The sequence below is a fragment of the Chenopodium quinoa genome, unplaced genomic scaffold (genome assembly GCF_001683475.1).
Source record: "Chenopodium quinoa cultivar QQ74 unplaced genomic scaffold, ASM168347v1, whole genome shotgun sequence".
NCBI lineage: Eukaryota > Viridiplantae > Streptophyta > Magnoliopsida > Caryophyllales > Amaranthaceae > Chenopodium > Chenopodium quinoa.
The window spans coordinates 12,235-156,413 of record NW_018743514.1 but is presented as its reverse complement, the minus strand read 5'-3'; the positions used below and the strand labels follow the sequence as shown (position 1 = coordinate 156,413).

General features: G+C 39.0%; 9 protein-coding genes, 1 long non-coding RNA gene and 1 other non-coding gene across 12 annotated transcripts; 6 read left to right on the top strand and 5 right to left on the bottom strand.

The window, feature by feature from the left end:
- Positions 1–7,311: 7,311 nt before the first annotated feature.
- LOC110739888 lies at positions 7,312–8,319 on the bottom strand. The gene has a single exon (XM_021920369.1). The coding sequence runs from the start codon at positions 8,317–8,319 to the stop codon at positions 7,312–7,314; it is 1,008 nt and encodes a 335-aa protein (XP_021776061.1).
- A 36,717-nt stretch (positions 8,320–45,036) lies between these two features.
- Positions 45,037–47,092, top strand: LOC110739887 (universal stress protein A-like protein). Its single transcript, XM_021920368.1, has 4 exons — positions 45,037–45,109; positions 46,269–46,372; positions 46,447–46,589; positions 47,005–47,092. The coding sequence occupies exons 1-4, from the start codon at positions 45,037–45,039 to the stop codon at positions 47,090–47,092; spliced, it is 408 nt and encodes a 135-aa protein (XP_021776060.1).
- Positions 47,093–48,341: 1,249 nt separating this feature from the next.
- LOC110739834 (universal stress protein A-like protein) lies at positions 48,342–56,386 on the top strand. Its single transcript, XM_021920316.1, has 4 exons — positions 48,342–48,822; positions 54,656–54,759; positions 54,871–54,989; positions 55,514–56,386. The coding sequence occupies exons 1-4, from the start codon at positions 48,639–48,641 to the stop codon at positions 55,629–55,631; spliced, it is 525 nt and encodes a 174-aa protein (XP_021776008.1). The 5' UTR covers positions 48,342–48,638; the 3' UTR covers positions 55,632–56,386.
- TRNAN-GUU lies at positions 54,223–54,296 on the bottom strand. The gene has a single exon. It is a non-coding gene; the product is annotated as a tRNA-Asn (tRNA).
- Positions 56,387–57,524: 1,138 nt separating the features above from the next.
- Positions 57,525–58,543, top strand: LOC110739886. The gene is made up of 4 exons (XM_021920367.1): positions 57,525–57,628; positions 57,822–58,217; positions 58,324–58,438; positions 58,538–58,543. Exons 1-4 carry the CDS (start codon positions 57,525–57,527, stop codon positions 58,541–58,543), a joined length of 621 nt encoding a protein of 206 aa, XP_021776059.1.
- Positions 58,544–63,775: 5,232 nt separating this feature from the next.
- On the top strand, positions 63,776–70,711 carry LOC110739842. The gene is made up of 7 exons (XM_021920323.1): positions 63,776–63,987; positions 67,521–67,652; positions 68,975–69,112; positions 69,500–69,649; positions 69,806–69,922; positions 70,023–70,157; positions 70,399–70,711. The coding sequence occupies exons 1-7, from the start codon at positions 63,811–63,813 to the stop codon at positions 70,525–70,527; spliced, it is 978 nt and encodes a 325-aa protein (XP_021776015.1). The 5' UTR covers positions 63,776–63,810; the 3' UTR covers positions 70,528–70,711.
- Positions 70,712–71,372: 661 nt separating this feature from the next.
- LOC110739841 (rhomboid-like protein 15) lies at positions 71,373–81,070 on the bottom strand. 2 transcript variants are annotated; one of them, XM_021920322.1, is made up of 13 exons: positions 80,799–81,069; positions 79,416–79,581; positions 77,895–78,198; positions 77,781–77,813; positions 77,574–77,665; positions 77,367–77,440; positions 75,058–75,152; positions 74,897–74,966; positions 73,120–73,295; positions 72,201–72,252; positions 72,077–72,133; positions 71,855–71,929; positions 71,373–71,732 (listed from the first exon to the last, which is right to left on the bottom strand). In XM_021920322.1, exons 1-13 carry the CDS (start codon positions 80,820–80,822, stop codon positions 71,727–71,729), a joined length of 1,224 nt encoding a protein of 407 aa, XP_021776014.1. In that variant the 5' UTR covers positions 80,823–81,069; the 3' UTR covers positions 71,373–71,726. The 2 variants fall into 2 exon arrangements, 1 of the variants encoding a protein (XP_021776014.1); XR_002514929.1 differs by lacking the exon at positions 71,373–71,732 and having other exon boundaries at positions 71,890–71,929; positions 73,127–73,295; positions 80,799–81,070.
- A 24,765-nt stretch (positions 81,071–105,835) lies between these two features.
- On the bottom strand, positions 105,836–106,396 carry LOC110739885. Its single transcript, XM_021920366.1, has one exon. It carries the CDS (start codon positions 106,394–106,396, stop codon positions 105,836–105,838), a length of 561 nt encoding a protein of 186 aa, XP_021776058.1.
- Positions 106,397–108,267: 1,871 nt separating this feature from the next.
- LOC110739838 (E3 ubiquitin-protein ligase COP1-like) lies at positions 108,268–110,610 on the top strand. The gene is made up of 3 exons (XM_021920319.1): positions 108,268–108,625; positions 109,626–109,730; positions 110,156–110,610. Exons 1-3 carry the CDS (start codon positions 108,614–108,616, stop codon positions 110,324–110,326), a joined length of 288 nt encoding a protein of 95 aa, XP_021776011.1. The 5' UTR covers positions 108,268–108,613; the 3' UTR covers positions 110,327–110,610.
- Positions 110,611–110,677: 67 nt separating this feature from the next.
- Positions 110,678–113,559, top strand: LOC110739840. Its single transcript, XR_002514928.1, has 6 exons — positions 110,678–111,274; positions 112,080–112,166; positions 112,236–112,294; positions 112,524–112,881; positions 112,970–113,082; positions 113,294–113,559. It is a non-coding gene; the product is annotated as an uncharacterized LOC110739840 (long non-coding RNA).
- On the bottom strand, positions 111,286–112,068 carry LOC110739839 (3-oxoacyl-[acyl-carrier-protein] synthase, mitochondrial-like). Its single transcript, XM_021920320.1, has 2 exons — positions 111,621–112,068; positions 111,286–111,519 (listed from the first exon to the last, which is right to left on the bottom strand). Exons 1-2 carry the CDS (start codon positions 111,720–111,722, stop codon positions 111,370–111,372), a joined length of 252 nt encoding a protein of 83 aa, XP_021776012.1. The 5' UTR covers positions 111,723–112,068; the 3' UTR covers positions 111,286–111,369.
- Positions 113,560–144,179: the final 30,620 nt, after the last annotated feature.

Here is a 144,179-nt window from a genome sequence, read left to right as displayed (position 1 = left end):
CCCTTTTCCTCCCCTAAAAGTGCTAGGTCACGATCTCGGGAGCTAGCAATCAACACAAGGCTTAAGACACGCATAGTTGAGGATCCTAAAATGCCGCACAATAAATTGATGAAGGCTTGAACAAAATGAACCTCACAAGGGATGAGAAAGGTAAGCAAATGCCAACTAGAGGGCTTCAAATCCACTACAGGGAGCAACTCCATCTTGCCACATCCTATGAACTAAGGGTTCAAACTCCCTCACAAGTTCTTACCCTTGCTACCTTAGCTAAGGTTTGTCTAATTCAATCAAAGGCAATCTCAAAACGTGCATCTCATCATAAAGTTAAGAAAGGACAAGCATTCTAAGGCGCGTCATCAAGGAGATAGAGTCTAAATGTACAAGCAAATTCCAAAACACAACCATATCATCTTGCCATAATCATGTTTGTCACACAAAAGAAAATGAAAACAGAACAACAGAAGGAAGAAATCAAAGAGGTTCACACATGAGGCATATAAATCCCAATCGACATACAAATGATCGTTCGGTATCAACACCAACGATCCCAGGTTCCTTGGAATCGTATGCAAACAACCTCGAACCATTCAACTTCTTCCTAAACTAATTCCTAAACTAAATACACTACAAGAAAGAAAATTGAAAGTAGAGGAAAGATCTCACCCATATGTCTCTTGAAGAAAAATAAAGCAACCTTATATTTTACCATGTCTCCATATGTTGCTTCCAATTTTCTTCTAAGCTACAAAAGAGAGAAAAACAAAAAAAGCACTATAGAGAGAAAAATGTTAGAAAGAAAGAGAGAGAAAATCTATAAACTCAAATATTTGGGAATAACCAACTACCCAACACATCATCATCATCATCATCATCATCATCATAAAAAAAATAGACATCATCAGCAACCAAGAACACAATGCTACCAAGAGCTTACCAACAACACCTAAACCCAAATCCCCTAAACGTTCCCATGAGTCCTAGGTGCCTTCCCCCACACTTACCTAAAAACACTTCCTTTTGACTCAAACACCCCCCCACACTAGATTAAAGCATCGTCCCGATGTTGCACATGCACATAGAATAAAAGGGAGGGACCACACAGGGAGGGAACAAACAGACCAAGGGGGACTATTGGCCACTAGAGCCGACACCACCATCATCCGCATTCCAACTATCATATGAGAAACCCAAGGGGGGCATAGGGATCCTAGCCTCCGGTGTAACCGGGAGGCCACCCATAATGGCCCTTGAAAAAGTCTAGTTGGGGTGCGGACAACTGGTTATATGGCTCGGGTTGGACTAGAGGTGAAGGGTGAGAGGGATCAACGTAGGGGTAGTTAGGGTCACCCTGATAATCACTCCCACCCGAAACCCGGTAGTCATAATGACTGGACTTGTTGGGGAAATCAAGTCTTGGCACATTAGAGTCCAAGGGACCCTGCCAATAGGGGTACGTAGGTTGGTTGTCACCCCCTTCCCCAAGATGGCACGGGCCCTTGTTGGGCCAGCACATAAGGGTAGTTAACTGGGGGAGTGATATCCCCTCTACGTACACTAGCATCGTATAAAGCATTAGTTTGGAAAGACTAGTGTTGTTGTGAGGCGAACATACCTTGCATGCTAAGTTGCATGCTTTCCATTTGGGCCCGCATCGCTGCCATTTCTTATTAGTAGTCAAATTGTTGTTGATTTTGTTGTTGTTGTTGTTGTTGTTGATGTCTTCCTTGTCTTTGTTGAAATTGTTGTTGTTGTTGTTGTTGTTGTTGTTGTTGTTGTTGTTGTTGTTGACTTAGAGGGACGACCCTCACCTCGTTCTCATCCTCCTCATGACTAAGACCTTCGCCTTCATCCATCTCCATCCTTGCACTTGGGAGGACACCTGAATTCGTCTTTACCCACCAAGGGTATTTAACCCCCTCCCTCGTGAAAGAAGTGAACTCCGGCTTGGGGAAGAAACAATGATGCTCGTGGGAGACTAACAAACTCCAAGTCCTCCCTCTATCCTCCGTATCTACGATGAATTTCATCGTTTTCAATTGCTCAAGATCGAGCCAGATATCACTTCCGTCTCTTCTCCCAACGGGAATGCAAGAACCCAACTTGTCCATATGACCCAATTTCTCGGCCAACCGAGTGATCATCCCACCAAAATGTATCTCCCCTTTCCTTGTACCCGAAAGGACCCCTTTGATGCACTTGGTGAATAGGAACCCGAAATTCACTCTATGCCCCAACTCTGGCTGTGTAACTAGCCACAAAATTCGGATTTCCTCTGTTGTGATCTTTCCCAAGTCTTGTTTATTAAAAACCATGTACCCGAGAATTCGATGTAGAAGTCTGATGGCTGGGTGCATGATTTGGCTGGCCAAGGAATACTTGGATTGAAGGCGTCCATTCTTGAGATGACCTTCCACCATGAAAGGGGATTATAATCATGAGGGACCTCATGCTCGAGGAAGAACATATCGGCGTTTGGGTTAAGGTCCAATAGTTGGTTAAATTGGCAAAGGGTGAAGGTTTCTTTTTTGTTGAAAAGTTGGAAGTAGATGGCGAGGTCCTTATCCCCCGCGGCATGACATTCAAAAGAGGCAAGAAACTCAAGAGTGGGCTCCTTATAGGTTCGGTAGGCACTTGTCACAAATGAGCCTAACCGAAGATTGTTGAATAGGAACCAACAATCGTCGTCAATGCCAAGTTTTGTCTTAGAGGGTTGGTGGTAGTGTTTTGAGGGTCTCAGTTTCTGGTTTTGGAGATTGTCATAGATGGGTCTGTGGTTTTTATTGTGGAATTTGAGGGGTGGTAAAGGTGGTGGAGTGGGTTGTTCATTTTGTTGGGGGTTTATGGATGTTGAACTTTGAGGTTCCTTCCCACTCTTTCTTTTCTTTGTACCAAAAACCATTTTCACCAACACCAAATTGCAATCAAACACCTCAACAAATCACCACAATAACTTACAACAACAATTCCTCTACTTCAAGTATCCAACACAATGAGCACACTCCTAGAATCACCAAGCACAACCCTAACCAAGCAATATAATTCAACAATCAACTAACAAAGACAACAAAAACTCAACAATTAACCATGCTCAATAAGATGAACTAACACAAAGTAGGCATGCAAACATAAAAAATTCCCACATGAAGTTCACAAGATAACAAGTTTTCTTAACAAAGGAAATACATCAAATTCAAAGGAAAACTAGAATGGAAAAGAAATATACCAACAATGAGCACCCAAAAACTACTCCAACTAGCCCTTTGAAGAAGAAATCCAAGCCCCTTTCAAGGTCCCTACAATGGTGGATAAGCTAAGTCCGTTCGAAGAAGAACACTGAAATTTGAGGGTCTTGAATGGTGAAATTTCAGATTTTGGTGAGAAAACTTGAAGAAAAGTGAGGAAATTTGATGGATTTTGATGATTTATGATGAGAATTTAAGGTAAAAGGAGTTAGGGTTTGAAGAGGAGTGGAGGTTTAGAGAGGGAGAAGGGGCGAAAATCAGTTTGGGGAAAATTGGTGTTTCGATTATGCTGAGAAAGTGAGCTTTAAATTCGCAGACCCTCGACGCCGCGCCCGCGGGTCAAAGGGCCGCGCCTGCGAGTAAGGAGGCCGCGCCCTCTCCCTGGCATCTCCAAGGCATCTCCAGTTTCTGAAATTTCTGAAGAGCAACTAACCGCGCCTGCGAGTTGTAGTGCCGCGCCCGCGGCTGTGGATGTCGCGCTCGCGGCTGGAGATGTCGCGCCCTCTCCAGGGCATCTCCAAGGCATCTCCAATTTGTTGCTAATTTCTGAAGGATGCTTGTCCGCGACCGCGGGTTAAAGGGCCGCGCCCGCGGGTCTTGATGGAGAGCCCTCTCCAGGGCATCTCCAGAAACACAAATAACTCCTGAAGACTTGAGATTAAAAATCCAATTTCAATCTTCTCCTTCAATTCATCACTCCTCCTTAACACCTCCAATCTCGAATTTGTAGACCAAATGCCCAAATATTCGAGTACCTACAAGAAGAACAAAACACACACAATAAGATTCTAATGAGAAATCACCCAAGATTGACTAAATAAAATAAATACAATACAAAAAGAGTTTGAGAACTCGGGTTGCCTCCCGAGAAGCGCTTCTTTATGAGGTCATTAGCTTGACCATAATAACCATCACCAAAATGGTGGCTTAGGATCCGATGGATCGAGCCTCATGCACTCAATTAGGCCAACTTGATCATTGCAAAGGTAGTGCTTCAAACGATGGTCGTTAACCGTGAATTTGTTTCCTTCCGCCTCCAACTCAAAGGACCCTTAAGGAGTAGTCCTCAAAATCGTGAAAGGCCCTGCCCACTTGGACTTTAACTTTTCGGGAAACAAACAAAGCCTAGAGTTGAATAACAACACCTTGTCTCCAACCTTGAAGCTCTTGTTCCTTATATGTTGGTCGTGCCATTTCTTAGTCCTTTCCTTGTAAAGCCTCGAGTTCTCGTAGGCGTCATATCAGAGCTCCTCAAGTTCATTGAGCTTAGCAATCTCTTCTCACCGGCCAACGATATATCCATGTTAAGCTCTTTGATTGCCCACCAAGCTTTATATTCCAACTCAACCGGCAAATGAAAAACCTTGCCATAGACCAACCGGTAGGGAGTGGTACGGTACCAATTGGGGTCTTGTGTGCCGTCCGCAAGGCCCAAAGTGTGTCGTCAAGCTTGAGAGACCAATCTTTTCTAGACTTGTTCACCATCCTTTCGAGAAAGTTCTTGATCTCTGTATTTGACACCTCTACTTGCCCTTGAGTTTGAGGGTGGTAAGTTAGACCAACCTTGTGATGAACCCCATATCTCTTGAGAAGAGCTTTGAGTTGTTTTTTGGCAAAATGAGAGCCTCCATCACTAATTAGTACCCTGGGAACCCAAAACCGCGGAAATATGATTTTCTTAAGAAGCTTGAGCACAATCTTGTGGTCGTTGGTGGGGGAGGGTATAGCTTCAATCCACTTAGTCACATAGTCCACTGCCACCAAGATATATAGATTCCCACAAGAAGAAACAAAAGGCCCCATGAAGTCGACACCCCAAACATCGATTGGCTCCACCTCCAAAATGTTTTGTTAAGGCATCTCATCCCTTTTGGTTATGCCACCACTTCTTTGGCATTTGTCACACCTTGAAACGAACTTATGGGCATCCTTATCCATCGTTGGCCACCATAAGAGAGATTGAGAAATCTTTGCCACCGTCTTTTCGACACCTCCATGTCCTCCACACGGCAATGAGTGGCAATGCTCAAGAACTCCTTTGATCTCATGGTCCGGAACACATTTCCAAAAGAGGCCATCTCCACATTGCTTGAACAAGTAAGGGTCATTCCAAAAGTACCTCCTCACTTCCTTGAAAAACCTCTTCTTTTGTTGAGAAGAAAACTCTGGAGGAACGACTCCACAAGCAAGATAGTTGGCTATGTCCGCGTACCACGGGCTAGTTGTTGAAGCCATAGCCATGAGAGTTTCAAACCCCACCTCTTCATTGATCGGAACATCCTCCTTATTCTCAAAAGGAAGCCTAGACAAATGATCTGCCACAAATTTCTCCGCTCCCTTTTTATCCCTCATCTACATGTCAAAGTCTTGGAGCGAAAGAACCCAGTGAATTAGACGTGGCTTAGCTTCCTTCTTGGTCATAATATAGCGAACCGCTATATGATCCGTGTACACAATCACTTTAGAGAATATGAGATAGAACCTAAATTTGTCCATGGCAAACACAACCGCAAGCATTTCCTTCTCCATCGTTGTGTAATTTTTTTGAGCTTCATCAAGCGTTCTACTTGCATATTAGATGACATGAGATCTTCCTTCCTTCTTTGCCCAAGCACCGCACCTACTGCAAAATCACTTGCATCGCACATTAGCTCAAAAGGAAAGCTCCAATCCGGAGCTTGCACAATAAGAGAGGAAATGAGAGCTTCCTTGAGTTTTTGAAATGCCTCAAGACAAGCCTCATCAAAATTGAACACAACATCTTTCTTGAGTAATTCGGTCAAAGGTTTGGCGATTGATAAAAAAAATTTGATGAACCTCCGGTAAAAACCGGCGTGCCCAAGAAAAGCTCCCACTCCCGTAACGGAAGTAGGAGGGGGCAATTTGGCAATCACCGAAACCTTGGCCGAATTAACTTCAATGCCCCTTATTGATACTTTATGGCCTAGAACAACACCTTCCTCAACCATAAAATGGCATTTCTCCCAATTTAAAACTAAACTCGTCTCTTGACACCTTTTCAAAACTTTTTCAAGATTGTAAAGACATGTGTCAAAACACAAGCCATCAACACTAAAATCATCCATAAAAACTTCAATTTCATTTTCAAGCATTTCAGAAAAAATGGAAGTCATGCATCGTTGGAAAGTTGATGGAGCATTTCATAACCTGAATGGCATTCTTCGGTATGCGAATGTTCCATATGGACACGTGAAAGTAGTTTTCTCTTGATCATTTAGATGGATAGGGATTTGGAAAAAGCCGGAATATCCATCTAAGAAGCAAAAGATCGAAAGCATGATAGGAGAGTCTCTCCAACATCTGGTCCATGAAGGGGAGAGGAAAATGGTATTTCTTAGTATTTTTGTTTAATCTCCTATAATCAATGCACATCCTCCACCCGGTCACCGTCCGAGTGGAGATTTCCTCTCCTCCTTCTCCCTTGACAATGGTCATTCCACCTTTCTTTGGAACCATGTGAACCGGGCTAACCCACTTGCTATCAGAGATAGCATAGATTATGCCCGCTTCACGCAATTTCAAAATTTCTTTCTTGATAACCACTTGGAGTTTGGAGTTCAACCTCCTTTGAGGCTCAATTGAGGTGGATTGATCATCCTCAAGGTGAATATGATGCATGCACAAAGAAGGGCTAATACCCTTAATATCATCAATGTTATACCCTATCACATCCCTATATTTTCTCAACACATCAAGCAATTTTTCCAAATTAAGACCATCAAGGGTAGCATTAATAATAATAGGGTAATCCCCTTCATTTCCAAGAAAAGAATATTTCAAAGATGGGGGAAGGGGTTTGAGTTCTACCTTGGGAAGAGGCTTGGAATTCTCCTCCAATTTTTCCTCCGCTAGTTCGAGCTCATCATCCCTAGGATCATCCTCTTCCTCCTTCTTGGCTTCTTCAATGGCCATGACAAACTCTTTTGCTTCTTGAGAGTGGTACTCTTCCTCGCATGTAAGAGCTTCAACCATTGGATCTTAAGGATTCATCATAACCCTTCCCAAATGATCTAATTCTTCATTCACAACATCAACCCTATAGCACTTCTCAACCATGGGGGGTCTTGAGTAGCTTAGAGAACTCAAAAACAATTTTTTCATCGGCTACCTCACATGTAATGGTGTTCTTGCAATTTATCACCTCCCCCAAGGTCTCAAGAGCTTCACGACCCAAAATCAAGGGAGTATCGACATCCTCCTCCATATCCATCACTACGAAATCACAAGGCACATATATATGCCCAACTTGGATAGGAACATCTTCAAGCTCACCACAAGGCAACTTCACCGAATGGTCGGCCAATTGGATAGTCTTCCTTGCAGGGATCATCTCAATGTTAAGCTTTTGAGCAATGGATAGAGGGATCAAACTAACACTTGCTCCAAGGTTGGCTAAGGCGCCCCTAGCTTCCATGTTCCCAATCTTTACTGGCAAGGTAAAGCTTCCCGGATCCTTTTGCTTCTTGGGCATCTTATGTTGAACAAGTGCACTCACTTGATGGGGGAGAGTGATAAGCTCATCATTAAGCTTCCTCTTGTTAGTGAGAATATCTTTCAAGAACTTGGAGTATGAAGGCATTTGTGTGACAACTTTAATGAAAGGGAGGTTTATGTGCAATTTCTTCATCACACTAAGGAACTTTGCAAATTTGTCATTCAACTTCCTCTCCGCAAGTTGACCGGGAAAAGGAATCGGTCCATCAAGATTCCTAGTCTCACTAGGAGTTGAAGATGTCACCACATCTTTAGACTTTTTTTTCTCCATACTTATCTCTTTCTCAACAACTTTCTCTTCTTCAACTTCCTTGTCTTGACTCACACTCTCTTCTCCTTCCTTTTTTTCCTCACTATCCTCCTCCTTGGGACCCTCATAGGACGTACCCGATCTCAATGTGATTGTCTTGCAAGAGTCGGGTTTCACAATGTTGGAAGGGTTAGTTTGTGATTGTCCGGGTAGAGTAGAAGGTGAGTTGAAAGAAACTCTCTCGGCCAATTGTTCTAGTTGTGAATCAACCATCTTTTTATGAGCCTTGACCTCTTGCATTTGTTGATTCATTGCTTGAAGTTGTTGAAGAATTTGGGTTTGAGTAGAATCGGGTTGAGATGCTTGCTCTTGACTCCTTTCAGTCGCTTGATTTTAATTGTGGTATTGGTTTTGGTTATTGTGTTGGTTGTTTCTTGGGTAGTTTCCTCTTGGGTTTTGGGTTTGGAATGGAGGTGGGTTTTGGTATTGGGGGTTGGAGTTGTATGGTTGTTGAGCTTGTTGGCTCCATTGGTGAGGTTGGTTTGCAAATCCGGGTGGTGGTTGTCTCCAAGCTACTCCACCACCACCTCCCCTATATCCATCTCGCCTTGTGTTGTATGCCGCTACATGCTCCGGGATCAAACCTCCACAATAAGATGTATCGTAGTTTGTGCCACCACAATTTTGACAAGAGAAATAGTAGACTTGGGAGGAGCTTGCCCCACTATTGACATTCGTGTTTAACTTTGCAAGCCCTTTTGTCAAAAGCTCAATTTGATGTTGCAATTGATCAACCTTCTCCAATTCATACTTTCCAGCCTTCTTTGGTGCACTCCTCCTTCTACCACCCCAAGAGTAGTTCTTCACTACCTCTTCAATTGTTGCTTCAACTTGATTTTGAGGGACTTTAATCAATTGTCCACCCGCCCCCGCATCCAAGTTAGCTCTAGACATAGGTTCTAAACCATCGTAGAAGAACCTCATGAGAAAGCTTTGATTGTATTCATGATGAGGACATGCTTGTACCAACTCTTTGAATCTTTCCCAAGCTTCACTAAGACTCGCATCCGCTTCTTGTTCAAATGATGCAATCTTCCTTCACACGTCGGCGGTCTTTTCTTCGGAAATGAACCTCTTCAAGAATGCCTTGACTACCTCCCTCCATGTCGTGAGAAAGTTTGGCTTGACTTGTTTGAGCCACTTCTTTGCCCTACCTGAAAGAGACTGTCAGAATAAGTGCATACGGATGTATTCTTGAGAAACTTGGTTGGTTTGAATCACTAGGCGAAAAATCGAAATCCCCACCGGTTCAACCCCCCCATTTCGCACCAGTTTTGAACCGGTCTAGATTTGGGGGTCCTAAATCCCCATAGCTTTCGCACCGGTTCAAAACCGGTGGTAAAAACTACTTTTCGCACCGGTTTTTGGGGTGAACTGGTGCCATAGAGTGCAGATTTCGCACTGGTTTTTATTTAGAACCGGTGGCAAAAGTCGAGCGCGCCATGATTAAAAAACAGTTTTGGCACCGGTTCTATGTAAAAATCGGTGCAAAAACCCCTATTTTTTTTATTAATATTTTTAATAAATAATTATTTTAATAAATAATAATAATTGAAAACCTGCACATCCTGCATTAATTCTTCCATCAATATAATAATAACAGTAATAATAATTGATTAGGGGATTTTTATCCACCAATCACCGTCTGACAAGTGGACCAACCAGGTTCCGCCACGTGTTCTTCACGAAGGCCAACAGGAACCTGCCACGTGTCAATCACAGATACGTCCTCCACGGACCACTTAAGACACGCCACGTGTCCACCCATGCCAAATGGGACAACCGGCCATCAAGGCCCAATTCAGTCTAGAGGCCCGATCAGCCCTAGGTTTACCTTAAACCTAGAGAGTTGCACGCTTCCCAAGGCTATAAATACCCGATTAATCCTCATTAATCAGGGAGAAAAAAAAAGAATTAAGAGATCAAGCAGAGAAGAACAGAGTTATTAACAACCGGCTAATCTCGCTAACAACGCAGATTACCAACACTAAGCACTCTCACCTAGAGAGATCTCATTACTTTAATTTCTGTATTGATTACTCCTTAATCAGGTACTAACTTGACCGTTGGAGGCGGAGCTCTCAGGAGTCTCCGTTATTTTGCAGGTACAGGCGTCCGGTTCCAGTCTCGGAATTGTAACTCTCCCGCAGGACATCAGAAAACCCCGAAACATTTGGCGCCGTCTGTGGGGAGAGTACTTCAGAGATGGCATCCAAGTCTGTACCGACTCCAGAAGAGAGGCGTCCCCTAGACGACCCTCAAGTTCAGTCGGACCATGATACCGAAAGTGAATTTGAAGTTAAAACTCATACAGCTCCAGACGGGACCCTAAGGGCCCGACGTACCCGTCATACCGAAATGAGGGAACGGGAGTATCTTCAAACAGGGAGCGAGCCAGCAGGTGCACCGCTCGCTCGGCAACAGCCGACTGATGGGTCTGCTCCCATCACAAGGAACGAACTCATGACCTTCATGAGGGGCTTCAAGGGAGAGATCCAAGAGTTGATCAACAAAAACCCGCCTGCTTCAGTCAAAGAGCAGTCGGCCAAGAAACCTTCCACTTCACTAAAGAGGAAGCCAGTTCAAGGGCGAGAGGCGACTCCCCATCCTAAATCCAAGAAGCGGGAGCCGTCTGCTCTTGATTTCACAAAACTCTGTTATCCTACGGGAAATAGGAAACCGGTTCGTCATATTCAGGCGGACGGGTCAAAGCAAACGTTCACAGATGCTCGGCACTTGCTAGAGCAGAAGAAGAGTGACCGATTATCAGAGTCGGCTTCTACTTCAAATTTTCAGGACAGTTTGCGAAATGCCTCGATGAGGCCAACTCAGTCGTACCATGAGATTCAGTCGGGCGGCACCTCCCGTCAGTCCGGCTTTCATAGTGCCCAGGCGGTACCAAACTTACCATTTGTGCCGCAACAACAGTATTTTATGCAGCCACCTCCATTTGGTGGACCTGCAGCAAAAAACGTCCAACCTATGGACTGGCAGCTACGGCTGCTTAGACTTGGTGAACAGCCGTCGGCCTTCTCCAAGGAAATTACTGAAGCCGCTCAGCCGGCCAAAGTAAAAAATATTCTAGTAGGCGCCTATGACGGCACTACTAACCCAGAAGACCATCTGATGGCATTCACCAACCTGATGTACCTTCAAGGGTTGGATGATCCCACCTGGTGCAAGTGTTTCCCAGCGACTCTCAAAGGAATCGCACAGCAATGGTTCGGCAACCTGCCGACTGGTTGTGTAAACAGCTTCAGGACGCTTGCTTACTTATTTGCCTCCAACTTCGCCATGAACATCCCTGCGAAGAAAACGACCCTTGATTTGGGAACAATTCAGCAGGGTGAAAAGGAGGGGCTTCGTTCCTACATCAGGCGGTTCAACCTGATGAGAATACAGATTCAAGGGTTACCGGATGAGGTAGCTTATACTGACTTTTTTAGAGGTCTCAAAGACGGGTCTACCTTCAAATTTGATTTAGTTCGAAAAAGGGTGGCGACTCTTCAAGAGGCCTTGATTGAAGCAGAAGCCTATATACAGGCGACTGATCTGTGTACGATGAAACAGTCGGACGGGAAGAGGTTCGACAATAGAGAGGGACGACAGAAACAGTCGTCCAACAAAGATGAAAAAAGAAAAGAGGTCTGGGCGGCTGATTCCTCTAAACAGCCGGCCCAGAAAAAGAAAAAAGAATTCAAACCATACTCCCCAAAGTATGTGTTTAACAAGGATAACCAGTTTATCCTAAAAGAAATAAAGGGACGGCTCTCAATTGAGAAGCCGCTCCCCATGAAGGGTTCTGCGAGCAACCGGAACCAAGACAAAATCTGTGCTTATCATGATGACATTGGTCATCACACCAATGACTGCATCAGTCTCATGCGGTACCTAGACCGCTTGGCTGATCAAGGTGATCTTGACACTTATGTCAAGAATTCTACGGGGAATACTTCCTCAAAAAAGCAGTCGGCCAAAAAGAATCAACAGGCCGACAGTTCCGATACAGATGATGCAGTCGTCTACACCATTGCAGGCGGCTTCTCAGGGGGCGGCCCCACTATTAGGGGCAACAAAGATAATATAAGGCGGTTAGATGTAAATTCCGTTCACCAAGAACGACCGTCCAAATATACCTTTCCTGAGATTGTCATCACTGAAGAGGATCTAGGAGGAATAAGAGGGCCGCATGACGACCCTCTCGTCATTGAATGTAAAGTGGCCAACCAGAGAGTTGGCCGAATCCTCATAGATACCGGGAGCTCTTCAGATCTCATCAGCAGCAAATGTCTGTCAAAACTGAAATATCAGACGGACTGCATACATCCGGCCTCCCACCCTTTAATAGGTTTTGGAGGAGGAGTCGTTCACCCCCTGGGACGAGTGGATCTACCCATTCGCCTGGGCGAAAAAGGGGAAGGACGACACATGGTAGTCCGGTTCCTAGTGGTAGAGGAACTCTCGGCCTACAACATGATTCTGGGTCGACCAACCCTGAATAATTCCAAGGCTGTTATAATCCCGTCACTTATGCTGCTTAAGTTTGAAAGGGATAATGGAACAGTCGGCTCCCTAAGGGGAGATCAGAGGATGGCCCGAGAGTGCTATCTCTCGGATGTCAAGCCCACTGTTATGGCCACTGGGTCAAGTGGAGAAAAAACAGACCTTGACAATGTCAAGGAGAGTGCGCCTGTTCAAGAAACAGACGACAGAAAAAGAAAGGCGTCCCAGACTGAGTCCGCAAAAAAAGCAAGAAAATAGCAATCATTGGCAGAGGACCGGCCGGATGAGTTCCGCCCTCAGCCGGCTGGTGAGCATGTGGACCTGATATTAGACGACTCCCATCCTGACCGAACAGTCAAAGTAGGGACGACTGCTCTGAGAAAACTTGGTGACGACTTTCACAACCTGTTGAAAGAATACAAGGACATCTTTGCATTTGAAGTCCATGAAATGCCAGGCATTAGTCCTGATCTGGCAGTACACAAACTCGCTGTGGATCCGAAAAAGAAGCCGGTACGACAAAAGAAACGGAACCATGGTGAAGAAAGAGGTCAGGCGGCAGCCGCCGAAGTCAAAAAATTACTTGATGCAGGGTTCATTCGGCAATGTTACTTCCCAGATTGGGTTGCAAATGTGGTACTTGTTAAAAAGCCGAATGGCACCTGGCGAATGTGTGTAGACTACACAGACTTGAACAAGGCGTGCCCCAAAGACAGTTACCCTCTGCCTAAAATTGATAACCTGGTCGACTCAACAGCCGGCCATGCCTTGATGAGTTTTATGGACGCCTATTCTGGTTTTCATCAAATTCCTTTATGGAAGAAAGATCAGGAGAAGACGGCCTTCGTCACTGATCAGGGATTAAAATGTTACACGGTCATGCCGTTTGGTCTTAAGAATGCCCCGGCTACCTTCCAACGAATGATAAACACAGTGTTCTTTGATCAGATTGGGAGAAACGTCGAGGCATACATTGATGATATGATTGTCAAGACTAAACTTCAGAAAGATCATCTGACGGACCTCCGAGAAACTTTCGCCACACTCAGGCGGCACCATGTCATGCTCAATCCCAAGAAATGTGTATTTGGAGTTGAGTCTGGGAAATTTCTCGGATTCCTTATCAACCAGAGAGGAATAGAGGCGAACCCTGAGAAGGTACAGGCGGTCATTGACATGCAGTCGCCTCGTACCGTCCGAGAGGTTCAGAAGTTAACAGGTTGTCTGGCGGCCTTGGGAAGATTCCTAAGTCGATCAGGCGACAAATGCCTATACTTTTTCCAGGCAATTAAGAAAAAGGCAAGGTTTGAATGGGGGCCGGATGCTGAGGCCGCCTTCCAGAAATTAAAGGTTCACTTGCATTCCTTGCCGAGGCTGGTCAGCCCTTTGCCCAAAGAAAATCTCTACATGTACCTGGCCGTCTCTGATCATGCGTTAAGCGCGGTGCTCCTTGCTGAAAGGGACGGCTGTCAACTTCCGGTCTACTTTGTCAGTCACGTACTGAAAAATGCCGAGTTGAGGTATCCCCTAGTGGAGAAATTTGGTCTTGCACTCTTCATGGCTGTTAAAAAATTGAAGCCCTACTTTCTGGCACATGCAGTCGTCGTGTATACCGACCAACCGATCAAGCGGCCCCTTACCACCATGGAGTCCTCCGGACGAATGATCAAATGGGCCATAGAAATGCAGAGTCTCGAAGTTACTTTCGAGCCTAGAAAAGCAGTGAAGGGGCAAGCCTTTGCTGACTTTATAGTAGAGATGACTCGTCCTCCTGACTCTCAAGTTCCAGAACAAGTCTGGAAGGTATATGTGGACGGAAGCTCTACTTCAAATGGTTGTGGAGCAGGCGTCGTATGTCAATCTCCAGAGGGCGACAGGTTCGAGTATGCTCTACGCTTCAGTTTCCAGGCTTCAAACAATGAGGCAGAATATGAAGCTTTACTAGCCGGGATCCGCATGTGTAAGGCGGCAGGGGCAAGGAAAATAGACGCCTGTTCTGATTCACAACTGATAGTGAGTCAGTACAATGGCGAATACGAAGCAACACATCCGGCCATGATCAAGTATTTACAGGCGGTCCGACAAGCAGTCGGCTCCCTTGAGGATTTCCATCTGATCCAAGTGCCGAGATCAGAAAACAACCAGGCAGATGCACTTTCGAAATTAGCATCATCCGCCTCCTCCGATACTCCTCGAACTGTGTTTTGGGAAGTAATGGAGAAGAGAAGCATCGAGGAAAATCCTATTGGAATTCTAGACAGAAGCTCAACCTGGATGGATTCAATCAGGGCATATCTGACAAACGGTACACTACCGGATGATCCTCAACAGGCGGCAGCTCTAAAAAAACGAGCCTCCTGTTTTGAAATGATACAGGGAGAACTTCACAAGAGGGGGCACCTTCAACCTTTCTTAAAGTGTGTTACTCCTGAAAAGGGACGAGAGATACTAGATGATCTTCACTCTGGTTTCTGTGCTTCCCATATAGGTGGTAGGATGCTTGCTCAAAGGGCAAGGCGGCAGGGCTACTTTTGGCCTACTTTGGAAGCAGATGCAATGGAGATGGTGAAAAAATGTGACAAGTGCCAAAGGTTTGGCAAATTAATTCACCGTCCGGCTACTGACCTCACTACCATTCACAGCCCACTACCGTTTGCTAAGTGGGGCATGGACATTCTGGGTCCATATACGCCTGCTACAGGCGGCAGAAGGTATATACTTGTTGCCGTTGACTACTTCACTAAATGGGTAGAGGCGGAGGCTGTAAAGGGAATCAAGACGAAAGATGTAATTTCATTCATTTGGAAAAACGTCATCACTCGGTTCGGGGTTCCCATGGCTATGGTTTTTGATAATGGTCCCCAATTTGAGACGCCTGTTCTCAAAAGCTGGTTGGGAGACCAAGGAATTGCACATTACTTTGCATCTGTCGGCCGTCCACAAGCAAACGGCCAGGTAGAAGCCTTTAATAAAATCATCTCAGACGGTCTCAAGAAAAAGATTGAACGAGCAGGCGGCCTATGGGCAGATGAACTACCACATGTTCTTTGGGCCATTAGGACGACTGAAAAAGGGGCGACTGGAGAAACTCCCTTCCTCCTAACTTATGGTGCAGAAGCTGTTCTTCCAATAGAACACTACGAGCCGACTCTTCGAGTAATGCTATATGACGAAGAGGCAAACTGGGAAGCTATGCGCCTGGCATTAGACTCACTTCCTGAAAAGAGGGGCAATGCTGTTTTGCGCCATGAGATCTATCGCCTAAGAATGACTAGATCATACAACAAGAAAGTACACAGGCGTCCACTCAAAGTAGGGGACTTTGTACTTAGAAAAATGGAAGCAGTTGGTAGGGCTAATGAGTCTGGAAAACTAACTCCCAACTGGGAAGGACCCTGCCGAATCTATGCGGAAGTCAGGGACGGTACCTACCGTCTGGAAACACCAGACAGACAACCGTTGCCTCGAACCTGGAACGTAGATAACCTTAAAAAATATTTTTTCTGAATGATGTAAAATAAAGAGCTACTTAATAAAGTTTGCACTTACTATTCAATTTTGTATTACGAGGGGCATGCCGTCTGTACCTTTACAGTCGGCTACTCTCCATTGAGTTTAACTCTTTATCTTTAGAGGGGCATGCCGTCTGTTCCTTTACAGTCGGCTACTCTCCATCGAGTATTTTACTCACAATACTTAGCTAAAAAGATTAGGGCCTGGCCGATCCTGTAACTAACAGGCGGCTACCCTTCTTTTACTTAGCACCTACGTTCACCAAGAACTTACCAAGGCCACCGGCCGAATGATCAGACCAGGCGCCAAGCCACCTGATCAAAACTACAAAACTAATTCGACCTGTCCCAACATCATAGCAGGCGTCCGACGGCATCCCTCCGGATGAAATTCGTCGCAGAGAGCAGCTCCCTTTTGGGTGGAACATTGTTCTATAAACTAATTACACGGCACCTATACGACTGTCCCCAAGGGCAACCACGTAGCCGTTTTTGAGACAAAGATAACTCTATCACTAACCAAACCAATGGTAGCAGTTGACATCTGAGTCAGATAACCGCCTGTATTACTTGGGATAAATGCAGGGGGTACCTATTGAGTTAATAGCCAACAAACATTGGCGAATCAAGGGGTCTAGCCGGCCTACGCCGCCTGGTACCTCTACTTCTCAAACAAAATTGACGGCGACTGAGTAACTCCAAAGTTAACTCATAGTCACTCCTTCAAATTTGGTATGGAATCCAAAAAGTTTGAGTCGTCCGCCTGTTTTAAACAAACAAGGGCACTCGAACCCCTATTCCTACTGGATAACCTATTGAGTTAATAGCCAACAGACATTGGTGAATCAAGGGGTCAAGCCGGCCTACGCCGCCTGATACCTCTACTACTCAATCAAGATTGTGACAAAGACTAAGTAACTCCTATGTTAACTTAATAGTCACTCAAACTTAGTATGGAGCCTAAAAGGTATGAGTCGTCCACTTGTTTTTAATAAACAAAGGCTCTCAACCAATACTCTTGCTAGGTTAACAAATAACAAATTAAAAGCCAACATTGGCAATAAAGGGAAACAACCGGTACCCGCCGCTTGTTTTCCTACTTAATTCCTTGGCTACTAGGTAATTCTATTTACTTGGTCAAATTGAATAAAGAGTTCAAATACCGATTGATTAATGGCCGACTGATCATCTATCCTGGAAACAGACAACCAGTCGTCCAGGGGCATAGGCGGCATACTTACTATTTGTACCTGTCTTAACGTTCGGCCATACACAACAGTCGGTCTAGTGAGCAAATTTCAAATACTTAGACAAATTTGAACCAAAACAAAAAATTTGATTAAAATGAGCCGGCCACAAAAGACCAGCAGAATATTCAAAACCCCGGCCCCCTGGCCGGGTAATTACAAAGCAAACGGCACGCAGGCCGTGAAAAGAAAAAATACTTAAAGCTTAAGAAGGGGGCAGTTCAGTATCAGCAGCAGCCGCCTGGTCAGCACTCTTCTTGCTGGACTCGGCCTTAGCTGCACCATCTTTTGATGCCTTACCCCCAAGTGGCACCAGCGCCACAACCGGCTCTTCCTCCTCCAACGCACCGTCCAACGCCTCTTCTTCAGCAGCCGCCAGGATCTGTTGATTATATATTTCCGAACACTGGCGGTACGTTCTTTCCCATGAGGCAAAGTCGGCACTGGGGAACAGTCGTTCCCAGGTCATGCGTTGGATTTGGGCGGAGTCTTCCACCATCTCCCGGACGAGCTCTTGTTTCTCTTGCTCGGCCTTATCCGAGAGCTCTTGGGTAAGACTCTTCTCCTGGTTCACCAGGCGTTCTTTTACGTTAGCCAAAGATTTCTCCATGGCTTCGTAAGAGTGCATTTTTTGGCGAAGGGGTTTCAGCTCGGCTTTAAGGTTGGTGACGGTCCCCTCCAGCTCGTCAACCTTCTTTTGGGCCGTCTCTAGCTGAGCCCGAACAGCGGCGGTCGCCTGCGCCTGATAATAAAGAAGATCAAGGGTCAGTACTTCATTTTGGGCAATTTGAAACATTGCCTTATCACAGCTGGAGGCGGCCATAGCCTTTGCGGCCTTTACCTCTTTGTTTTTCCGATCAATCGGCTTGCGAAGGCTGTTGACTCGGAGCAGGGCCTAAGTACAAAGAAAAACAGGCGTCAGTTTCCAATTAAAAGAGTTAACAGGCGTCCTGGAACTCAAAAGCTCAAAAAGGTGCTAAGTATACCTCAGCTAGGACCCCTGAAATTCCATCAAGGTCAAGGGTGCCGGCACCCTTGACCGCCTCCCTGTCAGATGGAGGAACTACTTTAACCATAGACTTGGCTACCTCAACCAAGTCTAGTCCCTGGGGGCCGGCTGCATTAAGCGAAAGGAAAAAACAAGTTAGATCTAATCAAGAAGGAAGCAAGGGTGAGTTTTTACAAGCAAAGTGTCCATACATCTAGGCGGCCCCGCCTGGGTTTTTGAAGAAGTGGTCGGCTGCTTCTCAGCCGCCACTGTTTTCCTGGAAGACCCAGGAGAGCTTGCAACAGTCGTCCTCCGGGCCTTGGGGTCCGGCTGTTGCGAGGAAGAAGCCCTTGGAGTGCCAGACTGAAAACAAAAAGAGTTAGTATATGCATAATACAACTAAAAGGAGAAGAGTTTTCAAAGCTTACCAAGGGTGCCTCCTTGCTGGGGGAGTCGGCGTACGACTGCTTCATTAGCGAGACCCGCAGCATGGCCGCCGCAGTCTTAGATGCTGTTATTTTACTCATGGCGTCGGCTGAAACAAATAAACAGCAAAGTTAGTAAAAATCCCAAGTAAACAAGGCGTGAAAAAACAGAGTATTCGTCAGGCCGGCTACCTCTAGAGCACCGACTGCCGAGGCCACAGGCGGCCAAAAAGTACTCGTCATAGAGCCACTTGAAGCTCGGGACGCAGTTTAGGGGTACTTGCTCTCGTACCCCTGAAGTAGAGTTCACCCTAGTCTCTACTTTGAAGAGTCCTTTGTCTAGGATCTCTTTTTTAGCCTTTGGGGGAACAGGCGGCATGCTGCGGCCGCCTGCGAGAAGTGGCGGATCCCTATTCCACTTGTTAAAACGTTTGTTCAGCTCCGTGTCTGAACTCTCGATAATAAGGAAGGTGTTCCGCCAATCCTTCCATTTGTTTGCCTTACCTCTCGTCATGAGGTAACCCCTATGGCTTGTTAATTGATACCAGCCGGTACCTCCCGACTTAGGGGTCCGGCTGAGATAGTTCATGTGGGCGAAAGCCTCAAAACTTGGCTCCACCCCGTTCAGTTCGCACCCGGCCACATAGCCGAGTACGTTTACCCAAGAGTTGGGGGCTAACTGCCATAACCCCAGATCATACCCATCTAAAATCCGCTGAACAGCCGGATGTAATGGGAAGCGCAGTCCAGCTTTGATGGCCGCCACATAGCAGCCAAAGCAGCCGTCACCATAGCTGGTACCAGCCGGCCAGACGACAGTATCTTCTGGATCCGGCACAAACAGTAAATACTCCGGGCCCATTTTGTGGTTAGCAATAAAGCTCGCCACGTTGTCTCGCATGGTTGCAATCCGGCCCCGGGGTACCCTGCAGTAGTAGGGGGCGTTTTCCTCTCTGTAAGAGGCGGACGGCTCTGCCCAATTATCCCCCTTCTCCACTGCATGAGAACTTCTCGCCTCTTGTAGGCGGCTATGTTTACCTTCTGAGCCAGAAGAACTATGGTCAGAAGAGCTGGATTCGGACTCGTCCCCTGACGAGTCCGAAGAGGACGACTCCTCCCCTCTCCTAGAGGGGCCCGCCTCCTCTCCCTTAGAAGGAGCAGAAGGAAAATTAGACATGTCCACGGTAAGATGGGAAGGGAACACCTTGGTCCCTCTCTCAGAACTGTCGGCTTGACAGTCGCCTCGTTCTACATCTGGCGCCTGGTCAGATGTTTCACTAAGGAGCACCCTTTGGGAGGAGCCGTCTGAGTTTGATATCATAGCAGTCTTTTTTGTTCTGGCCATCACGTTCTGCATAGACACAGATTCAGTCGGACTTTGTATAAAGGGCAAAGATGGGTCCAGAAAAGGGCAGGCGGCACTCCTAGTCCTAGATTCAGCCGTCCCCGGTGACCGGCTGATCACTAACTTAGGGCGTGTCGTGTGCTTCCATGGTGCCATTTCAAAAAAAATAAAAAGAAAATTAAGAGTAAGAGAACTGAGTTACCTGAACGGGTGACGGTTGATGAAGTCCTGGAAGTTCGGGTCAGTCGGCTTGTCAGAACAGGCGGTAGGCAGAAAAAGTCCGAAAATGTCAGAGCAAGTTCAGGGGTCCGAATGTTCTCGCAAAAGTTCTCAAATGTGAAAATGACCGAAGTCAGCACTTCCTTTTATAGGCAAAATGAGAAGGCGAAGGGTCGCTTCCAAATTCAAAATTTGGGCGGGAAAATCTCTCGGCCGTCTGCAAGGTGACACCTGTAACGGGTCGTCGCCTGTCACCGTGCGACACCTGTCACAGGCGACACGTGACCAGTCGCGTGCCACCTGTGAGGGGCAAATGATTAGGGGATTTTTATCCACCAATCACCGTCTGACAAGTGGACCAACCAGGTTCCGCCACGTGTTCTTCACGAAGGCCAACAGGAACCTGCCACGTGTCAATCACAGATACGTCCTCCACGGACCACTTAAGACACGCCACGTGTCCACCCATGCCAAATGGGACAACCGGCCATCAAGGCCCAATTCAGTCTAGAGGCCCGATCAGCCCTAGGTTTACCTTAAACCTAGAGAGTTGCACGCTTCCCAAGGCTATAAATACCCGATTAATCCTCATTAATCAGGGAGAAAAAAAAAGAATTAAGAGATCAAGCAGAGAAGAACAGAGTTATTAACAACCGGCTAATCTCGCTAACAACGCAGATTACCAACACTAAGCACTCTCACCTAGAGAGATCTCATTACTTTAATTTCTGTATTGATTACTCCTTAATCAGGTACTAACTTGACCGTTGGAGGCGGAGCTCTCAGGAGTCTCCGTTATTTTGCAGGTACAGGCGTCCGGTTCCAGTCTCGGAATTGTAACTCTCCCGCAGGACATCAGAAAACCCCGAAACAATAATAATAATAATAATAATAATAATAATAATAATAATAATAATAATTATTATTATTATTATTATTATTATTATTATTATTATTATTATTATTATTATTAGTATTATTATATTAAAAATACTAATAACAATAATAATATAATAATTTCTACATTGAAATAATAACAACATAACATAGATATTAATTAATAATCCCAAATGCGATACAATGAAGTGTCATATAGATTTTACAACTCCTTATTAATAAAAAAGTGTCATATTTACAAACAATACTAATTATTAATGTATTAGTTAACAAGTTCAAATTAAATTATATGTGATGAAAGACGCTAACATGTCTCGAACTTCATTCAGCTCCTTGCTCGTCAATGGACCTTCTTTCTGTACCTTGCAAAACTTGGTTAAACAAAAATGATGTTAGAATTGATTACTTAGGTTATGTTTGTAAAAATACATTTACAATTTAAGTTAGGCAAAAATTTAATACATAGGCCTATATGACTAATACTTTACCTATTTTCTAATTTTTTTGTCAAATCAACTCATTCTATCTTGTAACATGTCAATATTACTTATTTATAGGCGGCTTAGGCTTGAAATCACATTAAAAGAACAATTGAAAAGTTGTAGGACACAATTTGATCCAAAATGGGCTAAATAAGACCAATATGACTACCACTTTGCCTATATTCTACACTTCTTATCAAATCAACTCAATCTTTCTTTTAACATGTAATTATTAAATATTAATACGCGACTAGAGCTTGAAATCACATTAAAAGAGCAATTCTAGGGTTTTAGGACGCATTTTCATCCAAAATGGCCCAAATAAGGCCTATATCACTACTTGGATGCCTATTTTCTACATTTCTTATCAAATCAGCTCATTCTTGCTCTTAACATGTCATTATTCCCTAGTTATAGTCGGCTAAGGCTTGAAATCACATTAAAAGAGCAATTCAAGGGTTTTAGGACGCAATTTCATTCAAAATGGCCCGAATAAGGCCTATATGACTACTTGGATGCCTATTTTCTACATTTCTTATCAAATCAGCTCATTCTTCCTCTTAACATGTCATTATTACCTATTTATAGTCGGCTAAGGCTTGAAATCGCATTAAACGAGCAAGTCAAGGGTTTTAAGACGCATTTTCATCCAAAATGGCCCGAATAAGGCCTATATGACTACTTAGATGCCTATTTTCTACATTTCTTATCAAATTAGCTCATTATTCCTCTTAACATGTCATACCTACCTATTTATAGTCGGCTAAGGCTTGAAATCTCATTAAAGGAGCAAGTCAAGGATTTTAGGACACAATTTCATTCAAAATGGCCCGAATCAGGCCTATATGACTACTTGAATGCCTATTTTCTATATTTCTTAACTAATGAGCTCATTATTCCTCTTAACATGTCATTATTACCTAGTTAGAGGCGGATAAGTCTTGAAATCGCATTAAAGGAGCAAGTCAAGGGTTTTAGGATGCATTTTCATTCAAAATGGCCCAAATAAGGCCTATATGACTACTTGGATGCCTATTTTCTACATTTCTTATCTAATTAGCTCATTCTTCATCTTAACATGTCATTATTACCTATTTAGAGGCAGATAAGGCTTGAAATCGCATTAAAGGAGCAAGTCAAGGGTTTTAGGACGCAATTTCATTCAAAATGGCCCGAATAAGGCCTATATGACTACTTGGATGCCTATTTTCTACATTTCTTATCAAATTAGCTCATTCTTCCTCTTAACATGTCATTATTACCTAGTTAGAGGCAGCTAAGGCTTGAAATCGCATTAAAGGAGCAAGTCAAGGGTTTTAGGACGCAATTTCATTCAAAATGGCCCGAATATGGCCTATATGACTACTTGGCTGCCTATTTTCTACATTTCTTATCAAATCAGCTCATTCTTCCTCTTAACATGTCATTATTACCTAGTTATATTCGGCTAAGGCTTGAAATCGCATTGAAGGAGCAAGTCAAGGGTTTTAAGACGCACTTTCATCTAAAATGGCCCGAATAAGGCCTATATGACTACTTGGATGCCTATTTTCTACATTTCTTATCAAAACACACGACAAAAGAAAATTAACTAAGTCAATTCATACCTCATCAAGCTGTTGTGCGTCTGTACAACGACTCAGTATGTCGAACATGAATCGCATCACATATAGTCCGCAATCAACTCCATTATCTTGTTGTGCACACTAGCATTGGAACACAGTACATGAATCAAACATGCAGAACAAATTAGCAACATCTTACGCAATGTTTATTATGAAAATCACAAAATCATGTAGCATTATCATCGGTGATTTCCATGTGGGACCTTGAGGAGCTCGACAATTTATCTTCTTCATAACACTATAGAAAAGTAAGTTCAAACTTGATTAGTATGACTAATATAATAAATGATTTAGGTAATGATAATCAACACTAGATAGCTTTATTTACTTTCGCAGTATAGACTTCACAAGGAGCTTTTTCAGATGAGGCAATCGAGCTGAATCAGAAAGGAAGATGGTGTTACTGGAAACACAAATCACCAGCAGGGTCCAATGTGCACTACATAAATTCACAATACACAAACAAATCAATAATTAGCCGTGTACAACATATAATTAGGGGAAACAAATGAATTTGATATGGTCAAACTTACTCCTCAAAACATGGGGCGAATATGAACTTGTCACCCGCACGCATTGATTCCTTGATACCTCGTTCAACATAGTACAACACGTCAGGGTAGTTGCCTAAGATTCTAGTAATGGATATTTGCTCGGGGCATATTCATTTCGATAAAATATACAATCATTATGACATGCATGTATCTTCTTATACTCCAAACCAAATGGACACATGAGCTTATTTGCATAATAGTATGACTTAGGAATTTCATTCCCGTCAGGCAACATCTCACTTAACACGGTCAACAAAGACGTAAAACTGTTGTCCGTCCACCCATGCTTCGACTTAATGTTAAACAGTGTTAGCATAGCTAATAGTTTGGAGTATTTTTTGCACCCAAGATACAAAGGCTTTTTAGAAGCCTCCGATAACGACTCAAACACGTCACCTTCAACACCACGCATCATTTTATTCACCCCTTCATCCTCCACCTCATCCACCTGATCATCATCAAATCCATCCTCATCACCATTATCAATAATATATTCATCATTCTTGTATTCCTCGTCTATACGAATCTCACTACTTCTATCATTCAAATCATTCCCATCAACATCCCCACAATACTCTCCTTCTTCACCGTGCCAAATCCACACATGGTATTTAAGTCTAAACCCACGACAACTTACATGATCTCTAATGGTATCAACACTATTGACCACCTTCACATTATTACAATCAACACAAGGACAATAGAGGCAATCGACACCCATTCTACGCTGATAAGATGAAGCCTTATCGCAAAACTCTTGAACTCCATCAAAGAATTGCAATGTATCACGTCTACCATACATCCAACCACGATCCTTCTCCATTGAGTATATTGTCTCTAAACATAGCAACATATTATGAATAATGTGTAATTGCTACATATATTATATATCTAAATCAAATTCAAACACACATAATCATGCATATAACATTCTTATAGTAAAAAAATGCATATATGCTTCCAAAGGGTCCTTATCACTCCAACCTAACCCATCCTTGAACGTCTAATCTCACTAGTGAATGTATGTCGACTTTCCAATTTTAAGGAAAATCCGGCAGCATTTCCCCCCAATTCTCCAAGCACACGATGTAGATAATTACATACCCGCATATGTACCCAAAGAACAGTGTAAGGAAATGCTAAGCCAAGATGTTCCTTAAAATCGAAAAAAGAAGACATACATTCACCACCTAAGTGAGAGTAAACGTTCAAGAACAGTCCCAACTGGGGACTATTCAAGACTTTCTCCTAATGAGAAAGCCTTGAACAGGTATCTAGGAATATGATGATGGAAGCATTTATATATTGTTGTATTTATTTGTCATTAAACAATACACAAGTTGTAATAGCATGAAAAACCTTTCATCATGAATTAAGAAAAAGAAACATAGACTAAGTTTATAATTCATACCACTATAGCAAGTACAATGGATGTATTCCTTCTAACTTCCCACTTGAGCTAAATTTAAATTCTTAAAGCTAAACTTGTGCTTCTATTCACATATGAATCTATAAAAAATTAAAAAGAAAAAACAAAATTTAGTAAGTAATTAATACCTACATACATTGCTAAAGAATAACGCATCATTAATCAAACTAACAATTGCTAATTAATCATTTTTTTAAATTTTTGAGTAAATAATGTAATTCCACTAATTTATTAGTGTAATTCTATTGTTATGTGTAAGTTTTTTAAGGAGCGACCTGCACCATGAAGAGTTAAATTATTTCATACAACTTTGAATGAACAAAATGGAAACACAGCTTGACCTTTGCGTGTCTGCTTATACATCCCAACTTGTACTCTACTCTATGTTTCCCATCCAATATAAGTAAAAATTAGATATAAGCGCTAACAAAGTTCAAATATTGATTTTCTGTAAGAGTTAATAGGTGTGAAAGAAGGAATAATAAGTTTTAATTAGTTCAAATAAGGGTTAATAACTTCAGATAAGTTCATAAGTGTGGGTAAGTTTAAAAACGCCTAACAACTGTTTAAAGCTCTCTGGCCTTTCAGCTCACCTGTTTTGCTACAAAATCCATGCTTTCATTCTCTAATAAGTTACTACCAGCTTTCCTCACTACATATGCCATTGGAAACTGACCAACATTCTTATCTGGGAACCTGTTGTGTACAAAAGAGCATTACTATATCACGTATTTTAGAATGATAAATATACAGAGAAAGAAATGAAATCACAAAGAATGATGTGTGTATGTTTAGAGTTAAATCTTACGGAATAACAATAGCATCTGCAATTTCCGGATGAGTAAGCAGCAATGCTTCTAATTCAGCAAGTGGAACCTAAATATCAAATACATTAATGAGAATTTTATCAGGGGCAGGAACTAAAGATATCATATTCATGTCTAAATTTCAGCATCATATTAATTTCTGCTAACATCCTATCAGCCCCCTGTGGTGTTCAATTAAAACCATATTGAGTAAGACTAAAGATCAACAATTAGAATAATCCTCCCTATATAAAATGAAGAGTTCGAGTAACATTGGTGGGATCTCACCCCATTAAAATGCCTTTTTTTGTAAAAGTAATAATATTTGGGGTTAAATTGTTGTGTTATTTTGTTCCCTTATCCCATATAAGCTTATTTTTAGTGTCATATTAGTGAATTATTTCTTATGCGGCATTATTGTAGGGGTGGCATTATTGTAGGGGTGAAAGTTCTAAGAAACACTTATTGCAGGTGGTTAAGTGAATTGGAAGCTGTTGTTGAAGCTGAATACTGATAAGTAGTATGGAGAAGAGTAAAGTTGATGGTAATGTCTCTTTTAGTGGTCACATTAGTCATGGACTCGCTTCCTCGATTGGTGAGAACAAAACAAATGTACATAATCCTAAAGATGCCGAGGTTTCTACTGTTAGTTTTTCAAGTGTACTGAAAATATTGTAGAAATAGTTTCTCATATAATACTAATTAAAAGTGTAGTCAAACTAAGTATACGAGGAAGATTAAATCATCAGTGTGAACACAACTTTTGTTATAACACTAGGGATAAAGCGTGTTATATTTTTGTCTACAAAACAGGTGAGTTTCCTATTAGCTAAAGCACTGCAAAATTCGGTAAACTATGAATCTTATTCATTTGAGGAATGCTTCCTTGAAAAGAAACAGCCTCCCCAATTCGAATGTGTGATATCATGTAGTCAAAACTTCCATGAAGGTTTACGAACTTGCAATATCGCCTTCATCATGCCAATTTTATAACAGTACCAATTTTTATTTTTTATGATTATATTCCCTGAAAGAGGAAGTATAACTAGCAGTAACAGAGGGTTTGACCTCAACCCAACCCAACTGCTACAACAGAATCCACCCAAAATCTCAAAGCAAACCATAAAGAACAGAAAATCCTAAAACAATGAACTATTGTTGAATGCACAACTCGAAATTAAAGTCACAAAACCAAACCACAAATAACAGAAAACGCTAAATCAACGACTGACCCTAGATTGCGAAGGTATTCAATAGAATAGGAAGACCACGAAATAAATCTTACCTCAAAGCTGCTACAATGGAGTTGGAAATGCTCAGAATGCACTTCAATGGAGGTCAGAAAGCTTGACAGAATGCGCTTCAATGGAGGAGAGCTATGGAGAGAAAGAGAGGAGTTGCGCGGCAATGGAGGTGAGAAAGCCCAGAATGCGCTTCAATGGAGGACAGCAATGGTGAGGGTAGGTGAGAACGAGAGAAGGAAGAATAATTGAAGGTGGAAAAGCAGGGGAATGAAAAAGGAAGAAGAAGAGAATTTCACGAATTAAAACGAAAGGCAGGTTTTTTGGTTTAATTTGCGCACCGGTTCGAACCGGTTGTAAATAGGCTTTTCCCACCGGTTTTGGTTGAACCAGTGCCAAATCCATTTTCCCTCCCTTTTTTTTTAAACAAAAAAATATTTTAGCGCCGGTTCAAACCGGTTCGAAAACCAAGATTTGGCACCGGTTTATAAGGAACCGGTGCGAAAAGTAATTATCAAAATCCCGCCCATTTCTTTTCCCACCGGTATCTAAGAACCGGTGCGAAAAGGGGGGTGCCTTTTTCATTTTTTCTACTAGTGAATCATGGTACAAACCTCAAGAAATCTATCAAGATGCTCGATAAGATCTTCACTTGGAGAACCTGAAAATTGCTCCGCTTGAACCATTCTAGTGTATTGAGGATGGATGGTAAAGTTTGTTTCTGTGACGGGTAGCAAAATCCCTCCCGTGAGCTCATAATCCTCGGGATTTCCAAACTCACGAAACAAAACATCATTCTCTTGCCTCGCCATTTCTTCGCTTTGAGAGCTTGAAGACCAAGAATCACTCTCACTATAAAAAAATAGCATCAAGACCTCGCCCCTCTTCTTGATAAAGTCTTCGGACTTGTCTCAAAGTGCGGTCGATTTCGTGGTCAATGTAGTGTGTGGGAGGTCCTTGAGATCTCCTTTGCATCCACCAAAGCTAAGAAAACAATTATCAATGACTAGCAAGAGGGTAAAGGAACAAAATAAAAAGGCAACAAATCCAATAATAACGCAATAAAAGTGCAAAACAAGTCGTTTCCTCGGCAACGGCGCCAAAAATTTGATCGGTGGATAATAGGTCGTTACTACTACCCTAGATCAAATCTACAATTTTTACTCCTAACCTAAATCTATCAAATTTAGATAAGATAGTGGCAAGTTAGGGTCGAATCCCAAAGAAACGGGGGTCATACACTATTACTGTAAAATTCTAGAATCTATTGCTAGTGACAAAGGGGATATTATGGGTTGTTTTGAGAAGTTTTTTTTTATTAAACTATCTATCAAAAGAGACCAAATCAAGCCAAAAATAAGATGATTAAACTAGACACTCTAAAGTGTAAATGAAAGGCAAAACTATAGAGATAACAAGGACAAAAAGCGCTAGGGAGAGGGGATTCCAATCATGAACAACAAGATACTAATGAAAATCAATAAGGATTTATACCAAGGAATACAAACTCTACTCGAAGCAATTCATTCTCATGCAACTACTCAAAGCAAGTTGATGAAATCAATCAATCCTAAACTAGATCATTCTCATGCATCTAATCTAGGACTAAAACATCAGGGTTAAAGGTGCACTCAATAACTCCAAGCATATTTAAGCACAAATCATCAACTCAAGGTAAAACCCAATCAACAATCAATAGAAACTCAAGCAAACATGATTTTCACCCCCTTCCCTAGCTAGAAATCTAAGCTAGAGAAAGGAAAATAGCCATGACAACTAAACTAAAAATGTATTCAATCCTAACATAACTTCGCATGATTCTAAATCAAAGAGAAAGCAACAAAACAAATAAAGCAAGGAAAGTTATGGAAGAAAACATAAATAAGAACAATAAAACTAAAGATTGGAGAATAAGGAGAAGAGATTACTATTATAAATGTTGAAGGATTACCCAACCATGAAAGTAGTTGCAACAATCTAGAAGAAAGCTTGAATATTTTGTTACAAAGATTTAAACTTGAGCACTAGCTATTTTCTCTCTCTAGAAGATGTTCATTTTCTCTCTCTACAAGTTGTATTTGATGTCAATGGAATAGTAGATGATTGAAGATTCAAACTCAAGACTATTTATAGTCTCCTCTTAAAATGAGGAAAACGGGCAAGGGAGAGGGCTCTCCAAGTTGGCAGCCGCGCCCTCTCCAACATGGGTAAGAAGTTTGCCAGACCCAAATCGCCGCAGCCGCGGCCCTAATTGTCACGCCCGAGGGTCTTCGCTGCCGCGCCCGCGGCTGGCCATCTCCCAGCCATCTCCAGAAACTGCACATTGGCTCAGGATCCCCCCTGTCTGCGCCCGCGGCTCTATGTAGCAGTGCGCCCTCTCCTTTGCAGCATCTCCTTTTCCTTTGACAAGCTTCCTTAGCAACTCCACTCCGTCTAGCAATCCAAAATTCGCCCACGAGTGCTAGGAGCTATCAAAACACACAAATAGAAGGTAAAAAGTAGAAGAAAAGAAAAAAGGAAAGGGAAAACACGAGAGGGAACTAAAGTAACTAAAATAGGAGTAAAAACGGTAAGAAGAGGTGCAAACAAGTGACAAATCGGGGAAATTCTCTAGTGAAAATGGGTGAAATGGTGGCATAAATGCCACTCATCAATGAATCATCTAATGAGCATTATTCAATCACACTATCGTCATAATCAAAGTCAACTCACCCAACCACAACCACTGATTGGCCACTCAATAGAAATAGTTGGTAAATCATGAAAAACAAAGACTTACTAATCAACCCTTAATCCAAATCCCCAACATGCTCAAGATTAGATTAACCCATCACCATTCCCTTAATTAGCTAAGGGGTTACTCACTAATCATAGTGGAAACCAAGTTAATCATCAACTAACAAGAAAAGATATAATTAACAAGAAAATGAAAGAAATAAAGCAAGTAAATAAAGAGTTAAGAGAAAAAATTACTAATGGAAACTTCATTAATCTTCAAAAAGGTTGATGACAAATCATCCAAGATCACAAGATATTGTTTCTCTCTCTGAGTTTTAGCTAAGAAAACCCTAGATTATGCTAAGCTAATACCCTAATTAGTTGCTAAGGAAAGAGACTTAAAACTATTTATACAAAGGCTTAAATGAGAGTAAGCGATATAGCATACGCGCCTTCGCAATGCAAACTTACTGCGCGCCACCAATAATTTGGGTATGAAAAGCGAAACCCAGATATACGCACCCGCGCACGATAAATGTGTGCCCGCGGTCAAGGCGCGACCAAGGCGCACAGACTCCTTGCCTTGATTCTGAAATTGGCTCTTCAACTCTATACGCGCCCGCGCACAATGACTGCGCGCCCGCGCAGCTTGGGTGCACGCCCTTTCCTTGGTCGCGCATCAGCATGCAGAGTTCCTGCCTTGATGCTTCAATTTGTTCTCTGTACGAGCCCGCACACAGTGACTGTGCGCGTCCTCTTTGTGGTCTCACAAGACTTCATGAATCGAGCTTCCAAGCTTCTCTCCTTACTTCATAACCAAAGCTTTCCTACAAAACATGAACAAAAAGAAATAAGGGTAGAAAAGGGCAAAAAGAAGGAGAAAACTAAGAAAGAAAAGAAAATAAACAAAGGAATCTAAAGACATAAAAGAGGGCATAAACAAGCTACAAGTATGGGGGAAAACCACTTAAATGGGCTCTAAATCGTGGCATAAATGCCACTCATCAGTATTAAACTTACATATTGTTGTTACATTATCTTTAGTGCATTTTTTTAAGTTAAATGAATGTTTTAGTTATAGTAAAAATCTTTATTTACCTTGGTTAGCAAATACACATGCAAAACGATCCGCGCGCGGCAAATCAAACTAGTTAAATAAAAGGTTTTGATCTTGAAAGGAAGAGTTATTATATTTTGAAAAGTTATTAATATGAGATTTAATTCTCAAGTATTTATAAAGGTTGATTTATTAAGAGGAATTATTGATTTATTATTTAAAGCTTTATAAGCATGATTATGTTAATCTTACTATACAGATTTGGTTGATTCGACAATGGACTTTGTATGACCTAGTCTTTCCTCAAAGATAGTCTTTCTACATAAAGATACTACCTTGGGGGGTGTGCACACTTAGGAGAGGAATTGGGTTTTTAAAGAGAATTAATTTTCATTAATTGAATTATTACTCAAATTATTTGAGTATTGGATTATTTGAGAATTTCTAAGAATGGATTTAGAATTATGAGAATTGAGTTATTGAAATAATATTGGAATTTCCATGAATGGTTTTGAAAGCATGTTTGTTAATAAATTGAGTTTACTTTTCTTGCACTTAAATGTACTTGGCATATTTTGCTAATCTGTATTTCCTATTTATTTTTGTTCGCCCTGTTTACCTTAATGGTAAGCAATGATTGAACTTTTTAGGTGAGTAAATGATTTGAGCATGTGGGAGTCCCGAGATTTGCTTCACCTTGATTAGGGAATGTTTGTTTTCCTTTTCTTATAAGTATTCATAACAATGGTTACTATTTTTAAGTATTAATAAAAGAAGAGTTGAGTTTTCTGCTGCAAGTTTGTTATTGAGCTAAGTATTTTTAGTAGCCTTGCGTAATCACGTGGCGGTAATAATACGCCTAAGTCTATCTCTACGGTATAATTATATGTATTATACTAGTAAATCTGTAGAGGGAGATTTGGGGTGTTACACAGGGTGAGGAGAGGGATGAGATGGGATGTCGGGGTGGGGGTTGTTGGCTCTGGGAAAGGGGATTGCGGTAGGGGATGGGCGCCAAGGAAGGGGGGTGGCTAGCTGGTGGGTGGATCGGGGTGGGTTGTGTTTTTTTTTAAAAAAAAATAATTATAATGATTAATATTATTTTATTTCTTTTAAAAATTAAAAACATTAAATAAATAAAAAAAAATTAAATTAAATTGTCAAAAAATAAAACAATGACTCGTGTCCCATTTAACTTGTTAACCAGGTTACTAATCAGTCATAACTTGTTTTAAGCAGATACCTCTCAAACGTTGTATTATTTAGATTTAATAAAATAAATTTGACTTGGTTTGGCGAACCGCTCAAAAGTTGTACTTGTTCCGTTTTTTAATCATTGCACCACTTGTCTTTTAAGGAAATTTCACAAATATTGCATCATATTTATTTTAAGAAACAAAATATATATGTGTTCACACTACAAATACCCAATATACCCTTACTTTTAACATTTCTTACTTTTAACACTTGTTTCTTTACTTTATATTTACATCACATTGATAATTTTATACGTTTACCCTTCTCTCTCTTCATTTTTCCCACTACCAAAAATTATGTGCCCAACGTCTATGATGCAATATTAAAAGAACGAAGGAAGTATTATTTTTGACAATTTTTCCTAAGTAATTTCTAAAATTTGTCCCCATTTTCCTAACGTGGCTCCACTAGAAGAAGAGCTATTTTGAAGAGTATTCCCTCTGTATTATATTACTTGCTCTACTTTTCTTTTGCGGCCATATTTGATTACTTACTCTATTTTTCTTTGTGGAAACGTTTAACAATATTTTACTATTTTCATCCCCACTAGTGATCCCCTCATATTATATTTTAGGAAAAATTGACAAGAATAATCCTAATTTTTCCTCATTCACCCAAAATAATCCCTAGATTATTAATTAATAATCCGAACTTTGATATGAATTTTCTTCTAATGGTCCCAATCGATTAATCAACTTGTTATAACAAGTTATCTGACACGTGTCAACAAGTGATTAGTTAAAAAAAAGTTAATTAAAAAAATCAGAATTTTTTTTAAAGAAATTTTTTTTAAGAAATTAGATTAACTTAAAAACCACCCTACCAGCGCCCGAACCACCTTACCCGCCCAGCCCACTAGCCCAGGCCGCCACCACCCTCGCCGATCCCCCTTCCCGGGCCTGCAACACCACCACCTTTCCCCTCCCCCCTTCCCGACACCCCCTCCCCTACCTCGAATCCATTTCACCAACCAACGAACTCATTCGCAACCCTTACCCTTGCCGACTACAACGGCCCTAACTACGAAGGGTGTGAACCCTCACCCCGGCCTACCTAAGCCTCTACCCCTTTTCCGATTTTGTGGTTGCAGAAGGGGGTTGCGACTTTCGAGTGGGGATTAATTGGTTGCAAAAAGCGGTTGTGGGGAAAGGGAGGGGTTGGGGTTGCAATAGAGGGTTGTAGTGGGGAGAGGGGACGCCGGCAGGAAGAGTCTAGGGTCAGGCTGGATTGGGGCGGGGGGGTGAAGGGCAGGGAGGGTGGCTGGTGGTGGTTTTTCTTAAAATTATTTTTAAAATAGTTAGTTTTTAATTATTTTTAAAATAGTTAGTTTTAAAATAATTAGTTAACTGTTAATTAATACTAATATTGTGCCTCAAAAAAAAATAGTACAATAACTTATTTTGACCAATCATTTTGTGACATGTGTAAATTATTATTTTTTTTGTAAAAATATTACCTTTTTAATAGGTAACCGGTCACTTGGGACTATTGAAAGTAAATTCATATCAAAGTTTGGATTATTAAAAAATAATTTAAAGTTGAGATTATTTTGGGCGAATGAGGCAAAGTTGGGATTATTCTTATCAGTTTTTCCTATATTTTAATATTTTTTTTCATATTTTCTCACTTTTTTGTTTTAGATTTTTTTATTCTCAAACAACACACTTTTATCATAAAATAATATTTTCTAGTATTCCTCCTAAAATTTCGTGTCTGGAGTAATGGAGCAAGTAATAAAATATGAAGGGATTAGCTACATATATGGTGTGCGCAGAAAAGTCAATGAAAGAGAAAAGTGGCGTGAATAATATAGTGATTGTGATAGTAAATATGTAATCCTTACAACTAAAAATTGTGTAGTAAAGAGTAAATTCTAAAAACAAACAAACAAAAAAAATGGGGCAAATAGTAAAGGATGGAGAGAGCAGAAGTGTAGAACTAAAAGTCTAGAACAAATGATAAATTGATAAGTACACATTGGAGTATATAAAAACAATAGAGAGAGCGCATGAAAACCACGTGTCTAAGCTAATAGAGACCTTAGCTAGTTAGCTAGAAACTCAAAGATGTATACTCCAAAATCCCTCATCAAACAACTTACACAAACCACACCAAACCAAACCACGCTCAAAAAAATGGAGCGTCCAACACCACCACTACCAGGGGAGGAGATGGTAGGGAGCGGGGCGGAGTCAGGGAGGCTGGTGCAGCAGCACGAACACGAGCCGTTGATGCTACCACACAAGATGATCAATGTCATGGTCGCGTTGGACGATAGTGATTGAAAGTCTAACCAGCTAATACAAGAGGGGGGGTGAATTGTATTTGAGGTGAAATCTAAAAACTTTTGCGGAATTTAACTAAATGAAATAATGACGAGAGAAGATATAGGCTTCTCTAAATTTCCACTATGTAATCAAACTCTTTACAAGTGAAGATTCAAACCCGTTAACAAGTTCCACAAATTAGGAACTTGTTCCCAACTCTCACAGAAGCCTTCAGCAACGAAGCTTCCTTGACCTCACCTTACACAAACTCACAATCCCAAACCCCAAAGTACTTGAATACAATCTGTAATTACAAATACCTATTGCACTCAAGAATATAAGAAGGAAAATAACTCTCTTTATGTTAGTAGGTTGCTACTGGAATTTTTATGCTCAAGAGTTGTGTTTTGCTGAGATAGTTTGCATGAGTATTTATAGAGAAGGCTTAGTCATTAACCTCCACTATAATCACGTCCACATGCCAACACCCCACTAACAACTTGTGGAGTTAACTTGACAGATGGTGATCATGAAGGAGGTTTCCTAGCCTTATCTCACTAATCCACTATCTCAACAACTTGATAAACATTAGCTTTGATAAAACCGTATAATCAGAGATTTTCACAACAAAGAAAACTGCTTGTTAACTTTATCAAAAGTTTGTTTAAAAAGATTTTATTTTAAAAAGGATTTTATTTGAAAAGATAAATTAATTATTTATATTAAAACAACTAGATAATTATCTTAGATAATTATCTTTATTCGAAATTAGATAACTAGATAAAACTTTTATAAATTATCTTTTTCCTTAAGAAACTAACTTTTATTCCAGTAGTCTTTTTAATAATATAAGTCATTGAGTTCCTTTCCGACTTTATATTATTGAGTGCTCACAATTAAAACTAGAACGTGAGATTTGCACGAGGCTTTTTAGAGAATGCTACTCCGCATCCAAGTTCCTACTCCGGAACGAACTTTGCTTGAACCCTTTATTCACCAAAGACTCAAAACATTCATTAGTCGAGTTTTTCAATTTGTCCATCAAAACCAAAAGGCTCAACAAATTCCCCCTTTTTGATGATGACAAACATTGACAAACTTAGGTGAATAAAATCATCCAGGCATGCAACAAAAATTTAAAGCAAGACATGAAAACAAAAAAAAACAAACAGAGTAATTAAAGAACTTAGAAAAATACTAAAAAGTATTTATTTTAAAAAGACTGAGCAAAAGAAAAATTAACAAAGACTTTAAAAACTTAGATTACTAGGACTTTATTGAGTTAACTGAACTTAGCAAAAGTTTGTACCTTCGATGTGTGAGTTCCTTGGTAAACACCTTAGCCGCCATGAAGTTTGTCTTTTCCCCCTTTTGGCATTATCAAAAGATTGAAAAAAAACATTTTGCTATACTCCCACTAGACTACGTAGGGAATAGTGAGCTCAAATAATGCAAGGCAAAAATAAGTTAGGTACTAAATTATCAGCAAACACACACAATCATATGAAAAATACGAGCCAAGTTCCCATAGACGAAAATCAAAAGCAGGAAAGAGTAGCAAGAGTTAAGAATTACAAACTGAAATCCAAATGAAACAAGCAAAAGCAAACGAAATTAAAAGTGACAAGTTCGAAATTGCAATTATGGGGAATAGGTAGGTTCATCAGCTGGGTTTATTGGGTCATTAGAAGCTTCCTCCACTTCTTCAAAAGCCACCCTGTTAATCGTCTCCAATATCTCCTGAGTGCTGTGCAGTATGTTCTTCTCAGCAGCATCAACCTTGTTCTCCATCCCAGTAAAACTAGTTGCCTGAGTGTCTGCCACAGCCTGCACTTGGCGTTGAAGAGAAGTCAGCTGCTTTGCCATTTCCTCCAGCATTGTGCTCACTATCTTTGTCAGCTGCTCCAGTACTGCTTTCACCTGTTGAATATCAAAAATAGAAGCATTTGTTCCAGAGAAGGCAGCAAAGCCTGTAGGCTGTGATGTAGGAAAAGATGGGGAGGGAGAGGGAGAAGTCTGTTTTGGAGGTGAAACAGGAGTGGAAGAGGGTTTAGCTTGTTTTGGGGGGGAGTCATGAACAGAAGATGGCTCAGAAGAAAAAGGAACTTGTGTAGGGGTAAAATCAGGGTCAGAGTGATCTGAAGAACTAATGTCTTCAATAATCACAGGCTTTAGAGTAGAAACAGTAGGTTTGACAATTTTCCTCTTACTCCTCCTGAGTTCCCCTTTAAAAGGGAGGTCAAGACTCTCACTTTCTGAACTAGATTCCCCCTCACTCTGAGTCTCCTCTTCTTTCTCAGGTTCTGCCTCCTGTGTTTCCCCCTCAGAAATTTCTTCCTCCTCTTTGTCTTCCTCTCCTTTTTCTTTACTTTCTTCTTTTTCAGATTCACTTTCCTCCTCTTCTGACTCACTTGTATCTCCCTCTACAACCTGTGTTTTCCCTTTTCCACTATTTTTCTCCTCTCCTCCTCTAGTCAAGAAGGTAATTATCCCACTCTCAAGTTTAAGGCTCAGGCAAAGCAAAGATTGCTCCGAAAGAATGTTCTCAGGTTTAATATAAGTGGGTGACTCACTTTCAACATCAATCCCAAAAGACTTAAACAACACAGTAAGGAGAGATCCATATGGAATAGTAGTTTTAGCAGCATAGAAAACCAAATGTTCAATCATCAGTTTTGGAAAGTTTATTTTTATTTTCCGAGCAAGACAAAAGATGATGGTTGCATCTAGTAAGGATACTGTGCTTCGTTTTTGCAAACGGGGAACAATGCCTCTCCATGTGAAATTGAACAGTAATTTGTGAAGAGGAGTGAGTATGTTATGATGTGAAGTCTTGCTTTTCGGGTTTCCACCTATAAATTTGATTATTCTATTCTCATCATAATGCCCAATTTGCACAATTTGTTTGTGTTTTAGGTACGAACTATAGCCAGAGGTGGGGACTTGAAACAAGTTCCCTAAATATGCAACATCAAAATGAATGTAAGTATCTTTGACTGTAGCCGTGCATACACCATTGTTGTGTTTGAAAGTATTCTTAAATTCAAACAGAAGCTTAGGGTAAATTGGATAGTGAGAACAATTTTGGAACAAATGCACCCATTCTTGATAATCAATTAAGGAGGTGAATTCGGAGAACTTACTTGCCGTACACCAGTCATAATTGATGTGATAGCCGTGAGTGTAGTTCCAAGATGGAAACTTTTGAGAGCTTCGCCTCTTCCTGTCGCCTCCTTTCACGGTTGTAGCCTTTCTCTTTGGTGGAGCTTTTGGGTGAACGACGGCAATTGGGACTGGTTCAGGGGAGCCGTCAGCAGAGGAAGGTTTGGGAGGAGGTATTCGGGTCTTTGGTGGTTTCGGTGTTGAGTTTAGGTTGGTTTTCATGGTTATGAAGGTGAGTTGAGAGGAAGGAGAAGATGAATAGTGTGAATAGGAAGGAGAGAGAGTGAGGCCGGTTTTTATGAGGGTGTATGGAGAAGTTAATTTGATGTGATTGGTGAGGGTGGAGTGTTAAAGAAAAAGAGTTTAATTGGGAAGGGTGAGAAAAAGTGACGGTTTATGGTGAGGTAGTAGAGCAGTTTTAGAGGTAGTAGGATTTTAATAGGGTGGATTAATTGCAATTTTCAAACTTATCACAATAAAAGATAAACTTTTAAAAGATAAGAAATATACGGAAAGTAAGGAGTAGTGAATATACTAGCTCCTTATCTTACGAAAAAAAATCTTTTTGTATTTTTGAATTATATGAGGAATGGAAAAAGAATTGAACATAAAAAAATAAGGAAGGAAAAAGATAAGAATAAAAATAAAAAAAATAAGGAAGGAAAAAAAAGATAATAACAAGAAGGAAAACAGATAAAAAAAATTTAAAAAGATAGATAAGTGCAAATTGATCGTAAATTATGATGATAATTTACGTGATCATAATACAGAGAATAAAGAATGATGAAAAGGGAACTTGAAACAACATGGCTTAATATTTTTAACATATTAAAAGTATGTATAAGTGACTTTTCAATACTTCACAAATCTTTCCCCTGGGTAATTTCAGCTGTGTTATGCACACAAGATTGAGCATAGCATTGTTAGTTACATCCGATTTTACCTTAGGGGTTCCAAACAAAAATCACTTTAGCCGTAGCATCCCCAATTCCACACGCATCTTTTCAAACTTGTCTCTGCTTAAAGGCTTAGTTAATATATCAGCAATTTGACATTCAGTAGAAATAAAATCTAGCTTAATTAAGCCCTTTTCAACATTATCTTTCAAAAAGTAATGCCTTACATGTATATGCTTAACTTTAGAGTGTTGTACTGGATCTTTAGAGATGCAAATGGCACTTGTGTTGTCACAATGAATAGGAACGCACTCTAAAATAATGCCATAGTCACGCAACTGTTGTTTTATCCATAGCAATTGAGAGCAACATGTAGCAGCAGCCACATATTCTGCTTCGGCAGTGGATAGAGCAACAGTGTTTTGTTTCTTGCAACTCCAAGAAACCATGCAAGAACCTAAGAATTGGACCATACCTGACGTGCTTTTACGATTTACTAAATCTCCTGCATAGTCAGCATCAGCATATCCTCTTAGGTCAAACGAGTCACTTTTTTGGATAGAACAGACACAAGTCTTCCGTCCCTTTTAAGTATCGTAGAATCCTTTTGACGGCTGTTAGATGCGATTCCTTTGGATCCGATTGAAATCTTGCACAAAGACCTATATTAAACGAAATGTCAGGTCTGCTAGCAGTTAAATATAACAAGGAACCAATCATACCTCTGTAATTTGTTTGGTCCACACGAGTTCCCTTGGGGTCTTGGTCCAACCTTATGGTTGTTCCCATGGGAGTGTGGTTTATCTTTGTGCTTTCCATACTGTATTTTTTCAATAACTCCTTCACATATTTCTGCTGATGGATCATTATTCCTTCATTAGTTTGCTTAATTTGGAGCCCAAGGAAGAAGTTGAGTTCCCCCATCATGCTCATCTCAAACTCACTGCTCATTAAATCGGCAAAGTACTTGCACAAGGATTCATTAGTTGCACTAAAAATAATATCATCAACATAAATTTGTACAATTAATAAATGAGTTCCTTTTGATTTTAAGCACAAAGTTTTATCAACTTTTCCTCTTTTGAAATCAGTTTGTAAAAGGAATTTAGAAAGTCTTTCATACCATGCTCTTGGAGCTTGTTTTAATCCATACAGTGCTTTATCAAGCTTAAAAACATGGTTAGGAAAGTTTGGATCCTCAAATCCAGGTGGTTGTTCAACATAGACGTCTTCCTTTAAAAAACCATTTAAAAAAGCACATTTGACGTCCTTTTGATAAAGTTTAAAACCCATAAATGCAGCAAATGCAATTAAAATACGAATTGCTTCTAATCTAGCTACAGGAGCGAAAGTCTCCTCAAAATCGATACCTTCCTGCTGATTGTAGCCTTTAACAACCAATCTTTCCTTGTTCCTTACAATTGTGCCATGTTCATCTAGCTTATTCCTGTATACCCATTTGAGACCAATAACCTTTTGATTCTTTGGTTTAGGTTCAAGGTGCCACACTTTGTTTCTTTCGAATTCATTTAATTCCTCTTGCATGGCAACAATCCAATCAGCATGTTCCAAGGCTTCTTTGTGATTTTGAGGTTCCAGTGTTGATAGGAAGGCGTTGGATGCACAAAAGTTTCTCAGTTGGGATCTCGTCTGAGTTCCCTTGCTTAGGTCACTTATAATTTTATCCAGGGGGTGTGACCTTTGATGTTTCCATGGCTTTGGTTGGAATGATTGAGCTGGTATAAAAGTGTTATTTTGAGTTTCTCTTTCTTCCATTTCTTCATGGTGTTCTGCTTCTGCATTTGCTTCGCCTTCTGTGTTTTCTGTTTCTTCTGTATTTTGAACAGAGGCTTCAGTATTATTTGGAACTTCAGTAGGTTCCTTATCAGTATTTTCAGTAATTCGAACAGGCTGCTTTCTGGGAATTAATTCTTCATCTTGGTCTGTTGAACGAGTGAGACCAATTTCAAAATCCCCATCTTCATATTCCTGTATACAATCATAATTATTAGTTTCATCAAAAATCACATGTATACTTTCTTCTACACACATAGTCCTCTTATTGTAAACTCTATAAGCTTTACTATTAGATGCATATCCTAAAAAGACTGCTTCATCGCTCCTTTCATCAAATTTTCCAAGATTTCTTTTATCATTATTGTGAACAAAGCATTTGCATCCAAAGGCTCTTAAATGAGCAATATTAGGTTTTCTCCCTTTTAACAGTTCATAAGGTGTCTTATCCAACATTGGTCTGAGCATGGCTCGGTTGATGATATAGCATGCTGTGTTGACGGCTTCTGCCCAAAAATTCCTTGGAAGCTCACTTGCTATTAGCATTGTTCTTGCCATGTCTTCCAATGTTCGGTTCTTCCTCTCAACCACACCATTTTGTTGTGGTGTTCTTGGCGCTGAGAAATTGTGACTTATTCCCTGTTCCCTGCAAAATTCATCAAACTTGGAATTTTCGAATTCCGTACCATGGTCAGTTCTCATATGAATAAGTTGATTACCTATTGATTTTTGTGTCTTTTTCAAGAAAGTCATAAACATATCAAAAGTTTCATCTTTACTATGTAAGAATATGACCCATGTAAATCTAGAATAATCATCCACAAGAACTAAGACATATCTTTTTCCACTTCTACTTTGAATTCTAACGAGGCCACACAAATCCATATGAATGAGTTCCAATGGTTTTGTGGTGCTTACCATTTTCTTTGATTTAAACGATGATCGAACATGCTTTCCTTTGATGCAGGCTTCACAAATTTTGTCATTTAGGAACTTGATAGAAGGTAGTCCGATTACCAAGTCCTTTGACCTTAATTTGTCAAGCAATGAAAGACTAGCATGTCCAAAACGTTTATGCCATAGAAGTGGATCATCCTCAATAACACTTAAACAAGATAGATTGTACTTTGAAACTTTGTTAAGGTCCACGGTATACGTGTTCCCTTTACGAGTTCCTTCCAAAACGATTTTTCCACTGTCATTGTTGATGATTTTGCATTTTTCAGAAGAAAAGCTTACAGAGTTTCCTTTATCACAAAACTGAGAAATACTGAGTAGATTATGCTTCAAACCCTCGACTAAAAATACATTGTTAATTGCATGGGAACTTGACCTTCCTACTTTGCCAACAGCAACAATGTTGCCTTTCTTATTGTCTCCAAAGGTCACTGTTCCCCCTGTATAGGCCGTCAGTGAGAAAAATCTGGATTCATCTCCTGTCATGTGCTTAGAAAAACCGCTATCGAGGTACCACTGGTTGTTCCCCCTCACTGCGACCTGCAAAAGAAATTAAGGGTTAGTAGCAGGAACCCTTTCATTCATGGGTTCCTGTGCTGACACATTTGAATCAGTTTTCTTCTGCCAAACATAGTTCACATTCTTATTGTACTGATTTGCTTTCTTAGTACATTCTTCACTGCGATGTTCCTTTTTACCACAAAAGAACAAACGGTCTCACTAGGTAAATTCACATACTTCTTTTTCTTTCCAGTGGACTTCTTCTTATGAACATAGCCTAGACCTTCTGTTCTTTTTGTCTGAGCTTCCTGTACCCACTTAGGAACACCCGTGCTTGCTGTACTTCTACTTTTTCTTGCAATTTCTAGGTCCTTTTCTAATTTTTCTTTTTTATCATTTGTATCCTTTAACTCTTTCTTAACATGCTCTAGTTCAGTATTGAACATTATTAAAGGAACTTCAGTAGACCTGCAAGAATCAATGTTAGTACACAACATTTTATATTGAGTCAATTCAACATTCAGCATGATATTCTCACTCTTGACTCTTTCAAGGGATTCTTTTAGCATGATATTTTTATCTAATAATTCAAAGAATCTGCCTTGAACATCATTTCTTAAGTTATTCAGATACTTAACATGATCTCTACAAATTCCAGTTGCCTTTTCGGCTTGCCTTAGTTTTGCACATAATTCTTTATATTCATCTAAGGTTTCTAACAATAAAGAGATTAACTTATCCTTTGAGAAAGATTTCAAATAACTAGGTTGAATGACTACCTCATCATCATGCTTTGCCATTAGACAGAGATTGGCTACTTCATCGTCTGTGTGTTCCTGTTCCTCTTCTTCGGAACTTGATTCTCCCCACGTGGAAATCATTGTTTTCCTGAAATTTGTTTTAGAAAAGTTAGGCTTGGAGTTTCTGTTTTGATCAGCTTCTTTTCCCTTGCCTTTCTCAGATTCCCATAATGGACACTCTTTGATGAAGTGGTTTGTGCTTCCACATTTGTGACAAGAAGACTTGGCTTTGGATTCCTGATTTCTTTTACTGTATCCTTTCTTCTTGTCTAAAAACTTGTTGTTACGGTAGAATTTTTTCAGCCTTCTCACCAACATTGCAGCTTCTTCTTCATCAATGTCAGACTTCTCTTCGGATTCTTCATTAGCTTTTAGTGCTAGCCCTTGACTTTTGACAGTCTCCTGAGTCCGGTTGTTTAACTGGATCTCGTGGGTAATGAGGGAACCCGCAAGCTGTTCCAGATTGAACTTGGTGAAGTCTTTTGATTCCTGCACAGCTGCAACCTTTGTTCTCCATCTGTCATTGTCTGGAAGACTTCTTAAGACCTTTCTGACCTACTCATCTATAGGAATAATCTTACCAAGACACGTTAGTTCGTTAGTAATACTTTTAAATCGAGTAAACATGTCTTTAATGGATTCTTTGTTTCCCATTTCAAAGCGCTCATACTGAGACAAAAGAATGTCTATTTTGGAACGTTTAACATCTGACGTTCCTTCATGTGTAACTTCCAGAAGATCCCAAATTTCCTTTGCGGATTTGCACCCTTTGATACGAGTATGTTCATCGGGTCCAAGTCCCCAAATTAAAAACTTTTTAGCAGTAGCATTCATTTCTAGTTTTTCGAAATCAGTTTTTTCATATTCATCCATAGGTTTAGGGATTACCTCATTGTTAGCATTCGTTTTCGTAATTTCGTAATCTCCTACTTGTATAATCTGCCATACCTGATAGTTCTCTGCTTGGATAAAGATTTCCATCTTATCCTTCCAATAAGGATAATATTTGTCGTTGAAGTATGGAGGCCTTTGAATGGATGTACTCCCGAATTCCTTTTCCTCTGTGTAAGCCATTTTCCCAGGAACTTACTCAACAGGGTTGCCTGCGTGCTCTGAGTTCCCGCTCTGATACCAACTGAAAGTCTAACCGACTAATACAAGAGGGGGGGTGAATTGTATTTGAGGTGAAATCTAAAAACTTTTGCGGAATTTAACTAAATGAAATAATGACGAGAGAAGATATAGGCTTTTCTAAATTTCCACTATGTAATCAAACTCTTTACAAGTGAAGATTCAAACCCGTTAACAAGTTCCACAAATTAGGAACTTGTTCCCAACTCTCACAGAAGCCTTCAGCAGCGAAGCTTCCTTGACCTCACCTTACACAAACTCACAATCCCAAACCCCAAAGTGCTTGAATACAATCTGTAATTACAAATACCTATTGCACTCAAGAATATAAGAAGGAAAATAACTCTCTTTATGTTAGTAGGTTGCTACTGGAATTTTTATGCTCAAGAGTTGTGTTTTGCTGAGATAGTTTGCATGAGTATTTATAGAGAAGGCTTAGTCATTAACCTCCACTATAATCACGTCCACATGCCAACACCCCACTAACAACTTGTGGAGTTAACTTGACAGATGATGATCATGAAGGAGGTTTCCTAGCCTTATCTCACTAATCCACTATCTCAACAACTTGATAAACATTAGCTTTGATAAAACCGTATAATCAGAGATTTTCACAACAAAGAAAACTGCTTGTTAACTTTATCAAAAGTTTGTTTAAAAAGATTTTATTTTAAAAAGGATTTTATTTGAATAGATAAATTAATTATTTATATTAAAACAACTAGATAATTATCTTAGATAATTATCTTTATTCGAAATTAGATGACTAGATAAAACTTTTATAAATTATCTTTTTCCTTAAGAAACTAACTTTTATTCCAGTAGTCTTTTTAATAATATAAGTCATTGAGTTCCTTTCCGACTTTATATTATTGAGTGCTCACAATTAAAACTAGAACGTGAGATTTGCACGAGGCTTTTTAGAGAATGCTACTCCGCATCCAAGTTCCTACTCCGGAACGAACTTTGCTTGAACCCTTTATTCACCAAAGACTCAAAACATTCATTAGTCGAGTTTGTCAATTTGTCCATCAAAACCAAAAGGCTCAACAGTGATGGTAGCTTCTACGCCCTTAATTGGGCTCTTGCTAATCTTCTTAAACCCAACACAACAACTACTACCACTACTGCTACGCCGATTGAAGATGAAGGTTGCATGGTTTATTTGGTTCATGTTCAACACCCTTTCAACAACTATGTCTACCCTGCCGGTGCCGGTTTACACACTGGTATGGACGTATGGTATTACTGTCATCTTCTTTTTATTTGATGCTACTATTGGATCATTGTTTGGTTCTTACTAACTAATCTCTTTGGGTTTGTCATTCCTTCATTTTTGCCTTTTTGTTGTACCCCTTTTGTTTAGATGAATCGCAATACTTTGACTTTTATGTCTAATACTACACAACTTTGACTATTAACTTATTTCAATTCATAATCTAGTAATTGGACTATATTTTACCTAATTACTTTGTATTTTATATATTAGTAAAAAATATTTGGTCAAAGACAGTATGTGTGTATAATATAACAAGAAATTTAACTAATGCTACCTCGTTATCCAAAAATCTATGTTAAAAAGTAGTTCATGAAAGTGATGATTATGAGTACATCTTATCAACGCAAATTTAGCATAGCGATATATATCGTCATTTGATTTAAATTTGTTCTTATATCACTTAATTGACAAGTATATTGGTGTCTCTAATTAAAATTTGAGAGTTGTTGCATGTGTTGATCGAAAAGATCGAGCTATTGACTCAGACTACGCTTGGGGACACAAAGAAAAGTCAACAAACATAGAAATCAAGAATCAGAATGATAAAAGTATGTAAGCCCAACAACGTAATTAGAGATCATTAATCAGTTGCATTTAGATTATTAGGTTGATGGTGTGTAAGTTGATTGCTTGAATTTATAGATTTAAGAAAAAATTCAAGGTTAAGCATTTCCTAACTTTAATTAGGAATATATAATACTCTTTTTGTCCCATATTAAGCTTGACTTTGCATGAGCTACGAGACATGAATTTGACTATTAATATCTTTGGCCTCGCGTAAGAATAATTCTTTCTAATATTCTTAACTAGCTAGCCTTCATTTAAAGCTATGAGAATTTGAAGATTGCTCGACCAAAAATTGTTAGTATTAAAAATGTCTCCTTATGCTAACTACAAGCCTACAAGGTCATAGTAGTCTTAAAACTCTTACTTTGGAGAATTCAATTTTACTTGGTCACTTTAGACGTGTAGTGTAAATTATGAGAAACCGTAACTAATTATACATTATTTTGCAAGTAAGCAAAGGTCTATGAATATAATGAAATCATTATCACATAATTAATACATATGCTAACTTTGTTCTTTTGGCCTGGATTCATGTAAATTAGCTGCTTTTGCTGCATCATCTGTGGTAGAATCTGTAAAGAAAGCACAAGCAGAGGTTTCAGCGAAAATCCTTCAACGTGCAATCTCAATTTGCAAGCAAAATATGGTAAAATTCCCAGCACTTTACTTTTTACCATCCACAATATAATGATGTAATAATCCTCTTTGTTGTGTACGTAGGTTCGAGCTGAAACTTTAATTTTTCAAGGAGATTCCAAAGACGAGATCTGCAAAGCAGCAGAACAAACACATGTTGATATGCTAATCATTGGCAGTCGTGGTCTAGGTGGAATTAAAAGGAAATCAATGAATTTTCTCATGGTGTATCATATTAAGTTCCTATAACTAATTTTACATTAAATTATTCACAATAATTTATGTTCGTCTAAGTAATGCATACATAAACCTACCTCGAACGATGATTGATTTAATTTGTACCAAAAAGGCCAAGTGTACATGTTTCTGTGCAAAAATGAAATAAAGTAGAATGGGTTGAACAAAAGAATGAAGCTGATAAGAGTCATATTACGTATGATTAAAATTGTTACACGATTACATGACGAAGGTTAATGGGTATGATTAAAATTGTTACACGATTACATGACGAAGGACAATGGTTAAATTTGTTACACGATTAAAATGGGTTGAATTAAAAGTCGACTTTTTAGCTCTCAAAACTAATAGAATACAATTGACAATAAGTTTTCTTATAATTCTTTTTGTTTTGATGATGCACAGAGCATTTCTTGGAAGTGTTAGTGACTATTGTGCACACCACGCTTGTTGCCCAGTCTTGATTGTGAAACCACCGAAGCATATCAAGTAATGATGAGACGAAGAATAAAATGTTTAGTAAACTAGTAGTACCGACTCCCAATTAAGTATATATCAGATGACACTGATATGGCGAAATTAATAGCTTGTAATTGTTATGTTACGTTAGTTTGTTTCTCCTAAATGTCGAGACTCCAGGCTATATGGGTATAACAAAATTAGGTAATACGTACATACGATGAAAAAAACAGCGCATGTAATAATATTTTACAGAACATTAAGTATGGAGCAAGGCGTGCATTATGGTGTTATGAAGGTTTGTTGTAAATATGGTGTTATGAAGGTTTGTTGTAAACTACGAAAGTAGGTTCTTTCATACTCCGTCGTTTGTTGTAAACTATGAAATAGTTTTTTCATATTTCATACTACGTATGTCTTTATATGATTTGGTTCCTAAATTAGTGGTATTAGTTTTAGGAGATAATTTGGTAGTTGCATTGTCATGCATTATTATCTATATACAGAAATCAATTGCCAAAGTTGGCACCCCAATTTGTGAATTACATACTAAGCTATGACTATGAGTGATGTCTCATTAGTATCATCCGAAAGTACAGTTGTACTTGTATATAGTGGTCTGATTTAGTGCATTCATTTTAACATAATTTAATTTGATTATTTGAGCTTATCTTTTCTGATATGATGTGAATATGTGATTCATGATTTCATCATTTGCAATTTGCAAGGTGTGGGATAAATCACGAGTTTCTTCCTTTATGACATGTGTTGGGTCACTTTATGTCATGTGTAATCTCGTGTAGGTTTTTTCCATGAACTGCCCATTGATTTCCTAGAATTTACTTTAATTGTTTAATTGTATTATACCCCCTTGTTTTCATTATTTCTTCTTAATTAAGATTCAATTCCTACTATAAATTTTTTATGTTAAGTACCATATGATTAAACAGCCAAGCATCGGCTTAGGCTCTAATTTGGTCTAAATTTATATTATCGTTCTAAATTAATTGACACATTTTTTCTTTTGGTTCATTTTTAAGAATATATAATCATGTGGAATATTATTGTTAAATATGACATTTCTAGTTGTTTATTTTTTAAATATCAATTTTTTTTTATGCTTTTTCCATTCTTTTAAATTTTCAGTTAATTCATGAAATGCCACTGAGCAATTGCAAAATTCACCAAATGCCATCCGACTTTTCAAAATTCACCAAATACCACCGAGTTTTAACAAAATTCACCAAATTATATTACTATATTTAATCTTATGTACTGTATTGAGTAAAAACGTAGGGAGTATGAAACAAAAACAGTAAGTGTAGGTACGTAGCAGTTTAGCACATAGCAGGAGTCTCGAATGTGGTACACGTGTTAGGAGTAGGGCCATTTGCATGAGCTGCCCATTGTATTTCCCTGAATACTATGTTCTCTTAACTCGTCTTCCCTTGTATACAGCCCTATATCAATCCAACCAAAACAATTTGTCTTAATCCACTTTCCAAATAATTACTCTCAAAAAATTAAAAAATAATTCTAAATAATAAAAACATACAGAAGAAAAAAAAAGGAAAGAAAAAATGAAGGTGATGATAGCACTTGATGAAAGTAAAGGGAGTTTTTACGCTCTAAACTGGGTTTTGTCCAATGTTTTAAAGCCTGTTATTTCAACTGAAACAAATGATAATGAAGAAAGGGAGAATTTGGTGTACTTGGTTCATGTCAACCTTCCTTTCCAAACTTATGTCTATCCTGCCGGACCTGGTTCGTCTATTCTATCTTCTTTCTGTTTTTTTTTTTAAAAATCTCATAATAATGATATAAGATGCGAAATTAGAGGCTATTTTAAGATTGTTTCAAGTATGGAGTACTACTATATTTTCATGATATCAACTTCCTTACAAATGATATAAATTTTTATATTATTTTTGGTTGTTGGTTTAATAATTTGTTCATATAGTACTCCTCCGTCCCATAATACTTGGGACGTTGGGGTGGGACACGTAATTTAAGAAAATTACAAGTGGTTCAATTTAAAATATTTGTTTATTATATAAAAGATTCTATTTTGTAATTTTATATTGTAAGAAAAGAAAAAGTGGGGGAGGTGGAGCTAGTGAGGAGAGAGAGAATATGTAGGATTTAACTAGGTTTTCATTTGGAGTTTGTGATCCCAAAGAGAGTATAGGAAAAAAAATTATTAGTGGTTTCAATCCATATTTAGTAACGTATCAAGTATTTTGGGAATGACAAAAATGGTAACTAAACCTGGACACGGGCCGGGTTGGCCCGCGTGCCGCCCAGCACGGCCCGCCGTTCGGCGTAGCCCGACACGGCCCGAAGTCAAGCACGGCACGGCACGAAGTTCAACTTCCGTGCCACGGGCCGTGCCACGGACAGGGTTGAGAATTCCCAGGCACGGCCCGGCACGAGCACGGGCATGGCCCGCCGCGCTGGCCCGCAGGCACGGCCCGCGGGCCAACGGTAATATTACCGTTTCATGTAGCTAGAAGCCAAAAAAACGGCTATAAAACGGCTAGTTTTTTGCCAATTTGCTCCCCAAAAATTCTATAAATACTCACCTCCATTTCATTCCCAAATCACAAAATCACAATCTCTTCTTCTTATCTCTTATATTCTCTAAATCTCTAATAATCCTTATTTTCTTAAATTCTCTAATTATTCTCTTAAATTCTCTAATTATTTTCCTAATATCGGAAAAAATTAAAAAGTTCGTAATCGTAATTAGTGGAGCGTTGAAGCACGGTTGTAAGATCTAAACTAATCTTAAATTTATTTATTGTTTTATTGTTATTATTAGAATAATCTTGTTTAATTATTATTGTTGTTAATTGTTATTGTTGTTGTTATAATTGTTGTTATTAATTATTTTATTATTGTTACAATTGTTGTTATTATTTATTTTTGTTGTTATTGTTATTGTTATAGTTGTTGTTATTAATTAATATTATTGATATTTTTATTGTTAAAATTGTTGTTATTAATTATTATTATTATAGTTAACCATTTTTTATTAAAAAATTAATTGTTAATTATGGCATCGAACAACCCATCATCTAGGTCTAGGGGGAAAGGCCGACTTATCCGTAGTAGTAGTTCTAGGGAACCACCAAATACAACGAGCCCCCAAATTACGAGTCAAACCAATGACCCCATTTACTTCCCCCCGGGCTATGAGCCATATAATACGTCGGGATTTCCAGCACCACCACTAAACCAATTTCCACTACCACGATACCAATTTCCACCTAATTATATCGGTAATCAACAAAACTATTGTTCTAGCCAAGGTAGCCAAGAAAGTACCCGAATTCCCTCCGGTTCTACCCCTTCTACTGCCACTCCCACTAGTCCCACTACTAACCATCACACACATCATGAATGGTTAACCGAAACTGAGATGCTACTTTTGAAAAACCGAAGGAGTGAGGTATGGCGTTATTTTGTCCTAAGTAAAGATGGTGAACAATGGGCAAAATGTAAAACATGTAATAGTGTATTCACGGCAGTTACCAAAAACGGGACGGGACACTTATCTAGACACATGAAAGCTTGTGCAAAACCAGCTAGTGATCCAACCCAGCCCAAAATTTCCCAATTCCATCCATACGGCTTTACATACAACTATGAGAGGGATAGGGATGAACTAGGAAAAATGATAGTACACGCCGAACAACCTTTTCTTTTCTCGGAAAGTGACGCATTCAACACCTACATTAACAAAGCACTACAACCCCAACATAAAAGAATCTCTAGGAAAACCGTTCGTTCCGCCGCAATGAAAAATTTCCTAGAGTACAAAGTCCGGTTACAAGCCGAATTGAGTAACCTTAACTGTAGAGTATCTTTAACAGCCGATTCTTGGGATAGTGGTTATAAATATCACTATTTATGTGTGACTTGCCATTGGGTAGATGATCAATGGATGTTACAAAAAAGAATAATACATTTCAAAATGCTGGAATACCCACACATCGGCATTAACATTGCTCACCATTTAATGCAAGCAATAGACGAATACAACCTTCGAGATAAAATGATGTCTATGACTTTTGATAATGCAACCTCTATGACATACACAGCTAATCTTATCAAACAAAACTTAACCGATGTACTATTAGACGGTGAAGCTCTTCATACTAGATGTGTTTGCCATGTACTTAACTTATGTGTACAGGATGGAGTTCGGGCAATTGTCCCATACTACAGCAAAATCAGAGATGCTATTATGTCTATTAATAGCTCTAACATGAGATACCAAGAATGGAAGAGTTTTCTAAAACAACAAAAGATAAGGGTAATAAAAATTAGAACCGATTGCCCAACTAGGTGGAATTCCACCTATGACATGTTAACAAAGGCAATTGAGTATAAGGGCCCGTTAACATTATTTTACAACCAAAAATTTCCACAAAATGCTTTGTATGATGATGATTGGAAAAACTTTGAACGATATATGCAATTTTTACAGTTATTATATAACATGACGTATTGTTTTTCTACTGTTTACAATCCTTGTGCTCAAAACTTTCTTTCTAATGCATGCTTACTCGCCCAACTTTTCGCTGATCATCGCGATCAAAGTGATTATGATCAGTATCTTCCAGCAAAGGAAAAAAGTGGCGTAAATATTATAGTGAGATTCCTTTGATTTATATTTTTGCTTCCATATTAGATCCTAGGCAAAAGTATGAAAACACATTTATGTTAGTTGACATTTACTTTCAATGCATGTTTCTTGACGATGATGTAGAAAACTATAAGACTAATGTGAAGGATCAGTTTTTTGCTTTATATAGAGTCTATGAAGCCAAATATGGCACCGTTCCTCGCTCAGGGCCTTCCCAACCATCCAAAAACGTAAGTAAGAAGGCCAAACATTTATTTTCACAAGCTACTAACTTGATTTCAAGGTTTTCAGGTGATTAATCAATCAGGAGAACGCAAAGCGACGTCTCGGAGTTGCAGATGTACCTGAGTTACGACTTCACCAAAGGCATGGACGACGATGAGATAAACAGCCTCGACCTCCTTGCATGGTGGAAACAACAAAGCTCGAAGCATCCAACTTTGGCGGCAATGGCACGAGACATTCTTGCTATCCAAGTTTCCTCCGTTGCCTCCGAACGAGCTTTTAGCGCATCCGGAAGGGTTTTAGACGATAGAAGAACAAGTCTAAAACCCGAAACACTAGAAATGTGCGTGTGTTTCAAATATTGGTTGGATGCGGAAAATCGCTCACAAGACCGTTCTTACGACCACAACGACAACGAAGAAGGAACCTCCGCTTCCGGTTCGGGTTCGACTAGTTCCCAATCTATGCAACTAGCCGATGACCTTGAAGGCGAAGGTGAAGACGAAGACGAAGACGAATACGAGCAAGAAGAAGGAGAAGAAGAATAGACAATTATTGTATATTGTACGATTTTAAAAATATCAATTTTATCATTTTTCAATTTTTGTTTAATACCATCATTGTATGATTTTTATCATTGTTATCATTGTACAATTTTCTCAACTCAAGTAATAATAATATAAAGTACGCATTATTCACATCAAAAGTCCAATTTGCCTTTTTTCCCCGTTTTGTTACAATTTGTAAATTCATATTAAAAAAAATAAAATTATACTAATTACTAATAAATCATAAACATTAAATTTTAAAGTAATAGTATAAAGTAAATATATAAATATAAATATTGAATATACAAATTATAAAACATAAATATTCAACTTATAATTATAATTCATAACTTAATAACTTATAAGTTATAAACTTATAAGTTACCTTATAAAACTTATAATTATAATTTTATAACTTATATACATTATAAACTTATTAATTTATAATGTTGTCATAAAAAAAATAAAAAAAAAATAAAAAAAATTGAAAACTGCACCAGCCCGCAGGCCGGCACGTGGCCGGCACGGCACGAGCCCGCCAGGCACGAGGGCCGTGCCGTGCCGTGGGCTGGCCTGTGAAAATGGCCGGCACGGCACGGCACGAAATCCTGGGCCCGCCGGCACGACCGGCACGGCACGAACCAGCCCGTGGCCCGCCAAGCACGGCCCGCGGCGGCCCGGCACGGCACGGTGCCCAGGATTAATGGTAACTATGTCCAATATTATGGGAATGAGGAAAACTTAAAACACCTTGACCATGAAAATTTTATGTGGGGTCGTTATTATAATTGCATTGACGTGGGATTTAAATTAGGTTTTTTTTTTACTTTTACCAAAAAAAATAAAAAATTATTTTTTACCACCAAAATTTCTAAAACTTTTATTTACCACCAAAACAAATTCTAAAAATTATTTTTTTTATCACCTGCCGTCAAAAATTTGGTAAATCAACGGAATTTTTTTAATTTTTCGATTTTCGTGCCAAAAACATGTTCTTCAGGGGTTTTAGGGGCATTTTGGCCCTATAGATCCAATTTGAGGTCAGAATTGAAAAATAAACTTTTCATGAATGACTCGTTTTTCCTACTAAAAAAATACCTCAATTTACGTGGAACACGCAAAATGAAGCATTTTTGATATTTTTTGTCAATTCTGACCTCAAATTGGTTCCATAGGACCAAAATGCCCACCTAAACCTATAAAGAACATGTTTTGCGCACGAAAATCGAAGATTTTTTTAGCACCGTTAGATTTAATGGTTTTCTTGACGGTAGGTGGTAAAAAATAATTTTTAGAAATTATTTTGGTGGTAAATTAAAAGTTTTGGTGGTAAAAAACACTTTTTGTTTTTTTTTTTTTTTGTAAAAGTCAAATAAATCCTTTAAATTATTTCGACCTGCCAAATTTGACCCATATTTGATTGTCACATCCGAAATATCTGACCCCAAAATGACCTGAAATTCGAAATGACCCAATCTAAAACCTCCCACTTGACCCAAAGTGGAGTTAACCCACTATTGCCTCGAAACCCGCAGTGACCTAACTTGATTTTGCCTGACCTTAAAATTATCTGAAACCCGAAGTAACCTGACTTAATTTTAACTGAATTATTAACTTGAAATACCGGATAGATACCCAAATCGATATTGCTTGATTCCCAAAATGACCAAACCAAAATAATTTTTTATCCAAAAAAATGTTGGGGAAAAAATATTGCAGTAGAAAATTAAAAACTGAAACCGCTAGAAGGAGGGGTCGAACCTCCGACCTTGTGGTTAACAGCCACACGCTCTAACCAACTGAGCTATTCCAGCTTTTGATATTTCATTATTTGATAATAACTTATCAGTGTATACAATACGGAGTAAGTAAATTGCAAGTAAAGCATACTTCGCAAATTTGGATGTTCTATCAATGAGTGGTACTCCATTTTAATTAAATTGTGCAATTATTTTTAAATTGAGCATTAAATTAAATATCTATCAATTGAATATTGTGTCATTGTGTGTGACAATGTATATGCAATTGCTTATACTACAATTTCTGTCTTAGAATCTGTTAAAGTTCATTTTAATTAAAGAAATAGTGCAATTTTGTCAAAAAAATAAATAAACGGAATACTCGGTATCAGATATCTAAAACTTGTATATTGTGTGTAAATTTGTATATGCAGTTGTTTATACGACAACTTCGGTCTTAGAATCTGGTAAGCATGCACAAGAGCAAATATCGGCAGGTATATTTGCTCGTGCTATGAAAAGTTGTAAGGACATGAAGGTGAGTACAAAATTAAGTAATTGTGGAGTATGTGCTCTTAAATTAATATGGTATTATCAATGATAACACTAACTTGACAAATTAATTTTGGATTTGCAATGTTAAACATAGATTAAAGCAGAAGCATTGACTATGCGCGGCGAACCAAAGGAGGTACTTTGTCAAGTTGCTGAGCAGAAACAAGTTGATCTTTTGGTTGTGGGTAGTCGCGGTCTTGGCGTGCTGAAAAGGTGAATATATAACTATACTTTATAAGCTAAACGTTACTTATTGTCGTGGCTTTTTGTTGGCGAAAATAATTAGAATAGTTAATTTAAGTGACCTCAATTAAAGTCTTAGAGGATGACACTCCAGACCTTGGGTTGTATATTCTTACATTCCATTACCTTTTGTAGTTCTCTCAGTGCTACATAATGTATTACTTGTGTAAAGATAGATTAATAAGCTTAGTGAAAAATATTTAGTTGAATGCAAATTACATAGAATTGATTGAAAATTAACAACATTTTAAGTTTTCTACTATTAGAAAAGTTATATAGTACTCCTTTTGTCTCTAGAAGTTCACGTTGTTTTGACATTTTTATGAGATGAATCAGATACTCATCGTTCAAACAAGAAAAACTTTCAAAGGTGGATATAGATTTAGGAGTAAAATTTAGTTTGCTATTATGTGACTATAGCATAATTATGATTTGATTTATTTATTTGTTGCGAAAATAATTCTGATCTGTAATACATAATGATGTACCTACAGGGCCTTCCTGGGAAGCGTTAGTGATTATTGTATGCACCATGCACATTGCCCTGTGTTGATTGTAAAGCCGCCTAAGGAGTTAAATAACAATGAAGAAGTGCCCCAAAAAACAGCCTAAGACGAGGAAGAACTCTAATTTACAAGAAATATAGTTATTGCTTGTATCTTTTCTTGAATATGTAAGTAATGGCTAGTATGACTACAAGAGGACAGTGTCTGATACTCTGAATTGCGTGTGTAGTTTTTTTCCATTGTTGGATCTTGGATGGATATAGGCTACAAGTCATATGACATTTTATATAATACTTACATATTTATAGTGGTTTTCATACCAATTCAAAATAATTATATAGGGTTGTTTTCATACCAAAAGTAATATATATATAGGGTTGTTTATCATACACAAATTAAACTTTTTTGCTTTTTTCTTTTTTTTTTTTTTTTTTTTTTTTTTTTTTTTGTGGGGAAGAATTGTGGTTTGGTATTAAAAAGGGTGTGATTTGAGATTGTTCAATGTGTATTGAAATGAGCTTTATTACGTGAGTTAAGTAAGTTAAATAAAGGGTCACAAAAATTAGATGATTTGTGGTGCGTTCTTTTTACCTAAATTTTTTTTTTATAAATTTAATTTATGAAACAATTGAGAGAAAAAAAATATAATAAAGGGAGCATATAACAAAAATTATCATACATAAGGTTGTACGATGCATGACTTAGTTATTTGGAGTTTTTTTTGGTTCGTCTTAACAAATGATTTTAGGTAAACTTTTGGGTAGAACGGACTCACCGTGAGTCTGGACTTGAGAATCCAAATGCTACACCAAACATCACAAGAATTCAAATGCTACACCACACATCACAGCCCCGCATCTCCTGTCAACTGCACTCTCCTCCTCATCTTCACTCAGATTCAGCGCTCTCACCCCATTCTCAGCAGCAACAGTAGAGTAATGATGACCGTTGCTTAAGCTGTGGTGTTGATTAACCGCGTCAGTCGGATCATGAAATCCGTTGATATTCGGATTATTTACATCGTCGTCTTCGTTGCCGTCAATTGAAGAGATCGGTTGGTAGTAATCGGTGAATTCGTCGGAGTTTGTACTTTTGAATATGAGCATTGAAATCCTTGCAAACGCCATTAAATAAAGCTTGAGTTGACCTAGGATTACTCCAACAGGTTCTGCTGCCATTGTTGGAGAATCAGAAAGCTTTGGGTTTGAATACGAGCTTCGAGTTCGTTTCCTGCTTTGCTTTTGTTGCCGCCATTGTTGGAGAATCAAAAAGAAGAGAAAGAGAGAGGTGTTTATTGGAGGAAGAGAGGAGAAGGTGGTGGTGGTGGTGTGAAATGGGTGGTTGAGAAGAGAGAAAATGAGAGGAGAGTGTGGAGGAAGTGGAGAGTAGTGGATTATAAATAAGCCTCAAAAATATTAATATCATATTAGATTACTGCTGTCAAATATTAGAATATTATTGTCATAAATAAAATATTATTGTCATATATTATAATATTATTGTCATATATTAAAATATTAGATTATTAGATAATTAATGTCAGATATTAGATTATTAATGTCATATATTTGAATATTATTGTCATAAATTAGAATATTATTGTTATATATTAGAACATTATTGCCACACGTATTGGACTCACGGTGAGTCCGATATCACGCACAACGTTTCCATGATTTTAATGAGTAATTAGATAATAAATGGTGAAAGATGTGCATTGACAAAAAAATGGTATGGTAATTTATTTATGGTTTTCAAGATAGTAGTTATGATTTTGGATTAACAAATTGGTTTGGTTGATATGTATTTATCCTGGGTTATTATTAGAGGTGTCAATTCAATGATCGGATCGGGTTCGATAAGGTTGGGTCAGATCAGGTCTATTTTCAAAGTTGAATCATGTTGAACTATTATGTCCACGCGAGTCGAAATTTGAATCGGAAATGATACCATCAGGGTTGTGGTGGATAGACTTACCAAATCGGCAGTGTTTATACCAATGAAGAAGACTTGGAATATGGAACAACTTGCAAAGGCTTACATCAAAAATGTTGTGAGACTACATGGAGTTCCTAAGGATATCGTTTCTGATAGGGATTCCAGGTTTCTTTCGAAATTCTGGAAAAGTGTTTAGGAAAACTTTGGTACAACATTGAAGATGAGTACAACATTCCATCCTGCAACGGATGGACAATCTGAGAGAACCATCCAAACCTTGGAATTACCAAGGAGGATGGGAAGATAGTTTAGACTTGGTAGAATTCTCTTACAATGATAATTACCATGCAAGCATTAGCATGACACCATTTGAGGCCTTGTATGGAAGGAAGTGTAGAAGTCCACTATGTTGGAGTGACATTAGTGAGACAATAATTCTAGGTCCTCAATTGATAGAAGAAACCACGAAGCAAGTGAGAGAAATCCAAGCTAAGATTCAAGTTGCTCAAGGTAGGCAAAAGAGTTACATAGATTTGAAGCGTAAGGAAGAGGAATTTCAAGTTGGTGATAAGGTATTGCTTAAGGTTTTACCAATGAAAGGAGTTATGAGATTTGGAAAGAAAGGGAAATTGAGTCCAAAGTACATTGGACCATATGAGATTTTGCAAAGGATAGGTAAAGTTGCTTATAGATTGGCATTGTCTATGGACTTTAGTAAGGTACATGATGTGTTTCACGTTTCTCAGTTGAGAAGGTACATCCCAGACAAGTTGCATGTTTTACAACCTGAAACCATAGAACTAAAGCCTAACCTATGAGGAGGACCTGTAAAGATTCTTGACAGTAAAGTGCGTATGTAGTACACGCAAGAAGGATGTAAAGATAGTAAAGGTTTTGTGGTCGAATCAAGAAACTGAAAAAGCGACATGGGAAGCTGAGAATGAAATGAGAAAGAAGTGCCCAGAATTGTTTGAGGTTAGTTGAGTTACGGGGTCGTAACTCGTTTTCTATAAGGGGGGTAAAATGCGGTAGAATTTGGCGCTTTTTACCTTCATTTCAAGAATTTTTGTGCAGTTTTAGTGTATTTTGCACAATTTTATGCAAAGTTTAGAAAGAAAGAGAACAAGGAAGGTTACAAAATGTACAACAACTATAAGTATTAAGAAAAAAATTTACCAAGTGGGTGAAAAATTGCAATTTTAAACAAGTTTTGAACAAAGTTTTATAATTTTCGTGCTCAAGTTTCGAGAACGAAACTTCTTTTAAGGGGGGTAGACTGTAATACTCCGTATATTTATAATACTTTATATATATAAATTATTTATTTTATTTATAAATTAAATTGATTCATTTCATTTTAAAGAATTAATTATTTAAATATAAAATAAGTGTGTATAAAATAATATGAATCATTAATTGAGGCAATAAAGTGTTTTTAAATTGAGTCAACATCAATTAAATTATTGGATCAACTTGTTGGAAATTAAAGAACACTTAAGAGTCCAACAATTTAGCCTCAAAGAAGAAGTTAAGGGGGAGTAGAATTAGTAATGGCAGTTTTGGTAAATAAGTGTTTTTGTTTTAAAAGAGGATATAAATAGCCCAAAACCCAAGAATTTCACACTCTAAAATCATATTGTCAAATTTCACAAAAAAACCCCAAAAGTTTTCCTCTTATTTTCTCTCTTCTTTTTCCTCCCTTTTCTCCTCACTTCCTCACGCCTCTCTCCTCCTCACCACCGGTGCCACCACCGACCATCGGCGATCAGTAGCTGCTGCTGCCGGCCACCATCCCTCCTTCTCTCGCTCTCCTCTTCACGGTTTTGGTATTTAAAAAGAAAAAAAAAACAACTCTCTTTACTCCTAATTTATTTCTAGCTTGTTTTAATTAATTTAAAGCATGATTTTGATTATGTTTTGATGTTGATTTTGGGTATTTGATGTTATTAATTTATTCCTATAAATTTCAGATTTTAATTTAATCAAAAACCCCCAATTTACAAACCCTAGAATTTGGGTATTTAATGTTTATGGTTAGGGTTTGATCTTAGGTTGTTAATTAATGATTTAAACATGTTTCTAATTAATTTTAAGCCCTCAATTAATGCTGGATTTTAATTATACACACTACTTTTTAATTATTATGTTAGGGTTTGATTACCCATAAAAAGAAAAAGGTTTTTGATGATTTAAATATGATTTCCTAGTCTATTAGTGATGTTTTATACAAAATAAACATGCCGGAATTTTATATAAGTCTTGAAAACTAAGTCTTTTTCAAAGGACTTATAGTACCCAATTAAAGAAAAGCTTTTAAGGCTTTTAAACCATTAAATTGGGTTAATTAGTAAGGTTTAAAGTGTATTATAGTTGCTGAAAATTTGTCGGAATGGTGGATTAATTATAGCTATGTATTTTTATTTGAAGGAAGCTTTGAGCTAGGTGATTTCTAGCGAGTGTGGCCGAGTTTAGGCACTATTCAAGATACTTATGCACATAAGAATATTTGTGTATGCGTAGTATCGTGCTAGGTTTGTAAAGTATGTTTCAAGTGATGAAATAGTAGCATATTTGGTTGATTATATGCTTGGATTGAATGTTGGTTGATCATGAATTATTATGCAAGCATGTGAATATGTTATTTGAGGCATGATACAACTTGAATATGTATGAATCATGGAAGTATGTTTTATTTTCAAGTATCAAGAAAGCGTAAATTTAATAAGCAAGGCTTATGTATACTTAAAAGAGCTAAAGTTAGAATTATTGAGCATGATTCATGATTTTATTACTCGCCCATTTATTATTGGTGTTGAGTCAAGAAGTTAGTTTAATTATTTACTTACTCGTGTAAGTTGAGAATAAGTCATTGAAGTTTAGTAGTGCATCTTATGCACCAAGGTAGTAATAGTGCAATTTTGTGCACAAAACTAGGCAAGGAGCCTTAATTAAAATAAATAGTATGTGCTCACTACTTAATTCAAGAATGAAATGGAAGTATATGTTGATTGTTCTTGTGTTTGTTCTTGATTAATTGGTTGGAGTCATCACAAGTTAAATTGGTAAATCACGTAAAGTGTAAAAGGATACACACCAAAACTCTTGGAACACATACACCTTGAGTATGAACGCATGGGGGGGGGGAGTTATGTGACTTTAAATTTGATCATAGCTTCTACAGGAGTACAGGATGCTGTACTTTCTTTTATTATTAATGCGGTGGAATTCCGTCACAAGGAGACATAGTAGGTGCCCATTGGGGCAGCTCCCTAATTGGAAGCTCAATATGTCAATGGGCTATTTTTTAAGGAAGGAAACCCGTTCGATGCGTAATCCAAAACCATTGTTTGATAATTAATATTGTTGTATGAGTCAAAAGTAAGTTGACTTGATTGTATGGCAAGCATGTTTTAATTATTTATTGTTAGGATATTCATGTTAGTGTGGTGCATATGTACTCAGTTTTTGCTGATTCGTACTTTTGTGTTTGTGTTTGACTTTCTTTTGGATTGGCCCTACTATGACCCATTTATATAGTGAGTAGAGGGGTTGAAATAAAGAGAAAATGACAGGTACTTGAAGCATGAAGAGCATGAAGGGAATGAGTGCAGAAAGTTACTTGTTATGCGTGCTTCCTTAATTTTATATTTTAAATTGTTGATTTATTAATTGTGGACTAACATTGCTATGTTTTATTTTTAAGTTGGTTTTTGAAGGGTCATGTTTATATTGGTTCCAACTTGTGAACGTTTTATTTTGCTTTTGTTTTGAGGTTGTGAACTCAAGTTTTTTTTGAAAAGTTAGTTTTAATTTTAGACTTCCGCTATGTGACTTTGAAAATAGCCTTAAACATTATCACGGTGGCAGTAATATTTTGGTTGTTTCCTAAAATGAGTTTTATTTAGATTAGAAAGAGTATTTTAAAAGGAGGAAATTTCCAAGATATTACAAGGATTCTTTTAGAAGCTAAGCCTCTAGAAGGTTCTAATTTATCTTTTAAAGACCAAAGAGTTCGAAATCGAATAAAACTTCACTTTTTGATAACTATTCGGATACGAAGACGTCCGGATATCTTCCGGAAATACAATTCCATTAGAAGTCAAACTTTGTACGGCTTTGCTATCCTTTAGAACCAGCGCGCGACGCCAGAACCATCGCACAGCGACAACCCTGGTGCGACGCGTTAGCTCCAAGTGCGGCGCGACAACCCTAGCGCGTCGCGTCAAAAATCGTTCTATTTTATTTGAAACTTCTGATCTTTGATCATCGTCTAGACTCTTTTTTCCCCCTATAAATAGAGGTCATTTTCTCCGTTTTGAGATCATCAACAATCATCAACAACCATCATCAATAGTCATCATAATTCTCGAAGTTCTTAAATACCCATGTTCTTAGCCTTATCCTAAACACATTCTTGATATTCTCCCAAATCAGTCATAATACCTCATTTGGGAAATTCGAATACTCCAAGCCATACTCAACGTTGCCTTCGACCTCGACATGAAAGGTTGAAAATTCTGAGGGTTTGGTCCCAAATCTCTATCTCAATTCATATTTGATTTATTTACTTTATTGATTTAACTTTCTTGAAGTTTACTAACGTGTGTATTGTTTTAATAGCAAGAAGGTTGAGGCATCAAAGTGAGTAATTCAATTACCCTTTATTCTTTTGATTTTGGAGTAGAAATCATGTTTATAATGTTACTTTAATTCCTACTATCATGTTTAGGATGTTACTTCAATTCCTAGTACCATGTTTAGGATGTTATTTTGATTTCTAGTATCATGTATAGGATAATGCGTTGATTTTGTTATTAGTGACATGCTATGAGTTGTTATTAATCCGTTTAGTTTCATGCCTAGGATCTTACTAATAACAATGTTTTGATGATATTGTTATGATGATGATTTTTGTATTAATCATATGTTGCTTGATTATTTATGGTTTATTGCTATTGCTTGATCACGCCCCTTTTTGCAGGTTTAAAGGGAATTCGTACTTGAAATTACGCCTAATAAGATAATTAATAATTGGATTTAGGTTCAATATGATTTTAACTCAAGTGATCACCAATAATAGATTTGATTGTGCATTAATAATCAACTAACATAGATTAAACAGGTTTAGGGTTAATTTAATTTATGTATGTTGATCAAAAAGCGCACATGAATATCAATAAGAATCAAGTAGCGGCTTATTTAGGGCGGGTTTAACCTCTTTAGGTTGGATTCGTACCATCATCTCCGAACATCCAGTCATGGTTCCAGACCACTATGGAGTTAGCAATCTCTGTGATTGTGAATGGGGTGTAACCTTCATAATTATGAACGGTTTACAAGTTCCTAAAACTTGTTGACGACTCTTTTTCTCTAGCTTTTTTTCCTTGGAGTGCCGCCATGCTTAAAAGCATGACCCCACATGTAGGGCGGAGGTGGAAAAATTCCCTACAAGGTTGATGGCAACTTTTTGGTAGTGTGTCGATTATTCCGCGAATTATACCTCATGACTAATCCAATAAAATGAGTACTTCCTCTATTTATTTTAAATCAAACGTTTGAGATTTTGCAGTATTCACACTCAATAAGTCTTGTGTAAGGCAGGTGTACGTGAATTTTATTGTTAGACGATCAATTTAAGGGTAACTTTAACTATTTTTAAGGTATCTTTAACCCCTTAAAGGATAAATTTTAATTTGTTGTTGGTTTGAATTTTATTTCAATGTGTAATTTCTTATAGATTTATGATTACATACTATAAAGACTAATATGATTAATCTAATAAATTATAAGTTTTTTTGTAAGATAAAATTTATTATTAGAAAAATAATAACTTTTGTAGGATAACTTTAAATACTTTTAAGATAACTTTAACCTTTCTTACAATAAATTAACATACACCTATTTTTTTGGAGAATTTGTGCATTTAACCACCTATTATGATTTATACGTTAGAATAATATAGTGCCTGGTTAAATTTATCTTAGTTTGTACTGATGCATAATTAAAGATATTAGTGATATAATGATAAGCGTGAAAATCTCAACGTTACAAGGAAAAAAGAGGATAAAATATTACGGAATAACATTTGTATTTTATACTCACTTCGTTTCAAAACAATGATACACTTTTCTCTTATGGACAATTTGCAATTTTTTTTTTTATGTAAAACTACATATTATTTATAAAGTAAAATTGAATTGGGTTTAGTTCAAGCCAAATCAAACTAGAGTCGTCAGTGGAAGTTATGAGTCAAATTAAGCCTAAATGACGGATATAAAATTTTAGTTTTTGAGACCGGTAAACAATAACCAAACAAGTGGAGTATCAAAAGAACAGTAAAATTTAAAATGTCTACCGAAAATAGAGTAGAAGCAAAAAGTGGTGCTAATTTACCTGAGATTGAGGTATTTCCAAACGTCGCTGCGATGCTAGAAGCTAATGCCATTTTCATAGAGAGAACAAACTCGTTCAACTTTAAGGAAAACATTGATACTGCAGATTCTCGAACCCTACCTCAATCAATCGTAAGCTCCCACTAATTTATTTTCTTGCTTTTCAAGTTTTTTATTTTATTCAATTGATTGTTATTTAGGCTTGTGTTATTGATATTCAGTGTTCGTTGAAAACCTTTGAATTCAGTATCCTTTTCTAGCTTTTTAATCCGAATTACATTATAAATTTAATACCCTTTTTTACATGTTAGGTTTCCATTGATGTATCTAATAAATTTATTGCCAATTTCAAATGTTATCGTATTAGCTTTTTAATTTAGGTTTGCTTTTTTAGGGTTTGATCGTATTACCGGTTTGTAACTATTGAAGTCGAATCACGAGCTTATTAAGAAGTGAATTCAATGGTGGGTAACAATTGGTATTGTGGGTGTAGTTGAAATAGCTGAAGTTTGGGATATTTGATCAATTTGTAGAAACTCGACTACACCCTATTATGGTCAACTGTTTTTGTATAAGGTGTTTGAAATTTGAAGTAGGATTAGTAAATGGGAAGTTGAATTTAGGAATCAAGAAAGCTATATGGAATGAGAGTCTTTCATATAACCAAAACTTTAGAATGTGTTTAGCTTCATGGTAACGGTTTTGGGGGTTTCTTCTTGGATTGTTGATCTCGGTAATTATGTATGAAAGTATAAAGCAAGACTATAGAAGAGAAAATTTTGGGGGAAAAGGGGGAAGGGGGTTTGGAAAATGAATAAGGAAGGAAAAATGAGGGGTTTTGCGAAGGAGTATGTCAAAGTTTAGTTGAAAGAAACACGTGCTAATAATTTGGGGAAGCATAAATGCAAGCACACAAAATAATATGGGATAAATGATTGGACAAAGTATTTTCTTTTCCTTGGACTAGTTGGGTTATATTAAATCATGCATCGTGCTAGGTTGTTTCTTCAAGAGATGGTGATTTAGAGTAAGTATAATTGAAAGTTGTATTGTTGCCATGGTAAAGAAGGCATTGACAAGATAGGTTTTTGTAAGTTCTACTTAATTATTGTTTTCAGATTTTTTGTCTATTCATACGGACGATATGGTGTTTGCCCTAAGAAAGTATCTTCTATTCACTTCCATTGCCATTGTGTTGCAATGAGTAGCACAAGCAACTTATTATCCTATTTTTCGGTTGTCTTATCATTTATACAGTGCCAGCTGTAGATTGCTGACATTCTAGGATTTCATGGTAATTTTTTACATTCATTTTTCGTCAATAGCTGCTCTTTGTTCTACCATATATGAGCTCCATTTTGGATTATAGAAAACCACTCGGCATTTACTTTACTCAGTGAATTGCCCAACGTAGCTTTACAAAATTCTGCTAGGTTACCCTGAACTATGTCTGTTGGACTCAGTGAACTTGTTTATTCTGGTTTAGTGAAATACCCAATTATTTATTTCTGGTTGAGCTATGGTCACTCACATGTGACACAAATACCTTAGCAGTCTAGTCATACTATGTCAACAAAGTAGAATATAAATTAGGAATTTTTTCTGGGCCATATTACAATTTTACAGCAAATATTAAAGTCTATTGTTGAGAACTGAGGATGCTGGCATATGAAAATCCATTTCATATGGGTAGCACAATTTAAGTCCTTGGTTGATTTTAAAGTTGATAGTGGTTCAAGAGTTCTATTTTCCCACCAAAAGCCCAAATTCCTGATTTGTTCAGATTCTCCCTATTTAAAGAGGTCATTATTTTTGAGGTGTTAGTATGGAAATGTAACCAGCAGCATTGAATCGTTAACTTTTACTAGACTTCCTCATGTAGAATTTACACATCATCTTTATTCTTTATTCTTTGGGTTTCGCTGTGGCCTTTATCTTAAACCTTGTTTGAGTTGAGCTGGGTCGATCCTTGTTCTGTGAGAGATGCTCTTGTTTCCTACTTTCCTTATTAAGGACTGAAAAAGGTTGATTTGTCGAAGTGTGAGAGATTATTCTGTTGGAGATCTGGTGGTGCAATTTGAAAGAAAGGAGCCAGCAGATTTTTGAGGGTTTAGCTTCAACTCATTTAGGTTTCATGAATGTTTGAGGCTTTTGTATGGCTAAATTCGAATTTTAGTTTCTGAGTGTCACTTGACTTTTCTTGATTTTTGCAAACAAATTGCTTTATGATAGCTTAATGGCATGAGCCTTATTTTCCTTAGTCCTCCTTTTGTACATTGGTGACATCTTCTTGGTGTCTTTCTAATATAAAAATTTGTTAGTCATCAAATGTAGTTTAAAGTCTGTTAGCATTTCAGGTGTGTCACTTAAGTTTTTGGAAAAAGTTGGTGATTAAGGTAAATAGAAACAGAAGGTGGTGTAGTAAAATGTATCATTGTTTCCTGGATTTACCATTGTCCTATAACTGTAATTTATATCAAATTTTCCTTGCTTCCTTTGCCTCTAAGAAGAATACATGTAGGTCATCTAAGTCAATATTTTGCAGCTATTCTTGGGGATATTGTTCGGGTGCTTCATTAAAATTAGATGCTATTTATTTATTTATTGTTCCAGTTCATTAGAACATATTTAAAATGAATTACAAAACTATGAAATTCCCTTTTGTTGTCGAACAGATGCAGATTTAGGCCCTGTTTGGTAATTAGCTGGTAGCGAATATAGCCGATTGTATTAATTTATTTGACTAGCTGATTATTTTAGCTTGTTTGACTAGCTGGTTATGAATAACTGATTGTGTAAAAGTGCTTGATAAATAGTTGTTAATTGTTAGCTGTTTTAGTGTATTTAATAGCCAAAAAGCTAATTATTCAATAAGCTAATTTGAAAAAGCTCTTATAATGAGCTTTCTTTAAAAGCTCTTTTAATAAGCTATTTACCAAACACCCAAATTAACTTTTTTGATTGGTCAAACCTCTAATATGGCAAAATAAGCTAAAAGCTCTCTGATAAGCTCTCTACCAAACAAGGCCTTAATCCCCTGGCTTGAACCTTTTCTTTTCCAGATCCAGTCTAAATACTTCATCTGTTTTTTTTCCCCTTATAATTATTGCAATGTTTACCCTTTTTTGGATGGTTCAAATTAATTGCAACATTAACTTATTTACCTGATAATTTTGCATGTGGGTTTTACTGTAGTCCAATTAAGTTTACCCAACTTTAAATCCCATCAGCCAATCCAAAATCGAAGTCCACTTATTACAGCTTGATCAGGCCTTTTCCCAAGTGAATAGAAACACCTATATTTGGATAAACAAAGAAAAAAAAAAAAAACAAAAAAAATTGTAAAAAGCCCAAATACATTATCATTATGGTTTAAAACAAATGATATGTAATCTAAAATTTTGGAATTTTTAGTTTGGTGGTTGGACAATGTGTTTTGACGTTTGAGTCTAAAATTAAATCTGCATTTTGTTGAAATTCTGTTAGTGGGTAACTTGGACTGAAACAGTAGATTTTGAACTTTGTTTAAAACACTTGCTCCCATAGCTGTTGTAACCTTGGAAAGATATATAATATTGACGACAATATCCTAAAACTCCCTCCAATTCTGAAACACAATGTTTACTACTAATGCATTGAAGCATTGCATACTTCGTGTCATTAAGGTTAATGGATTTGAACCACAACAAGAACTGGCGCAACCAGAAGTATCTGTGGATCCCACTCTACCAAATCCTATACAACCCGATTCTAAATCAGGCATCATAGAAGAGAATGTTGTCCTTCGAAAGCTTCTTGTAAGTTTAAAAGGCAATTATTATACTTAAAATGCTAGGAAAATTGGCTTAAAATAATACCAACTAGTAACGGTGTGTGCAAAATAATACAACCTTTTGTACTATATTTGCAAAATGGTACGCTACCACCAAAGAAGACATTTTAAGGAATATTTCATTCATATCCAATAAGACCATCTCCAATAGTGAGACTTTAATGAGTGTTTTTTAGGAGAGAGTATTTTTTGCAAAGGATACCAATAAGTTGGTATCTAAACTTAGCAACTCTAAAAGAAAGTTGCTAAGTTTAGATACTCAACTTTGAGTCTCATTTGACAAAAAGTGTGGGCCCTTTATTACTATTATAATATATTTGTAATTTATTTAAGTTTTTTTTTTTAAAAAAAATTATAATATGGATTTGGTGGGCCATAAATTCAAAGTGACATTAGTATACTTTAGAAAGCCTCACCATTGGGAAATTAGACTTCATATGAGTTGCTAATTTGATAAGTGGATTGGGTACTACCATTGGAGGTAAAAAACAACTCATTTTGTATTTCAATACTCAAAATTGAGTCTCACCAATGGAGATGATCTTATATTATTTTTATTATTATTTTTTAATATTAAAGTATTTGTGTTCAAAATACATTTTATGTTAATAATTTCTTCCTACCCAAATTAATAATACTCCGCCTCTTTGTTAGGCTAGTAAATTAATTTCTCTAAAGAAATTTTTTTTTTACTATCAAACAAAAGTAAATAGGGTATTTAAATGCATATTATATTGATATAATTAGTTTCAAAAATGTATTAAAAACCAAAATTAACATAATATTTCCTTTATTATATATACTTACAACACACCTTTTGACATGCTAAGCTATTTGAAAAAATGATTAGACTATGTAATTGTAGCAACTTAACACTTTCTTCTTCATTTTTTAAACATGACACTTTCTTCTTATTGGTGGTAAAATTTTGTTGATTAATTTGTCCGTTTATCAAGTCTAATATCTCTCTTAAAATGTGTGTCATGTCAAAATAGTGTGTTATTGTAAATAAAAATCTAGGAATTATGTATTTTGGAAAAAAATTAATAATTAATAGTATAAAAATAATATAATAATAAATATGGACGAAATATTCCTCGAGATACCTTCTCCGATAGCTCGCGTACCATTTTGCACATATATTACAAAAGGTGGTACCGTTGAAAGCAAATAATTGAGGTCGTATTATTTTGCACCCACCACTAATAGTTGGGATTATTTTAAGCCAATTTTCCTTATTGTTATTATATTATATATGGCAACTTTTGACTTGTTTAATGAAATTAGCGCAAAAGGAGATATTTTGACTGCAGAGATGGAAGCTCATATATAAAAGCGCATGCAGTCAACTCTTCTGCACAGAAGTTAGAGTCACCATGTTATGTTTGTGGACAATTTCAGCATACTGGGAAGAGATGTCCTAAGGTGGTGTATAAATCTTATTATAGAACTATTAGGTTGGCCATAAGCTTTTGGATAATACTTTTGACTACATTACTACTTTATTTCTAAACCATGGGTGTTTATCCCACTATGTTTATACTTGTAATTATCATTCTTTGTTAAATGACTGTATGCTAAGCCCTGATGGAAAATAGACCCTCCTCCCCCCAATTAAAAAGCACTCTTTGAACGGTCATTACTCATAACTTTGTGTTTACTTCTTTATAAAATGAATTGAATATTTGATTACTGAGGGTATTAAAAGTACGCGATCAATTATATTGTCCTATTAAATGAGTCTAGTGCTTAAGTTGATTCATCAACATTTGCTTGAAACTTTTTCTTTGCTAAACTGAATATCACTTCCAGCGTCGTATTTGCTCTACTTGCAAAAAAAGAGGCCACATTGCTGTAGATTGTCCAGTGAACAACAATGAATGTAATATTTGTTTAAGATGTGGGGTATCCGGGCATGAACTCTTTTCATGCAATGTCGAATATTCTCCTGATGATCTTGAGGTGAGTTTGACTAAACAATAGTTTTTTTTTTTTTTTATTTATTTATTTTTTTTATTTCCTCCCTTATGAATATTATGATGAGGTTTCATTGTACTCGATAGTTGATACTAGTTATTTTGCCATGCTTCACTGCTGAGGTTAGCTTTTCCATGACAGAATGTACAGTGTTATGTTTGCAATGAACATGGACACCTTTGCTGTGGTAATTATTCCGACATAAGCATAGCAACTACCTCTTGTTATAATTGTGGCATATCTGGACATTCGGGTTTGGTAAGTCACCTCTAACCTTTCAGTATATAATTAGTGTATATCTTCTGCAATAGTGCAAGACAGTGAGGCAAATGGCTGACCAAAGTTTTAATTTGTGAAGCAATGCCCAAAACCGAATCTGGATAAGTCTGGTTCGTGTCCTCCTCCTATATGCTACAAATGTGGAGACGGTGACCATGTTGCACGAAGATGCCCAAAAGATGTCGGGCTGTCAGCACGCAATAAACGTCGACAGGTGGGTTACTCAGTTACTGGCCTTGCTGCTGAATGTAGTCTCAAGTTCTGTGTCAACCCACCCCACCCCACCCCCAAATGGGAGAAATGGCAAAGGGGATTTATGTTAATAATATAATTTTATATATAAGCCTTTGTTTTCTAAAAACAAAAGCAAAGGGGGGATATCAGAAAAATCAGGTAGAAGCTTATTCGTAACTTGACCAATGCAACAAACTGTTTTCTGGCTTTGATGTTTGCAGGCTTCTGAGTTAGATTTGGTATTGGATGTAGATGGAAGCCAAAGAACAGCTAGGAGAAGCAAGACATATAAGCACAGTAGAGTTAAGAAACAAAAGATGAAAAGGTTACTAGAGTACATGACTGTATAGTATACATTATTTCCATACAACTGTGTGAGCCTGGGGAGTTTCAGTAATTTTGCAGGTTGCGAAACCCCTTTTAAGTGGTAGTATTTCCTCCCTGCAAATTTGTATTATATTGTTCTTCTTGCTGTAACATTTATTGATTATTTCCCTCTAAAAAATAAATTCGATTGGTTTCTAACGGAGTTAAGAGTTAAATTACATCCACATTTAAATTAGTCCTCTCTTTATTGTTATCTTAGAGTTGATTATATACAAAATTTGTGGCCTTTCTTCTACATAATTTTTTTTGCCAGTGCCAAACTTCTCCTTTCTTCTACATGAACAACTAAAAACAATGTCAAATTCCTTCAGAAGTCAGTTATCCCACAACTTTTTGGAGAGAAGCAATAGCAATATGCACGAAAGGATAGGAGATGTGGAGGCCACCATTATATGATTGTGAATGAAAAAAGACACTATTTTTATGGATTAAGATTTAAGATGTTACTTCTTATATACGTATAATCTCTCTGAAAGATTAGATTAGTCAAGCAAACAGTATCTTGACAGAGAATATAAGGATTAGTCGTAAAGGCTTGATACTTGATAGCATCCTGTTTTTGGTAGCATAGCTTCTAATAAACATTGCCTCACGCCCTCGCCATTAAAGATCTTATAATTATATTTGGAACGACAAGCTCAGTATAACCAAACTTTCATGCCATATTTGATTTTGTTTCTTGAGTCCCAAAGAAAGAACAAGGAGACTCCTCAAAGATCATGATAATCTCAGCAACAGGAAAAAGTATAACAGTAGATTATTCAACATACTAGCTCAATCCCATGGTGATTGATTATATCATTCTCGGTATAAAAGCAAAATGCAGTCTGTGACATTTGAGTAAGAAATCCAAGAAGTTGCAGAAGATTCTTCATACATACAAACCAGAAAATTAGCATACTCACCATTAATTTATGTGCCTAAGTGGCTTGATTTTTTTTTTTTTTTTTTTTTTTTTTTTTTTTTTTTGAGAATAAAGTGGCTTGATTGAACAAATAGAATCAGTTAATTCATAATTAACAGAAAGCTTGTGCTTTTCCGATGCCAAAAAAAAAAAAAAAACCCACAAACTATACATATGCCCGCCACACTGAAGTTCCAGTATACAAAATTCTGATTAAAGGCATCGGTCTTTGAGGAAGTTAACCTATGAGTGAATGCATTATCCCTGTCATCACAACATTGCAAGAATCATCAAAAAAGATAGCAATCACCTAGCAAACTAGACTAACAGTCCTATCGTGTGATTTGTGAATAGTAAGCAAAGGAACTTTCACTTTGAATTTATACCTGTTGTGTCATCAAAATTTCGACAGCTACATCCAAATCTCCGTCAGCTGCAGCTAGGGCGACTTCAACTTGCGTCTGAAACAACAGGGTTTATTGTTAGCATTAACATAATCATTTCATCTATGTATGTGCTTGTATGCTTCAGTGAGTTAGAACAGTGATTTTGAACGACAGGTAAACCAATTCCTCTAAGCCACTCAACAAGAATAGAAATGATTTTACCTTATCGAATCCCATTGAGACAAGCTTTTGGATGTCTTCTTCAGATACAACAAAAGCCTGCAACAAAAGATGATTTTAGTGGAAAAAACAAATATCGGATCCAAGTCTAATGTCACAGACAAACCTGTTGCTGCTGCGGAGAATTGATTGGCTCTGTGCCACTATTTAGAGGCAGCCTGAAATCCCATGAAAAATTTATGCAAGGAGTTATTTCTGGTCCTCTATGCAAATCACTTAAATTATTTTAGGACATTTTTATTATGTAACAGAAGAGAAGAAAAACAAGAACATTTTCCCTAGTTGTAAATTCCTTAACGTAGAAACAAACTAGAAAATAAGCAAAAGCATAATCAACAATTAATGTCTTTCAGTAGTTGGTACCAATGACTAGTCCATTCAACTAAACCTCAGCCAGACTTTGTTATTCCAGGGGAAAAAACAATCCTCACTTTAGTCACTCCTAAAAATCATAACTAGATTATAACAAGTACATGTGCAAAAAGAAGAAATAATACTGCAGTACCAAACATTAATCATCAAATTTCAAAGAGATGCAACGTGTAAACTTTGTGGTCAGGGCTTGGAGTCTACTGAACATTTATTCTTCAACTGTTCTTTTTCTGCTCAAGTTTGGCAGCAAGTGTTACATCTCTTCAGTTTTTCCAGGCAGCCAGAGGGGTTTGCTAAAGAGCTGGAGTGGGCTATTAAGTGCAGTAAGAGTGTTACAGTCCAGCATAAACTTTTTATGTGGAAAGCATTTATGCTATTTGGTTGTATAGGAATAATTTCATTTTCGGTAAGCTGAGTAAATCGACAGCTACTATTTTTCGTGATATTAGTATCAAGGTTGCTTGTAGGTGTTCTCATGAGCAACACAAATTTTTGTTAGACTTGTATTAAAAGTAGGTTGTTTGGGTGAGGTTCTGGAGGTTTGTGCCAGCCTCTGTGGTGTTGTGGTCTTTGTACTTTCCTTGGTGATTAATAAAATCTTTAATTAATTGCCAAAAAAAAAAAAAAAATCAAAGAGATAGGTGCAGTTACACCTTTCACCTCCTGAATTTATTGTTGTCATGTCTGGTCGACTGTTTGAGTTAGCATTGTCCAGAAGCCTGGTCTGCAAATTTAAATCAGAGGCTATGCCAGGAACCGTCTCACTTCTCGGAGCGCCAAGAGTCCTCCCCCTACCAGGAAAGCGGGTATCTTGTGTCGAGTCTGTTGACTGGACATTATGAACTATATTAGATGAATAACAAAATCGCACTGAAAAATGTTAAAACTCCAGAAAATTAGGTAAGATAGTACATGTTCCACATTAGCTAACATGTGTGAGGCAATAAGCAAAGCACAAAATTATTGAGGGGATTATGACTTGTAACTCACCCAAAAGACAAGGCTTTTTAAATAACATATCTGGTTGAAACTTAAAAAAGCACTAATATACTTTTAACACAAAAATTATCTGTCTTGAAAAGGGTGTTCTATGAAACAGGAGAGTCGAATGTACAAGGCATGAACTCTAAATTAGGTATGAATAGTGTACTATTTTGAAGAAGATAAGCAAGCATAAGATAGCTTGCCAAGATTATTGAGTCATAACGAAGGGCAGGCATAATCGGAAAATGATCCAGGACCAGTTATAGAACCGAAGTCCATCATAAAAGCTGAGAGAAGGTGATAACTCGGCAGATTAAAAAATCCTACATTCTTAGAACTCAAAGCTGCATTCTCATTTCCTACAAAACTATTTCGGCTGGCACAGGTTTTCAAATCGCTAAACAAATCACTGTGCTTGATTATAAGCAGTGGAGTTGATTGGTGAGACAAACAGGTCAAAATATAAGCAGCACACTCTTATTAAAGCTAACAGTAGATTGAGTTGGAATGAAATTATAGTCAATTAAAATAGTACTTACATAGTTTCAATTCCTAAATCCATCCCAACAGTTTTGACTTACTAAAACATGTTAAATCTTAAAATTTTCCAACGATCTTGAGTGCAGTCACAACTTGGGTCATCAAGAAGCACATGAGACAATATGATGTAAAGTACGACTGTACGAGCAACCCCACCCTTCAAAAAAAATATAAGAAAACTCTATTCTTTTCATCTTAATCAAATTAGCTTCACCAAAATATATTCAATCTGCAAAATTATTTATATACAACTTAATATCACCTTTTCAGAATTTAAGATTCAACAAAATCCCTTTCTAAAAAAGAAAATTCTCTTAAATAAGCTCAGTTTGTATTTTTAAAAAGTGTTAGTCAACTCATGATTGCAATTTTAACCCATTTGTAAAAAAGAAAAAAGCCCTTAAATAAGCTCAGCACGTAATTTGAAAAGTGTTTTGTCAACTCATGATTGCAATTTTAATAATTACTCTCTCTATCCCATGTAATCTTGCTTCTTTTCAGCACAAGGATTAGCAATATTTCAAAGAAAAAACAGTATAGTTCAGCAAAAAATCAGCTAAACTGAATAGAATATATTAGAATCAAATTTTAATGTCCCTAAAGAAAATGAAAATGAAATACTTCATTTGATACGTATACAAAAGTCTACAGATGAGTTTGTTTTGTCACAGTTGGAAAATCTTTGCATTCTAGATATTGTTTGATGACTAGTTATGGTTCACTGAAGGTTATCGTACTTGACATACTATATTTTTTTTTCCTTAACTTGTGAGCAGTAAGTTTCTGATCACTAAAAAATTTCTCATCTAACCAACGGGCCAATCTTAGTTACACAAGTCCACAACTGAAAAAGAAAATGTACGAGACAAGCCAAAAAGCCATAATTCTCAGAGGCCAAGCTCAAACCTGAGAAGAGGTATCCCTCTGTGGCATCAATGAAGACAGATGACTCCATAAGTTTGTAGTAGCTGAACCACTGCCCCAAATAAAATAGAAAAAAAAATATGCATATCAGGACCAAGGTTGAGAAGAGTCAATATAGCCAATTACACAACATACTACTTCACCTCGAAGTGGAGTTTGGATTAGTATATGAAGGTATGTATCCTGAAGGGTTCCCACCTGTGCATAAGATGAACTTGGGTCGCCTCACACAAGCCGACTGAATGGCATAAAGATACAGCTCAGTTTCCATAATTATAAAGATATTCTGGGATCAGTATTATTTTGGAAGATGAGTGAATGTGATAGATGAAATGAGAAATACAGATAATGTAATGATGTTCATTGTTCAAGCTTTCGAGAAGCTTGATTTTCTCCCAGATACAACTAAAATAAAAAGAAAAACTCAATCATATATTTTCCATATCTCTTCCTCTCACTGATGTCCCTTATTTCTAGAGCTAATTAACTTGCTTTCTCTCCAAACCAGCTATTTTGAACTTCCAATATAAGCCCTTCCCTATACCCAATGCAAAACAAAAGTATGACATATATTTTTCATCACAATTACATTAATTAAGCTAAAAAGCATATAGAATGATCCAATGATCATTATCCTCTAGATCCAATTTACTGGAAAGAAAGTCTTAAGTTAGTGACACTCAACATTAGCTATACTAAAAAAAAACTTTCAAATCATAAAAATTGAGGTCTAGATACCAGTAAATACTTCATGGAAAAATCTTTCACTTAAGTTCATAGTATGTGACAATGGGACAATACAACAACAACAACAATAGCAACAACAACAAAGCCTTAGTCCCAAAATGATTTGTGGCTAACATGAATTGTCACAAGGAACCGTACGATATAAAGAAAGGGACATAACAAGATAATCATTTGAAAGAGTTTGGAAAAAAGGTGAGTAAAGTGAGCAAAAGAAAGAGCATCCAAGAAAAATTAAGGGAGTTTTAAAAGAGAACCAAGAATATAATTCAAGAAAGTTTTAAAGGGGTGGTTAAAACGTCGGAGTATAAAGGTTTGAGAAAATTTTAGCAAAGGAAATCAATACCGTTCTAAAACATTAGTGGGATAAAATAATAAAATTAAATATGAAAATAAATTTAGAAAGCATATATGTAGTCACGACACGTCGTTGAAGTGAATTTTCTCCCTCCACACTGCCTATCCAACACCATATTTTCCTCAATCCCCAAAGCACTCATGTCACTTTCAATCACCCTCTTCCAAGATTTTTTAGGTCTTCCCCTATCTCTCGCATTCCAACACTTGCAATTCTTCAAGCCTCCTCACCGTAGCGTCACTTGGTCTCCTTCTTACAATGGGACAATCACTTAAAATAATATATCCCCTCCAATTCTTTAATCACGAATAAATAAATACAACTCTTTTCACCTCTGTTGAATGTAGGTGCTGAATATCAAAAAAAAAATTGCAACACATGTTTCTTTTTGCTCAAATTTCCATTTTTCTGAAAAATAGATTCCAATTACAAACAAATGTTTTGTATGTCAACAACAAACAACATAAGAACTACACATCACAGATCGTGTTTTCAGAGATCGAATCATGAAAGCCGGGTGTTATGCTATAATTATATATTTAAACGTAAGTGACAAGGCCCGAAAACCCTCAGGAAAAAAAAAAATTAGGCAAGGTTATTAAGCTAGCTTGTTTAATGAGCTTCATTCCTCACTTTTGATCTTCAATTGTACCTTTTATAGGGAAGCTAGGTCAAGTGTGTAAGAGTGTAGCACAATAACGCAAAGAGAGATATGTCCTTAACAATTAACATACTAGTCAAAACAAACTCCACATCCAAAGAACTCAAAATAATTTTAATAGTTGAGGACATTGTTGACAAAAAATGCTTGCAAGTTAGAATTGGAACATTCTTGTGACTAGCCACCAAGGCACCAACTTGCAAAAAACAAAATCTTGAGGATGGAGGATAACGAAACTCCTAATTACATTAGATAGACCAAGATCTTCAGGAGCCAAAAAAATACCGCATGTTAAAATTACCAAGAGACAGTGATCAGAATTTTTTAAAGTCCGAACAACATAAAGGCAAACTCAAAATACCTCTAATCTACTGTTCTACTAAAGCTGAAATAACATGTACTCCCTCCATTATATCTACTTTCTGTTTAAAGGTGTTTTTTTGTTCCACCCACTCTACTTTATTCTATTTTGGAGAACACCTTCTACCATATTACCCCCCTAACCCCACAATATTTACACTTTTCCACTCACTACTTATTTTATTCACCTTTTTTTATCAGCCATACATTTTTACTCCATTTCTCTTACTTCATCTACCTTTTTTTTTTTTTTCTTAAAACCACTCATCTTCTTAAAACATTCCTAAAAACAAGCATAAGTACTTAAAATTATCATGGAGAATACTCACAAGCCATGTCGAATTCTCAATGCCAGAAAAGAAAGAAGTTCCAGGTATTACAAGGTTGAATATCCCATAAGTATCTGTCACATAGACAAATTTGTCATCATGCAATGATCAGTTGTTTGACCTCCATAACATTGCAACTTAGAAGTGCAAAGAACAATAAAGATCACAAGACATTAACTAAACTCATCGATGTGTACTGAAACTCACAAGCAAACCCAGACAAAATGCCAGAAAGATGCCCAAGCAATGAAATATTAGTCAAGAGTAGCTGAAAGACCAACAACAAGATCCAGGGATACCTGCCACATAATTTTTGTAAAAAATGATAGCAAATTTCAAAATTATGCACTTGTATTAGATAAGAAAAAGAAAGTATTGAAACAATAAATATAGAGAAGCATGACATTCAATTACCATTTAGCAGGCACATTGAAGAGTCCAAACACACTGCATGAAACATAGGAATGTCAGAAAAATCCCAATTACAGCAAAAGGAATATACGAACAAAGATTGACCCACAAACCAACCTTCGGGAGTGAACTCCACTCAAACTTGTCTCTATGACAATCATAGAAAAGAGAATTCCTGAGAAGCCTATGGCACACTCATTCATAAGAAATGAGTAAGGGTAAAACGGGTTGTATGCTACCAACAGTGCGATAAGAAGATGAAGTACAGCATTGCTTAGAGCCAATAACAGCACCGTGTACAAAAGGCGTACAGATCCCATGATCCTTTCCAGCTCAGAACCCAGGGGAACTAATGCTAACATATTGAAGAAGACATGTAGGAATGAACCATGAAACAAAATGGAGGTATATATCCTGTAAACTGTAGATAAAAAGGAAAAAGAAAATACAAGCCAATGAGAACGACGGAACCTTTGCAATAATTTGCCCATTACTACTGTCAATTAGTATAGTCAGATATGTACTTTTAAAAGGAAATGAAAGAAAAGTGAAAAAAAATAAAAAATATCATGGTTATTTCATCCTATACAGGCTCTCTCTCTCTGGCACATGACACCACAATTGTGGGCTACAGTGTTGGCATCTCTTCTCTAAATTACCATTTCAGAAGATATTCTAAAGATTAAAATAGGCGAAAACATAGAATCAATCACCTTCAGAGAATCAAGGAGACTCACCTGTTGAGTTTGATTGCAAATCACTCTTATTTGGAAACCAAAGGTCCCAATACAGGGGAATGCTAATGCTTGGACATCCTTTTGGATACACTAAATACTACAGAGTTACGAAAAGGACCAACTTCAAAGACCAAAGAAATACTTTTTTCCTGTATATATTTTTGCACATGTAAAAAGAGCTCTCATGTCAATAGCACACTTTTCCCTTACTTTACAAATTTGTCTCTATCAAAAGCATGCATTTCACCAGTAGACCAATCACTGAAGTGATGTATCTGACAATGCATTTATTTTTAATATTGACAACTACTTTAAAAAAAATGCAGCTTTTTCCCTTATTAGGGGAATCTTCTAAGAGCTTTGCAAAACTTTATTTGGGACACAGGAATTATGTTTTCCTGATGGAGAGACTGGAGAAAATAATTCCAATCTTGAGGGTTGGAAGATAGTTATACATGTGTAGAATCAGAATTTCTTGTTGTTGGGTTAAAGAGGGTCTGTCATGCATCTATTTTCCAGCATTCGCAGCTTTCATATTTAGTTTGTGTAACGGATTCCATTTTTGCACCTACAGACTTTAAGCTCAGTAACAAACTGCATCTCAAACTTTCCACTGAGACAAATTGCAACCTCAACTTACTGGTTGTTTAAAATTCCATTATTTTGACTTTACCGTTAAATAGTTAATACTGTTCAGCATCCATAAAGATTTCCTCCCTCAACCCCCACCCATGACTGAGGATTAAATAAAACAAAAAAAGATAGCCAAAGTTAACAAAACTTTAAAACCACATCAGAGAGCCGAATTAAAAGAATCATAATATCAATGGATGTCAACCAGAGTTTCTAAACATTCACATTTTCTGCTGAGCTTGCCCTATGTTGACAAATCAGAATGTACCTTGAAACTGTGATATGATTGCTGAAGGCAAAAAGCATATCCCCACAAATGAGTCATAACCAATCAAAAGGCAAACCAAGTAGATGGCTGCACAAACAGCAACCACAGCAGATGTGATGAATGGAATCCCTTCCCACCATTGATTAACCCGAGTAGTTACACTAGCCTGTACACGTAAGAACATGAGCCCAAGTTTAATAAGTCTGTATTATCAACTATATCCATAATTTCCAGAATAGAAACAAAACATGAATCGTCATACATATATATGTCAATCCATCAAAAGGATAATGCAGTAGGGAGAGTGGAAGTACAGTTTCCACAGAGGATGCAGAAAATGGAGAAAATATAGGTGTCCATTTGTTGCCAAAAAGTTATTAGGAGAGTGCTATTCTACGACTTCTACCATACCAAACAAGTATTTGTATAGTTTAAGCAACATATCCCAACTCAAATTCTATCATTTTGTTGGATGTAGAATGTCAAGATATATAACCATATCCTAACTTAATTTTAACCCCATCAATTGAAATAAGAGCTAGGCAATTCAATTTACTGATATTATATTCTATGTGTTCACTTCAAGCAATGTGTAGTTAAAAAATCAGTCAGTTCTTCCTATTCATTGGCTCCAGCCAGCTAAGTTCTTTGATTAATTCTATTAGTTCTTCCTCTATCATCATAGTTTAAATTTTTTAGATAGAACTATAAATGTTCCTCTCAAGAACCATTAAGAGAATGTCCAAAAAAATCCATGTTCTATATGATGCCATAACTAACAGAAAGATCTCAACACCTTTTCATCAAATTCACTTAGAGGTGAAAATTTCAATGGGACTGGCAATCTCAAACAAAGGACTCACATTTTGTATCAAAATGCTCTATCAAGTGTCAAAGGAAATGCATTCTTCAAAACAAACCGTGTGTTACTTTCTCATCCCCTTCGATTTCGCCTAATAAGCACCTCCTTTAAACCTCCCTTTTTGGTATTAGAATCCATACCATTACCACATTTTACATACATGTTTACATTATTTTTCTCCCAAATTGAGGGTATCATTTTCACTAATCAATTACCCACATACCAAACACGCCTCAAAGATTCAAATACACCAACTATCAATTCATTTGGCATAAAATCAAGGGCCCTAATTTGACATTTCCACAAAAAAAAAAAAAAAAAAAAATACAAATAATAAACTAACCCCAAAAACAGAAATATCCCAAGAAACATCCAAAATTTGCTACTAGTGATCATAAAAGAATGAACCGAATTCAAAAACTGAAGTAAAAATTCATGAAATATAATCTTGATCATCAATTGCAAAACCCCAGTAAAAAAATTGAAAGAAAGAATTCTTAAAGTTGAAGTAAAAGTATTACCTCGGAAACAATGTTGGGTCTCATTTCGTTGGTTAAACAGAATTCAGAAATGATGAAGTGATGAAAGCTCAACTGTATTCTTAGATCAACATTCCTCTTTATAAAGTTTGATTTGTTGTTGAAGCCACAGTTTATGTTTCAGGTGAAAGGATCTTTCTGGGGTCTTCGTCTCTTCCACCGGGTCGGTCTATGTTATGGGGTTATGGCACCCGTCACACTACATTCCCAAGATCCGATCCAACCACGTTGTTTACTCTCTTCGTTCTTTTTTATGTTACGGTTTACTTGTATTGTTTGTAATATAGTGCCCATATGATATACAATTTATCAATCATAGTATTAATCCTATAAAAAAATATTAATTAATCTTATATATAATTTAAGAATCTATCCATTTATATAACTAATACTAAAATAGAAAATAGAAACTGCTGACATACCATATATTCTTCTCTCTCCTCTTTTCTCTCTCCAAAACCCTAGTCTCCATTGTTGATTTTTGAACGGGCTTCTATCGGTTTTAACCGGTGAAAAGCCTCAATCTTTGTTTCTTTAAAGTTCTTTAGGTTTATAATAATGCTTCTTCCTTTTGGAAGAACTTTTCTCCCTCGAAATTCGAAGGGGTTTTTCGACTTCCTTCGAAAGACAAGATTTATCTTCTCATTTTAGGAGAGAAATTTCTTAGTTTTGAATCCATGATATTAGATATAATGGATTATCGTGAAATTATTTCGTTAGTTAAAAAGTTATCAAGTTTTCGAATACAGGCAGATGAATTAGAAAGAAAACATCCTCACGGCTACAAAGGATCGTTAGTTTGTCTCTCCAACAAGGCTGTATTTTCCAGCGATATAAGCGAGAAATGTTCCACAGTGCAAGCTCTACTTGACGATCATAGTTTTTATGAAGGAAAACTTTATTTGATTCAATATCTTATGTATTTGTTAATATCGAATCTCTATTGTAGATATCATATGGCTTTTAATTAATGAAATATTTTTGCTATTCAAAAAAGTAGAAACCGCTAACATCATTCCCTTCATATATTGTACACATGTCATGCTCTCATAAAAAAATTTCTCGCCTAAATGTATTGATGACATCATTTTATTAATTTTTTTTTCTTTTGTGCTAAATCCTTCCATCTATTATGCCTAGAAAATAGTATTAGATATTTACCAATCTCAAATTAAGGACTATTCCTCCTCCTTCAAAAAAAAAAAAAGAAAAAAAAGAAAAAAAAAAGGATTATTCCCATTCCCCCAATTATTGAAACTCTTATTGCTTTTCTTCTTCCTCAATTGTGTTTTTTATCGCCTCTTTCTTAATTTTTTCTGCCTCCATATATCATTATTTCAATATTCAATGTAATTGATTCTTTTACATTTTTTCTTAATTTTTTAATGTGTGCAATTATTGATTCTTTTGTTTTATATTTTGATTAATGTTCAATGTAATACTTCCTCCATTTATTATTAGTTGATATGTTTCATTTTAGCGCGCATATTAAGAAAGAAATATATATGCAAAATACCAAAATACCCTCTCTTTTACTCCCTCATGTTACCCCACCATTCAACCTGCGCCCCACCTTCTGAGTGGCTGAGTTTTTCATCTACTCCATAATTATTATTCCATACTCTCTCTCCTCTTAAATTTAAGAACATCCATTAAACTCTGCAAATTAAATAGACAAAAAAAATTGGAAAAATATAAGAAAAACTACTATGTATAAATCAATACATTTTACCTATAAACATTAACAAATTAATAATTTCAATTGTTAATGTGAAGGCCCATTTAGTGAGGAAAGTGAAAAGGAGATTTTAGAGAAAGCTCAAAGCTTAACAATGGCGGCATGGCCACCATCATTATTCAAGAAACTCTGATTTTTATCTCAAAATTTTGCATATGTCAATTGTTAATTTGAAATTCTCACTGATTTTTGGCTCCATTAATCTTATGACGAGCGCCTTCAATAATTATGGTGAAGGTGGAGATCGAAAATTCAAGATGAATTTGTAGAAGTGAGAAATTGTATACGACTAAACTTTCTCATCCATGGGGGTTCATATTAGCGCATAGCAGCTATGGGCATATCAAGTGTATAGGAGGGCATAAGGGTCATTTACCAGGAATTAAAATATAAATAAGGAGTGGAAGGCTGAGTGTGTTTTAGTATCCCGTTATTTTTCAAAAACCAATTTCATTACCTTAAAAGCTTATTTTCTCTCCTCCGTTTCTTATTTTCTCTCGACTCTCTCTCCTCCTTGAAGATCCTGTACTCTGTTCCAACGAAGACGCTAGGACGGTGGTTATCGTCGGAGCAAGATCAGAAGTTTACTGCGGTGTAGTTGGTGCGTAAATTGTAGGTAGCTGCTACTAGCTTTGTCGTTTGATTGAAGATATGGGCGCAAAACACTTCTCGAATTAAGAAATTATGTGTAAATGTTGTATTTGTGACTTTGTTTGTGTTCTGAAGTTTTAGTTTATGTAACCTAGGGTTTTCTAGTGAATTTAGCGATTTAGGGTTTCCTGTGTTGTTCATTTGTTTAATTGGGAAAAAATTTAGTGGGCGTGGTTCTAAAACCCTTAATTGGAATGAATTTGTTGTTATGATGTTTTTCTTTATGTGATTTACGGTTATCCAGTGAAATTAGCATATTAGGGTTTCCTTTGTTGTTCATGTTTATAATTGGAATTAATTTGAGGTTGTGAAACCCGTAATTGGAATGAATTTGTTCTTATGATGATTTAGATTATGTAATGCTTTGCTAACCACTGAAATTTGCGACCCTTTGTTGTTTCATTGTAATGAACAAGCGAAATTGTTTTGGGTGTGGTGGTGGTAGGAGTGTTGAATTAAAGTACTCAATTTAATTTGAATCCATGTAAATGAGTGATTAATTTTGAGTTTTTTTTATGGTGGTAGACGTATTGAATTATGAATAAGTGATATTATTATATTAAGAAATTATGACTGTTGTGGTATGTATATGTGAATATAGTGGAGAAATTATATGTGAAGAGTTAAGGGTTTGTTGAAATGGTTTTATGTAGTTGGGAAATCCCGTCTATTGAGCGTTCATTTGAACTTGGCAGGAGGAAATAATGTCTAGGAAGAGCAAGGGATCAGGATTGGTGATTATTGTTTGTTGAAATTAAAAGATTGTGTGTTTGCTTAGTGATGGTTGTGTGTTGTAGTTGATTTTTGCTGGCAAATATCTGTGTTTGTGTAGGCGCGGTCGAAAGCCGTGAATGAGGAGGCGTCGAAAAAGAAAGTAGCTAGTAAAGGGAAGAAGAAACTGAAATCTGATCCAGTTTTTGAGGAAGAGTATTTGAAGGACTCTGATGAAGCTAGTTCTAATGATGGTGGTTATGAAGAATCTGTTGGTGATGAATCTAGTTATGATGATGTTAATTCCGCAGATGGTGATTATAAGGTAGATGAGGATTTGGAGGACGACGATGAAGGTAGTGAGGCAGTGTGAAATGAACGAATTGAAAGATGGTCTGGGGGATTTGATTCCAGGTTCTAGGAAAACAACGCAAAATTTGTGATGTGTTATGTTAGTGGCCTGGGCGATGGTGTAATTATTTTCTGGGGTTGAACTGTGGTGGCTCTGAATACTGTGTATTGAACATTTAAACACTTGCTGGAAAACGTACTCCTCCCTGAGGTGGTCTGTCCACTCAGGGGTAACTATTAGGTTGCTTTGGCTGTGGAGGTGGTTTGTCCACTCATGGATAAGTGTTTGATGTGATGTCTGCATTAGGTGTTTTGTTGCATTTTGCAGATTATGCAGCAATTGTACTTTAATTACCTTTTGCAATCTACATAAACAGGCTAATTTAAACTCAGTGTACAGTGCCATAGGTATATTGCAAGTGCCACTAGTGGAATGTAAATGATATTCTTACAATTTAGTTCGCAATGGTAAAGTGCAAGTGCCATTTGTCTTTGCAATGGTACATTAAATTGGTGTGGTTTGTACCATTGATCCGTCAATGTATTCATGAATTAGGATAGAAGTGCAATTCAGTAAAATAACAGCAACGAAATTGAACATTACAATCCATAATTCATAGAATAATTCTAAGGAACGCAAATAGTAATCCAACTACAAACAAAACATGGAAAGTAATCCAACCACTATTTACAGTTCACCCTTCATTTAGATGACAAGTTTTGGACTGATTGCCCCTTAATGGTCAATATTCTCCTACCACTGGTTTTCTAGTGGTACAATTAAAAGTACAAAACGTACCACTTTGATTGTAGTTGTGCATATTGACTTCATGTACACAGCATATGTACGTAGTATGTACACATGATGCATATGAAAGGGTCATTATTCATGTACACAGCATAGGTACTGATTAGGGGATTTTTATCCACCAATCACCGTCTGACAAGTGGACCAACCAGGTTCCGCCACGTGTCCTTCACGAAGGACAACAGGAGCCTGCCACGTGTCAGTCACAGATACGTCCTCTACGGACCACTTTAGACACGCCACGTGTCCACCCATGCCAAATGGGAAAACCGGCCATCAAGGCCCAATCCAGTCTAGAGGCCCGATCAGCCCTAGGTTTACCTTAAACCTAGAGAGTTGCACGCTTCTCATGCACGCTTCTCAAGGCTATAAATACTCAATTAATCCTCATTAATCACAGGATCGAATAATCAAGAGATCAAGCAGAGAAGAACAGAGTTATTAACAACCGGCTAATCTCGCTAACGACGCAGATTACCAACACTAAGCACTCTCACCTAGAGAGATCTCATTACTTTAATTTCTGTATTAACTACTCCTTAATCAGGTACTAACTTGACCGTTGGAGGCGGAGCTCTCAGGAGTCTCCGTTATTTTGCAGGTACAGGCGTCCGGTTCCAGTCTCGGAATTGTAACTCTCCCGCAGGACATCAGAAAACCCCGAAACATTTGGCGCCGTCTGTGGGGAGAGTACTTCAGAGATGGCATCCAAGTCTGTACCGACTCCAGAAGAGAGGCGTCCCCTGGACGACCCTCAAGTTCAGTCGGACCATGATACCGAAAGTGAATTTGAAGTTGAAACTCATACAGCTCCAGACGGGACCCTAAGGGCCCGACGTACCCGTCATACCGAAAGGAGGGAACGGGAGCACCTTCAAACAGGAAGCGAGCCAGCAGGCGCACCGCTTGCTCGGCAACAGCCGACTGATGGGTCTGCTCCCATCACAAGGAACGAACTCATGACCTTCATGAGGGACTTCAAGGGAGAGATTCAAGAGTTGATCAACAAAAAACCGCCTGCTTCAGTCAAAGAGCAGTCGGCCAAGAAACCTTCCACTTCACTGAAGAGGAAGCCAGTTCAAGGGCGAGAGGCGACTCCCCATCCTAAATCCAAGAAGCGGGAGCCACCTGCTCTTGATTTCACTAAACTCCGTTATCCTACGGGAAATAGGAAACCGGTTCGTCATATTCAGGCGGATGGGTCAAAGCAAACGTTCACAGATGCTCGGCACCTGCTAGAGCAGAAGAAGAGTGATCGATTATCAGAGTCGGCTTCTACTTCAAATTTTCAGGACAGTTTGCGAAATGCCTCGATGAGGCATACTCAGTCGTACCATGAGAGTCAGTCAGGCGGCACCTCCCGTCAGTCCGGCTTTCATAGTGCCCAGGCGGTACCAAACTTACCATTTGTGCCGCAACAACAGTATTTTATGCAGCCACCTCCATTTGGTGGACCTGCAGCAAAAAACGTCCAACCTATGGACTGGCAGCTACGGCTGCTTAGACTTGGTGAACAACCATCGGCCTTCTCCAAGGAAATTACTGAAGCCGCTCAGCCAGCCAAAGTAAAAAATGTTCTAGTAGGCGCCTATGACGGCACTACTAACCCAGAAGATCATCTGATGGCATTCACCAACCTGATGTACCTTCAAGGGTTGGATGATCCCACTTGGTGCAAGTGTTTCCCAGCGACTCTCAAGGGAATTGCACAGCAATGGTTCGGCAACCTGCCGACTGGTTGTGTAAACAACTTCAGGACGCTTGCTTACTTATTTGCCTCCAACTTCGCTATGAACATCCCTGCAAAGAAAACGACCCTTGATTTGGGAACAATTCAACAGGGCGAGAAGGAGGGGCTTCGTTCTTACATCAGGCGGTTCAACCTGATGAGAATACAGATTCAAGGGTTACCGGATGAGGTAGCTTATACTGACTTTTTTAGAGGTCTCAAAGACGGGTCTACCTTTAAATTTGATTTAGTTCGAAAAAGGGTGGCGACTCTTCAAGAGGCCTTGATTGAAGCAGAAGCCTATATACAGGCAACTGATCTGTGTACGATAAAACAGTCGGACGGGAAGAGGTTCGACAAAAGAGAGGGACGACAGAAACAGTCGTCCAACAACGATGAGAAAAGAAAAGAGGTCTGGGCGGCTGATTCCTCTAAACAGCCGGCCCAGAAAAAGAAAAAAGAATTCAAACCATACTCCCCAAAGTATGTGTTTAACAAGGATAACCAGTTTATCCTAAAAGAAATAAAGGGACGGCTCTCAATTGAGAAGCCGCTCCCCATGAAGGGTTCTGCGAGCAACCGGAACCAAGACAAAATCTGTGCTTATCATGATGACGTTGGTCATCACACCAATGACTGCATCAGTCTCATGCGGTACCTAGACCGCTTGGCTGATCAAGGTGATCTTGACACTTATGTCAAGAAATCTACGGGGAACACTTCCTCAAAAAAGCAGTCGGCCAAAAAGAATCAACAGGCCGACAGTTCCGATACAGATGATGCAGTCGTCTACACCATTGCAGGCGGCTTCTCAGGAGGCGGCCCCACTATTAGGGGCAACAAAGATAATATAAGGCGGTTAGATGTAAATTCCGTTCACCAAGAACAGCCGTCCAAATATACATTTCTTGAGATTGTCATCACTGAAGAGGATCTAGGAGGAATAAGGGGGCCGCATGACGACCCTCTCGTTATTGAATGTAAAGTGGCCAACCAGAGAGTTGGCCGAATCCTCATAGATACCGGGAGCTCCTCAGATCTCATCAGCAGCAAATGTCTGTCAAAACTGAAATATCAGACGGACTGCATACATCCGGCCTCCCACCCTTTAATAGGGTTTGGAGGAGGAGTCGTCCACCCACTGGGACGAGTAGATCTACCCATTCGCCTGGGCGAAAAAGGGGAAGGACGACACATGGTAGTCCGGTTCCTAGTAGTAGAGGAACTCTCGGCCTACAACATGATTCTGGGTCGACCAACCCTGAATAATTCCAAGGCTGTTATAATCCCGTCACTTATGCTGCTTAAGTTTGAAAGGGATAATGGAACAGTCGGCTCCCTAAGGGGAGATCAGAGGATGGCCCGAGAGTGCTATCTCTCGGATGTCAAGCCCACTGTTATGGCCACTGGGTCAAGTGGAGAAAAAACAGACCTTGACAACGTCAAGGAGAGTGCGCCTGTCCAAGAAACAGGCGACAAAAAGAGAAAGGCGCCCCAGACAGAGTCCGCAAGAAAAGCAAGAAAATAGCAATCATTGGCAGAGGACCGGCCGGATGAGTTCCGCCCTCAGCCGGCTGGTGAGCATGCGGACCTAATATTAGACGACTCCCGTCCTGACCGAACAGTCAAAGTTGGGACGACTGCTCTGAGAAACCTTGGTGATGACTTTCACAACCTGTTGAAAGAATACAAGGACATCTTTGCATTTGAAGTCCATGAAATGCCAGGCATTAGTCCTGATCTGGCAGTACATAAACTCGCTGTGGATCCGAAAAAGAAGCCGGTACGGCAAAAGAAGCGGAACCATGGTGAAGAAAGAGGTCAGGCGGCCGCCGCCGAAGTCAAAAAATTACTTGATGCAGGGTTCATTCGGCAATGTTACTTCCCAGATTGGGTTGCAAATGTGGTGCTTGTTAAAAAGCCGAATGGCACCTGGCGAATGTGTGTAGACTACACAGATTTGAACAAGGCGTGCCCCAAAGACAGTTACCCTCTGCCTAAAATTGATAATCTGGTCGACTCAACAGCCGGCCATGCCTTGATGAGTTTTATGGACGCCTATTCTGGTTTTCATCAAATTCCTTTATGGAAGAAAGATCAAGAGAAGACGGCCTTCGTCACTGATCAGGGATTGTACTGTTACACGGTCATGCCGTTTGGTCTTAAGAATGCCCCGGCTACCTTCCAACGAATGATAAACACAGTGTTCTTTGATCAGATTGGGAGAAACGTCGAGGCATATATTGTTGATATGATTGTCAAGACTAAACTTCAGAAAGATCATCTGACGGACCTCCGAGAAACTTTCGCCACACTCAGGCGGCACCATGTCATGCTCAATCCCAAGAAATGTGTATTTGGAGTTGAGTCTGGGAAATTTCTCGGATTCCTTATCAATCAGAGAGGAATAGAGGCAAACCCTGAGAAGGTACAGGCGGTCATTGATATGCAGTCGCCTCGTACCGTCCGAGAGGTTCAGAAGTTAACAGGTTGTCTGGCGGCCTTGGGGAGATTCCTAAGCCGATCAGGCGACAAATGCCTATACTTTTTTCAGGCAATTAAGAAAAAGGCAAGGTTTGAATGGGGGCCGGATGCTGAGGCCGCCTTCCAGAAATTAAAGGTTCACTTGCATTCCTTGCCGAGGCTGGTCAGCCCTTTGCCCAAAGAAGATCTCTACATGTACCTGGCCGTCTCTGATCATGCGTTAAGCGCTGTGCTGCTTGCTGAAAGGGACGGCTGTCAGCTCCCGGTCTACTTTGTCAGTCACGTACTGAAAAATGCCGAGTTGAGGTATCCCCTAGTGGAGAAATTTGGTCTTGCACTCTTCATGGCTGTTAAAAAATTGAAGCCCTACTTTTTGGCACATGCAGTCGTTGTGTATACCGACCAACCAATCAAGCGGCCCCTTACCATCATGGAGTCGTCAGGACGAATGATCAAATGGGCCATAGAAATACAGAGCCTCGAAGTTATTTTCGAGCCTAGAAAAGCAGTGAAGGGGCAAGCCTTTGCTGACTTTATTGTAGAGATGACTCGTCCTCCTGACTCTCAAGTTCCAGACCAACTCTGGAAGGTATATGTGGACGGAAGCTCTACTTCAAATGGTTGTGGAGCAGGCGTCGTATGTCAATCTCCAGAGGGCGACAGGTTCGAGTATGCTCTATGCTTCAGTTTTCAGGCTTCAAACAATGAGGCAGAATATGAAGCTTTACTAGCCGGGATCCGCATGTGTAAGGCGGCAGGGGCAAGAAAAATAGACGCCTGTTCTGATTCACAATTGATAGTGAGTCAGTACAATGGCAAATACGAAGCAACACATCCGGCCATGATCAAGTATTTACAGGCGGTCCGACAAGCAGTCGGCTCCCTTGAGGATTTCCATCTGATCCAAGTGCCGAGATCAGAAAACAACCAGGCGGATGCACTTTCGAAATTAGCATCATCCGCCTCCTCCGATACTCCTCGAACTGTTTTTTGGGAAGTAATGGAGAAGAGAAGCATCGAGGAAAACCCTATTGGAATCCTAGACAGAAGCTCAACCTGGATGGATTCAATCAGGGCATATCTGACAAACGGTACACTGCCGGATGATCCTCAACAGGCGGCAGCACTGAAAAAACGAGCCTCCTGTTTTGAAATGATACAGGGAGAACTTCACAAGAGGGGGTACCTTCAACCCTTCTTAAAGTGTGTTACTCCTGAAAAGGGACGAGAGATACTAGATGATCTTCACTCTGGTTTCTGTGCTTCCCATATAGGTGGTAGGACGCTTGCTCAAAGGGCAAGGCGGCAGGGCTACTTTTGGCCTACTTTGGAAGCGGATGCAATGGAGATGGTGAAAAAATGTGACAAGTGCCAAAGGTTTGGCAAATTAATTCACCGTCCGGCTACTGACCTCACTACCATTCACAGCCCACTACCGTTTGCTAAGTGGGGCATGGACATTCTGGGTCCATATACGCCTGCTACAGGCGGCAGAAGGTATATACTTGTTGCCGTTGACTACTTCACTAAATGGGTAGAGGCGAAGGCTGTAAAGGGAATCAAGACGAAAGATGTAATTTCATTCATTTGGAAAAACGTCATCACTCGGTTCGGGGTTCCCATGTCTATGGTTTTTGATAATGGTCCCCAATTTGAGACGCCTGTTCTCAAAAGCTGGTTGGGAGACCAAGGAATTGCACATTACTTTGCATCTGTCGGCCGTTCACAAGCAAACGGCCAGGTAGAAGCCTTTATTAAAATCATCTCAGACGGTCTCAAGAAAAAGATTGAACGAGCAGGCGGCCTATGGGCAGATGAACTACCACATGTTCTCTGGGCCATTAGGACGACTGAAAAAGGGGCGACTGGAGAAACTCCATTCCTCCTAACTTATGGTGCAGAAGCTGTTCTTCCAATAGAACACTACGAGCCGACTCTTCGAGTAATGCTATATGACGAAGAGGCAAACTGGGAAGCTATGCGCCTGGCATTAGACTCACTTCCTGAAAAGAGGGGCAATGCTGTTTTGCGCCATGAGATCTATCGCCTGAGAATGACTAGATCATACAACAAAAAAGTACACAGGCGTCCACTCAAAGTAGGGGACTTTGTACTTAGAAAAATGGAAGCAGTTGGTAGGGCTAATGAGTCTGGCAAACTAACTCCCAACTGGGAAGGACCCTACCGAATCTATGAGGAAGTCAGGGACGGTACCTACCGTCTGGAAACACCAGACGGACAACCGTTGCCTCGAACCTGGAATGTAGATAACCTTAAAAAATATTTCTTCTGAATGATGTAAAGTAAAGAGCTACTTAATAAAGTTTGCACTTACTATTCAATTTTGTATTACGAGGGGCATGCCGTCTGTACCTTTACAGTCGGCTACTCTCCATTGAGTTTTTCACTCTATCTTCAGAGGGGCATGCCGTCTGTACCTTTACAGTCGGCTACTCTCCATTGAGTTTTTCACTCTATCTTCAGAGGGGCATGCCGTCTGTACCTTTACAGTCGGCTACTCTCCATCGAGTATTTTACTCACAATACTTAGCTAAAAAGATTAGGGCCTGGCCGATCCTGTGCCTAACAGGCGGCCACCCTTCTTTTACTTAGCACCTACGTTCACCAAGAACTTACCAAGGCCACCGACCGAATGATCAGACCAGGCGCCAAGCCAACTGATCAAATCTACAAAACTAATTCGACCTGTCCCAACATCATAGCAGGCGTCCGACGGCATCCCTCCGGATGAAATTCGTCGCAGAGAGCAGCTCCCTTTTGGGTGGAACATTGTTCTATAAACTAATTACACGGCACCTATACGGCTGTCCCCAAGGGCAACCACGTAGCCGTTTTTGAGACAAGGATAACTCTATCACTAACCAAATCAGTGGTAGCAGTTGACATCTGAGTCAGATGACCGCCTGTATTACTTGGGATAGATGCAGGGGGTACCTATTGAGGAAATAGCCAACAAGCATTGGCGAATCAAGGGGTCTAGCCGGCCTACGCCGCCTGGTACCTCTACTTCTCAAACAAAAGTGACGGCGACTGAGTAACTCCAACGTTAACTCATAGTCACTCCTTCAAATTAAGTATGGAATCTAAAAGTTTGAGTCGTCCGCCTGTTTTAAACAAACAAGGGCACTCGAACTCCTATTCCTACTAAGTAACCTATTGAGTTAATAGCCAACAAACATTGGCGAATCAAGGGGTCTAGCCGGCCTACGTCGTCTGGTACCTCTACTACTCAATCTAGATTGCGACAAAGACTAAGTAACTCCTAAGTTAATAGTCACTCAAACTTAGTATGGAGCCTAAAAGGTATGAGTCGTCCACTTGTTTTTAATAAACAAAGGCTCTCAACCAATACTCTTGCTAGGTTAACAAATTACGAGTTAAAAGCCAACATTGGCAATAAAGGGAAACAACCGGTACCCGCCGCTTGTTCCTTGGCGACTAGGTAATTCTATTTACTTGGTCAGACAAATTGAATAAATAGTTCGAATACCGATTGAATAAATGGCCGACTGATCATCTATCCTGGAAACAGACCACCAGTCGTCCAGGGGCATAGGCGGCATACTTACTATGTGTACCTGTCTTAACGTTCGGCCATACACAACAGTCGGTCTAGTGAACAAATTAAAAATACTTAGACAAATTTGAATCAAAACAAAAATTTGATTAAAAATGAGCCGGCCATAAAAGACCAGCAGAATATTCAAAACCCCGGCCCCCTGGCCGGGTAATTACAAATCAAACGGCACGCAGGCCGTGGGAAAAAAAATAATACTTAAAGCTTAAGAAGGGGGCAGTTCAGTATCAGCAGCTGCCGCCTGGTCAGCACTCTTCTTGCTGGACTCGGCCTTAGCTGCACCCTCTTTTGATGCCTTACCCCCAAGTGGCACAAGCGCCACAACCGGCTCTTCCTCCTCCAACGCACCGTCCAACGCCTCTTCTTCAGCAGCCGCCAGGATCTGTTGATTATATATTTCCGAACACTGGCGGTACGTTCTTTCCCACGAGGCAAAGTCGGCACTGGGGAACAGTCGTTCCCAGGTCATGCGCTGGATTTGAGCGGAGTCTTCCACCATCTCTCGGACGAGCTCTTGTTTCTCTTGCTCGGCCTTATCCGAGAGCTCTTGGGTAAGACTCTTCTCTTGGTTCACCAGGCGTTCTTTTACGTTGGCCAAAGATTTCTCCATGGCTTCGTAAGAGTGCATTTTTTGGCAAAGAGGTTTTAGCTCGGCCTTAAGGTTGGTGACGGTCGCCTCCAGCTCGTCAACCTTCTTTTGGGCCGCCTCTAACTGGGCCCGAACAGCGGCGGTAGCCTGCGCCTGATAATAAAGAAGATCAATGGTCAGTACTTCATTTTGGGCAATTTGAAACATTGCCTTATCACAGCTGGAGGCGGCCATAGCCTTTGCGGCCTTTACCTCTTTGTTTTTTCGATCAATCGGCTTGCGAAGGCTGTTGACTCGGAGCAGGGCCTAAGTACAAAGAAAAACAGGCGTCAGTTTCCAAATAAAAAGTTAACAGGCGTCCTGGAACTCAAAAGCTCAAAAATATACTAAGTATACCTCAGCAAGGACCCCTGAAATTCCATCAAGGTCAAGGGTGCCGGCACCCCTGACCGCCTCCCTGTCAGATGGAGGAACTACTTTAACCATAGACTTGGCTACCTCAACCAAGTCAAGTCCCTGGGGGCCGGCTGCATTAAGCGAAAGGAAAAAACAAGTTAGACCTAGTCAAGAAGGAAGCAAGGGTGAGTTTTTTACAAGTGAGTGTCCATACATCTAGGCGGCCCCGCCTGGGTTTTTGAAGAAGTGGCCGGCTGCTTCTCAGCCGCCACTGTTTTCCTGGAAGACCCAGGAGAGCTTGCAACAGTCGTCCTCCGGGCCTTGGGGTCCGGCTGTTGCGAGGAAGAAGCCCTTGGAGTGCCAGACTGAAAACAAAAAGAGTTAGTATATGCATAAGACAACTAAAAGAGGAAGAGTTTTCAAAGCTTACCAAGGGTGCCTCCTTGTTGGGGGAGTCGGCATACGACTGCTTCATGAGCGAGGCCCGCAACATGGCCGCCGCAGTCTTAGATGCTGATATTTTACTCATGGCGTCAGCTGCAAGAAATAAACAGCAAAGTTAGTAAAAATCCCAAGTAAACAAGGCGTGAAAAAACAGAGTATTCGTCAGGCCGGCTACCTCTAGAGCACCGACTGCCGAGGCCACAGGCGGCCAAAAAGTACTCGTCATAGAGCCACTTGAAGCTCGGGACGCAGTTTAGGGGTACTTGCTCTCGTACCCCTGAAGTAGAGTTCACCCTAGTCTCTACTTTGAAGAGTCCTTTGTCCAGGATCTCTTTTTTAGCCTTTGGGGGAACAGGCGGCATGCTGCGGCCGCCTGCGAGAAGAGGCGGATCCCTATTCCACTTGTTAAAGCGTTTGTTCAGCTCCGTGTCTGAACCCTCGATAATAAGAAAGGTGTTCCGCCAATCCTTCCATTTGTTTGCCTTACCTTTTGTCATGAGGTAACCCCTATGGCTTGTTAGTTGGTACCAGCCGGTACCTCCCGACTTAGGGGTCCGGCTGAGATAGTTCATGTGGGCGAAAGCCTCAAAGCTTGGCTCCACCCCGTACATTTCGCACCCGGCCACATAGCCGAGTACGTTTACCCAAGAGTTGGGGGCTAACTGCCATAACCCCAGATCATACCCATCTAAAATCCGCTGAACAGCCGGATGTAATGGGAAGCGCAGTCCAGCTTTGATGGTCGCCACATAGCAGCCAAAGCAGCCGTCACCATAGCTGGTACCAGCCGGCCAGACGACAGTGTCTTCTGGATCCGGCACAAACAGTAAAAATTCCGGGCCCATTTTGTGGTTAGCAATAAAGCTCGCCACGTTGTCTTGCATGGTTGCGATCCGGCCCCGGGGTACCCTGCAGTAGTAGGGGGCGTTTTCCTCTCTGTAAGAGGCGGACGGCTCTGCCCAATTATCCCCCTTCTCAACTGCATGAGAACGTCTCGCCTCTTGTAGGCGGCTATGTTTTTCTTCTGAGCCAGGAGAACTGTGGCCAGAAGAGCTGGACTCGGACTCGTCCTCTGACGAGTCCGAAGAGGACGACTCCTCCCCTCTCCTAGAGGGGCCCGCCTCCTCTCCCTTAGAAGGAGCAGAAGGAAAATTAGACATGTCAACGGTAAGATGGGAAGGGAACACCTTGGCCCCTCTCTCAGAACTGTCGGCTTAACAGTCGCCTCGTTGTACATCTGGCGCCTGGTCAGATGTTTCACTAAGGAGCACCCTTTGGGAGGAGCCGTCTGAGTTTGATATCTTAGCAGTCTGTTTCGTTCTGGCCATCACGTTCTGCATAGACACAGATACAGTCGGACTTTGTATAAAGGGCAAAGATGGGTCCAGAAAAGGGCAGGCGGCACTCCTAGTCCTAGATTCAGCCGTCCCCGGTGACCGGCTGATCACTAACTTAGGTCGTGTCGTGTGCTTCCATGGTGCCATTTCAAAAAATAAAAAGAAAATTAAGAGTAAGAGAACTGAGTTACCTGAACGAGTGTCGGTTGATGAAGTCCTGGAAGTTCGGGTCAGTCGGCTTGTCAGAACAGGCGGTAGGCAGAAAAAGTCCGAAATGTCAGAGCAAGTTCAAGGGTCCGAATGTTCTCGCAAAGTTCTCAAATGTGAAAATGACCGAAGTCAGCACTTTCTTATATAGGCAAGGTGAGAAGGCGAAGGGTCGCTTCCAACTTCAAAATTTGGGCGGGAAAATCTCTCGGCCGTTTGCAAGGTGACACCTGTAACAGGCCGTCGCCTATCACCGTGCGACACCTGTCACAGGCGACACGTGACCAGTCACGTGCCACCTGTGAGGGGCAAATGATTAGGGGATTTTTATCCACCAATCACCGTCTGACAAGTGGACCAACCAGGTTCCGCCACGTGTCCTTCACGAAGGACAACAGGAGCCTGCCACGTGTCAGTCACAGATACGTCCTCTACGGACCACTTTAGACACGCCACGTGTCCACCCATGCCAAATGGGAAAACCGGCCATCAAGGCCCAATCCAGTCTAGAGGCCCGATCAGCCCTAGGTTTACCTTAAACCTAGAGAGTTGCACGCTTCTCATGCACGCTTCTTAAGGCTATAAATACTCAATTAATCCTCATTAATCACAGGATCGAATAATCAAGAGATCAAGCAGAGAAGAACAGAGTTATTAACAACCGGCTAATCTCGCTAACGACGCAGATTACCAACACTAAGCACTCTCACCTAGAGAGATCTCATTACTTTAATTTCTGTATTAACTACTCCTTAATCAGGTACTAACTTGACCGTTGGAGGCGGAGCTCTCAGGAGTCTCCGTTATTTTGCAGGTACAGGCGTCCGGTTCCAGTCTCGGAATTGTAACTCTCCCGCAGGACATCAGAAAACCCCGAAACAGGTACGTAGTATGTACACAACATAGGTACGTACCACTATGATTAAATGTACAAACGTCATTTCAGTGGTTCATTTTCGAAGAATTAAATGTACCACTATCACAGTTAAGTGGAATGTTCAAGGTTCCCCCTATTCATAATAACTTCAGAGCTAATACATGCATTAAAAAGTCAAGGCATAATCAAACATAGTGAAGGCATAATTAAACATAGTCTTAGACATACAGAAAAATAGTGTTAGGGAAAGGAAAATAAAACTACAGTACTAATTAATCAAAGACACAGAGCATTGATGAGTATTTGATCCCTAGCATCTTCATCATGGGTCTTTTCCAAATCCCTAGTGGTGGATGGAGCCATTAAAAGCCAAACCAGAATTGAAGTAGTGACTACCTAGCTCTGCCTCCTCATCCGAGCTGCATGGGTCATTGTTCAATTCAACTTGTTGTGGAGGCCATGATGGTGGTGGTGGAGCCTGTAATTGCAAACAACATTTAGTTAGCTAAATAACTTACATTCAAAACAATATTATAAAACAAACAAATTACTTGGAAAACAACATCAACAAGCAACCCATTTAGCTGACTCGATCTGTGCAAGAAATTGGCCCTTAGCATATTTGGTTTCCAAAACATCATAACTCCACCAGGCCTTGACTCCGGACCACATATCTCTGCTTGATATTCACCTGGGAGGTTACGAACAACACAATTGTTCGCGTCATGTTTACCAATACGAGCTTCCAAAATGATAACCAACATGGGGTTAAATTTTTCGTGTAGGGTCGCGAAGTGCTCGCTAAAGGAGGGCCTTGTGCACCCTCGGGCGTTCCAAAATAGAATGAGCGACCCCCGATCAACTACACCATACTCTTCGGTTGAGAATATATGCTCTCCTTTATAGGTACACGGTGGTAGCGTTTACGAATGGGCCAGCGATGGTTAAGCCTCGGATTAAAGGTACAACCTTTAACCTGGAACCTCAGGTGGGTGTTAGTAGTGTCGACCGTCATGAGGTGGAGGGTATCCATAAAAGAGCCAACAAATATGTGGCGCCAAAGCGTGGGGAAAATGTAACCAACTATAGAGTCGGTGTTAAGATTGGGCTTCAAGTCAATTTCTTTCTCTATCTCAGGTGGTACTGTAAGCGGGGACGACGAGGAATAGAACCTCTCTATGAGCCAATACAACATGACACAAGCTCCCTCATTGTAGCAACCTACTAAGTCCTCAAAAAGAGGAAGGTGTCCCGATATCGGCCTGTCATCTTGTAAAAGCATGCAATCAGTTTGGCAGCACATTGATTGGAGGAGATGATAAATCTATTTTATATATATTTTTATTCTCCGTCCCACGGTCATATTTGTGCTTATTTGAGCTCTACGGACCTATTTTTATTACTAATATATGTTTTCTAGTGTTTTTGTAGAGTTGGTATTATTTTGTGGAAATTTGTAGATTTATGACAATTCCCGAGCTATTTAAACCACTACGAAGCATTAGAGTAGGATCGTATTTCATGACCGTATATTTAAAGCCCAAGACCGAGCTAAAGGATGTTAATTCGGTGATTAAGGGCTCAATTGATGAAGAAGTCCAACTTTTACAAACTAGTATCACGGACCAAGTAATAATCAGGTCAAGTCCAAAAGAAGAGATTGGGCTCAAGGTTTGAATTAGCCCACTTGCAAGTGAAAAGGTCCAATCTCGTGGAGCTGCTGGGCGAGAAGTAACGGGCCCGATTGAGCGGCCCAATTCCTGATCTGGGCGCAAGACTCTTCGTATTTGGGCTTCTAATTGATTAGTTTCCTTGTTTTAGTGGAATTTGGGGATTTGGACATTTCTTATAAATAGGGTGTAGTAGTACCGTGGGGAAGGAGAGGTTAGAATTTTAGGAATTAGTTTTATTTTTATTTCTTTGATTTTAGTTTGTTGAACTTTTTCCTTAATTAATTTAGTTTTCATTCTTTTATTATTATTATTATTATTATTATTGTTGTTGTTGTTGTTGTTGTTGTTGTTGTTGTTGTTGTTGTTGTTGTTGTTGTTGTTGTTGTTTTTATCATGCTTGTTTTAATTGCTTTGATTAATTTAGTTTTTATTATGTGTGAGTAGTTTATTTCTAGGGTTCTTGGGGATCCATAAATAATATGAAGGGGTAAATTATTATTGTTGGTTGTTAATGCTTGATTAATTGATTTAATGCTATGCAATTAGATTTGGCCAGGTTTAATTGTATGAGTTATGCAATATTGATTTGAGATTCGAGAGATGAGAATTGATGTTTAGACTTAGTTTCAATAGGCATGTTAATCTATAAATGGTTAGGTCAAGATTCGAAAGATGCAATTTAATACCGACAGATTAATTCTGTGATTATAATATGTAGCGAAAGCCCTTTATAATCTGATTAATTTATGCATTGATGATTTATTATTATGTTTTACCCTAGAGTATTATTTATTGGTGAACCTATACCCTATGCCTTTTATTATTAATTATTTTCCATTAGTTTAATTCTCATTAAAAACAATTTGGTTACTTGATAATTTAGATTATATTAATTAATTAGGAATAAAAAGACTTGTTTCCCTGTGGATTCGACCCTACTTCCCTATCTATTTTAGTTAGTGGTTTTAGGAATTACTTTTGATTAGTTGATACGACTTTAGCCTGTCAAAATTTGGTGCCGTTGCCGGGGAGACGGTTTTATTTTTATTTCTGATTATTTTTGTAGTCTAAATTATTTTCTTTCGTCTCAGAGAACGCAAGTTCTTTGGGACAGTTTCTCATACTTGTTTGTTTAATTCTGTGTTTATGCCTAGGAGTTATAGATCAGGTTACATCCCGTTTGACCCTGAAATTGAACGTTCTTTTCATAGACAGATGAACCTTTTTAGACAGGTACGAGCTACTTCCAAGGGTATTATACCTTTGGAACCACCATCTGATTCTAGTGACATAGAAGTCTATTCAGAACCAGAATCAGAGATGAAGGCTCAACCACCTCGCAAGCTCAGTGATTATACGCAACCGTCCCTGGCAGATTTTCCACACCTTGCGCCTACACCCGATCTCGAGGGAGTACAATTCGAGATTAAACCCCAGTTTATCACCATGATCGAGAGGAAGCAATTCAGCGGAGCTAAGGGTGAAGATCCAAATCTTCACATCTTTGATTTTTGCCAATATTGCAATACTATTAGGCAAGCTGGGGTCACGCAGGACCAAATCAGGGAGATTCTTTTTCCCTTTTCTTTATGTGGTAAAGCTAAATTATGGTACAATGGACTGAATAGAATTACACTTGGTATTACTGACTGGGAAACTCTTGTTTTGAATTTCTATAACAAATACTACCCTGCAGAGAGAACAACTTTATTAAGGAGTAAGATCCTAAATTTTTCCCAAGAAGCAGATGAATCTTTGTATGAAGCTTGGGAAAGATTTAAGGATTTACAGAGAGAATCTCATCATAGGCTAGCACAGTGGCAGATAATCCAAGCCTTTTACAATGGGATTGGATATAATTCAAGAATGATTTTGGACTCTACAGCTAACGGAAGATTTTTGAATTTAGATGTGAATATAGCGAGTAATGTTGTTGAAGAGATGGCTATTCATAATTCCCAATATGGGAATCCCAGAGGATTTGCAAGTAAGGGAAAGCACCAAGTTGATTCTATATCCTTTTTGCAAGCACAATTGACTGCTATTAGCCAAAAATTAGACAATATTAATAATTCTAATTCATCTCCCGTTGCTAATGTTTCTGCTATTGGTACTAACTCTGCAATTAATTGTGAAAATTGTGGTCTTATAGGTCATTGGGCTCAGGAATGTACCAGTTCGCTTGAAAAAATTAATGATTTTCAGGCTTATAAGCAAACTAGTCCATACTCTAACACCTACAATGCAGGGTTGAGAAATAACCAAAATATGTCGTACAATAGTATGAATGCGCCTAACCCCCCACTGCAGGTACAACAACCACAACAGAGGTACTATCAACCTCCACATCAGAGACCACAACAGATTGTTACTCCTCCTTCTGATTCTGGCTTATCAGAAATCAGAACGATGTTAGTTGATATGCAGAAACAGATGCAGAGTAGAGATGCGCAAATTGATTCGATTCTAGCTCATAATAAAATCGTGGACAATCAAATTGCGCAACTTTCCTCTGCTCTACAAACTCGCAAGCAGGGAGCCCTACCATCGCAATTGGTGCAACCTACAGATCACGTGAATGCAATTACGCTGAGAAGTAATTTAAATTACGATGGGCCTTCTATGCCCAAAGATGATGAACCTATCATTACAAAAATTGCTAATCATGATTATGTTACACCAAATATTGTTGTTACTAACCCTGCAGGGCTCCAGAATAAAACTAACTCTTTAGATAATAAATTGTAGGGTAAAACTCAAGACAAGAGGGGAGATGTACAGAAACCAGTTATCAAACTACCATTTCCTAATAGACATCTCAAGAGTAAGTTAGATAAGCAGTTTGGTAAGTTTCTGGAAGTCGTCAAGAATTTGTAGGTAACGGTTCCTTTCACAGAATTAATTACTCAAGTCCCGCATATTCTAAATTCATGAAAGAAATTTTGACCAGAAAAAGATCTAATAGTGAGGTAGAGACAATTGCTTTTTACTGAGGAATGTAGTGCTATACTGCAGAATAAATCTCCACCTAAATTAAAAGATCCGGGTAGTTTTTCTATTCCTTGTCACATTGGAAATTTGATGATTGATAAAGCTCTATGTGATTTGGGTGCTAGTGTAAGTGTTATGCCATTATATGTGAGCTCTAAATTAAATATGGGTAAATTAAAAGCTACCAATATTACTCTGCAAATGGCTGATCGTTCTCTTAAATATCCTCTAAGTGTTTTAGAGGATGTACCTATTAGAGTAGGTAAATTTTATATACCTGTTGATTTTGTTGTTCTTGATATGGAAGAAGATTTGCAAATTCCAATTATATTGGGTAGACCATTCCTTCATACTGCAGGGGAAATAATAGATGTGAAAAGTGGTAAACTTACGTTATGTGTAGGGGATGAAAATATTATTTTTAATTTACATAATGCCCCCAAAAGCCCCATGTTGGAAGAAAAGTGCTATAGTATTGATGTGGTTGATGTATATAATTTTTCTAATAAGCCCCAAGCTCTCGTTAGAGATCCCTTGGAGGCGGTATTTTGTGTTACATCTTCCACAGGAAAAGCCACTACATGGAAGGATGAAGTGGATGCTATAGAAAGGGCTCTAAATTGTGTAGGGTTTGGGTTTGAAGATGAACAAGTGGAGAAAAAGGAACAAATTGAGAAAAATCGGACTCAAAGTGCTGTAGGGCGCCCGATCGGGCGCGAGAGGAAGTCCGTATACGAGCAATCTCGCCCTACCGGGCAAGATGGCGCCCGACCAAGCGTGAGAGAAAAGAGGATTTTTTCCCAAAACTCGCCCGACCGGGCAAACATCCGCTTGACCGGGCGCGAGAACAAAGGTCGAAAAAAGTGCTAAACTCGCCCGAAGGCGCGCCAAGCCGGGCGGAGCCTCGCCCGACCGAGCGCAACAACAAAACTGGCCAACTTCATAACGCCATAACTTTTGCGTTTCCTAACGGAATTTTGCGTGTGACCTATCGTTGGAAAGCTCTTCAAGTCTACTTTCCAGTGTTTTTAAACTTCGTTCGCAAATTACAAGGTGACGCTCGCATTTTTTACTTGAATTTCCTAATTTGCCCCTCGTATATAAATACTCGGGAAACTGACTTCCGAAACTCACAAGTCATTTCACAACCCCCACACTCTCTCTCTAAAATTTTCTCTCTCTAAAAAAAAATTCAGAAATTGTAAAAAAAAAAGAAGTCAGAAATTAAAAAATAAAAAATCAGAAAATTTTTTCAAAAAAAACCCCAAACTTTGAAAATCAAACAAAGAATAACGAACACCAATCAAAGGTTGAATTCGAGTATGGAGGATGGGCGACGCATTAGGCTTACATACGGTGGTCGTGGGGGCAGCGTTAGTGGCGGCGAGCAGGTTGGTTGTTGTTATATTGTTTCTGATTTTGAAAAAAAAAAAAGTTTCGTAAAACCCAGACTTCCGCCTGAAAATTCCGGAAGTCTGGGGAAACTTCCGGATTTTTCAGGCGGAAGCCTGGGTTTTTTGTAATTTTTTTTTTTGGTCGATTTTTTTTTTCCTGTTTTTCGTGATTAGAATATTTTTTTTTTATTATTTTTGAGTAATATAATTTGATTGTTATTGTTATGTTTATGTTTTTATTAATTTCGGAATTTTTTTTTCCACGTGATTATTGATATGTAATTTTTTTTGAGTAATATAATTATAATTGTTTTTATTGTTATTGTTATGTGTAATTGTTATATAATATGGTTTTTATTAATTTTGGAATTTTTTTTCCTCGTGATTATTGTCATGTTTTTTGTTTTGGACTAATATAATTATATTGTTTTTGTTGTTATTTTTATGTATTGTTGTTATGTAATTATTGTTGTTATGTAATTATTGTTGTTATGTAATTATATTGTTTTTCCTCGTGATTATATTGTTGTTGTTGTTATTGTTATGTATTTTTATTAGTTTCGGAATTATTTTTCCTCGTGACTAAAATTTTTTTTAACTAAAAAAATGGATTGAAATTATTGTTGTTGTTGTTATTATTGTTGTTATTGTTGTTTTTGTTGTTGTTGTTGTTGTGTTGTAATGTTGCCGATTTTGTGGTTTATTATTGTTTTGATTTGGTTTATTGTTATTGTTGTCAAATTATTACTAGTTATTATTGATCCTTGGTAATGTTGTTATTATTGTTTATTTGATTTGGTTTGTTATAGTTTTGAAATGATATTTTTGAATTTAAATATTAGCGATTCAAGTTTGATATCATAGTTTTGTGTGTAAGTATTAATGAAATCTGATTTTGTACTTATTTAATGCAGATTGAGGGTTCAGGCGCTCGACATGCAAGATCAAGACGCTTGAATGCATCAATTAGGAGGGAGTTAGGTGGTGCAGGACCTTCGGAGGCACCGTTTCATCATGAGCAGCAGTACGGGTCTGCTGGTACTTGGTCGGGGGAGCATCAGTCAGATGGGAGCGCCCCTATGTACTCGTCGGGTAGAGTGCCTGTATCTGACGATGAGGACGACGAGCGAGCTAGTCATGCTAGTCGAGATTTAGAGTACGACCCTCAGGATTATCGTACCGTGTATAAGGCTCAGCATGGGGGATTTGTTGGCAGTAGTGAGCCAGGCCAACCTTTTACCAGCTCATCAGAGACGTGGGTAGTACAGGAGCTGATGCCAGGTGGGCTTGAGGATGGTACTGTTATTCCTAGTTTTGGGGGTCACATGGCTGCAAATCTATGGGGTGGGCAGGAGCGAAATGTTCTGCGGTGTTTGAGCAGGACACAGTTGTGTACTGAATTGGGTAACTGGCGCACTCGTCTTCCGCAGGAGCACCTGGAACTAATTGATGGCAGTGGTCTATCTCACTTACCCGGGATAATGTTCCGGCGATTTGACTGGCCCCTGATTTCTGCTTTTGTTGAGAGATGGCAGCCAGACACGAACACGTTTCACATGCCATTTGGGGAGATCACGATCATGCTGCATGATGTGTATCATATTCTAGGGCTTCGTGTCGACAGTTCCATGGTTTCCACTACTCCTAGCATAGACGTTTTACGGGACGCGTGCTCGATTACCATGGATATGACTGCGGAAGAGCTGAATGAGAAGCGCGGTACTAAAACCGTATGGCAGGGTAGTGGGGTGCTCACTGAGAGGATAATGGAGTCGACCTTGGAGGCGTAGAGGCCCTTCAGTGTCCATTACAAGGCATACTTGTGGTTAGTACTTGGCGGATGTCTGTTTTTGGACAAGAGTGGCAACCGTACTCATCCTTCCTTCCTCAACGAGCTGTTTGTTAAGGATGTTCAGATTAGTGAGTACTCGTGGGGTTCTGCTGTGCTAGCATATATGTATCGATAGTTGGGTACAACATCACGAAGAGATGCTGATTCTATCGCTGGTTGTCTTACGTTTCTGCAGGCGTGGATCTACGAGTACTTTCCTTGTTTTCGGCCTCAGCAGGGGACCCTGACCAGAGAGCTTACTGTTCCTCGTGCGTCTGCCTGGGATGTCGGATCGGGGTGCCCCAACAAGAGCATGGAGCGCCTCCTCGCTTTTCGTGCTAGGTTGGATCATCTGACTGACAATGAGGTAAACTGGCTACCGTACGGAGTTGATCCAGCACGGCGCGTGCCTGCTGCTCTATTCATTGGCTGCATCCAGTACCGTAGCATCATTGAGCCATATATGCCTGATCGAGTGGTTCGACAACTTGGATACGTCTAGGGCATTCCACAAGCCATCATCAGGTCTAAGAAGGCAAAGAGACCGACAAACTTGAAGATGTATCGAGTAGACTTTCCGCCAGAGATGACATCTGTGATGTGGACTCGGTTTTTCCCTGGTGCGTCTTTCAGTGTGGTGTTAGGTCCCCTCAGCAGGCTTGGTGGTGGTGCTCTTACGTTACAGTCGGTCCTGGTTACATGCAGTGGCTGTACCGATTTTCTCATCCTCGTGTTTCTCCAGTTGCGTCATCACATGGGAGTCGTGCACTGCCAAAGAGAACTAACACGGATTACGTAAGTACTTGTGTTTTGTGGTACTATAATTATTACTACAAATACATCTAATTTGTTTAATATGTTATTTTTTTTATTGCAGTGGATGGGTCGGTCCATGGAGGTTATCAATAGGACACTGGAGGAGTATCCGAGCTTGTCGCGTGATACGAGGGCAATGGCTGAGGCGCTACGAGCTGATTGGAGGGCGATGATGGGGTTGTGACTTCCCTGTTTATTAGTTTTTTTTTGAGTTGTACGCATTTCGTTTATTTACTCTACATTTGGCATGTATTTTAAGAATTGGACTATTGTTTTTGTGTGGTTTTAGTTGAAACTTTGTTTAATTCAGATTTTTTATTTACACTTCTTTACATATTTACACTTTACATATCTACAACTGTTCACAATAAATGAATGTATATAAATGCATTAATTATCTAATTAACGCATCCCACATGTTCCTTATAGCCGCATAACGCTGATCCCAACCGTCAACACTTGGCTCGTGGTTCTCGGTCCACCAACCTGCAATCGGGGGAAGAGGTGAATCTGGTGCAAGGTTAATACAGATAAAATGTGAGCCCCCAACTGTAGCGATCACAAACTCTCGTTCAGGTGCAGTGACCCCCCTTCGTGCCCGCAACGGCAAAATCGTGAGGCATGGATAGTAGCAGGTTGGTACGGTGCCAACACCAAGAATAATAACCATTGCGTTGAACCAATTAGCAATAGGAAATAAATCTTGAATTGCAGTCATCCAATGACGGGAATCAACCGCCCCACCGTCCCATCTAATTCGCTCCACATTGATCCCAAGTCTTCCAAGGCCGTAAATCCTCTCGTACAGGGCTGGATAACCAAGGACCTCGTTTGCTATTGTTTCTCGAGCGTCATACCATCGTCCTTGATCACCAAAGAAGAACTCGGCCACACAACGAAAGCCGCAGTTACCATCGCCGATGACATCCTTCCATCCTGTAATGTAAGGCAACATCGGTACTGGAAGCATGTGTCGATAACGGCTTTGGCTAATGTCACATGGATCTTCTACACAAATTTGGGTTCAGTTATTAGTACAACAGATAATGAAATACGTGAAAATGACAATAGTCAATCTTACCTGTTTTGCGTGCACCACGTGCAGTGTTCTGGCGGTTCACATGTTCAAAATAACAAGGATCACGTCTTGTATCATTGTTTCTTCATCGACCATGAACCTGGTGGTTACAACAGGATCTCCGAGTTCTGAATGATCCGGATGCAGTTCTTCTTCAATGATGCGAGATACGTTTCGAAGAACAGCAGGATCACTACTAATTACCTCATCCATCAGAGAACGAAAATGTGCGGCGTCCTCGGCCGAGTCATTACCGAACACCGGTCCATCATCACCATCACCAATAACCAAGGTCTTCCAGAACGAATGAATTTGCCTGATATACAACCCTGTCCCCGCAGCTAGAGAGTCATGTATCTGGCAAGCACAGGGGAAACCGTGGGTGACACGCATTACACATCCACATCGCTCATACACCTGGTAGCTCAGCTCCCTCATCCTTTTCGTCTCGTCATCGAGAACCTTTAAACAATGCTGAGACACCTTGCTGTTAATACGTGACAGTGGCAATTGTCGGTACTTCTGACCAATCTTCGACCAAGACGCCTCCAAACCGTTACAAATTGCGATGATCTGATTACCAATGTGGCAATGAACTCGGGCCCATACGGTATCCAAAGAACCTGCACATTACAAATAAACCGTCAGGAGTGATAATAACAACAACAACAACAACAACAACAACAACAACAACAACAACAACAACAACAACAACAACAATAATAATAATAATAAGAATGATAATAATAACAACAAAAAAAATCATAATAATCCTAACAAAAAAAATCATAATCATAACAATAAAAATTAATATTAATCAATAACTACAGCAAAGTCCAAACAACGAATATGTCGAAGATTCAAACCACATCTTCACGATCGAATGTTGGCTCTCAACTCTGCAAGTGTTGGTGTTGCCTAGGTGAAGAACTTGGTTTGTCCAGAATGTCACAAACTTCGTTTTATGACAAAGCCATGTTCTCTCAACATATTGTATCACCACTGGATAACTTGCCCACCAATCTATCATTGTATCTACAGCAGCATCATAATCCTCCTCGGTTGCAGCATCCATGATACGTTTCCATTTCCCATTTTTGAATTGTGCACCGATCTTCTTGTTTTTGAACATAGCAGTGACCCGAGCCTCCATATCTTTGTTAATGTGCCATCGACAAAGTAAGTGCGGGGTCCCTGGAAACACTTCCCTCAAGGCCGCACATATCCCAAGCTCATGGTCTAACAAGATAACCGACGGTTCCTTCACTAGTAGAAAAAATGAAATAGGCACCCCCCCTTTAGCACCGGTTCTTGAAAACCGGTGCCAAAAAAAATGGGCGGGATTGAAAAAATCAGTGTTGGCATCGGTTCCAACCAAAACCGGTGCCAATCATTTAATTAGCACCGGTTCAAACCGGTGACAACTAATTAAAAAAAACCGGGGTCCTGCGTGCTTTTCTTTCTTTCTTTCTTTCCCCCCGTTTTTTCCATCTTCTGTTTTCACTCTAGTTTTCGCCCTCTCTTCCACGCACCATCCCGAATTTCACCTTCTCCATTGAAGGGTTTACGAGCTTTCTCACTCCATTGAAGCATCACCTCCTTCTCTCTCCATATCTCTGGCCTCCATTGAACTCGTGCTCTATATTCTCCATTGAAGTCGATTCTGAGCTTTCTCACCTCCATTGAAGCAACTTCGAGGTAAGGTAATGTGGTCTTCTTAATCTACTGAATCCCTTCGCAATCTAGGGTTTGTCGTTGATTTGGTTTTCAATTTTGTAATTTTAGGGTTCTGGTTTTAATAATCTAGGGTTTGTCCTACCCGCCGCCACTCACCCTTCGCCGGCTACCCTCCGTTCCCCTCAGCCGTCCTTTGTGCATCGGCCATCGACCACTAGATAATGGTTTTTCCTTTTTGATTTCAGTTCTCTGTTCTTTCGGTAATTCTTACTTGCATTTGTTATTGAGAATCATTATTGGAAAAGTTAAGTTTTTAAATTTTTTGGCTTATTGAAACCTCTAATGTAAGGACAGAACATTATATTTAAATGAAGCTACTCTAGTGAAGGGATTGCCTCACTTTTCTGCGATTTATGGATGAATTTAAAGGTGTATATCCTATTCCATTTCCTTATACTTTGGAGTTTAACTCTTTGATGTGCTTGTTTTTATCCTTTTCTGCATTTTCACTTAAAGGAACCTAGTTTTACCAATTGTAAACCTATAAATGACGCATCAGAATCTGGTTAGTCATCTTTTCTTTCACAAGGTCCTGTTAGAATCTTTTTGGGATCTGATCTTGTTATTCTTATGGAAATAGAATTCACCTGTAGATAATATAGTTGCACATGAGAGTTGATGGATTTGGCTGGTGTTCTGTGAAGGATGGTGGTGAACTACTGGTGACAGGGAGTCAGAGCTTTTAGGACGCTTTCAGATGTATACTTAAGAGACTGAAACCATGTCTCCTGCTATGCTGCATTTTTTTATTTTTTTTTGTTTCCAAATTATCATTGATTGTTGCCATATGATTTTTGTACTCATTATTTACAATTTTCTTAGAACTTGACAATAATAGTCCTAGTGAAGGAGCTTCACTTTTTCTGGGAAGCAAATGATCTAGAGTTTAGTGAAGAAAGCATTAATTTTCTGAATAAAGTAACTTTTAGCAAGTCCATTAAGAAAAAAGCTGAGTGTACATATATACATATTCTTCGTCTTTCCTTTCCATCAGTTTTTGACTTTTTGTAATTAATTTATTCTGTCTGGCATAGCTTGCTTTCTATATATGCATCTTGACATTATTCGGATTTATTAAGTGTCCGAGGGATGCAAAATGCACTTTGGGATTAGGAGAAAAAAAGGGCACTACTCGTATTCAGGCTGAATATTATGTACTGAAGATAAAAATCTAGATGTTCTGCTCAGTTCTCTATCTTTCTCTTTCAATTGTCAAAGGCTTTTATTAGTTGCAAATCAACACATATATTATTAATTGCATTTATTAGTTGTAAATCAACACATATATTATCGATTTACGATGAAGCTTTTTTATGTGAGAAGAGCTTGAAATTTGATTGTTACTTTGCGTATGGGCTCTGATTGACAGGTAAAAGTGTGGTGTACAAATCAGGAAGCTAGTGTGCTTAATATTGACATGAAGGCAAATATATGTTGTGTCAAGTACAATCCAGGATCCAGCTATCATATTGCGGTAAGCATTGTTCAAGTACTTCCCCTCAATCATTCTTTAATATATTATCCTTCTTTCTTTCCTTATAGTCTATATAGTACTTTATTCTTGGGTGCATTTAGAAGCATTGTTCAAGCACTTCCCCTCAATCATTCTTTAATATATTATCCTTCTTTCTTTCCTTATAGTCTATATAGTACTTTATTCTTGGGTGCATTTAGAATTTTTCAAGTCTTGAGTACAGTGCTTAGTGAATAGTGAAGCCATGAGTTGATATGAGTGGATGACAAGTACATTTTCGTTTCTTCTGCATCAACATCTAGCTGATATAACTTGGCTTCCTTTTGTGTGAAAAAATTGCTTGAAATTAATTAATGTTTTTGTTATGCTGGACATTGTACCCTTGTACGATTTCTTAGACTGTTAAAATTATCTCTGTTATGCAGGTTGGGTCTGCTGACCATCATATTCATTACTATGATCTGAGGAATATAAGCCAGCCCCTTCATGTGTTTGGTGGGCATAAGAAAGCGGTTTCATATGTCAAATTCTTATCAAATAATGAGCTTGCTTCGGCTTCAACGGACAGCACATTGAGGCTGAGGCGAGCTTGTTAATCTAGTATATCACTTAAGCTAACTAAACTCTGAAACTTATCCTACTTATGTGTGACTACTCTGTGTTTGTGATTCTACTTGTAACTCAATTATGCTATATTGCTATATCATTATTAAAAGGAACTAGGATTTTTTGTTAACTTTCACACAACTGGTAGAGTTTAATCAATTCCAACAGTGTCTGATGTGCAGCTGTCCAAGAGCTCTAGTTGCTATCAAATCCTCTTTCGTGGGAAATGTGTTTTCTAGCCTCTTGTATATTGATTATGATGACAGGTACAATTGCTTCTTTTTTGTTAACAAAGCTCACTTTGGTTCTTTGAAAACATTAAGAAACATTTGATTCAAGAGAATTCATTTGATCTTTTAGAAATTGTCTATTGGTTTTATAAACAGATTTCTCTGTGCTGTTATATAGCTCATATAGCCATTTATTTTCAATGTTTCTCCTCATTCGAGTTCAAGGCATACGTAATAAGACAGCTATAGTATAAGACAGCTACGAAAACAATTTGCTGAATATAGTTTATTTTCAATATTTCTCCTCATGGATACTTATATCGAGCTTCACCTATATCGAATGGATACTTTTCTGTTCTGATTCTGTGTTAAAAATTGAAACTTGTGTTGATAATCTATTGTTTTGGTTAGGGACTTAGGGTCACAACAATTACCAGTTTTTATTCTGAAATTTGATTATTTTGCTCATGATTATTAATTTTCACTCATGTTTTGATACTTTTGTCTTGTGATTATGTCATTTCAGTTCAATATAGCTGGAAATTTAAGAGTAAAATATCGTTTAAGCTATGGTTGCAGCAAGTTCATCTTCCATTTGTGCAATAAATTTGTTCTTTAGAGTGAAGGGTCAACAATTACTTCACCCAAGATGTCAAGATGCTACTTTTACCATGCTGAATTTGCCCTGCTTAGGAAGAAGTATCAAAGGTATTAGAGTGGATAGAAATTATATTTTGGTTCTAAAATGCTGATCAACTTTTTGCCTTTGGCAGGAAAAATTATCCTACTTGTATTTCTATAGATCACTTGGAACATTTTTGTGTTGATGAAGAAAAAAATCGTTGAAATATAGTATCTTCTGCAAAGAACCAAATATCTACCTTTTCACAAATCAGCTGAGCAGCATCAACAATATCACTCATGCTACCAATACCACCACCAATGGATACTCCCTGTTGCCTTCTAATGGCAAACAATATAGCCCAAATTCTTGACTAAGACTACAAAAGCATTTATTTTTGCCACCTGAAGAGCAAAATTAAAGAATCCTTACAGTTCTTTCTTTCTCATCCTGCTTCGTCGGAATCCAATTTGCATCTTTAAGGGCCTCATCTGCAGCAAGTTCATATCCAATTTGCATCTTTAAAGAATCCATAGTGCATATCCTATAAACCTTGAAATTGACCTATGCTCCTGGTTATACAAATAACCAGACCATTGTTCTATTAATATATGTTCATCAATTGCTCAATAAAGCCAATACCAATACAACAAAAAATTTCAAACTTAAAGTTTTGAGTACATCACAGACTCAACGGAAACTGTAGTAGTAACACACGCACAAATAACTTATTCATTAGAAAATTTTACAATTGTAACTTCTGATCAAAATCGAATACGGCCATTTATATTAAAAAAAAAATACATATACAGTAAAAAGAGTGACATGTAATTGCCATGCTGAATTTGTGCTGTTAACGTCTGTTTCTATTTTCTCTTGTGGTACTTGTAGTTCTTGTGGATGCCTCCTGAACATGTTCTATTGGAAGAGAATGTTAAGGCTAACAAGTATGCATACTACTGCATTGATGCTTTTAAGGTAAGCTTGCTTCTTCTTACTCCTCACCACTATTAGTTTTGGTTTTTGACCTCATTCCTATTTCTCCAGCTAAGTCCTAACAATAAGCTGATTGCATATGCGGTGAACAGTGTGAAGTATGATTTCAGGTAACAAAATTTTGCTATAAAATCAGGCTGCCTAGCTATCTAGATACCAATTTAGCTCTGTGCTAAAGTTTTTATATTTCCCCATTTCTATCACATTTACCTAGAATTCCTTGAACCGGTGCCTTTTTACCTTTTTCGTCTAGTGAAAGTACAGGACGAGCAATAATCGATGTGCAAGACCCAAGTACCAACTGAGTGTACCCGTTTTGTCTATTGTGTGTTGCTGCAGGTTGTGTTCTACTGTGATGCTGAGCTAGTCAGTGTGCTGGGGTTGTTTGACTGTTCCTGTGCCTGCTCAGAGCTTCTGTTTTTTCTATCCCTGCTGGTTTGCTATGGTCTGTCTTATAACTTGAAACTATCTTATAATATTTCTTACTATTGTTCATCTAGCTTTAGGTTAGAGAATCGTCTCTCAAAGCATAATATGTTTCTGCATCATATGCGAGTTGAACATAAGGATCTAGTGCCACCCATGATCATTTCTGGAAATCAGTTTACAATGATCAGTCAACACCAAGTAGCTGCAAGGGAATACTTGGAAGCGCATAAACAAATGCTAAATTCCCCACTAACCAATCTCTGTGTCGGTATGTTTTATGTAATTTTATCCGAATCTGATTAATGTGAGTGTGCTGGTGTTGATTCTCCATTTAACTGATGCATCTTACTTTGTAGGGACTGCCTTAATCAATTTAGCCCTTGGACATAGACTTCAAAACAAGCATCATTGTGTTGCACAAGGCTTAGCTTTCCTTTACAACAATCTGCGACTTTGTGAAAATAGCCAGGTAAGTTGGTGTTGTTAAATAAGAAAACTTGTTCAGGGATGAAGTTTGAAAAGTTAACAAGTCTATTACATTAATAAATATTATCTGATTGCCTAATATTAATGTTTTTTCAAAGTTTGTAATACCAATTTAATAAATAAGTCTTTTACTTTGTGTGCATAATCTTAAAGTCACTCATATGAGACTGTAGTACTAATCCAAGTCATTTCAGGAAGCCTTGTATAATATAGCTCGTGCATTCCACCACGCAGGACTTCTCACATTTCAGGAAGTCTTTTTGGGCTGCTGTTTTTTGTTTTGTTCTCCGTAGTTTTGGCTTTGTGTTAGGTGTTGTCCCGGTCCCTGTTTTAAGTGTAATGCAAGAAAGGTCGATCAGAGATAAGTCTGGATTATTTAATTTTTTTTGGACGAAAATTGTAATATTACAGGCTTTATAGCCTTTTTTTAATGAAAATATGTAAGTCTATATACATGTTAATGTTTCTATATCAATTTAAGTGAAAAAAAATGGAAAAAAAAAAAAAATATTTAACTTTTTTGGGTATTTCTGGCACCGGTTTGTACCAGAACCGGTGCCAAAAGTTTTTTTAAATTTTTTTTTTGAGACTATTGGCACCGGATTTAGGAAAAAACCGGTGCCTAAAGTGTTAGCACCGGTTATTTCCTAAAACCGGTGCCAATATTGTTGATAATAAAAAAAAAAATTCGCGCGTTTGAAGTTGGCACCGGTTAACTGGTGCCAAAGCCTTTAGTTGGCACCGGTTTTGAACGGGTGCCAAAATTTTGAGGATTTGGCATCCCTCCAATCCCCAACGGTTCAAAACCGGTGCCTTAGGGGGGGTTTGAACCGGTGTCAAATTACCTTTTTCGTCTAGTGCTTATTATACCCAATCAAGTCTCTCAATCTCTGCAAAACCCATCGATAGCTTGCCGTGCACTCGTTGCGCATGAACACGTAAGCAACGAGGAAATTCTGATTTGTCGGTGTCACACCAACTATCTCAAAGAACGACATCCCGTATCGGTTGGTCTTGTAAGTGGAATCCATACCGATCACATATGGGTACGTCCGAAAGATTTCTACCGTGACTGGGTGTGCCATAAAGGCGTGCTGTAAAACGCCTTCATCATCAGACATGACCTAGTAAAGATATTGACTCTGTCTCGCCAAATGTAGAAACTGCTGAACAACTCCTCTCCTGTCAAACATCTCCGATCTCAGGTCTTCCGGCAATTGTAGATGTGTATGATGTTTGGATGATCATCAGTGCTCGACAATAGTCGCCATGATGTTACGCGGTGCAACCTTAGACTTCGTCATGTCACGCACAACTTGCTTCGCATCCGGGCTCAACCCACTAATTTTACGATGCCCCTCTGGATACGCAATCATTGGATGGTTGTGAAAGGAATGGTGTCCTTCCAACAAGTGTATTATTCCGATAGAGGGTTCAGAATTATTACAGAGCTAATTCTTCAGTAAGGTCAAGTGATCGGAATGCCTAGGTGGAGGCCGCTTCCGATCAGTAATATCGAGATACAATTGATATTACAGCTTAATCTTAACTGAACCCTTCGGGTCGAACCCAATCGAATCTCCAATCCGAGACGTCGAATTAATCCGAAAGGATCTAATGAGTCGACAGATTTTTACGAATACAGACGTCGGAAATCGAGCCTAGGGCGTCGATACCGAGCGTCGCAAAATCACAAGCAACAAGTATGAGCGTAGCCGTAGCTAGGCTAGGCTAGCTCATAGCATGCCTAAGCGCACCATGGTGTGCTAGGCACCATCGCAGCCTAGGCGCACCCTGGCAGCCCATCGCAAGCTAGCAGCATGCTAGCATGGGTGCCTAGGTGCGCATGGCAGCCATCGCAAGCCACACAAGCACCAGGCAGCCCATCGCAGCTAGCAGCGCGCTAGCCTGCTGCCTGGGTGCATATGGTGCCCTATCGCAGCGCGTAGCCCTTGCTAGGCACCATCGCAAGGCATGGCACCACGCACAAGCAACATCGCAATACCAGGGGCATGCGTGTGTGTGCGTGTGTGCCTCGCAGCCTCGCACACTAGCCTCGCACAGCAGCCGCACTGATGCGTGTGGGCTGGTGCGTGTGCGTGCAATGGCTGGCTGGTTTGCTAGGCAGCAACACCACGCATGCATGTGCGTGTGCGTGTGTGCATACCTCGCACCAAACACAAGCAGTGCTAGGCACTGGCTAGTGCGAGCATAGGGTGGTGCATGATGTGTGTGGGCTAGCAATGTGTGTGCGTAGGTGCGTGACACATGGCTGGTGCGTGATGCATGTGCGACCAGCCAATGCGTGGCATGCGAGGGCCAGCGCCAGCGATGCCCAGCTAGCACTGGCTGTGCTAGCGATGCGATGCGAGAGAGAGATGCATGTGCGATAGGCAGTGCTAGGCAGCCAGCAGCAGCAGCGCCTAGCACTGGCCAACACCAGCGCCTAGCATGGCCTAGCACCAGGCATGCGAGGCTGCTGGGCAACACCATGCTAGCTGGCGTGCTAGCTGGCAGCAGCCCAACAAGCCCCTTGTAAGTGGCGGTTTGAGGGAGTGGGGACCAATTGGCTTAGAGCATGCCTTGGGGATCAAGGCAATGGTCCCCCCCAAGGTTCATGGTCCTCACCTAACCTTCTCTCTCTATTTGACACTTGTTGCATTGTGATTAGTTTTTTTTAATAATTTATTTTAGAAATAAATTAATTAGCAAAAATACATTCTCCCACATTGGTGGAGGATGAAAGATCAAGGGATCATTTCCCTATAAATACCAAGCTTGGTATTGGGATTTGATACAACCTTGAGTGGAATTAAAAAGGCAACTCTTGAAAAGAGTAAACCTTTGATTCATAAAACTCATAGTTATTTTGTCCGGGTCTTGACTAACCTTCAAGGCTTGGGACGCTCGGGTCGGGTCGAGGGTACGATCCGTCGGAGATCTCGTCTTTTCGGGATTTTGAAGTAAGAGCTCTTTGGGAGCGAAGCACGCGTCAAAGGTATAATTCTTGTTCTAATCTTGTTTGATTAAGTTTATTATGCTTGTTTAATTGCTTTAATTAAGGGGCGGGTCTTGGTGGGTTTCCTTCCGCGTAGTGACGGGTCACTACGAAACCCTACAGCGGTATCGGAGCCACGCTCCTTTTAATTTTTGCAATTATTGTTTAATTAAGGTGTTTTAAAGAATTTATTTTTCTGGTTCATGTTCATCTAATTAGATTAGATGCTTGTTTTAATTATCTTTTAAAACTCGATTTTATTTTCGATTTGGCTGTCGAACCCAGATTTTGGCTCAAAAATAGTGATTTTTGGGTGGAATCGATATTCTGGAACTGGTTCAATCCTTTTAGGGTTTTCCAGAAGCCAAATTCGAACCAGAAACCCAAATTTTCTAGGTTTTTCGTTTTTCAACAAAAGTTTTAATTCTTTTTAAGCCTTGATTAATGCAAGCATTACAAGGTTAGATTAAATGCACATTTGCATCACTAATCTACTGGTTTTAAAATATCCTTGAGCATAATAATGGAGTGTTTATTAGTGCTTAAGTTGATATACCAAGTTATCACATAAACTTGTTTTCACAATTTTGCAAATAAATTGCAATAAGGTGTGAAAAATTGTTGTGATTTTGTATTTTAAGTTCCCAAGTAATGTTAAAGTTCTAATCTTTAAGTGTTTAAATGATTGGAACCCTAACCCTAAATTCCATGTTGAACAAAGTTTGGATTTTTTCATATTTTGGTTGATTAAAATCCATTAAGTTCAATTACTTGTGAGTAAAATTTGATTAGTCTTCATATTGGAAGATGTAATCTTGGTATTTTACACAAGTATGCAAGTTGGAAAATTTTATCATTGGATGGTTAATTTATTTTTCCATCTCCCTTTTGTCAAATCCATTATTAATTTGCATATGGGCAAGATTAATTTTGGACATAGCTCATTTTATTTTAAGCATGAAGTTTGACCTAATTTTGTTCAAAATTGAAATTTTGGATAAGTTTAGGCTTGTGCACCAATTAAAATAAAATTTGTTTAAGTTAGACTTAATGGTTGTTTTATTTTATTTTCCCTAAAATTAATTCTAAAATATAATTTGGAATTAATTCATGTCACACGTAAATCGGGATTAAAATCCCGAGTCATAGCACGCAAACCAAGGCAACACACCCAAGTGCCACCAAGGCTAGCCGGGCTGCCTAGCAGCCCACATGTGGCTGCCTGTGGTGCGCACAAGGGCGAGCCTTGAATGCTGCTATGCACTATTGTGTGGCTGGGATGCATGGCTGGGGTGCGTGGGGTGGCTGGGCTGGCTTGCGAAGCATGCTGCTGGGCAGTAGGGCAGCAAGCATCAGCCAGCGCACCACGAGCATCATGATGCGCCTACTCTGCAGGCCAGATGCTCGCAAGCACCAGCGTGCTAGCAAGCATGCGCAACATGCTAGCAGGCAGCTGGGCTTGAGGCACTGCTTGCTAGGCACAGCAGGCCTCACCCACGCACCATGGCGCCATGCCATGGGCTGCCTAGCAGCCATGGTGCGCACCCACCAAGGTTTTTGTTGGGTGGTTTTGCTTAAGTTTGAGCTATGATTTTGCGATTTTTCCCGTGTTAATAATTTTAATTAATTATTTTAACGAGGCTAAAAACCTCGATTTTCGATTTTGTAAAATTTTGACAAATTACGGGTTATGCCGACTTAATTAATCGGATTAATTAAGTACGGATGCGGAATTTAGTGGGAGCTTAATTAAATGTGTTAGCATTTTGCGTTTAGAAATAATGGATTAAACCACTTTGACTAGTTTTAATTAGGAGTGTTAATTGGATTAACGACCTAAGTTAGTTACTAGTTTTGCGTGTTTAATTATGTATTTCGTAAAATTGCATGGGCCGTTCACAAATAGTGAACGGGTGAATGAAAGATTGCTTCAAAACAGGTTCTTTGAAAATGGCAACTAGTGGGGCCCGGCTAGGATAGAAAATACGGACTGCGTTCCGCTATGTTTCTTTTGTAAATCTAAATACGGTCTGCGAACCATTAAGTATTTTTGTACTTAGATTAATCTTAGTCGTTCTAGCTAGCTTCTTTTATTTCATTTTGGCCAAGAAGTCTCAAGACGGCGTTTCGACGAAGACGAGCCAAGATGAAGACCCATGGAAATTGAAGATTTCAAGGGGTCATGCTAGTTGCCAAATGCATCTATTTTATGCCTTATATATTGTTACTATATATGTTTGCTAGATGCATATCTAGGATTTCTATGATGTTGCGATGATTAGTTAAGTTCACTTAAATCAACCAACATAGAAACCCTAGGTCCCTTAATAATATTGAGCTAAAATTTTCCATTCCAAGAACAACACTTACCAAACTAATGCGCGTACGTGATGGATTACGCCAAAGCGAGGCATCACTACTTCCCTAGGAACGTAAGGTATACTAGGTATACAAGTTGTCTTGGTTAAGCTCAACGATATCAGTAAGGAGTCCTTAGATATCGTGGCAAAAGAGATAAAATGTCAAGTATGCATTAGATGCGACATTTTATCAAACCGAGAGTAGCTTGGAGCTATTAGCAATTGGGTTTCTTACCTTAAGATATTTAATGGTTAAGACAAGCCAAAGCATGCTTATCCATTTCTTGATCTTTGGGATCTCGGAATCATTTTATTCTCGCCCATAAGGGACAATCTTAAGATGCGTGGATAAAATGTTCAATAAGTGTGAATAAATGCATGAACTCTTTATATTTCAACTTATTGATGTATGAATGGTTTTTTCATTTCAAATTCTTTCAATTCTAGAAATCATGTCTGCAAGTAACACAAACAACAACCAATTCTCTTTGCGCTCAATTCTCGACAAGGAGAAGTTGAGCGGGCCAAAATTTCTTGATTGGCAAAGAAATCTCCGCATTGTACTAATGCAAGAGCAGAAGGAATACGTCCTTGATGAGGAAATGCCCGACGCTCCCAATGAGGAGGTCACTCAGGCTGCCCTTAACCGATGGCATAGTGCCAATCGGGATGTCAAATTCATCATGTTGGCCACAATGTCTCCGAACCTTCAAAAGACTTTCTTTGAAAAGGAGACAGCTTTTGAAATCATTTCTAAGCTTCAAAATATGTTCCAAGAGCAGGCCCGAACTGAAAGGTTCAAAACCCACAGGCAGATCCTTGGGAGCAAGCTCAAGAAAGGAGACCCAGTCAGCCCGCATGTTCTCAAAATGATTGGATTATTTGAAAACATGGAAAGGCTCGATGCTGGGTATTCAACCGAAATCGCAATTGACATCATTCTCCACTCCCTTCACAAAGGCTATGATCAGTTCAAGATGAACTATAACATGCATAGTATGGAGAAAACCCTCACCGAGCTTCATGGTATGTTGAAGCAAGCCGAGCAAACCCTTAAGGATGAGGGAAAGCATGACATGCTCATGGTGAGGAAGGGCAAGCCGTTGAAACGTGGGGGCAAAAAGAAGAGCTTTAAAGGGAAAAAGAAGAAATTCCCGCCTAAGTCAAAGTTTGCCAAGGGCAACAAGGACAAGAAGACAGCTTCTTCTAAGGCAGATTCCGAATGTTTATACTGCAAGAAGAAGGGACATTGGAAAAAGGACTGCCTCAAATTCAAGGAAGATAAGAAGAACGGCAAAGTTGCTTCTTCATCAGGTATTTTCGTTATAGACTTAAACTTCGCTAGCAAAACATCATGGGTATTAGATACCGGATGTGGCTCACACCTTTGTTCCAATGCTCAGGGACTAAGGATAAGTAGGAGGTTAGAGAAGGGAGAGGTCGAGCTTCGGGTCGGCAACGGAGCAAGGATGTCCGCCGTCTCCGTTGGAACTCTCAGTTTGTCTTTGCCCACTGGGCTTGTTCTAGAACTTGAAAATTGTTATCATGTTCCTAGAGTGACCAAAAACATTATTTCAATATTGGCGTTGGACGCCAAAGGATTCGAATTTCGAATCAAAAACAATAGTTGTTTTATATATTTTGATAATGTTTTATATGGAAAGGCACATTAAGAAAATGGTCTTTATGTGCTGTCACTAGACAAACAGGTCTATAACATCGAGAATACTGCCAAAAGGGCTAAGACCATCGAGTCGAATCAAACCTACCTGTGGCATTGTCGTCTTGGCCACATTAACATCAAACGCATCAAGAAACTTCTTCAAGAAGGTGTTCTTGACTCATTCGACTTAGAGTCGTTTGAAAATTGCGAAGGATGCTTATTAGGCAAGATGATAAAACAGCCATTCTCCAAGTTAGGAGAAAGGGCAAGTGACTTATTAGGTCTAATACACACGGATGTATGTGGACCTATGAGCACACCCGCAAGGCAAGGTTACCGATATTTCATCACCTTCACCGACGATTATAGTAGATATGGCTATATCTACTTAATGTCGAATAAATCTGAATCCTTTGAAAAGTTCAAAGAATTTCAGAAAGAGGTTGAAAATCAACTTGGCAAGAAAATTAAAGCACTTCGATCGGATCGAGGTGGCGAATATTTGAGTCATGAATTCGACGATCACTTGAAAGAATGTGGCATTCTTTCAGAGTTGACACCTCCTGGAACTCCTCAATGGAACGGAGTGTCCGAACGGAGGAATCGGACCTTGTTAGACATGGTTTGGTCAATGATGGGTCTTAGTGAACTCCCTATCTCGTTCTAGGGACATGCGCTACAAACAGCAGCACTAACACTGAATAGAGCTCCGTCAAAAGCTGTTGAAAAGACTCCATATGAATTATGGACTAAGAAACCTCCCAGGTTGTCTTTTCTCAAGATTTGGGGATGCGAAGCATATGTCAAGCGATTAATTTCGGACAAACTTCACCCCAAATCGGATAGGTGTTTCTTTGTGGGATATCCAAAAGAAACCAAAGGGTATTACTTCTACAATAAATCAGAGAACAAAGTGTTTGTTGCTCGTGATGGTGTCTTTTTGGAGAAGGATCACCTTTCCAAAATGACAAGTGGGAGGAAAATCGAACTCGACGAAGTTCGAGAGAACGAGCAACAATGTCAACCTGACAAAACTGACAATCTAGATACTTTGGAAGCATCTGAGAAGATTGGTCAGAGTCAAACAGACAATGTAAATGCTCAACCGATTACCCTACGTAGGTCGCAACGCCAAAGATCTCAACCAGACAGATACCTCGGTATTGTCTTAACTGATGATCAAGACATCCTAGTTATGGATGGTGATGAGCCGGCGACATACAAGCAAGCTATGACGAGCCCCGACTCTGCAAAATGGCAAGAGGCCATGAAATCCGAGATGGACTCCATGTCTCAAAATCAAGTCTGGGACTTGGTGAATTTGCCCGAGGGTTATACACCCATTGGTTGTAAATGGATCTTCAAAGTGAAGACAGACAAAGATGGAAATATATCGATATACAAAGCTATACTGGTGGCAAAAGGTTATAGACAAGTCCACGGGATTGACTATGATGAAACTTTTTCACCAGTTGCAATGCTAAAGTCCGTTCGGATCATCCTAGCGATTGCTGCATATTACGATTACGAAATATGGCAAATGGATGTCAAAACCGCCTTTCTTAATGGGATTTTGGAAGAAACTGTGTATATGACACAACCAGAGGGTTTTGTCAATCCAGGCAACGCTGGAAAGGTTTGCAAGTTGAAAAAGTCCATTTATGGACTAAAGCAAGCCAGCAGAAGTTGGAATCTGCGATTTGATGAAGCCATCAGCAAGTTTGATTTTATCAAGAATCCAGATGAGTCTTGTGTATACAAGAAGGTCAGTGGGAGCGATATTGCATTCGTAGTCTTGTATGTCGATGACATACTGCTCATTGGAAACAGCACAAAATTGTTGGAGTGCGTAAAGGGCTGGTTGGGAAAGTGCTTTTCAATGAAGGACTTAGGAGAGGCACAGTACATATTGGGCATCAAGATCTACAGGGATAGATCTAAGAAGATGATTGGATTAAGCCAAAGTACTTACATTGATAAGATACTGGCTCGATTCAACATGGAAAATGCCAAGAGAGGGCATTTACCCATGTCCCATGGCATAACTCTCAGCAAGAAACAGTGTCCGCAGACACCTGTTGAGCGAGAAAGAATGAATCAGATCCCATATGCTTCGCTAATTGGATTGATCATGTATGCCATGATATGTACAAGGCCGGATGTATCGTATGCCCTAAGTGCAACGAGTCGATACCAATCGAACCCAGGAGAGGCGCATTGGACTGCGGCCAAGAACATCCTTAAGTACCTGAAAAGGAACAAGGATAAATTCCTGGTGTATGGAGGCCACAAAGAACTGGTTGTTGAAGGTTACACCGACGCTAGCTTCCAGACTGACAGAGACGACTTCAAGTCGTAGTCGGGGTATATATTCTGTCTGAATGGAGGAGCGTTTAGCTGGAAGAGTGCCAAGCAGAGCACCACTACAGACTCTACAACTGAAGCCGAGTACTTGGCCACTTCGGAAGCTGCCAAGGAAGCTGTTTGGATTCGCAAGTTCATCAGCGAACTTGGTGTTGTGCCCTCAATCAAGGGACCGATAGACCTTTATTGTGATAATAATGGAGCTATCGCTCAGGGCCAGGGAGCCGAGAGAACACCATAAGGTCAAACTCGTGCAAAGGCGATTTCACATGATAAGGGAATGGAAATCCGAAGGTGAAATCAGAATTTGTAAGATCGGCACGGATGATAATGTAGCCGATCCTTTGACTAAACCTTTGCCTCAAGTGAAACACAACAAACACGTTGAGGCAATGGGAATCAAGCATGTTGGACACTGGCTTTGAAATTCCCTGTACATGTGTTTTAATTAAACGGGTTGATTTAATGTAAGACATTGTACTAAAACCATTAATTAATGGAGTAACTAATTTTTGTGCAAAATTATCATTCACTCCATTACTATTTAATTGTGGTTTAGAATTAAATAATGAGTCCATTCGATTTACGGAAATATTCAAAACAGGGTATCAAGACCATGTCTTGGATAATGAAACACCTGTTAAGTGAACATTGAATATTAAATCGAAAAGTATCCCTAATCGAGGTCATCTAACAGATGGACGATTGATGACCGCCATAGATTAGTGTGTAGTATGATTTACAGCACCGTTTCTTGTGCTGCGAGGACGTGACAGTCATAAATCATTTGCACAGGCATAGTTTAGAACTGTACTGGATAAGACCTATGAGAGTACTTTAAGAAAAATATAAATTTTGTCATAAGTACATTTCTCATTATGACTATCGGAACTTATTTCCTCCGACCATGAGTACTGTGAAGTTTTCTTGTTTGAGTACTAGGCTCTTTGATGTTTCCAAACGTCTGCCGTAACTGGGGATCATAACGGGAACACTCGGGAGTCTATGTCCTCTTAGTAAGAAGAACTTACAATACAAGACTGGGATTGTCCCCCTACTAACAATAGGGAAAATGTTTTGTTATTTAAAAGGCCACTCATAGAGTGAGACTGTAAAAATGCATGGCAATGCTCAGATGGATTTTAGAAATCATCTGCTTATTGACAGTCGAACTCGGAGATCGAGAAACACTTCTGAACGTAATAAGGATGAAAAAGAATCTTACCTTACAGTTCACGAAGAAACATTAAGTGACAAAGGAAATGAGCTATACACAATATGCACACTTGTCCAGAAGGATAAGTGGGAGATTGAAAGGAATGGTGTCCTTCCAACAAGTGTATTATTCCGATAGAGGGTTCAAAATTATTACAGAGCTAATTCTTCAGTAAGGTCAAGTGATCGGAATGCCTAGGTGGAGGCCGCTTCCGATCAGTAATATCGAGATACAATTGATATTACAGCTTAATCTTAACTGAACCCTTCGGGTCGAACCCAATCGAATCTCCAATCCGAGACGTCGAATTTATTCAAAAGGATCTAATGAGTCGACAGATTTTTACGAATACAGGCGTCGGAAATCGAGCCTAGGGCGTCGATACCGAGCGTCGCAAAATCACAAGCAACAAGTATGAGCATAGCCGTAGCTAGGCTAGGCTAGCTCATAGCATGCCTAAGCGCACCATGGTGTGCTAGGCACCATCGCAGCCTAGGCGCACCCTAGCAGCCCATTGCAAGCTAGCAGCATGCTAGCATGGGTGCCTAGGTGCGCATGGCAGCCATCGCAAGCCACACAAGCACCAGGCAGCCCATCGCAGCTAGCAGCGCGCTAGCCTGCTGCCTGGGTGCATATGGTGCCCTATCGCAGCGCGCAGCCCTTGCTAGGCACCATCGCAAGGCATGGCACCACGCACAAGCAACATCGCAATACCAAGGGCATGCGTGTGTGTGCGTGTGTGCCTCGCAGCCTCGCACAGCAGCCGCACTGATGTGTGTGGGCTGGTGCGTGTGCGTGCAATGGCTGGCTGGTTTTCTAGGCAGCAGCACCACGCATGCATGTGCGTGTGCGTGTGTGCATACCTCTCACCAAACACAAGCAGTGCTAGGCACTGGCTAGTGCAAGCATAGGGTGGTGCATGATGCGTGTGGGCTAGCAATGTGTGTGCGTAAGTGCGTGGCGCATGGCTGGTGCGTGATGCATGTGCGACCAGCCAATGCGTGGCATGCGAGGGCCAGCGCCAGCGATGCCCAGCTAGCACTAGCTGTGCTAGCGATGCGATGCGAGAGAGAGATGCATGTGCGATAGGCAGTGCTAGGCAGCCAGCAGCAGCAGCGCCTAACACTGGCCAGCACCAGCGCCTAGCATGGCCTAGCACCAGGGATGCGAGGCTGCTGGGCAGCACCATGCTAGCTGGCAGCAGCCCAGCAAGCCCCTTGTAAGTGGCGGTTTGAGGGAGTGGGGACCAATTGGCTTAGAGCATGCCTTGGGGATCAAGGCAATGGTCCCCCCCAAGGTTCATGGTCCTCACCTAACCTTCTCTCTCTATTTGACACTTGTTGCATTGTGATTAGTTTTGTTTAATAATTTATTTTAGAAATAAATTAATTAGCAAAAATACATTCTCCCACATTGGTGGAGGATGAAAGATCAAGGGATCATTTCCCTATAAATACCAAGCTTGGTATTGGGATTTGATACAACCTTGAGTGGAATTAAAAAGGCAACTCTTGAAAAGAGTAAACCTTTGATTCGTAAAACTCATAGTTATTTTGTCCGGGTCTTGACTAACCTTCAAGACTTGGGACGCTCGGGTCGGGTCGAGGGTACGATCCGTCGGAGATCTCGTCTTTTCGGGATTTTGAAGTAAGAGCTCTTTGGGAGCGAAGCACGCGTCAAAGGTATAATTCTTGTTCTAATCTTGTTTGATTAAGTTTAATATGCTTGTTTAATTGCTTTAATTAAGGGGCGGGTCTTGGTGGGTTTCCTTCCGCGTAGTGACCGGTCACTACGAAACCCTACAGGTTGTGGGTCCCAGTTTCATCATTTTTCGCCTAGATAATCCAACTGTCAGTGACGAACTCGTAGTATATCTTGATGTAGAAAGGACAACCATTGGCTTTGGTTTTTGTGTCCTTCCGAATTGCGTTCTTAAGATCTCTGGGCTTACTCCTGCGTCCCCGATCACATCTCAAATACCGATATGGTCGACCATCTCTGGTTTTGTTGAAAGACGATTTCACTGGAATAAATCCCAGATTTATGGCAACAACATCCGCCCATTTAACTGCATTCCAAACGTTTGAAAAACCGTGTCTGTCACAAAATTTGCACTGTAATTCACAACGTCACCGCCTCTTTCAACCTCTGAATCCTATAAACATACATGACAAACACAAAAAACACGCCAAGCTTAGTATTTTAAGAATAATATTAATAATAACAATAACAATAACAATAACAATAATAATAATAATAATAATAATAATAACAATAATAAGAATATTAATAATAAGAATAATAATAATAATCATAACAATAATAAGAATAATAAGAATAATAATAATAATAAGAATAACAATAACAATAACAATAACAATATAATAATAAGAATAATAATAATAACAATAACAATAACAATAACAATAGTAGTAGTAGTAGTAGTAGTAGTAGTAGTAGTAGTAGTAGTAGTAGTAGTAATAGTAATAATAATAATAATAATAATAATAATAATAATAATAATTATCGTAACAACAACAACGATAACAATAATCATAATAATTTTACAATAATAACAAAAACAACAACAACAATAACAATAATCATAATAAAATAATAACAAAAACAACAACAGCAATAACAATAATCATAAAAATATAACAATAATAACAAAAATAACAACAATAATAATCATAATAATAACAACAATAATAATATTAATAATAACCATGAAAATCATAACAACAACAATAATAATAATAAGCAATAACGTACAATAAGAAAAAAAATAAAATAAAAGACATCCGCCCAAATTTTCCGGAACTTTAAAGGAGGATCCGCCTGAAATTCCCGGATCCTCCACTGGAGATCCGGAAATTCAAGGTGGAAGTATACATCTGCCTAGAATTTCCGGATCTCTTGTGGAGGATCCGGAAATTTCAGGCGGATCCACCTTTAAAGTTCCGGAAAATTTGGGCGGATGTCCACTTCAAAAAAAAAAAAAAAAAATTCAGCGACATACATATTCTTCCGGCAAAGCTTCCGGCATACAATCTTCGCCGTCGTTCATCGTCCACAACCAGTCGCTACACCTTGATTATTTTTTTCCGGTAAACGGTTTAAGATTTTTGGTGGTGAGCTCAGGATTTTTGGGGGCGCGTGAATTTTTGAATCCAAGTGGTAGGCTCGGGATTTTTTTAAGGCAAGTGGTGGGCTCGGGATTTTTTAATGCCAAGTGACAATGTGGTAGAGCCATATATAGGCCAAATTCACATAAGGGAAAAAAGATCATTTCCTCGTAAAATGGGAGCGTCATCCTGTAAATTGGGAACGACGAATAACAGTTCACATGAAATTGGAATCACTGCATTATCATTTGTATAAAAAAAGTTATGAACTAAATAGTGAGCCTGACTCATTTTAACCTCTTTTCCTACTAACATTTTGTTTCTTTCTTGTCCAGAATTGTACCAAGAGATGCATTTGCAATTCTTGAGGCTTTGGTGACATTATTTTGGTGATGAAGATGAGGCTTGACTACTAGCTTCCCTTTAAGACAATGAGGACATTGTCTGATTTAGCTTGGGGGGAGGTTCTCGTGTACGCATTATATATTTTTCACCCTCTCTTATTTATTTATTATTTTATTTTTTTTCTTTTTGGTGTGATTAGACTAGTTTTTTTTTTATTGTTTATTTTTTATTGCTTTATAAGTTAGTTTTTATTGCTTTGAAAAAAAAAAGTTATAATCCAAGAATAAGTTCCAATGAATTATAAATCATGCTTCCCTGTGCCCCTTGATGAAAATTAAATTGTTTTTATTCTTGGTTATTGATGATAAATTTTGTGGATTAGTGGGTCATGATTTGATATTTGATTGCCTTGAAACTTTAACATGCGTCAATTTTGCCCAACTGCTTGTGAATATAGTGCTTGACTAGTTGATTTGGTTAGGAATGTGTGTTGATTCCTGGTATGTCAATGAAGTTGAGTATTGGTTTGTAACTTTGAGTAATGTTTGTATGACTCATTATTATGCACATTGAGGAGGACGAAGGCATTTGTTCTTTAGGTGGCCTTCAGACGATATTAGATACATTTGTTCCCTTCTTGCTACCCATGTTGTTGCTTGTGCCCTTTTATTGTTTATTTAGCCACATTAAAAGCCTATTTTTCCCCATTGGTTACTAGTCCCAAGCTTGGCTTGGGGGAGCTATTAGTGAGTGAGGTGAGGGAGTTTGTAGTGTCCGTATTCATTTGCACAATTTGGGTGGGTTTTGAGAAGTTGTTTGTTTGTTCTTATTTTTGTGCATTGGAATAAATTAAAAAAAAAAGTGTTCAAAAGTGAAAAAAAAATTCCAATGTGAGATAAAAGAAAAAAAAAAAGAGCAAAAGAAAAAATTGTTTCAATGTTCAAGTGTTCTAATGAAGGTTGCTCAAAAGAAAAGCAAGAGAAAAATAAGTTTCAAGAAAAAAAATGAGAAAGAAAAAAAAATTCAAGTTCAAAGTTTGTTTGTTCTCTCAATTTCTATAATGTTATATTTTATGACTGAAATTGTAAGTGTTGGGAAATTTGGTTATGATTGGATTGGATGTTTGGTAAATTTTTGGTAGGGTTGAGTTGTGTTGAAGATGTGTTGGTCATTATTTATTTTTGACCTTGGATTTATTTATTAGGATTTTAGCTCCCTTAAGCATGGCTTTACTCTCACATTTTCCCAAATATTTTCTACCATTTACCTAAGCCTTACATTACAAGCTTTGAAAACCTTCCGACCTTTGTGCATAGAGTTGTATGGATGTGAAATTAGTTGTTTATCAATGCAAATAATGATTTGACATATTCCGAGTCGACTATTAGGTTGAGTGTTTGTCTTTTAAACACACGAGTGCGTGAGTTGGGAGGGCATTGTTCACATATAAAGGGGTGGTTGGAGAGCGATCGAGTACATCTTTTACTCACCACATAAATGAGAGCTGAGTGTGTGAGCACTAGTTTTGAATTCTATATGCTCTTGTGGTTTGCTCTATTTGACAATTGTTAGGGAAGATTGGTATTTAGATGGATGTGATTGATTGACTTTGATACATGTTTATCGAATTTACCTTGAATCGTATTTATTGGTTTGAAATATATTTGGGGTGAAGTATTGATTTATTTATTCGTTGCTTTGCTTTGGGACAAGCAAAGGTTTGGCTTGGGGGAGTTTGATAAGTCTATTTTATATATATTTTTATTCTCCGTCCCACGGTCATATTTGTGCTTATTTGAGCTCTACGGACCTATTTTTATTACTAATATATGTTTTCTAGTGTTTTTGTAGAGTTGGTATTATTTTGTGGGAATTTGCAGATTTATGCATGACAATTCCCGAGTTATTTAAACCACTACGAAAAATTAGAGTCGGATCGTATTTCATGACCTTATATTTAAAGCCCAAGACCGAGCTAAAGGATTTTAATTCGGTGATTAAGGGCTCAATTGATGAAGAAGTCCAACTTTTACAAACTAATATCACGGACCAAGTAATAATCAGGTCAAGTCTAAAAGAAGAGATTGGGATCAAGGTTTGAATTAGCCCACTTGCAAGTGAAAAGATCCAATCTCGTGGAGCTGCTGGGCGAGAAGTAACGGGCCCGATCGAGCGGCCCAATTCCTGATCTGGGCGCAAGACTCTTCGTATTTGGGCTTCTAATTGATTAGTTTCCTTGTTTTTGTGGAATTTGGGGATTTGGACTTTTCTTATAAATAGGGTGTAGTAGTACCGTAGGGAAGGAGAGGTTAGACTTTTAGGAATTAGTTTTATTTTTATTTCTTTGATTTTAGTTTTTTGAAATTTTTCCTTAATTTAGTTTTCATTCTTTTATTATTATTATTATTATTATTATTATTATTATTATTATTATTATTATTATTATTATTATTATTATTATTATTATTATTATTATTATAACAAAAACCTACAAAGTCAATTGATTTACAAGAAATTAGTGGGGAGCCGAGATACAATCTGGGCCCCCACCCCTCTAGCTATAGCGAACCCGATCCTGTTGAAGATATGAGCAGCTGCACGAGCACCAATATCCTGAGTCCTAGCAAACGTCTGAATCCGCTTCAGCAACGCAACATCATCCTTCTCTAATTCCCCCAATGAAGAAAAGGAGAAAGGAAGAAAACCATAGCCAATTGCCCTGCAACACGCCCCATACTTGTCCCGCTTCCGCTGAGCCGCAGCCGACACAACACGACCAGGAACAAAGTCAGACAACCCAGATTGAGTCAAAGGAGAAGACCCCGTCAAGTCAACACATACATCAAGACCTCTTTCCCAGGAATAAAGCAACACATCTGCCGGTCGAAGGGCCCCGTCATTCCCTCCAGTCAACCCAACGTTAACCTCCTTCCTTGCAGAAATCCCAGAGCGGAAACAAATATCAACAAGGGTATCACGAACAACGTTGTGCCGATGTTTAATACCTACCATCCCAGCACAAGACACCGCATGATCCCCATAAATATCCCCATCAAAAACCCTAGAGCAAGCAGAACACGGAGTCGAAACAGAGAACAAGGGAACACCCAACCGGTAGCAAAGAACACAACGGTAAGTCTTACCATTCATAGTCTGACCCAAACCTGATATCGGGGCTGCTCACAACCAGGCAGATGTGTGATCCCCCTGCTGGGACTTCCATAAGGCGACCTGAAGCGGAGATAAGGAGAAAGTGGATTCTACAGATGCAGTGACCTTCGCGAAATATATATCTGCCAATTTTTTCATGAGGTTAGGGGCAGCGATCTCACTAGGGTTACGCAAAAGGTCAGTATCCACAGTCCTATTAAAAAGACTAAGAGCGCCATCGAAGGTCGGACCTGGACCATCAATACCAAAATTGCGAAGAAGCGAAGTCTGAAGACCAGAAGACTGCAAACGCGACGCATGGAAAGCATAGTGATGAACATCGCCCGCTGAATAGACACCCAATGCACCATAAGAAAAAGGTAAGGTGGCAAGTCGCCATTGCCAATCACCAAAACCTGGCCCGAAGCAGTTACAATGCGCTCCAAAGAACCTCGAAGGGCCACATCAAAAGAAACCTGGGCCGCTTCAAAAAGACGAGGAGGACACGTACGCATAGAAAAGTAGAGTTTTGAAACCCTAGTACATGCACGAAGTAGTAACAGCTCACATTGGGGATCCTCAAGCTTAGCAACAGCATCCATGAGCTCAATGGTCTTCGAAACTCTCTGCGAAACAAGCTTACCACAGAAAGAGGCATCCGCACTGACAGGACCACCAAGCAACTTAACACCATGAACAGGACGAGCAATGTCAGGAGGAAAGACACCGGCCAAACGGCTACGTGGGTCCTCCGTGGGCCAGAAAACTTCCGTTTTCTCAACGTTAACATGGAGGCCGAGACTAGGTCCCTCCACCAAAATCAACTCCATGACCTTCCCTACCACCAAGGTGTCACCAATAATAGTGCCATCATCCAAATACCAAGCCTGGAAACATAAGTCGAAAGAATCCCTGATTCGACAAACCAACGGATGGAGCACCAAAGCAAAAAGAAAAGGGCCAAGAGGATCACCCTGCTGCACACCTTGACATGACCTTAAGGTATGCTCCCCATAAAACAGCCTGGCTGGAGTAGAGTAACAGAATTCAACCCAACGCGAGAGAGCTGGACAACGGAGACGGACCTCACGCAGTAAAGCCGTACGATCAACCAAATTAAAGGCATTCCGGAAATCCACTAGCAACATAGAGAGGCCAACATCACCACCACGAGCCTCAACCAAACGATTAACAACATGAAGAATAGCCTCACCACCCGCTGGCACACCAACACCAAACTGAAAACCTCCTAAATAGTTTCCCAGACGCGGACCAATTAAAGCAGCCCCAACCTTTGAAACCAGACGCCTCCAAACAGTACCCACAGCAATAGGTCGAATACCACCACCAGGCTTAACAAGTGGCGATGTATTCTCCCAACACAGCAGGACATTTCCCAGCGAGAAAGAGATTAACCACCTGCGTAATAGAGTCTACCAACTCATCCGAAATAGCAACTGCAACACCACCCAAGCAATCCATAAGGTGTTGAGCACGCAAGCCGTTTCTACCGCATGACGTACCACGCGGAAAACCCCTAATCTGATCTAAAACAACAGCAGGATTAGCAATAAGGGGCTGATTAACGGGGATATCCGGTAAGATAGGAGCCGGAAAGGAAGGGTGCTTAGCTTGCAAATCAGCAAGAGTAGCATCATTGTAAGGGGCAAGACTAGAAGACGAAAGCACCCGAACCGCAACAGTGTAATGTCCGTCACTAATCTTTCTCTTACATTGCGTAATATTACGCTCAGACAAATCATGCACATCATCAGCATCCAACAGAGGTGGAGACACATCAGCCAACGTATCCCGCACAAGACGCACAGTACCACCAGGCTCACACCAAGATCGAATAGCAGCGGAGATACTCTCTTCCTGCCGCTGCCGCCTGACACCCGAAGAACACTCACGACTACTCCTTGGAGAAAAGGTTTTTAGAACACAGAGAGGCAACACAAGAAGTTGAACCCAACAAGAGACGTCATCAGGCTTGCATATCACCTTATCAAGCGCACCTTTTAGAACCCGAGAAAAACCCAAGCGACACTTAAGAGGAATAGATTTCACCGAACGAAACCGCTTAGATAGCAAACTATCCAAGAGAGCAACATCGAATGCAAAAAGAGGCTCACAAGGCACACTAGGAACAAGATCAGATACTCCCGAAGACGGACCCTGCGGTTTAGAAAAACCATAAAGGATGAACCGAACAATACCATCCCCAGAATCAGGTGGGGCCACAATATCATCAGATTCAGGACCATGTCGACACTTCGTACGAAAAGTATGCGTCTTGAAACACTCCTTACAAAACCAAAGGCCCATACGACGAAATGTTGACTCCGCCTTTAAGAAAATGGCCAAATCAGAAGAAAGAGAGTGTCGAGTCAAATCTCGTGCATCCCCACAACAATGACGATCACGGAGATGAGTGAGTAAATAAGCTTTAGTGAGCCCATTACCCCCACCATCCTGACACCCATTTAGACCCGCAAATGGACAATGAAAACGAACAATAGGAGGCATAACACCCACCACAACTTGCCACGAAAAGAACACAAAACGACACATCAAAATAGCACATCAACTACACACTAAAACTGCACCCAAAAAGCACCCAAAACTGCACCTTATATACACCAAAATAGCACCAGAAACTGCTCACGAAACCACACCAAAACTGCACCACGAACTGCACCACAACCACCACCAAAAAGCACCATGAACTGCACCTTATATACACCAAAATTGCACCAGAAACTGCTCACGAAACCACACCAAAACTGCACCACGAACTGCACGAAAATCACACCCAAACCACCACCAAACTGCACCCAAAGCCGAGCAGGATATAGCCTGAAAAACAAAGAGAAAACCGCTTGAACCTTGCGCTGAAAACAACCTGAAACAGGTCTGAAAATCGCCCAGTAAAAACAGGTCTGAAACTCGCCCTAAACAACCCGAAATTGCCTTAAAACAGCCCAAGAACGACGCCTGAAAACCGCTTGAATGACGGCCAGAAACCATCCTGAAAACCGCCCTTTAAGACTGCACCAAACAATCCCGAAACACCCTGAAGTTCGCCTAGAAAACACCTGAATTTCGCCCAAAAACCACTTGAAATTTGCCCAGAAAATGCACTCGAAATCTAGGCCCTGAACGTACAGCCACCGAGGCCTTGATCGCGCCGGAGAAGCAGTCCAATTCGCCGGAAAATTGACGTGGAACCTACCCAATCCCAACCCTAATATTATTATTATTATTATTATTATTATTATTATTATTATTATTATTGTTTTTATCATGCTTGTTTTAATTGCTTTGATTAATTTAGTTTTTATTATGTGTGAGTAGTTTATTTCTAGGGTTCTTGGGGATCCATAAATAATATGAAGGGGTAAATTATTATTGTTGGTTGTTAATGCTTGATTGATTTAAAGCTATGCAATTAGATTTGGCCAGGTTTAATTGTATGAGTTATGAAATATTGATTTGAGATTCGAGAGATGAGAATTGATGTTTAGGCTTAGTTTCAATAGGCATGTTAATCTATAAATGGTTAGGTCAAGATTCGAAAGATGCGATTCAATACCGGTAGATTAATTATGTGATTATAATACGTAGCGAAAGCCCTTTATAATTTGATTAATTTATGCATTGATGATTTATTATTATGTTTTACCCTGGAGTATTATTTATTGGTGAACCTATATCCTATGACTTTTATTATTAATTATTTTCCATTAGTTTAATTCGCATTAAAAACAATTTGGTTACTTGATAATTTAGATTATATTAATTGATTAGGAATAAAAAGACTTGTTTCCCTGTGCATTCGACCCTACTTCCCTATCTATTTTAGTTAGTGGTTTTAGGAATTACTTTTGATTAGGTGATACGACTTTAGCCTATCAGGAGATGTGCTCTAATGGACTGCACAGGCTGGTATATCCCATTATTAAAGTTGTAGGTGTTCCTAAAATACTTTACTAAATTTAGGTTTATTTCGGACACCAGGTTTTTTTGAAAGTACAATATTGGTTGATGTGGGTGGGGTAACATTTAATGACCAGAGCTAGAGTGTTTGACAACGGTACTTCCGGCCATTTCATTACCTTGTAACCGGGGAAGGGGATGGAGATGAGATGAAATGAGAAATGGAAGGCAATGGATGGAGAGTATGGATGGAAACTTAATTTTGTTGTGATGAAATGCTTTGAAATTTTTTTAACCTGGTGCAGAAGTTCCCCAAGGAGTTGTCTTGTCAAATGAAGCACAAAGTCTGGGAAATGGTACAAGATAATCACTAGGTGGTACATTTGACTTTTGTATTCGCTTTAATTAAATGTACCATTGTATGTATTGTTTTAATTTTTACCTTCAGTTACGGTGGTGGATGTTCACCCTGTTGCAGTCTACATGGCCTAGGTCCAGTACTATGGCACAGAGCTGTCGTTTCAAAAGAAACACACATTCATTCTAGTGGGACAATTTATAGTCCCAAACATACAGGCACACTTAATGTAAAGATGTAATGGTACAGTTTTTGTACAACTGGACGTAATGGAACTAACACAAAGGAGTTTGAATGTTCATAGTTGCGAGTATAAGAAAGGGGGCAAGTATTAGTTCATGGGTGGTTTCCTCGGAAGAAAACTCTCCTCGAAATAGCAGAAGTTGTCCAAAAAAAATGGGTAGCCAAAGGAATAAGAGAGTGGTGGCTGATAAGGGAGTGGTTGGTGATAAGACCCCTAAGCGGCTTATTAAACGGTTGGAATTCATGAAAACAAAATGGTATCACAACGCAAATGGGAGTTTCTTATTTAGTTATTGGGCTTCGGGCTTCTGAAATAAGGAGTAGCTCTTAAAAAAAAAGAGCTATGCTGACTAAGGATGAAATGACAAAAATTAGTAATACTATTGCTACATTTTGCATATGAATACGTATAAAAAAAATTAAAAAGTCGTACACAATCTGCAAAACTAACTCTTAGTAAGAACTAGTGCATTTCTTAGATTATATAAAGGTGACTCTTAGTAGGAGTTGGTGATGATGTGGCAATGAAGAGAGATTAAGAACCCCAATTTAAGATGCTTCTCACTATTGATGCTCTAAAGTATACTTAACTTACAAGGACAAACATAAAAACACACAAAGTTGTCTTAGAATAAGTCCAAACAGCTAGCGGTGGTACACTTATCGTTCACAAAATGTACCATTATGATCTGACATATTGAAATGACTGGTGACGAAAATGGCAGTTCCCCAGAAGTTCCCAAGGAGTTGTCTTGTCAAAAGAAGCACAAAGTCTGGCTAATGGTACAAGATAATTACTTGTGATACATTTGATTTTGTATTCGGTTCAATTAAATGTACCACTGTATGTATTGTTTTAATTTTTACCTTCAGTTACCGTGGTGAATGTTCACCCTGTTACAGGCTACGTGGCCTAGGTCCAGTACTATGGGACAGAGCTGTCGTTTCAAAAGAAACACACATTCATTCCAGTGGAACAATTTATAGTCACAAACATACAGGAACACTTAAAGTAATGGTACACTTTTTGTACCACTGGAAGTAACGGAACTAACACAAAGTAGTTGGGAGTGAACTTATCGCATGCTGATAGTTGTGAGTATTAGAAGGGGGGGAAGTATTAGTTCATGGCTGGTTTCCTTTCCTAGGAGTAACAAAAATTGCCAAAAAAAAGGGTAGCCAAAGGAATAAGAGAGTGGTGGCTGATAAGGGAGTGGTTGGTGATAAGAGCCCAAGGCGCCTTATGAAGCGGTTGGAATTCATGAAAAAAATGGGTATCACGACGCAAATGGTTTTGTTCGAGACTTTTACTTCACCAAAAGAGGTAAAGAAATGATGTTTGCCCACTGGTCAGCCACAATTGCTCATGGAGGGCTTGAAATCCCATCACTAGGATAGATTTCCATCCGGAGTACCCTTTCCTAACTCCTTTTAAAGTAGGAGGTCCCGAATACTTTCGGATGGAAGCATTCTGTTTCATGCACTTCGTTGTTGATGCTTACAAGATCGCTATAAGTGTGAATCTCCGTGAGTTCTTGGAAAACATGATCTACTGCATGCGATATCCATACTATTGCAGACACTTGATAAAATTTTGGGAGCTTTTCCTCCCTATGTGTGATTGGCATCAAAATGTTGAGTACATGCTCAATAACCACAGTGAGGAAGGTGATAAAGTTGGTCTTCTACTACTTGGATCACAATTTCACGTCGGACTACGACAAAGTTTAGATTCACGTGATGGTAGAGTGGCTGAATTTCTCTCCAGAGGATCCTTTTGACATAATCCATACGAGCGAAGAACAATGCATGTATTTTAGAAGCAAGATGTTGGCTGAAAACGGATACGATGAGATGTAACACTTAGATCTTATCACTAGGGAGCCATTTCAGTACAACGACTACCCATCTTGGTATGTGCATCGTTTGTCCGAGGCGAAGGATAAGTTCGAGAACAAGTCCAATCTTTGATTCCGGTGACTTTTGGGATGGTTATGAGCCTGATTATGGTGACCGATATGGGGATCTGTGGGAAGGGAACCATGATTTTGTGTTCGACTAGTTATGTAGTGTTGTGTTACATTTTCTTTGTTAGTTGCATGTACGCATTACCTTTAATAGTCTTAGTATGTATTACGTACCATTGACCAGTTAAATGATATCATCTTGTACCATTCTCGTTACCACGGTACGTCTTACTATGTTTTATGTACTACTGGCCTGTTTAATGGTACTCGGTTATGTTTCTTATCATCAAAAAGTACTTGGGTGTTCTTTTCAGGACTCATCGTCTAATGTACCACTATTGTATTAGGTGGAACATTTACAGCACTAAATCCTGTTATTAGTTGGCTATAATTTTTTTACAGTGGTACACAGACTTTTGTGTTTAGTACCAGTGCAAATGTGTTGTTTTCATATGAAATGACTAGTTGAAATACATAGATCTGCATATGGAATTTTAGCATACAGAAGCGCAAACAATGTTTTGATAACTATTAATGAACTACGCTACTACTAACCACAGTTGAACGAAAACAACAATTACAATTTAAAATAAACGAAAACGGCAATTACAAAAATAGTTAGCCAAATTTTACGATCTTTATGTGTTGGTGCTCTAACACCTCTACCCGTCGAACAACACCGCCAATGTTGGTTAGTGGACCATCCTTAATGAGGTCCGACTGAACAGCCCACTCTCAGTACCCGTAGTGGCGACATTTGTAGTACGACCGCTTCGGATTCTTCTCCGACATTGAGATCCGAAATTCCACGAGGGTTGCGTCATCTCCCAAACAGTTGCAAGTTTTGGCTGATATCCATGAGATGTCCGCAAATGCAAACGGCCGGCGAATTGTTCGACTTCCTGACGATGTTGAGGACATGGTTTACATTGTAAGTAATTTGTGAAGAAAGTGTTTGAGAAGGAGGGACACGTTTTTGGAAAAATGACCATTTTCACTCCAAACCCAAGCATATATAGTGGAGTGAAGTGTTTGATGGTGAAACCACAAAGAGCGGGAAACTTCCTTTGTTTAGGCGCCGATTTTCCACCATGGGACCCATTTTATATAAAGTGTGAATTTGTAGAGACGACCAGTTCATGGCATACAGTGCAATGATAACCTTGCTTGTGACCATATATATGGTACCCTCTGGTCCATAAAATGTACCACTCTGTGTACAATGATACAATCAACACGTGAAAAGGTTCCACTATACTAAGGCCTTTACAAATTTCATTGTCATTAGGTTAACGAAGTAAGTAGTAAGTCCAATTTCTTAAGGAGGACTACATAAAAAAACTTGTTCATTACAGGATGTAATTGGTTAAATCATTTAGCAATCGATAACAAGTAAGGCCATGAACGAACCAAGCAACAACTGAATGACTCAAACAAGTAACTGGATTTGTTAATGACATAATATCCCAGAGGTTGTGATTACGAATTTCAGGTACATGTAAGGGTTGTGCTTACAAAACCATTAAAAGATTACGAACTAGTTACTGAGGTAACCTGTAGTATTCATACATGTAGGTCTTATTGACAAAATATTAGTGAAACCGAAGATTGTCATTAAATAATGTCCTACAATGTACTACTATCAACGTAAATCTCCCAAAGGTTGTGATTAACAAATCATTAAAAGATTACGAATTAGTTAACAAGGTCAACTCTAGTAATTAGTTATTTCTACCAAAGATATTAGTGAAACCTACGAAGAAGGATATTAGTGATATCACAAAATTGGATTAACAATGTCCACCTATGAAGGTTTTGTACCACCCTGAACAAGAAACATGCCTTTTCCTTTTCAGTGGTTCTTTTTATAAGGTCACTTGTACTACCCTGACTACAATGGTACCCTAATTGTCTTAGTGGTACCCTCGATCAGATGACAAGGTGTACTCTGACCTTGAAACCCGACATATCCTAAATCATTTAACAATCGATAACGAGTAAGGACATGAACGAACCAAGCAACAAATGAATGACTCAAAGAACGAATTAAAGCAGATGGACGTATATATTGTATTACAAAGTAACTAAATTAGTTGATGAGGTAAATATCCCAAAGGTTGTGATTACGAATTTAAGGTACATACAGGGGTTGTGATTACGACTTCACTAAAAGATTACGAATTAGTTAATGAGGTAAACTCCAGTATTCATACATGTACGTCTTATTAACAAAATATAAGTGAAGCAACAACATGTCATTAAATAATGTTCTATAGTGTCCTACTATCAACGTAAGTGTCCCAAAGGTTGTGATTAACAAATTTCATTGACAGATTATGAATTAGTTGATGAGGTTAACTCTAGTAATTAGTTATTTGTGACCAAAAATATTAGTGAAATCTAATAAGAAGGATATTAGTGATACCAAAATTGTGATTAAACAATGTCCTCCTATGAAGGTTTTGTACCACCCTGAACAAGAAACATGCCTTTTCCTTTTTAGTCGTGCTTTTTATAAGGTCATTTGTACCACCCTGACTACAGTGGTACCCTAATTGTCTTAGTGGTACCCTCGATTAGATCACAACGTGTACTCCGACCTTGAAACCCGACATATCCTAAATCATTTAACAATCGATAACGAGTAGATGTATTGCATTTGGAACTTGAAGCTTGATGTATTATACTAAAGTTAAATTGTCCGAATTAGCACATTATTCAATTATTATTATCCCATACCAAAAATTGTAATTAGTATAAAGTATACTTGACTTATAACTACAAACATAAAATCACACAAAGTTGGCTTAAAATAAGCCCAAATATATTCCAGTGGTACACTTATTGTTCGTGACTTGTGCCATTAATTATTATCTTCATGCGTTTAAATGACATATTAAAATGACGGGTCACGAAAATTGCATTTCCCCAGATTTAGCATGCCTAATTTCTTTAATCTCCCCCCAGTAAATCATCATTTTTGCAGAAGATGGATCAATCGTCTTGAGATCTTGATTAACCGTCATCATTACACCTCCCCCACTACATCCACTCATCCAGAATTTGAACCGTCATTTTACACTCCTCATATATAAGGCAATTCACTGAGTAAGTTACTTATCTCAAACATTTTCACAGATTAACAAAGAGTTAAAAGTAACTCACTTCCTTCTACTTCAAAAAATAGAGTTCCAGACTCCACAAAAACGCAAATATAAACATGGATGTAGTAGCCAAAAGGCAAAAACTTTCAACTTCCATGGTTGACATTCTGTCGTCATAAGTGCTATCGACCATTCTATCTTGCGTTGCCAAGTCATCTCCCGCTGATTTATTTCGGTGTAAATTAAGGTTGGATTTCATTTTATTTATATTTTGTACTCTGTTTTCCATTTACCTATACATAGAGAGTTTAATAATGTAATTTCTGGCATTTCAAATGATAAAAGTTACAAGACCCTCCGAAGGATATCTGAAGAGAAAAGGGTCCTTTAACAAATTTCCCTCCCTTAGATTGAAACACGAATGTGGTTACACCGAGAAGAGGCAAACACATTCTTCATGAAGTGCGTGGAGAATGAACATCCTGAAACCTTTCTTCAGTTTGGATTTGTAAGGCTTCTTTCTTATTATTTATGACTTTTTTAATTAAAATATAGGAAAAAGAATAAAATTTAATTCTTTTAATTTTTGTAATTGTCGTTATTGTAGCGACACTACTTCTCTACTATGGTGGTAGACGAAGGGTTAAAGAGGTTGGAAAGAGCAACTGAGTTGCAAAATACAGAGGTAGCGTATATATTAAGCCTCATCTATATATATACCGGAGAAGAAGAAAAAGGTGTTAAGCTTTTGGGGAACACCATCAACATCATCGGATCAACAGGAATCGCCCAGTGGAGAAGGAAGTTACGTGAAATGGCAATGTCAAATTGGATGACAAATAAGTTTGTTGTAAAAAATATGCTGCAGCCTTAAATATTTTGCAAACTAAAACTACAACACGAGAAGCACTTATCTGCAGGGATGGTCTTTTTGACGAAGGAAGTTACGTGAAATGGCGATGTCAAATTGGATGAGAAATAAGTTTGTTGTAGAAAATATGCCGCAGCCGCAAATATTTTGCAAACTAAAACTACAACACGAGAAGCACTTATCTGCATGGGATGGTCTTTTTGACGAAGATGCTGAAAATAAAATAGCTTGTTTAACTTGTAAATGCGTTAAGGAAATAAGCGTATTTTATACAATGTTACATTGTCTAGTCATGATGTAGGATGTATATGATTTTTTTAATGACATTTCTTTTTTTAACTTGCAGTATATAATTTGTTAAATCTGTGTTTAACTTGTATACAAAAATATGTTTTACTATTCAGAACAACACACACAAACACAGAAGAATAGAATATTATGTGTATTGTTCTGAACTACTTGATAATTAAACTTACCTATATTAGTTTACGTAGTATCAAATGCAAATATTTAGCTCATATAAACAGAAAAACAACAATAAAAGTTTAGAACAAAAAGATAAAAGTATAGAACAATATGGAATTGAACTCTGACAACGTCTACTCTGACCTTAAAACCCTAGATATGCTGAAAGTGGAGTCCCTAAAAATGTACCACCCTCATTACAGTGGCACTCTGCGAATCATATGGTATACTATTCTAGGAACCTATTCATGTAAACACCTATATTTTCAACACATAAAGATAATTGACCAATGGTACAGTTCATGAACGATAAGTGTATCATTGCAAGATGTTTTAACAAGAAATACAAAAAATAAATACCACTGCATTAATAAACCAGTTGAAGCAATTGCATTACAAGTGATTGGAACCAGATGTACTAGGAGTACCTAGTACACTTGCAAAAAAAACCACCCGTATTTGTTCCCCTAATATAAGTGAAGTACCTTAAGGAACCATCCACATCCCTCATTTTAATCTCTCCAACCGATTACATATAGTCATTCGTTGACAATGACATATTGTTCTGTGCCGCCACAGCTTGCTTCTTTGCTGCATTTTTCGCCCTAGGAGCCTTTTCTTTTTCCTTTTTCTCTATGCAAGATGGATACCTCACATTGGTTGTACGATGGGCCTTCTTCTTGGGCAACGGTGGATCCCTAATCACTGCCGGTACGGATCCATCACAACTCCCCACAAAAGTACTAATTGGTGTAGGGATTGTATTTGGCAACCAGATGCATGTGTGGCTGGTGAATTTGTACAACCAGGGCCCTTGTTCAAAGCCATAGAAGAAGGCGTCCGAACAACACAATGTACGCCATCATCCGGACCTTCGTTTTCATTATCCTTAGCTGCATGTTCCTGTTTTTTGGCAACCATTGCCAACACAAAGAGCAGTCATCCGGTGACACCCATCCGGGTGAATCACTGAAGAGAACAGCTCCCTTCTGGGTGGAACATTGTTCTAGCGATCCCATAACTCAAACGGCGTTTGTCTAAAACGATTTGCAGCCGTTAGAAATGATCCTTTGCATCTGGGATTCATCCGGCAAGGACCCAAAAGAGGTCCATCCGGGTGAATCACTGGAGAGAACAGCTCCCTTCTGGGTGGAACATTGTTCTAGCGATCCAATAACTCAACGGCATTTGTCAAACAATTTTGCAGCCGTTAGAGATGATCCTTTGCATCTAGCATTCATCCGGCAAGGACCCAAAAGAGGTCCATCCGGAAAAATGAAATTCCTAATGGGCCACCGTAACCACCTAAACGGTTTTACATCCCATCCTATATATAATTGTACCAGACGGGGCAAGGTTAGGTCAGTCACTGACCCCCCATCCGGCTTCCATGAAACGACTGCCTGTCTACTGTTGGGGTAAACAGGTAGCCATTTCAGGGGCATATTGTGGTATCTCTTCTTCATCCGGCATATATAGAACGGCTGAAATACTTGTAACATCCGGCATATATAGAACGGCTGAAATACTTGTAAAAATGCATATAAAAAAAAAATTGCAAATAATAGATAGAAAAACCAACTGTGTCGGTTAATAGATTAATTGAAATGTTAGCCGGACCCCTGTCCGGGAAAGATACATCGAAAATACACGGCACGCAGGCCGGTAAAAAAAAAGAAAATATCAATCTTGCTGTTGCTCTTGTTGCTGAGGCTGCTCCAACCCTTGAGCTTGCCCAACCTGAGTCTCAGCCGTCTGCTCCTGCAGCTGCTCCGGCTGGTTTCCCATTGGCACCCCATCCGGCTCTGACCCTAACCCCTTCTCAGCCCACTCGTCGAAAGGAGGAGGGGCAGGAGTGCCGAGTACTCGAGCTTCATAAACTTCAGAAGCATACAAGTAACGGAGGTTGAAATAGTCAAAATCAGAGTCCGGATGGATGAGGCCCCAAGCCAGCTTCATGCGCTCCTCGCAGTCGGCTTCATTCTCTGTAATCAGGCGGCTGAGTTCCTCGTTCAGCTCCTTTTTGTGGGCCGCCCGAATATTAGTAAGTTGGACAGTCAGCCTGAGGTTTATTAATTGCAACAACTCTGCCACAGCCTCAACACCCTCCTTACAAGTTGAAGCCTTTGAGCAAATTGGTTCATACATCCCCATCAATTTGTGATATTGCCAGGCTTCATTGGTTTTAAGTGGATCATGGTAAGCTACTTTCACTCGTGTGTGTTTCCTTTGAATATCCTTCCTCCAACGACGTAGAATATACTTCTCAGGAACAAAAGAAACACCGCAATGGTCATACACAAAGATCATATGTCGACAAATGATTCCATGGCACTCAAAGTGTTTACAGTCACAACTAGCTACATATGTATTACTGTTATAGCACACCCTGTAGCATCTCCGAGTCTTAGTCACAAATTCTTTCTTTAAATATTTTGGCTTGATCCACACTCGGTCCTCAATAACAAACTCAACTTGATTCTCACCAACTTCATAGTCATCTAGGCGACGCACGTACAACATCCTCTTGCACTCTCGCTGAACTTCTTTGAATTTGGCGTCCATGTAACACTTCTAGAACACTTCCTCCGCTGGGAGATCGGTAACTACATGCCTGATGTACCGTATTGTGTTGGAGTCCGCAATTCTTTCTGATTCGGCCCATATCTGCATTGCATCGCAGTATCGAAGCACAAATTCAGACAGCATTGTATGCTTGTTGACATAACCTTTGAAGAAGTGATTGAAACTTTCAAAACGTTGGGTCGTTCTCATCCCAGCCTAGAATAAATGCTTCCAATACGCTGGGATCCACATGTACCTTTCCTCATACAACCCTACATTTAAAATAATTGCAATTAATGGCTTATCCAAAAACATACAAACCTCATACACCTGGACTCCTGTGA

Bases quoted from the DNA above. Each gene is read 5' to 3' on its own strand.
- LOC110739838 (XM_021920319.1), top strand. The intron at 109,731-110,155 runs GTAAGCATTGTT...TCTGTTATGCAG, and splicing joins GATCCAGCTATCATATTGCG to GTTGGGTCTGCTGACCATCA.
- LOC110739834 (XM_021920316.1), top strand. From the start codon at position 48,639: ATGAAGGTGATGATAGCACTTGATGAAAGTAAAGGGAGTTTTTACGCT. The intron at 48,823-54,655 runs GTTCGTCTATTC...TTGTATATGCAG, and splicing joins TGTCTATCCTGCCGGACCTG to TTGTTTATACGACAACTTCG. The intron at 54,990-55,513 runs GTGAATATATAA...ATGTACCTACAG, and splicing joins GGTCTTGGCGTGCTGAAAAG to GGCCTTCCTGGGAAGCGTTA.
- LOC110739841 (XM_021920322.1), bottom strand. From the start codon at position 80,822: ATGAGACCCAACATTGTTTCCGAG. The intron at 78,199-79,415 runs GTACATTCTGAT...TTTTATCTACAG, and splicing joins AATCATATCACAGTTTCAAG to TTTACAGGATATATACCTCC. The intron at 74,967-75,057 runs GTGAAGTAGTAT...TATTTGGGGCAG, and splicing joins AATCCAAACTCCACTTCGAG to TGGTTCAGCTACTACAAACT.
- LOC110739888 (XM_021920369.1), bottom strand. From the start codon at position 8,319: ATGAATCAACAAATGCAAGAGGTCAAGGCTCATAAAAAGATGGTTGAT.
- LOC110739886 (XM_021920367.1), top strand. From the start codon at position 57,525: ATGAAGAAGACTTGGAATATGGAACAACTTGCAAAGGCTTACATCAAA. The intron at 57,629-57,821 runs GTTTCTTTCGAA...TGCAAGCATTAG, and splicing joins GTTTCTGATAGGGATTCCAG to CATGACACCATTTGAGGCCT. The intron at 58,218-58,323 runs GTACATCCCAGA...GTGCGTATGTAG, and splicing joins CACGTTTCTCAGTTGAGAAG to TACACGCAAGAAGGATGTAA.
- LOC110739887 (XM_021920368.1), top strand. From the start codon at position 45,037: ATGGTTTATTTGGTTCATGTTCAACACCCTTTCAACAACTATGTCTAC. The intron at 45,110-46,268 runs GTATGGACGTAT...CATGTAAATTAG, and splicing joins CGGTGCCGGTTTACACACTG to CTGCTTTTGCTGCATCATCT. The intron at 46,373-46,446 runs GTAAAATTCCCA...TTGTGTACGTAG, and splicing joins CAATTTGCAAGCAAAATATG to GTTCGAGCTGAAACTTTAAT.
- LOC110739885 (XM_021920366.1), bottom strand. From the start codon at position 106,396: ATGTTGCCTTACATTACAGGATGGAAGGATGTCATCGGCGATGGTAAC.
- LOC110739839 (XM_021920320.1), bottom strand. From the start codon at position 111,722: ATGGATTCTTTAAAGATGCAAATTGGATATGAACTTGCTGCAGATGAG. The intron at 111,520-111,620 runs GTAAGGATTCTT...AGAAGGCAACAG, and splicing joins AGGATGAGAAAGAAAGAACT to GGAGTATCCATTGGTGGTGG.
- LOC110739842 (XM_021920323.1), top strand. From the start codon at position 63,811: ATGTCTACCGAAAATAGAGTAGAAGCAAAAAGTGGTGCTAATTTACCT. The intron at 63,988-67,520 runs GTAAGCTCCCAC...CGTGTCATTAAG, and splicing joins GAACCCTACCTCAATCAATC to GTTAATGGATTTGAACCACA. The intron at 67,653-68,974 runs GTAAGTTTAAAA...TAATGAAATTAG, and splicing joins TTGTCCTTCGAAAGCTTCTT to CGCAAAAGGAGATATTTTGA.